This window comes from Cataglyphis hispanica, chromosome 10 (genome assembly GCF_021464435.1).
Source record: "Cataglyphis hispanica isolate Lineage 1 chromosome 10, ULB_Chis1_1.0, whole genome shotgun sequence".
NCBI lineage: Eukaryota > Metazoa > Arthropoda > Insecta > Hymenoptera > Formicidae > Cataglyphis > Cataglyphis hispanica.
The window spans coordinates 342395-486573 of NC_065963.1; the positions used below are offsets into that span (position 1 = coordinate 342395).

A 144179-nucleotide genomic window follows, 5' to 3' on the forward strand; every position below is an offset into this window, starting at 1 on the left:
GCGTATTCGATACTATTCGCTATACAATTTCGATTAACATATTAATTGTTATTACTGTCGATTCAGTGTTAAGTTGTGTAAAACTAAGGAAATAATAAAAAACTTTGTGCATACGTCTGTGTACTTTTATCCGGCCTACCTCATCCACGACCGAGGTCTTAAAGGACGAGAGAAGAGCCTAACAGAGTACGACCTGAACTTGAGCAGAAGGAAGGATATTCCTGCCATATTACAGTAAATACTTACAATTACTATAAACCCCTGTCTTTCCATAAATATTAGAAACTTTATTTCAATTGACTGACAACCCCTAACATCATTCAATTACCTTTTCATCCTCTAAATAATAAGAAATCCCCTGTCAAGCATTAGCAAGTTGCTGACAGTTTTCAGTCAGTCAACTTTAATCTATTATCCTACTATTATTTAAAACACCCCTAATATCAATACTAAGTAAGATTTATAAATTCCATGCAAAATATACACTACTGTTGTCATTTAAACCTGACTTAATCTTGCAACATTTTGTTCTTTTTCCCGAAAATCCATCGTTACCGAGCGCTTATGGTGCCCCTGGCGACTCCCTCCTTTCTTCCTAAATTCTGAATATAATCCTTAAACCTCGTTGCCGAGCGCTTATGGTGCCCCTGGCGACTCCCTTTTTCTTAAATTTTGACCTAGTTGCCGAGCGCTTATGGTGCCCCTGGCGACTCCCTTTTTCCTAAATTTTGACCTCGTTGCCGAGCGCTTATGGTGCCCTGGCGACTTCCTCCTTTCTTCTTGAATTCTTTATATAACCCTTAAACCTAGTTGCCGAGCGCTGATCGAGGTGCCCTGGCGGCGTTTCCTATTAATTTAGAAGCCTCCCACAAGAAATGACAACAGGAGATTAAATTGAAATCAAATTTATTATCTAATTTTCTGAACGCAACCCAATCTTTGAACCTAATTGCCGAGCGCTGATTATGGTTCCCTGGCGACATTCGACTCGTTTCTAAACCTTCTCTTTCTATCAAAAATTTAAAGTCATAATATAATCAGGTATTGATATTAAATAAAAGACTTTATTCTTTAGACAAATCTCATAATAAATTAATTCGATCTAACTAACTCTCTATTATTTAGTGTCCACAATTTATTAATTACTCTTAATTTTTATTATAATATTCTTTTCCGAATCTTAGTTCTCTAACTCTTGTACTGTTTCTAATATATATATATATATATAAATATATATATATATATATATATATATATATATATATATATATATATATGTATATATATATCTTAAGTAATAAGCCTTGCATACGGTGAACCCGCAATACAAGCAGGCTTGCCATAAAAACGCAACCTAATCGATATCTTTCTTTTATTATAATATTAAAATTCTATTCTTTAAACCTGATTAACCTTCGAATTACATATAGCTAGTTGAGTCCATATACCTAAAATACCTAATGAAACTTCCTAGTAACCAACTAGTTCCGCGCCTACATCATTCCTCTAAATCCACTAGGTTAGTCCTAGCTCTCGGCGTCCCTAGGGTATAGCCGGTGAAAGCAGGTTGCCTTATAAAAGTAGAGAGCAATCTTTTTCTCACTAACGGAGGTATAGAGAGAAAAAAACTCTTTTACAAGATATTATACAAGGTTTTGATTTATTAGTAGAATGTTTAAACTGAGATAGATTAGAAATGCATTTGACGCGTTTCTTTATGCAGGATCTATGGTTCCGTTTTTTACGGCAAGCCCGCTTGTATTGCGGATTCACCATATGCAAGGGGGTTGTTACTTAAGATATATATATATTAATTAGAAACCGTACAAGAACTAGGGAATTAAGATTCGAAAAGAAATATTATCATAGAAATTAAGAGTAATTAATAAATTGTGGACACTAAATAATAGAGAGTTAGTTAGATCGAATTAATTTATTATGAGAATTGTCTAAAGAATAAAGTCTTTTATTTAATATCAATACTTGATTATATTATGACTCTAAATTTCTGATAGAAAGAGAAGGTTTAGAAAAGAGGTCGAATGTCGCCAGGAGCACCGTAATAAGCGCTCGGCAACGATGGAATTTTAGGGAGAATGTGTAATGTCGCCAGGGCACCGTAATTAGCGCTCGGCAACTAGGTTCAAGGATTGGGTTGCGTTCAGAAAATTAGATAATAAATTTGATTTTAATTTAATCTCCTGTTGTCATTTCTTGTGGGAGATTTTTAAATTGATAGGAAACGCCGCCAGGGCACCTCGATCAGCGCTCGGCAACTAGGTTTAAGGGTTATATAAAGAATTCAAGAAGAAAGGAGGAAGTCGCCAGGGCACCATAAGCGCTCGGCAACGAGGTCAAAATTTAGGAAAAAAGGAGTCGCCAGGGGCACCATAAGCGCTCGGCAACTAGGTCAAAATTTAAGAAAAAGGGAGTCGCCAGGGGCACCATAAGCGCTCGGCAACGAGGTTTAAGGATTATATTCAGAATTTAGGAAGAAAGGAGGGAGTCGCCAGGGGCACCATAAGCGCTCGGCAACGATGGATTTTCGGGAAAAAGAGCAAAGTGTTGCAAGATTAAGTCAGGTTCAAATGACAACAGTAGTATATATTTTGCATGGAATTTATAAATCTTACTTAGTATTGATATTATGGGTGTGTTTTAAATAATAGTAGGATAATAGATTAAAGTTGACTGACTGGAAACTGTCAGCCACATGCTAATGCTTGACAGAGGATTTCTTATTATTTAGAGGATGAAAAGATAATTAATTGATATTAGGGGTTGTCAGTTAATTCAAATAAAGTTTCTAATATTTATGGAAAGATGGGATTTATAGTAATTGTAAGTACTTACCGTGATGTGGCAGAAAAATCTTTCCTTCTGTTCAAGTTCTGGTCGTACCCTGTTAAGCCCTTCTCTCGTCCTTTAAGACCTCGGTCGTGGATGAAGTAGGCCGGATAAAAGTACACAGATGTATGCACAAAGTTCTTTATTATTTCTTTAGTTTTACACAACTTAACACTGAATCGACAATTATATTAATCGAAATGGAATAATGAATAGTACGCGAACAATGAACGAATAATACGGAGCGAATACTTGTACGAAATAGTAAGGAATTAATAATGAATAATGTTAGCTAAGAATAAATGATTCGAATGCTTGAAGATCTCTTAATTGACTGACCGAACTGAATGTAATGCTATGACTGAATGATCTGAACGTAATGCTGAATTGACTGTTCCGTTTTTACTGCCCCGATTTGACTGCCGGATTTGACTGCCCCGATTTGACTGCCCCGAAGGTTCGAAATCGCCGGTTTATATACTGTCGAAACAAAGGGTCTTCGGGCCGTGCGCAGCACACGCGTCGCGCTCTGGAAGATTCTTAGAATGATTCAGTGAAGGACTTCTGAGAAGAAAGATTTTTAACAACAATTCTTCTGAGAATTGTCGATCGATATGTTTATCTGACTATTGAGTTTCGGCGCTCGTGGTCGTAGCCGTCGCATGTCCGTTCGACTTATCGCTCGCAATATCAGGTTTCACTAACATGAGGCCTCTTATGCGCATTCTCTTCTTAAGCTTAGTTAATATTTTATAATATAAAATCCTTAATAATATGGTTAATATTTATGCTTATTAATTTATGGAATCATTTGTTCTATTTATTTCAGTTCTGATAATAAGTTGGCAATTTAAATAAAGTTATGGCATTCTATAGTTTATTAAAAATATAGATATTTTAGATAACTTATATGTATTATATGTAATATATATATAATTTATGATTCCATAGAATATAAGCCTCTTAAATTTATATTTATGGTCGCTTGATCGATACTACAATAAAGCATATTAATTTTATTAAAATCATTTCTTTATGGAAGCATTCGCGCATTATATAATAACCTGTTTTAATTAATATGATTTTAATTATTTATAAAGTATAATTGTATTGGATATAGTATTGAAAGTTTTATATGTGATGTTTTGGATAAAATAATTATAAATATTCAACAAATTATAGTCAACAAATTATTATTATATACGTTTTATGATTCCATAAAGTACGGCGCATTTACTCCTCAATTTAAGAGTGAGTAATTATTATATATATTTGTCTGTATGATAAATATTAAAATCTAAATATTAAAATCTTAAAAGTTAGATATTAGTATCGATATTATCGAGTATGAAACTCGCTCGCAAGTTCGTTCTTAAAGTAATCAGCAGGTTAGTTCTAGAAAGTCACTGCTGTACAACTAGCTAGTTCTAAATAATGCTTCCTGATTCGTCAATCCAAGGAATTCTCAATTCCTTGCGCCATCGATTATTATTACTAAAAGGATTAAAATATATTCAGGTTTTAGGCTAAATAACCATATGGAACTAAAATAATAAGCGATTAATGAAATTAGTTAACAATTAAAATAAAAGCAAATGGATTACATAATTATTCTATAGGTATTTTGTAGGGATAAAAGCGGTACTTAATTACTAGCTAAAATATAGTTTTAAAATTGGCAGGACGTTACACGCCATCGATTATTATTATTAAAAGGATTAAACGGGGAGCACACACTTTTGCATAAGCGCATAACTATAAGCATAAGGAAATTGATTGGTTCATTTCCTTATGCATATATTTGTGGACCAATCAATTTCTTTGTGTTTATGATTATGCGCTTATGCAAAAGTGTGTGCTCCTCGCTTTAAAATATATTCGGTTTTTAGGCTAAATAACCATATGGAACTAGAATGATAAGCGATTAATGAAATTAGTTAACAATTGAAGTAGAAGCAAATGAATTAAATAATTGTTCTATATTCCACAGGTATTTTGCAGAGATAAAAGCGGTACTTAATTTTTAGCTAAAATAAGTTTTTTTAAAATTGACAGAACGTTACACGACAAATCATGCTAGTGTCGTTAGAAAGTTAGAGAATAGGGCTGCAGTAGCGCCATAGTAACGAAGAAGGCTACATGTGATATTTTAGTGTATACTTTAATTACATATAAATCTATTTTAAATCGCTATTTTAATATAATTTGACATTATAGCATGATATTTTATTAATCTCAGAGAAATATCGTATTTTTATCATGAAAATTATACAATTGAATAAAAATTCACTTTTAAAATTTTTATTAATTTATGATACATAATCGATTCTCTGAATCTTTCAATTTATAACTTAAATTATGTCCATTACATTGTAAATTTTTATTTTTAAAATTTTGTAATATACATATAACAATAAATAATACATTTTTAAATACACATATTTTAAATAAAGTCGTTTTTAATTTTACATATTTTATTGTATAATTCTTTTTTCGCTTATTGTTGCTTTATATTTTTGTTGTGTATAATCATATTATATTTACTATTTTTATTAATCGTATAAATTTATTAATATATAAAATAATATTATGAATTAAAAGCAATATTAAATGTTAAATTAATTTTTTTCATAACATTTTTTGTAAGTCTCACAATTAGACATACAGAGATTTCTATCTTAACTAGATCTATCATCAGTCAAATTAAAACCCGCGCACAACCAGCAATATGATTGATCGTTTAGCACCGACACAGAGTGAACCTACTGTATGTACCTATACTGTGACGATACTCTTGCTTGGTACGTTCATACCAAGTTGATCCGGCTGTGTTTACATCATTCGTATGATATTAGCCGACGACTAACACAACTTTTTTTAAATAATTCTGTATGAAATTGATTGTATTTTGTTTGTAGATGAATGTAGTGCAGTTATTTTCGTTTGTTAGTTCATAATTAATTTTTAATTATTTATTTAATTGTAAACCATGAAACTATATAATAGCTGATATGTACTATATAAAATTACAAAAATAAATGTGAAATCGATTGTATTTCGTTTGTAGATGAATGTAGTGCAGTTATTTTTGTTTGCTAGTTCATAATTAATTTTTAATTATTTATTTAATTGTAGACCATGAAACTATAATAGCCGACATGTACTATATAAAATTACAAAAATAAATGTGAAATTGATTGTATTTCGTTTGTAAATAAATGTAGTGCATTCATTTTTGTTTGTTAGTTCATAATTAATTTTTAATTATTTATTTAATTGTAGACCATAAAACTAGCCGACATGTACTAGAAAATTACAAAAATAAATGTGAAATCGTTTGCATTTCGTTTGTAGATGATTGTAGTGCATTTATTTTTGTTTGTTAGTTTATAATTAATTTTTAATTAATTATTTAAAGTTTGAAATATATCAAAGTACATACAGGAAGCATGCGCGCACGCGCGCACACACACACACACACACACACATACATGGGGGTGCAAGGGGAGCTTTCGGCCCCCCTTCCGCACTTACCCCGTTAATTGGCAAGGTAGACCTTATTTTACAATGTAGCATGTATTTTGTAAGTTGTAAAGCGAGGTCCACTCTGCCTATCGGGGGCGAGGGTGCGGGAAGGGGATCAAAGGCCCCCCTTGTATCCCCTCCATTCCCCTGTGTGTGTGTATGTGCGCGTGCTTTCTGTCCATGTACTTTGGTATATTTCAAACATTAAATAATTAATTAAAAATTAATTATAAACTAACAAACAAAAATAAATGCACTACAATCATCTAAAAACGAAATACAATTGATTTCACATCTATTTTTGTAATTTTATAGTACATATCGGCTAATTTCATGGTCTACAATTAAATAATTAATTAAAAATTAATTATGAACTAATAAACGAAAATTAATACACTACAATCATCTACAAACAAAATACAATTGATTTCGCACATAATTATTTAAAAAAAGTGTTAAGCGGGGAGCACACACTTTTGCATAAGCGCATAACCATAAACATAAAGAAATTGATTGGTCCACAAATATATGCATAAGAAAATGAACCAATCAATTTCCTTATGCTTATTGTTATGCGCTTATGCAAAAGTGTGTGCTCCCCGCTTTAGAACGCAACTCAGTTGGTGCAGCGTTCCTAAAGCCATCACCAGATAAGCAATGTGTATCCTTTATTAAAATGATGTGAGAACTGGGAACATTGCATGGAAGTTTGTTGGGCTGTTGGGCATGCCATTTTGTGTAATTGCGTACATACAACTGCTTGTGTGTTAAATTTGCGGGATAATCGTGAAAAGATATACGCACTTCATGCGTGAATTCAACTGAATTTTATTATACGGGTAAGTGAAAAACTTTTTAAACTCATTCGCAACCGAAAATGACAACCTAATCGAATATTCTGCTAAAGTAATCTTCTCTAACAATAGAAGACATTAGGATAACAAGTTTATAACCAAAGTAAGAGTTAAATGCGTATTACGCATTCTTATCTCTGTAGCTCTTGATGAAGATATTTTATAGATTTTGAGACGTAAAAATTGAATTTCTATTAGAAAAAATTATCGTTTACGTTTTTTTTTTTTTTTAATAGCAATATTATACGCACAATATTGTTATGATAGATATTTTTATTTACAAGTACTGTTAGTATCTCGTAATCTCGAAATGTATTTTGCTAATATTTAAACAAACATAGACGAGATAGACAAGACTAATCACTTCATTATTTATATGATATAAATTGTTTTGTAAATTGATTTTATAAATCATAATCGTTGATTTAATTTGAATTATAAAATTTCTCTTTTTAAACATTAATAAAGCATAATATGTAACTATTTCACACTGCAACATTTTAGAATAATGTTTTAGAAGAGATATAAATATTGTATTTATATTTATTTTTAAAGTTTAGTATATATTGTGTTACTGTATATAATTATTACATTTAAAAAATTTTAAAAATAAAGTATATGAATTTTAACACATTCATCGCCAAGCATATTGTAGCTGACTTTGTTCACATATGTTTCACATATAGTTCCATATGCAATTATTTTGTATTAGTATCATCATAATATGCATATGTAATCATTTTTAAAATTTTAATAAATAAAAATATATGAATTTATTTATACCAATGTGTATTTTTGTTTGTTATACTTTTCTATTGTTATTAAATGTAGTAAATAATCCTGCAAAGTAGTTTAGTAATTACATAATATACATATAATATATCATAAGACAGTTAGTCAATAATTTAGCAATAAATATGTTAAATCTATGTGAGAGGTATGCTAAAATACTTGCGACGAGTTTTACAAATAATATAATTTGATAATATATATTCAATATATATTGAAACTGTCCTTTTTCTTAAATATTAAAAAAATTGGAAAGAATATGATAAGAGAGAGAGAGAGAGAGATGAAAATATGCTTTTTTTAATTAAATATTTTAAAATGCCCTCAGATTTTGTAAATTATGTATTACAAAATATATTAACAATTTAATTATATATATTACCAAATTATATTTTACATATATATATATATATACATATATATATATATATATATATATACATATATATATATATATGTATGTATATACATATATATATGTATATTTTATGTATATATATATATATATATATACATATATATATTTATTAGTATAGTATATACATTATCAAACTACATTATTCAAAAAATTTGTTATAATTTCTTTATGTTAATAACTAGCATTAACAAATGAAACATTTAATTATTAAGATTATTGTATATTAAAGTTTTAATTTGATTTGACAGCTTTTAGTGTTTCAGAGAGCAGATAATTTTTATAATAAATATAATTATTTGATATAAATACATTAATACATAAGATCTATTTTATATAGGATTAATTTAATCTAATAAATTTGATTTTAGATTGCTTAAGCAAGATTTTGTCATAACTTGACTGAAAATATGTTTGGACAAACTGGAAATACATCATTCAGTATGTATATTTGATACATAGATATCATTTTAGAAATTTCATTAAAGAAGATTTTATTAAAATATGCATTTTTTTAGGTGGATTTAGTACAGCGACACAAAACAGTCCGTTTGCTCAGTCTGCATTTGGTAAACCCATTACTACAACAAGTTTTGGTAGTGGTGCAGCACCTGTTTTTGGTAGTAGCAATACTTCATCACTCTTTAGTTCTAAACCCACAGGTTCTACTACAGGTGGCTTGTTTGGCAATACCACAACGCCACCAGCATTTAGGCAGCCAACTAATACTCAACCATCTTTTGGAGGTAGCAATTTATGAACTGTTCCATTTGCATGTACAACTAGAAATCTTTACCAAACACTCGTGTATTCAAAACATGTCAGTTGTGTATATTATATATTTTATACAAAAATATACTTAACAATGATTTGAAGAATTTTGAAAGAATTCCATAAAAAAAATTAAAGATTTTATAGTAAAGTATAATAATTCCTGAATTTGTAAATTTTATTAATCATTTACATTTTGAAATATATATAACAAATTGTAAATGTAAAGAATTCAAATTGATTTAAAACTATTTTTTATCTTATGGTTCCTTCAAAATGATTTATGTCTATTATATTAGTGGCATCAAAAATTTGGATTAAAAATATAGAATCAATAATAATTTTAAGTTTTTGTCTGCAATGCTAGAATTTCGGTCCGGAATCTTGGTCTGAAAAATTTGTAGCCAATAAAATTGCCGCTTTTCCATAAAAACTGCAAATTGATTGGCTACACATTTCTCGGTCTGAGAATTCGGATTGTTCTAGCATTGTACACACAAGACTATAAATAATAAATGTAAATCATATTTGATAGGTATATATATATATATATATATATATATATATATATATATATAATATATATAATATTTGAGTATATTTTTAAAATCTTATTTATATTTTTACTTTTATAGGCTTTGGGACAACAAACACAAGTACTAATCTTTTTGGTACTCAGCAAAATGCAGGCACAAATCTTTTTGGAACAAGTACAGGGACTTCAGCATTTGGTCAAACAAACAAACCTGGCAGTTTCAGTTTTGGTACAACATCTGGCCCTAATCTTTTTGGGCAACCACAACAAAATACACAACAAACTACTCCATTTGGTCAAAGCAACACTACTACAAATACAAATCTTTTTGGCACAACTGCAGGTAAATACTATTACAAATACTATTATTAAATAGATAATATGTATTAATAGGTATTACAGAAATATACATTATATATCAATATATATTTATAATAATAATTATAATTTATAACAATAATATCTTTAAAGTTTAGATTATATTTTGATTTCTTTCTGTACAGGCTTTGGCAATACTAATACTACTGTACCAACTGGTACTGTAGTGAAATTTACACCTGTCATTACAACTGATTCTATGTCAAAAAATGGAATATCACATAGTATTTCTGCACGTCATTGTTGTATTGCATCTATGAAGGAATATGAATCAAAATCATATGAAGAATTACGTTTTGAAGATTATCAAGTAGGAAGGAAAGGTATATTTCAAATAATTAAATTAATAATTGTGAAAAAATGAGAAAAGTAGAATATATATTGAATTTTTTCTTTCTCTCATTTTTCCTAAACAGGTCCACAAACCGGACTTTTTGGAACATCAGCACAGACATCGCCATTTGCTAATACCGCAGCTGGTACTAGTACAGGTGGAACAGGTAATATATATAATATAAAATATTTATGTTTATATACTTTTTATGATCGATATTTATAAAATAGGAGTTCTAACTTATTTTATTTGTCAAAGGATTTGGGTCAATGGCTGCAGGATTTGGTACCACGAGTCAGTCTGGATCAACCGGATTATTTGGAAAACCTATAACTAATTTTGGAACACCAGCGACTACAACAACCAATAACTTTGCATTCAATTCTACACCTACCACAAACTTGTTTGGTACTAACACTCAAACAAAACCATTTGGTAGTAAGTCATGTTATCTATCTCGGAAAATAGATTAATTATATTAATAAATATTTTTAATAATTTTTATATATTTTAGTATTTTATACAGTGTCCCATTTTAATTTTCATACTATAATATTTCAAAACCTGTAAGTTTTAAGAAGGAAACTTTTTAGACAAAAGTTGTTTGATTCTAATATCTCGTAAAATATTTAGTTTTTGATAATCTTAATATAACTTTATGTACAGAATAATCAATTGTTGTAAAAAAAACAAATAATTGTTAAAAAAATATATTGAAAATAATTAATTTTTCTTAAAAACAATTATTTTCTTTATGCCAATTGATTCATCTCATTATTCAATATATTACGGTAAGATTATCGAAAATTAAATATTTTATGAGATATTTTATATTTTACATCAAAATATGTCAGAATAAGTTATAAAATAACTCGAAATATACTTAATGAAAAAATACTTTGTTAGAATCTTTTGAAATTTTCTTGATAAGGATTACAAGAATAGACAATAAAAAAGAGGGATTTCAATTTAAAAAATTTAATGTGACCTTGATATGACCTTAACATCACTCAAGGTTTAACTATTATTCCTATTTTCTTTCTCTCTTAGAACCAAACAACTTTTGTCTAAAAAGTTTCCTTCTAAAATTTACAAGTTTTGAGATATTACAGTGTAAAAGTTAAAATAAAATGGAGTACCCTGTATTTTAATGTTAATCATAATTGAAAAGTTGAAAATATTAAATTTTTGTGTTTTGGATATATGTGTAATTCTGTTTATTTTATTAATAATTTTTTTTTTTTTAATTAGAGATATTGTAATATAAAATATGAAAATTTTAAATTATACAAAGCAATACATACAAAATATATAAAGTACAAAATTTTATTTATAGCTGCTGCTCCGACGCCGCTTTTTGGTACTAGCAATACCAACCATACTGCTGGTACAGGATTTGGTAGCATTAATACCGGACAGACTACAGGTTTTGGATCTGCATTTGGTTCCACACAACCTAATCAGGTAATATACATGTTGCATATAAAAAGTTGCATGTAAAAACCAAAATTATTTTCATATTTTATGCATTTATTGCAGAGTATTGGACTATTCAATCAAAACAAGTCTGCTTTTAATATTCCATCAACATCGACTAGTACCGGTTTTACTAGTTTTGGTCAAGCGGCTACAAATAATACTACTACTACTCCATTATTTGGTAACAAAACTAATACGACTGGATTTGGAACAACATCTACATTTGGTGCTGCTGCACCTTCCACATTCGGAACTAATACAGGCTTCAATTCCGCTTCCAACACTGGATCCTCATTATTTAATTCATCGTTTAAACCAGCTGGACAAACATCAGGATTTTCTTTTGGAACTACACCTGCATCTTCAACTGGACTTGGTAACTACATATGTATATACTTTAATTTAATTCAATTAACACATGTTATTTAATTTCCAACTTTATTAATATCTTAACATTATGCAGGCACAAATACTGGTTTAAGTTTAAATACTGGTTCGTCATTATTTGGACAACAAAAACCAGGTAGTTTGTTTGGAAATACTGGAAGTAATACTACCTTTAACAATCCTGGAACTTTTGGATCTTCTACCTTTGGAACAAGCTCTAACATGATGTCTGGGACAGGAATGAGTTTGCTTAATGGAGGGTAATACAATGCTTACACATTTATTTTTAAAATAGATTTTATTTATTTGGATTAGAGAAATCTTTTAATTGCTTAAATTTTCAATAATTATCTGTACTAATGTGCATATATACATATATGTATAATATACATAAAGTTTACAGTTTGCATCCATAATTTTAATGTACATATTTTTGAGCTCAAATCAAACGAAAATCTCAACAAAGCTGAAAATATGGAGACTAATAGTTTTTAAATGGGAAGAGTTCTTAAATTTAATAAATTAGATTAAAAAAAAAATAGTTCTATAAACACATTTTTTTTTAAGTCTACATATAAGACTACATGTTTAACTTAAAATTGTTTTTATTCTTTACATCAGTATAATTTATTGCATGGATATAATTTGTCGATAGAAATAAGTAAATCTTATTAAATGTTTGCATTTGTATGAATATATTTGTCCATTGCATATTATTGAGTTTAATGAAATCAATTTTTTAATGTATATTAAAAAATAGTATATATATATATATATATATATATATATATATATATATATATATAGGGTGATTCAACAATCGTTTGTTCTTAAAAGGTTATATTTCTGAATGAATTCTAATAGATGATTTTTCTTTTACGAAAATTTTGTCTGAAGCATAGTTTTTACATTATAAAAAGAAATAGCGAATTATGGGATGAGTAGGAGATAGGAGTGACGCAACAGCGCTGTAGCACTCGATCAGCAGTAGCGAACTCCTGTATCGGATGGTGAATTGCGCTGCCACGTCTACCTTCCGTACTCGTCCTGTAATTCGCTAACTATTTCTTTTTATAATTTAAAAACTAAGCTTCAGACGAAATTTTTGTAAAGGAAAAATTGTCTTAGAATTTATTCAGAAATGCGATTTTTTAAGAACGAACGATTGTTCTGAATCACACACACACACACACACACACACACACACACATATATATATATATATATATATATATATATATATATATATATATATATATACATATACATATATAATATTTTTATATTATTTTTATATTAATTTTATTATTTCTATATACAGTATATACCAGTCATTTGTGTTTAAATATGATTTATTCAGTACAACATTTTAGCAACATTATATGTATAAATAATTTTAGTATCATAAAGAAATGGCAAGCACAAGAACAAGACTTATTGTGTCATTATGAGATATATGTACTGTACCTGTCAATGTAAACTTTGGACTACCTATTTGTTTTATCAGATTTAAACACTTCTTATTTAAAAAGTATCGATATTTTTATTTTCAGATTTTCTTATTTGAGCTCAGAAATGTATCCTTAAACTTACAGTTGCAAAGTGTGGAATATTTTGTATTTGCGTGTATTTTTTAAAAGTGTGTGTGCATGTATGGGTATTTATTATGTGCATTTATAATTGTATGTAAATGTAAATTGAATAAACATTTATTTTTTAGAATCGTATCTAATCAAACTAAAACAAACGGTTTAGTACCAGTGCATCAACAAATCTTAGCTCTCGTTTCTGCACCGTTCGGTGATTCACCATTACTGAAGAATCTTTTACCAGTAAGTATTGTATCTCGTTCAGAATGATTATATTGAAAATAAATAAAAATATACGTTATTGTGATCATTTTGATTTTTCTGTTTTTATAGGCATCTGGAAAAACTGAAGAACTTTTGAAACCTACAAATCCAACATCAAAGGTACTTAATAGTCCACATTACAGAGTTACTACTAATAACAAATCTCCAAAAATCAAAGCTAAAGTCGTCAGCTCTGTACAACTATCTAAGGTAAATGTACTAAATTACTTAAACATTTTCAATTTTTTTAAAACATTTATAACATTGAAAATTATCGCAGAAATATAATACTTTCAAATATAAATACGTTAAAAACGATCAAAACGGCTTCACATAGTGATATAGGTCAATGATTAAAAATAGGTTTAAATGGAGCTAAATGCATTTCTCAAATGCATGTAATTATCAAAAAGTATAATATGATTAATATGATAATCGAAACAAAAGTCTCAATTCTCGTTTTTACTTTTCCCAGTAGTACGAAAAAGCCATTAGTATAGAATTCAAATACAATTGAAGGATTAATTCTACTGAAATCTTCGTAATTCGTCAATAAAGTTTCTTTCTTTAAATTGTCATTTTCTGCATAATTTTTCCAAGAATTAATAATTTAATTAATAATTTTTCTGGAAAAATGAATCTCTTGAACAAATAAATAAAAAGATTTGTCATGAAAATTTAGAGAAGACCACTCTGATTCATAGAGAAATTAATCAAATAATAGTAAAAGAAACTTCTCTTATTAATTTTACTTATTAATTTACTTACAGTTAAAATATAGAATTGGTATGATAAATTTTACTTTACAAAGAACATAAGGATGATGTGAAAAAAAATTGAAGAATACTTTCATTTTTAGCTACGCAATTTTCAATATTTTTTAGTTTAACAAGTAGTAACATACTCATAAAAGATTACTTATTATGAGAAACCATAAAAATTAAAAAGTCGACTTTTTGATTATAATCAAAGCATGCATTGTTAAAAACAAAAGTGTATTACATACATTTTACATTAAGTATCAGTTTTTTAAAAGTTCCACAGAGAGATCTTTTAAACTAACACTTCTATAATTGGTGAATTTCAATTTAATTTGTTCATTATTTTGAAAACAATTGAGTTGCGTACTCGTGTTTGATCAAAATTTTAATGGAAAGCTGCGTTCTCACTGGAGCAATAACGAGCAACTTTTTATTGATGTTCCATGTTTCTTAAAAAAGTTGCTGGTTGTTATCAAAAGTTTTTTGAGGTTTCTTTCTGTTTCTGTTGCCAGCGACAAAAGTTGTCCCTTGTTGTGTATTTCTATTCGAAGCGATAAAGATGAAAGGAAAATTAGTAACACGTATCAACAAGATGTAACAGGAACAAATGTTCTTTCAATGGACATTCAGTTGTCAGTAATACAGTCGCGATTATACGGTCGCATTATCCACAAATGTCTTCCATAAAATAGGACAAGTTAATAAAAGAATATAAGAAATATAAATGTTTATGGGCATCTTCTGATAAAAAATATGATAAAACTAATAAAAAACGCTGCAGTTGCAAGAAGCATGTCTTCTGTCATTATTCTATTTGCAATGAAACTGATTTGTTTCTTCAATGTGGACAACTTATTGTTGGCAACAAATGGGAAGATGGGAATGGGAACAAAATCCAAATATTCTTGTGATTATGTTGCTTCAGTGTGGACGAAATATTGTCTTCAGTTGACATATGTCGGAATATTTTGAAACATTTAGCAACAACAAGCAACAAAAAGTTGCTCATTGTTGCTCCAGTGAGGACGCAGCTTCACATTATTTATTAGTTTATGTTTCTAAATTTTTTCCGTCATTTTTAATACACTATATGCATAAATAATTGCATTTAGCCTATTTTTAATTGCATTAATAAATATTATATTTTTATTAAATGCAATAATAATTTATTTTGCCATAAATAACTTATTTTTCTAGAAATCTTTGTTTGATGGTCTCGAAGAAGAAGATCCTGTGTTAACAGAAGCTTTTCAACCTCGGCCAAATGCAAAACGTTTAGTATTACGACCAAAATCGGCAACAAATTCTTCAGTTCAGTCTCCTATAGAAAACGGAGAGTCTGTGGCGAGAAATAATTCCATGGATGATAAAACAGATACATCAAATATGGTACACAGTAACAACATCGAAGTTAATAACAAAGAAAATTATAGTCAAGATAATAATCGAATTGCAAATGATCGACGATTATCTACTTCTTGGTAAGATAATAATATTCATATATCTTTTAGATTCTCTTTTCTCATATCTTTTAATTTTTTAAAAAATTATTGTAAAAAACATTAAGAAAATATATAAATAATTTGAAGAATTTTCATTTGTAGGTTGAAATCAACACTTCCACGGAGAAATAAAATTCCAGACGATGAATTACTTGAGGCCCAACGATCGCCATTTTCTGCAACGAATGTACCCGAAGAAGTGAATAATACGGTGGCGGAATTAAGACCGCATAATAATACATCAAATACGAATCATTCCGATACGATTAATTCAATTGAAATGCCGTTAAATTCTACTTTCGATGATAAAAGCTCTGCGAATCTTACTATGCAAAATGCAGGTAAATATTTTCAAATTAATTAAATAACAATTTTATGTATAATATATATATATATATATATATATATATATATATATATATATGTGCGTGCGTGCGTGCATGCGTGCGTGCGTGCGATGCGTGCGTGCGTGCGTGCGTGCGTGCGTGCGATGCGTGCGCGTGCGTGCGTGCGTGCGATGCGTGCGTGCGTGCGTGCGATGCGATGCGTGCGTGCGTGCGTGCGTGCGTGCGTGCGATGCGTGCGTGCGTAGCGTGCGTGCGATGCGTGCGTGCGATGCGTGCGTGCGTGCGTGCGATGCGTGCGATGCGTGCGTGCATGCGATGTATGTATGCATGTATGTATGTATGTATGTATATCGTTTTAAATAAGTTCAAAAAAATTTGTTTTTTATTTTTCACAGATTCAAGTCAGGAAACGAATGAAAATTCATTTTTGATGCAATCGAATTGGAATTTAAATATGGCTAAGGTTACACTACGACGAGTGGGCTATTATACCATTCCGCCGCTCGATAAATTAGACGATTTTGTTTGTGGCGAGACATGTATCATACCAAACTTTACCATTGGTCGCGAGGGTTATGGCAATGTCTACTTTCCAGATTCATTCGATGTGTATGGTTTGAATCTTGATGAAATCGGTAAGTCATACAGATATATTGATCTATAGAGTGTCTATTTTTTGGAAAAACATGAAAAACATGAAAAATTTTCAAAAACTTTTTTTGTATCTGGAAAAATCAGGGAATTTTTAATTTTATTGAGACTGAAGGAATTTTTTTTTAAAGATCTTTGATAATTTCGCTCTTATATTGTAAGCAATTGATAATCTGTCAATAAGTCAAGTTGTGAGTTATGTGTTTAAAATATATTAAAAATATATCTATCTATCTCTATTTATGTATTCAATGTTCTAACAAAATATTGAATATGTACATGTATTTTTTATTGTAATTTTTGATGAAAAATGTAATACAATGTTATACAATTGAAAAATATTTATCTTACAAAATCTATTCATTTTTTTCAATATATTTGCAAATGTAGCACTTGAAATTTAACTGACTCTGTATTTTTCTTTTGTATAAGTAAAAAGCATTAGAACATGTACAGTATAATAAAGCAACTTATTTTAAAAAGTTGCATTAAAAAATCTTTAAAATATAATATTCTTTTTACCTGGAGTCTTTGAACAAAAATCTGGAAGGTCAGAATTTTTAGGAAATTTTTTACAAAATTGAGACTTTAATAGAATAGACTTCTAGTAGAATTTCTAGTTTTTTTATACATATGCAAATTGTTATATAATATATTACATAATATGTATTATTCCAATTTTACTGTGTAATTGTCATTTACACAATTAAATTAAATATTATACCGCAACATATTATATTAAACTTTAAATATTTATATATTGTATGTTATATTTATATATTATTTATATATTTTATTAAATTATATTAAATTAAATTATATTATATTCATTATATTAAATTATATTTATATATTATATTAAATTATATTATTTATATATTATATTAAACTTTAAATATTTTGGTTTTTTTTAAGTAGAATGTTGTATTGAATGATATTTTTTTGTTATTACAGTTCACTTCCGTCATAAAGAGGTGATCATTTATCCCGATGACGAAAAAAAACCACCAGTAGGACAAGGTTTAAATCGAAGGGCACAAGTTACATTGGATAAAGTATGGCCTCATGATAAATCATTACACGAGCCGATCACAGATCCGCAGCGACTTGCCGCGATGAATTATGAGGGAAAATTGCGCAGAGTATCTGCGAAGCATGATACTCGTTTCCTCGAATATCGACCGGAGACCGGCTCCTGGGTATTCAAAGTTGAACACTTTTCCAAATACGGTCTTAGTGATTCGGACGAAGATGACAATCAAGTTTTACCAGCTTCGGAAGCGAAGAAACTGAAGGGGTTTCCTGTTTCCTTGCAAAAAGGAAAGATTGGCGAACCATCAGCGGCAACGAGTAAAGATGCAATCAATGGAGCAATTAATGGAACGGTTGGTGGCACAAAGATAGAAAACGCCAAGCATTTAGACATCGTTGAGAACAATTTTTTAGGGGAAACTCAAATTCGATTTGATCACGATGATCGCGATAAATGGGAAATGGTTGTTCATCCATCTAGGGATACTCCGATCGGCCGTTCTGTTTTCATTTCTAGAGATTATAGTTACGAAAAACGGATGACCGTCAGTCCGGTCGGTGATAATGCTCGAGTCGCTGGTACAGACAGTCACAAAGTACAACTTATGAAGGCGAGTTTCTTTGATACAAACGATGAGGATATGAGCGAGGAAATCAATCAAGATATATTTCCTTCTGTAAAGAAAACTTTGACTCATTATTTTTCGAATGTTACGGAAATTAAGAACGATAAAGCTTTGTGCAACTCTACAATGTCGCGAAGTATTATCATGAATGAAATACCGTTTTCCACGAGTCAAGAAAATTTACTCTCTATATCGGGCAAAAAGCAGCTGTCGCGCGTCAACGCAAAAAACAAACAAGAAATTATCGAGAGAGTAATCCCGCCAATTACAATTACTCCAATTACAAGTGTATTAAAGTATCACTATGAAATTGTACCACTCAAACAATCAAGATTAAACAGATTACGATTTCGCTGCATTGCCGATACTGGTATACAGATGGGTAGAATGTTCCGACCGAGTTGGGGAGCCGGATTGACATTATTATCCTTAAGCACGCAAGATCAGGCAACTAAGGTGCAACTACAAAGCACATTCAGTCAGCTAAGTCATTATGTTTCTGGTCGTTTAGCCGATGATACTACATCAACGGCGATCGTTCAACGTCTGCAGATTCTGAGCGGTGACGAGCACGATATAACAATGTTCAAAGATAGCATAGAACGTCACTTGAGGATCCAGCTGGATCATTGCGTGATGGGTCACGAGAGAGATTGTCCCATCTTCAATGTAGCGACCGATAATGCAAATAGAGCGTTGCAATTGCACTGTACATTGGCCCAGGATCTCGCGGAGAAGGAGCAAAGATTGAATGAGAATATCAGTGATGAGCATCATAGTATCCCTGAACGATCCTTTCATCAATACGCAAGTATCGTGTGGACGCTGTGCGTGGCGCTTTGGGGAAAATATACTGATCAGGATATGACTAGTAATGCCAACGAAGAACATTATAATGTCATGATGAGGAGGGAAGCAGTAAGCGAATGGTTGAAGAACGTGGTACAGAAAACGGTCGAGCAAGAAATAAAAAATATCGATGGTGAAATTAAGAATTCCCATGAGAAAATGATATTATCGCTACTCTCGGCTTGTAAACTCGAGGACGCTTGCCAGGAAGCACGAAAAACTGGAGATCATTGTCTGGCATTGTTGATGGCGCAACTACGAGGCGGCATGCCAGTTAAGGAACTGATTAAACAGCAACTTGCATTGTGGCAACAGACCGATGTAGACGAGAATCTCACAATCGATCGTCTGAAATTGTTCATGTTGGCGGCGGGTGAACCGCTCATCTCCAGCAAACATGGAACTATCAATGTATGTGAAGATCTGGATTGGAAGCGGGTCTTTGCCATTCATCTCTGGTACTTATCGTCTCCGACATGTTCAATCACAGACGCTTTGGATCTCTATGAAGCGTCGTTCAATATGACAGAGTATACTCAGATATATGCGGCGATACCAGAACCAGAATATAGAAAAAACGATTATGATGCCGAGTTAAGTAACGGCAAGCAAATATACGATCTCTGCTTTCATCTATTGAAATTATACTGTACAGGAAATCACGATCTGGGAGAACTTTTGAATCCGTTATCCTACACCGCCAATCCTTTGGATTACAGACTGAGGTAATTTTAAAAATCGAAGACATTGTTTACTTGATTGAATAAGCGTTGAATTGTATAATAATTAATTCTAGCACGATCAACAACAAAAAGGCAAAATCAAATGTGGTTTTAATAAATGTATCAGAATATAATGTTGAAATATATTATTTAAATTTGAAAGAAATATAGTTGTAAATATTGAGATTTTTGTAAAACGTCTTCATGTAAAAATATTAAAAAGAATTATTAAAAAGATTTAACAAAATTAAATTGAAGAAATAAAGGTAAATAGAAGAAATAAAAGCAAAGCAAGTTACAACATTATTACATGAATACAATCATTTTATCTTAAAAATAATTTTCGATAAGTAACATATAAGAAATAAAGAGTAGTTATAACATACAAGAGAAAGAGAGATCATAAATTTTATGATCAAGTTGAAAAAATCATTTATAATAAAAATCAAAACATTTTGTGTGCAACTTTCTGAATTTATTTGATGTATGAGATGGTGAATATATATAATTAACTTTTTATATTTATATATTTTTTTTGGCAGCTGGTTAATACAACAGATACTCGTAGCTCTGGGTTATACGCATCTTTCCGATCATGTTGCCGCATTAACGCATACGAATTTTGCGACCCAATTAGAAGCATACGGACTTTGGCATTGGGCGATTTTCGTGATGTTGCATCTACGAGATTCGTCTAGACGACAAATTGCTGTACAAGATCTGCTATTACGTCACATTGAAATAGATGATTCTCCGGAATATATGAAACGTGAACAATTTCTGAAGGAAGAGCTTGGTATATCATCAATTTGGATTCATCAAGCTAAAGCCATCAAAAGTAGAATCGATAAAAGGTATTTAATATTAAGGTTTTTATGTTTTTATTACCGCCATATTGCGTTGTATTTCAAAATTTACTCCTTGGAGTAGAGTAGAGTATTCGATTGATCAGTCAGCATAAAAAAAAATGTTTTGTCTTGATTGGTCAGTCAAACTGACGCTAACTCTACTTCAAGCAATGAATTTTAGAACGCAACTTTGAATTATGTGACTGAAACGAGAAATTATATAAGTTTTTATTTTTTACGGAATACATCAAAATAAATAAATTTTTTGATAATCTCTCGTGTTCAATAATACGGATTAATGAAAAATTTTCTTGTTGATATTTAATTAATAAATAATTGTAAATCTTGGTCATCATAAGATTTATTTACCCTGAAAATTTAGGACATATACAAGTGACTTATACATGAATTTTTAAAACAGGAGAGTTTTCGGCGTATTTATATTTAATTTATATTACCGAACATGAATAGTAACATCTAAAAAAAAATTATTTATTTTTATTTATGTTGCAAGACATTATAATTCAGTATTAATAAAAGAGTCTTAATGTGGGGGAAAGTAGGGTAAAATCGAGTATTTTTTGGATTTGTCTTCCTATCAAAGTCTTCCTATCAAAGAAAAATCAAAGTTTATTGAAAAAAAATTTTATTGACCGTTAGTCTTTAGTGGACTTAAACTACAGAAAATGGAGCTACTAGTTGCTGAAAAAAAATATTTGAGTTACAGGATAAGATTTTTTGGAGAAGTCAAAATATCCGGTTTTGCCCTATCGATAGGATAAAACCGGGTATCCATTTGAAAACATGCAAAACACCATGCAAAATCTAGATTTATTTCAATCATAATACAATATAAAGATGTATTCTATTGACAAAAAAAGATATTTTCTTGTTCTACATTGTTATAGGACTTTCTTATTTAATTTTTTAATTTTAGGAGTCTCAAAAAACTTTTTTTAGTGGTTTCATTTTCTGAGTGGTAGTTTTTGTTTTCAATTGCTTTTTATAAGGAGACAAAGGATAACAGTTTTTCCTCTTTTCATTATATGAGGTGGTGATAAGTTTTCAACGGGAGGAAAATAAAACAAATAACGGCGGCTGTATAATATTCCGGCGTACAAAGTAACGATCAAAATTAGTATGATATATTCTCTAATATGTATAGAATACAATGCTGCATTTATCGAAACAAATGTTCTGTAGAAAAAATAATGTTCATAACGTCCTGATTGTTGTTTCGATATTGATCTTCTTTAGCCCAAAAATTTTGAATTTCTCTCTCTCTCTCTCTCTCTCTCTCTCTCTCTCGAGAGAGAGAGAGAGAGAGAGAGAAGAAAAAAAAACGGTTCATCTCAAAATAATGATGGCATCAATTTGTAACTAATAACATGAATTAACCAAAAATAGTAGCACTTATGATGAACAAACAGAAGTACCGGTTTGATCCGTCTACCCGATTTTACCCTACTTTTTTCTCTATATATTAGAATATATTCATATAAATCTAAAAAACAAAAACTACTATATTATACATACACGCACATACATAAATTCTAGGTATATACATAACTTCAGGTAATTTTTACTTTTTTACAGGTTTGGTGAAGCAGCTTGGTACTACATTCAGGCTGAGCAATGGACTCAAGCTCATGAAATTATTATAGAGCATTTGGCAGCTGATGCTATAATAAATGGTATTATTTTATTTTTTTTCACACATTAATGTAGTATAATATATTACAAACAATGATAAAACTGAGAGCTATTTCATCGATTTCAATAATCTCGTAATATGTCATGTTATGGAGCACTGTAATATCATTGTATTATTGTCCCCACATGACCAAACATTAAAACGCTAACTTATAATTTTGAAATTATAAGCATTAGAAGTTGAAAGTCCATCCCACAACATTCAATGTTTCGGGCGCAAAATGAAGTTGGTCTAATGGAGTTTGCGAATATAGCAGGTTTAATCACTCTGTTCGAGCAATTAATGACGTTATTTTATTGTCTTTGCCAATAAAAGACTTGAATTCATAGTAAAATGTAGTGATTAAGTGATCGGATTGAAACCCGTTTATTGGAAAATGCCATAAAAATGTACAGTTTTGCGTAGGTTTCCAACTTTTCAAAGTGAGATCCATATTACAATCCGCTGTTTTGAATGCAAAATAAAATCCAAAAAACATCAATTGATATCTTCTGCACCAGATCCCAGAAAGATTTTCTGCACCAGAAAATCTCGTTCGAATAGATGTTGCCAAGTGTCTGCTACAAATTTTTACTTACAAAAAGGCTACAAATTTAATATAGTCTGTTAATTATGTCGACTGTCAGCAGAAATGTAACAGAGCCTACTGACATACTTTATCATTGAAATCAGTAAAGTCACCCTTTAATGATCAATTTCAACCAAACACTTTTATAAAATATTATTCTATTTTTCAGAAAACTATGAATATTTGAAGTCACTGTTAATCCCACTAGTACCAGCCGAATATAGCAGCACAATTAACAGTTGGGCACATCAAGGACAACTCTTATGGGAATATATGGAAATAACTAATGAAATCCAAAATCTGTTAAAATCTACTCCGGATTACCATGGAATAACTTATCAGTTGGAAGCATTAAAACCGCGATTAACAAGTTTGTGTCATAAGATCGATCAATTCCCATGTCCAACTGCTAAACATAGGTACGCCAATATATATTATTTTCAGCCATTATTTTCTTAATATTAATGTAATTTTCTTAATATTAATGCAATTTCTAGATTATGTCAAGCCGAAATTGCAAAAAGAACTCTACATTTGGCTAGAAATCTGTTATTACTGCAGAAAAATGAAAAGAAATCTGTCACAAAATTGTTAGTTCGTTTAATATCTCAGCTACCGTTGCCAGAGGATTATGCGCAGCAAGAACTTCGACCCATCGTAAATATGCGCGTAACTGAAGTAATATCGCAATGAATAACATAAGTTAATTTAATTATTATATAGTTGTAAAGCTTTTACATCTCTAATATAACAGAAGATATGATTTTTTTTAATTTTCTTAATTTTTTAATTTTCCTTGTACACAATTAAGTTATAATTTCACACAAACAAGTATAAAGTTTGTTTTAAAACTCTTTATCAATCCCTTGATACAGTACATATATCTAACAGATTGCGATATAATAAGTCACGTGATTCTCGTACAATAGATAAAACTGGAAATTATAAAAACTTGGCAAAATATATTAACACGTGACACTATTTAGATCTTTTTTATATTTTTATTGCGATTTGCGTACAAAATTATTAAATAACTTAAGAAGTGTATATGACGATATGTATAATGCAATCCAGTAGATTGTAGGTGAAGAAATATAGGAGAAATAATTCTGTACTCTTTAAAGAAACATTTCATACATATATTTTTTTTTGTACAATACATTATCACAATACATTATCACCTGATAAAGGATAGAAATTACATTGGACATCTTTTGAAACATGGTTCAAAATACAATACTCTTCTGGTATTTTGTATGACATAATATAATCATTATTTGTTTGTGTATAATTATTCATATATTCAGATACTTCTTTTCTAGCTAATGAAATTTAGATAAAAATATGAATTGATGTAATTAGTAAATATAAATTTAAATTATTAAATATATGAATTTAAATTAGTAAATATAAATATAAATAAGTTTTTCTACATACGCGCGAGGGACTTGTACATTATGCTAAGTTGGAAATGTTCAAAGAGATGTATTTTGGAAAATTCTTGACAATACTATGCGCGCGCAAGAATTTTTTCCATTATTGGCGGAACGAATACTTTTATGAATGAAAACGAAAATAATTATATGTGGTTACGATAGAAAAAAAATGGTAGAATACATATGTGTATAAGGAATATTTGTATAAATGAAATTAAGTTTTTCACTATTTTTAAAATTGAAATAAATAAAAAAAAAATGTCTCATTTTACATAGACACGTAACACGCATGCTCCTACACACAGACACACTCACGCATGCACGCATACGCGCGCGCATACATACATACATACGTATATATACATACATATATGCATACATATAAATTCAGAACTGTATATTATAGGCCAAAGTTTAAATGGGACACATTTTCTGTAGAAGTATATAAATAGAGCACAGTATAAAAATTATATATATACAAACATCAAAATTTAAAGTATAATATCTATGAATTTGTTTATATTTTACATATTTCTTAGGATTTACAACTACATAAATGATTTCTTATCATTCTTCAGCATGAACGGATCTGTTAAGTACACATACTCGAAAAATTTTTAATATGGATATATATGTACACATTTATGTTTTCATCAGTAAACGCACATTCTAATATTTATTCCATCTATAAGAAAAAATTTAAACAGAAAAAGATTTTTCATCAAAATCTAGATATATATATATTGTGCTTTATTTTATAAATTCATCAAATTCAAAAAACTTAATCAATAAAATTAATATCGATAAAAATTATATATTTTTGTTCAGGAATCGGTCTTGTGTTCGTATCAATAGCAACTGATACATTTATTTTAATGTTTATTCTATGAATTAACGAAAACTTTTTTAACTTATAAGATCAATTATCTTTGATTTTAAACGATTAAATAAAAGTATGTATGTATGGTATGTGTGTATACAAGCATTTGCATAAATTTTATCTCTTAAAGTTAGAATAAAACTTTGTTTGCAAAGTAAAAATGAGTATATATATACATATATATATATTTACCTACCTTATATAAAAATATTTAAATAGTTATTAATTGCAAAATTCAGAATTATCGAGAAAAAGTTTTTATTGACTGCAAAATATCATAAACTAATTTTATTTATCATTCATTACTATATCTTAATTAAATATTTTGAAAAATTATTTTCAATGAGTGAGAATCGACATAATTGGTTAAATAATTAACCTTGTCCCGAGTATATCTAGAATTCGTTATACATATAAATATTCGATTCTCAACAATTTTATCTCTAAATAGCCCCTTCGATAAAAAGAGATTTTTCACATCCCAGTTATATAATCCGGGCGCATAACGCTATTGCTGTCGTACTTGAACAAGTATAATATGATGTTACTTCACCTCGCGCCGTCAGGAAAGGCTCTCCGCTGTCTTTATGTAAGATATAGATATATGTTAAATCAATGATACCGGGCTTGCGCCACGTTAAACTCCCGTAACGTGGCGTAAGGGACGGCCATCCCCCGCCAACGAAACGGTGCCGCCGGGTGCCGGGCAACCTCTCCTCCCTCCACCATCTTCTGTCGCTTTTATCCCCCCTTTCTTCTCCTGCGTACTCCGTATCCACCACCTGCCACCTATACTCTTCTCACGCAATATACCCCATTCCTCTCTTCTTGCCTTTCCCATCTTTCGATATCGCGACTCGCGAGACTCCAAGCTTTATGAAACGAATCGCAATGGCCGAGAAAGTTTCAACAAATTTTGATGATTCCAGTCTAGCAATGTCAGCATGTTGACATGCTGACATTATCGGCGTTATTGCTATCGCTGCCATGAGTGCTCCATTAAAAGGATTATTCTTTGTAACTCTTTGTAACATTGCTGCAAAAATAGTAGAAAAATTCTCCTCTGCCCGTTGAAATAAAACATACTCCCAAAATACCACAAGCTGGCTCGTTGATCGTAGATCGTAGACATAGTAAAGAGTGCGCGCGCCGAGCTACTAGGAGGTGATGGAGGCAACGGCGGAGGTGCTGGTGGTGGTAGGTGGTAAGAGCGGATGATAATGGGAGGTGGCGGTGGCAGCGATGGCGATGGAAGGTGGAGGTGGTGATGGTGAGGGTGGTAAAGGAGGTGGTAGTGGCGGCGGAGATAGTAGCACGACCAACGACGTGATACGCCACGCCGCACATTTCTGCGCGATTTTTTTACATCGCGCGAGCCAAATTGAAGTGAACTCGTTCATGAAGTGTTGTGACGAAATCGTGCGTCGACTTTGATGATCGTCGGTTTTCGTTTCGCAAATAAATACGCGAATAGATTTCGTCCCCCTTAGATCCTTACGCGCTATTCACCTTTCCACTTGCGCGTGCTACTCTGCCCACTAAAGGTGGTCCTGCTCCAATCTCCTTTCCCGCCGCGTTCGACCTTCCTCTTCATTTCACCCTCTCACTCTCCTTCTCTCCCTTCCTCCTATCCCTTTCCTTCTCCCCTATCGTATATACCACCCATGTTCCATTCTTTCTAGTTCTCTGCGCGTTACGGCGTGAACTACTACTGAATTCGCGCGCAACGCGACGTCGCGAATTACCAGGTAGATAGTGAGTGCGAATAAATCGCGTCATCGACAACGGCAGCGGAGGCGCAAGGAGAAAAAATGCCGCCTTCGCTAAGCGCAATGAAATCATGTGGTCGCGCTCGGCTCCGGAGGAGGCAGTGACATTTCGGATGCACACGTTCCGGAACGATATACATAGCCCGGAACGCTGCCGCCGCCGCCGCCTTCCTCCTTCCGCCTTCTTCCGTTGAAATGATCGAATCGACGGACGGACCCGTCATCGTGGCGCATGTAGCGTGGATCACTATTGGCGAAAATGGAAAAACATCAGGGATGAAGACGAAGCTTCATCACTGTGTGTGATCCGATTTTGCGACTTGTACATATATTATTTGTACACACGTGCAAGCGAGTGACAGGTCGAGGGTTACGAGTTTGCGATATTAGTGAGTAGTAGGCTAGATGTGCTTGAGATTGAACCGGAGGAAGAACGAGAGGAAGAAATCCGGACACGGTGGCGACCTATGGACGATGCGCGAAGATCATTAAATCGACGGGCGTCGAGCCGGTACTACATCGTTGGTTCCTGGTCCCTGGTTCGACGATCGATCGCCAATCATACGAAATTATCGCGAGGAAAAGAGGTTTATGCAGGCTACGCGCTGATAACAACGAGAAAGGGAGAGATAGAAAGAAATTCGAGAAATAATTGTTGCGAACTGTTGAAATAATGTTCCTGCGCATTGACGACAGACTACTACGCTTTGGGATATTGTTTCTGTTATGGATAGGCTCGAGTTGCCAGCAGGAGGAGGACATACCCCATAATGAGTAAGTGTTCGCTCTTAAGAAGTTCCTTGTACCTAAGTGATTAAACGACAAAGGATATAAAAAATATCCGGCAGACTTGTGCATCGTCGGCATCGATGACGCATGAGGAGTCTAAAAGACAAAAACGGAAGAAAGGGGGGATGGTGAAAAAAATATAGGGTGGTGGCGCGGAAAATCGGACGGATGGGGTGCATAAAGGTCGACGAGCAAAACTCGATAGGAAATAGAAGGAGCGTGAGGGCAAAAGCGATCAGGTAGATGAAGGCGAGAACGAGCATGTGGTAACAGGGTGGGGAAATAAAGGAGCGCACAAGGGAGGAAAGGAGGGCGAATAAAAAGTAGTATGAGTGAGAGAGTGGTTAGGAGGGGAGGGAGAGAAGGAAGACGAGAAACGTTGAGGATGTGAGCTATATTAGAAGAAAAACGAATATGCAGGATTGAAGGGAAGAATGAGATGGCAAGGTGAAAGAAATAAAAGAAAGGAATGAGTGTAGAGGGATATAAACGGAAAAGTTTAAAAAAAAAAGATATTAGTTGGACTCTGGAGAGAGAAAAAGAGATACGAAGAAAAATAGAGAGAGAGGGAAAGATTATACGAAAAGCGCAAGAGAAGGCATGCAAAGAATGAAGTGCATTAATTGATTGCTGTTGACATATATATATATATATATATATATATATATATATATATATATATATATATACGAGTAAACTAGAAATATATGAGTAAAAAACGAGATTTAGACTGGAAAAGAATTTAAGCATGAGAAAAGATATAATATAAAAAATTTTAATAATTATGTCTTTTTAAGCTTAAAAAACAGTTTCTCTGAATTAAAGAAACAAATGACAAATGCGCAAACTATATAATTGTTTATACTGCTCCTAATTAATTTTTTTTATAATAATTAATTTGTCAAATAAATTTTGCTTGAGAGACAATATCCTGTCGATTTATATTTTTATCTTGAGGCTTTTTTTCATGTATATTACAATTTTAATAAAGAAAAGGGTAAAAGACATATTTATTATTTATATGCAATTATTATTAATTATTTTTTATTAATTACTAGTTTTCTTAATTATAGAAATAATTAATAAAAAATAGTTATTAATAATTGCAATAAATATGTTTTTTACCCTTTTCTTTATTAAAATTGTAATACACATGAAAAAAAAAATATATATATATATATATATATATGTATATATATGTATATATATATATATATATATATATACATATATATATATATATGTATATATGTATATATATATATATATATATATATATATATATATATAGGATGTTCCTGGGTTAAATGGCCAAACTTGAAATATGAATTTAGGATCTTAAAACAAGAAAAACGTTTCCTCTGGAAGTATGCTCGCAAATGCTTCGTTCAAGAGATATTGACTTCTGAAGTTTAGAACTATAGAAACAAATAATTTCAAAATGTTCCTTTTTATTTTTATTTTGAAGATCAAAGGTCATTAACAGGCTTGTATTTGCACTGTAAATCCATTCGTACCAAATAGCATTCACAAAACTCATATAAATATACCATATCGACATATTCACTAATCGAATACGTATGAGGCATGATTGTACTAGTTTATTCAACGAAAGCATTCAACGATCTGACAATTATTTGGTGCGAATGGACGGAGCTTTGTTTACAGTGCAAACACAAGCCATTCAATGACCTTCGATCTTCAAAACAAAAATAAAAAAAAAACATTTTGAAATTATTCTTTCCTATAGTTCTAAACTTCAGAAGTCAATATCTCTTAAATCAAGCGTTTGCGAGCATACTTCTAGAGAAAAATTTTTTCTTGTTTTAAGATCCTAAATTTATATTTCAAGTTTGGCCATTTAACCCGGGAACACCCTGTTATATATATATATATATATATATATATATATATATATATATATATATATATATCTTATTTTTCTTTTTGAAAATTTCTCGATCTTTGCTGAATGTGCATGTATTTGAAATTTAATAATATTATTATAATTATTACAGAGTGAAAAACTGGGCCTTGAAGTTTGGCGTGGATTTATGGGAGTTTGGTAAACAAGTAACTAAAATGGGCGAGATACAGAGAGTAAGATAATATATATACATTCATGCATATATATATATATATATATATATATATATATATATATACAATATATATTCATTAAATAAATCATGTATAAAGATATTACAAAATTATATGCAAGTTTTATTTTATATATTTTTTAATAAGATATAAAAGAAAATATGAGTTATATTTTAGAAATATCATGAAGCGGAAGCAAACGTCATGAAAAGGGATGGTCTCGTCCTTGTTCGAGAAATGGCCACGGAAGTGAAAAATATGATCGACTTTAAAATAAACGCTGTGATGGTACGCTAATATTATATACATATATATATATATATATACATACATACATATCTCTTTTGCATATATTTAATTTTTTCGTTAGTGTACATAATTTTTATACTTTTACATTTTATATTTTATATTTTTATATTAATTTTCTTATAGATATGTGCTTACATAATATCATAGAGGTGGTAAACTGCCTTAGAATTGGAAAATAATGTTTTTCTGTGAGATTTAAAGAACTATTCAATAATTCATAAAAAATGAAGAAATTTTTGTGACTCAACGAAATAATATGAATAGATATATATAATATCGTAGCTTTAGAATAGAGAAAATGAAATAGATTCTCCGTTTTTTTTTTTGAAATATGCGAATCATAGTCCAATCAATCAGTAAGACTTGATCTACGAGTTATATTAAATGTCGACGTTCAAAAAGATTGGGAAAAGTGATAATCTTCCTAATTTTTAAAATAAATTCACTGTCTACCTCTGAAATACCTTTATTTCCATGTTAAGAAAAATGTTTAATTTTATAATGCAGTAGCAGAGTTGTCGTTTGCGTAAGCATGAAGCAACTCTTTAGTGAAGAGAAGAAATTTTTTAGTAAAAATATAATATAAATTTATATTTATATATGTTTTATAAAATATAATAATTAATGGTGCTCATATATGCAATATATATAGGTCCCATCAAAAGTGGTCATGCCCTTTTATCTTTTCAAAGAAATAGACTATAACAAATAATATATCAAATTAAATGACTTTTAAACTGAACTCTATTATTGTGAGCATCGTAGTTGCTTACAAAAGCTATCTGTGTTAACGAGAAATATTCACAATTTTTTTATAATGTGGATATTTTGACACAATAAAAGTTATAGCGCTGTTTGAAACGAATACAATGATGTATGACTTAATATAAATATTTTACATATTATACGAATTTTATGGGCTTATTATTGCAGGCGATTATCTTTTCATTTTTGGCCCTGCGATATGGTCAATTTCTGATTCGAAATCATTTGATCTTATAATCAAATGACAATATGACATGTCAATCATTGATGTACGCATTAGAAATTGGCCATATCAGAGTGAAGAATGAGAAAGTAAACGTTGCCCGCAATATTTTAAAGCCTATAAAATTCGTGTAATATGTAAAACATTTACATTAAATTAAACATCATTGTATTCGTTTCAAATAACGCTACAACTTTTGTGTCGAAATATCCTCATTGTTATAAAAAAATTATGCATACTTTGTTAACATAGATAGTTTTTGTAAGCAACTATGCTTACAAACTATACTTACTATGCCCACAATAGAGTTCAGTTTGAACCATTGACATCTGAAAGGCAAAACATTTTCAGAAGGATAACAGATAATTACATTAAGGAGGGATGCATGAATATCGGTTAATTCTGCCGACAGCGGTTTGTCTTTGCATGATAATTCTATTGATATCGGTGATTCTCAACCAGATCTTCGTGGAAATCTTTTCAGAGCGTATATTTTAGAAAAATCTCTAATGCCACTTATTGTTAAACAATTTTATATTTATTATAAACAATAATTGCAAATAGAAAATGTTTTCTGCTGTTTTGGGAAGCTAAATAGTTTCTAGAATATGCAAAAATTTGTAGAAAATATTATTTTTTGAAACGTTTTTGAAAGATGAATAGGATTGAGAAGTACTGATCTGAATTCACATAGAAATCCAAAGAATATAGAAATATAAAATACGATATAGAATACACATGTGTTTATTTCTTTATTTATTATTATTGAATTTACAAGTATTATGCCTCGATGAGATAATATAAAAATATATGAATATCTATTATAAATAACTATTGATAAATATGAATATCTATTATAAATAACTATTGATAAATATGAATATCTATTATAAATAACTATTAATATAACTTTGACGAAGTCCACACTGAAACTGTGTATTCTTTTTGTCATTCTAAGTCAAAAAGTCTTAATAAACATATGCCCTAATATCGATTGTTTCAAAGTTATAGTGAAGAAACAAAATTGCATAAAATAAGAACAATATTATTTATTAATGATAATATTATTTATTGATAATTAAACAATAATTAAACGATAATTATAAATTACTTTATAAATTGTTTAAAGTGACTATCATTTTGATCTACACTTTTGCTCTTTGAATTATTGGTGCTATAGAATGCAAAAGAAGTTTCGCATCGTTACATATATTATTACAAACGTCTGTTATTTTATTTAATAACTACTGCCGATTGATTGGCTTATCCGCATAGACTAGAGATTTTATGTGCCCCGCACAAAAAATAATCCAGAAGAGATAGATCGGGAGATCTTGCAGGCCAATTTATTGGATCTCCCCGGCCAATCCAGCGCTCAGGAAATTTTTCATTTAGATATCTCGTAACAATTCTGCTAAAGTGAAGTGGTGCTCCACCTTGTTGAAACCACGTTTGTGTTTTGATGTTTAAAGGCAGATCTTCAAGAAGTTCGAGCAACTGTTCTTACAATAAATGCAAATATCGTTCAGCATTTAAATGATCTTCAATAATGATGGGCCCTAGGCGATTACCGATTATACCTCATCAGACATTCACTGAAAATCGATTTTGAAAATGTATTTCAGTAATAGCATGAAGATTTTCTTCTTGTGGTAACCAAACGTGTGAGTTTTTATTATTTGTAATGCCGTCTTTCGTAAAAGTAGCTTCGTTGGTAAATAAAATTTTTGTATGTATTTGCCGATTTCTTAAAAGCCAGTGACAGAAATTGACGCGTGCAGGATAATCATTTAGTTAAAGAGCTTGAACATTTATAAAATGAAATGGGTATAAATCATAATCACGTAGTATTTTCCAAATTGTCGTTTTAGAGACATTAGTTTGCGCCGAAAGTCTTCTAATACTAATAGTAGGAGTTCTGTCCACTGTTGCTAGTATCACATCTTCGACTTGACGATGTCGCCTTAATGATCTCTCAAGATTTTTATTTGGAACCTTATCAGTAAATTTAATACTTCGGTGGGCATTGCTAAAAATTCTTTGATCTGGTACTCTGCGATTAGGAAATCGTCGGTGATATTCTGTTACTGCTGCACGTGCGTTACCATTACAGAAACCATAAATAAAATGAATATCGGCATATTTTTCATTGGAAAATGTACTCATGATTGGGTAAGAGAAATTTCTAAGCTATGTTTATGCGATGTTTTCACTTAAAACGACAGTCAATTTATTAATATTATCTTGTGTGGCAAGTGTGGAAAACAATGAATTATGTCAAGTATGAAGTTGCCGCATTCGTTTCAGCTCATGCAGCAACTTCATGTGCGACGTAGTTCGTTATCTTCCGCACATGCCATACATATAATATTTTTTGTAATGCCTGTTATTTCTTACTACTAGTGAGGTAAGGTAAATCATAAAGGCTTTGTTCGCATTAGAAATAATTATTTTTGCATTTTTTTGCTATAACTTCGAAACAAGCGACTTTAGGGCATACGTGTATTAAAACTTTTTGACTTAGAATGACACAAAGAATACACAATTTCAGTGTGGACATCACGTTGCGGGACACATTGTATATACTAGTAAGAAAAGGTTCGTTTTTCTTTTTCCAGAGATTTGACGATTTTTACGCAAAAATTTAAAATTTAACAAACATTCTCTTTTTTTAATAAATTTATATTGTCAATTAAAATAAAAAATTATTAGGGAAATGAAGGCAAAAAGATTAATTTTTTGAAAATTTTTGGCATTTTTTTTAGATTGTTTAAAATAAATTTTTATATTTTCTCTTTTATATGCAAAATTTTAGATAAAAAGATCGATATATTTATTGCAAAATATGTGTTCAAACATATTCGTGAAATATAACGTAATCTATTACATTCACAGAGATTGGTGGAGAGCGCCGAACAAGCCGCGGTATCGGTGCCAAAAGAAGGGAATGTATCACCTAAGTATTACGCTTCGCATCGGCTTAACAGCTTTGTTACTGACGGAAAGAGTTCCGGCGGCGCACAGGAAATGTTCCTCACTGTAAATCGTCATTTTGACCATTTAGCAGTGAACGTTAGTTTGTCTGCCGTGCTTTTGCCAAGTGGGATTAAAGACAGTGGTGAGTATCACAATAGATAGTTCTAAGGAATGCTAGAAAATAATGTTATGTATGAATCCTAATATATAGAATATCATCACTAGAGGCGATTTTTGGCGATCGTTTAGTACATATACCAATATATACCAGAATGTTTTCGCGTGTTTTTGTTTTGTGGTAAAGATTAAGGTAAAGGTATGGTAAAGGTTTTGTGGCTAGTCAGTTTGGTATTTACCTGGTTGATATTACGCTATACCGAGCAGTGAAGCAAAGTATATATTGTTAGTTGCTGGTACATGTACCAGAATAAGTTCCACCCCTACCAATGACAACCATGGTACATACCAAACAATCGCCAAAAATCGCCTTAGATAAGCTGTTTGAAATAATTGGTAAACGGTAGAAAATATGAGAAAAACAAAATAACTTTGATGTAGAATCTGAATAATGAATTCAGTGCGAAACCTCGCACTAGATAGCATATATATACTATATTTAGTATATACTATATAATATACTATACTAAAGGCTGCTGAAGTTACTTAAATATAAAAATATAATATAAGCATTTTAAAGAATTAAAATCCAATTATGATATATCGTCATGTTATTTAAAAAAATATATATGAACCATCCAAAAGTATTTACATATTATGATATTTCATATATATATATATATATATATATATATATATATATATATATATGTAGCAGCTTGTAGTATCTACTATAGTGCGGTGTAGTGTGAGTGATCTAATTTCCTATAATAACGCAAAAACAAATATTTTTTTCTGAATTTTTCAAGATTATATTATAATTATTTTATGTTTTTTAAACAGCACACTGTTTTTGTTTCAATACCATGAAAGCATAGAAAAAGCTAACTGAGTTCAACAGATTAAAAGCGACCTTTAAGCAATTTAAGGTATAGAGAAATTATTAAAAAAAACAAGAGCTAATATTTCGAAAATAAAGAGATCAAAGTGTAATTATTTCTAAACATTTTATTTATAATATTTTATGTATAAAAAAATATGCGTGAAATTTTGATCTCCGACACGCACGTATCTGTATGTATATAGGGTATTCCAAAAACACAGAATCTTTTTTTAATAACAGATTCTCTGTCCAATTTAAGTGTGATTTTTCTTCGGTAAAAATGAAGCATTAATAATTTTCGAATTATAATCGATAGAAAAAAAAAGAAGAGCTTTCCGCAAACTAAACTTTGTAGAATTAAAAGATTCAAAATTACATTCTTCAGTTAATTTCAAGAGAAGTTCCTAGTTTAATAAAGAGAGGAGACAATTTTAATTTCAGATGTAATTAAGATGTAGTTATAAAAATATATGATAAGTGTGATATATAAAAAATGATGATTGTGTGCGTGTGCGTGTGGGCGTGTGCGCGTGTGCGCATGTGCGTGTGTGAAATGTGTATGGATAAAAATTGTAACCTTGCAAAAAATGATGATTTGTTTGACATTTTCGCTGAGAAAGTCGTCTTCAAGTTGACTAAAAAAAAAAAATCCGATGATTTTGAGACTTTTTAATTTTTTTGTATATGTGTGTATTATTATTTTCTTATTACATAGTAGGACTAAAAATCATTTTTTCTTTTTTTCCGAAGTGCGATAGGTACGTTTCCCGAAGATTTTTTAACGCTGAACACGATGCCATTGTCTGAATTTACCTGGCACGTCAGAATTTAGAGTAAATTGGAATGAAAAAGGCTAAAAATTGCGTTTTTAGCCATTTTTAACAATTATTTTTTTGCGGCAAAAAGAAAATTCTAAAAAAACCTAATGACATCTGAAAGTATAATTCGAGACCTTTCAAACGAATTTTGGTTTATAATTGTACAACTTTTTTTCATCAAATTATAGCTGTTTGAATTTTAGATATTCTATATAATTTACAAGAAAGGTAAATACTTATATGTATATAAGTAAACATATACTTATATATAGCAGCAAATAAAAAAAGTAATTGTAATATAAATTTACTTGTAAAGAATAGGTCAAGTATAATTATATAATTCCGTCATTTTGATTTAATAATTAAGTGTAATAGCATATGTATTCAAAGTTTATACTTGATTTATTGTAATTCCGCCATTTAGAATTGACAATTAAGTATAATAGCATATGTACTCAAAGTTTATATTTGATCTATTCTTTGCAAGCAATTCATATTATAATGACTTTTTTTATTTACTGCTATATGTATGTATTTATATATATGTATGTATTTATATATATGTATATATATATATATATATATATACATATATATATGTATATATACATATGCTATATAGTATGTATTTACATATACATAAATATATATTTACTTTTCTTGTAAATTATAGACAATCTAAAATTATGCACAATCTAAAATTCAAACAACCATAACTTGATGAAAAAAAGCCATGAATCAAAATTTGTTTGAAAGCTTTTGAATTATACTTTTAAATGCCATTAAGTTTATTTAGAAAATAGCTTTCGTTTTGCTGCAAAAAAATATTAAAAATGATCGAAAACGCCATTTTTGGCTCCTTTAATTCCAATTTACTCTAAATCCTGACGTGCTAGATTTCCTGACGTGATAGAATTCAGACAATCGCATCGTGTTCAGCGCGAAAAAATCTTTGAGAAACATACTGTCGCACTCGGAAAGAATTTTGTGTCCTACTATGTTATTAATACTATGTTATTAATACCAAATCTCGTGGAGGCATCATTATGTTAAAATCATCTATTTTGACATATTGACAAATTTATTTCTTTCAAAAAAATTATCTTGTTTTAAAAAAATGTTGTATAGATTTGTGCATTTAATGAAAATGAAATGTCTCGTAAGTATTACATTTTCTGTTTAGCAATTATTTTAAACGGCATTTAAAAATGACCATTAAAAAATTGATTATTAATCCTTTTGCTTATAATTTAGACATTGAGACTTTATATTTGTTAATGATTTACTTTAAATTTGACCTTACGTCTCATCCATTATTATTCAATAATGCAAATTATGATGCATATTATTATTGTTTTAATGCGTAATTGTCATTTTTTTAAATTGCTTTATTATTAAATATAACTTTATTAAATAACATATATATATATATATATATATATATATATATATATATATATATATATATATATATATATAAGTTATATTAATAATAATAATAACAATTAATAATATTTTAAAATATATATATATATATATATATATATATATATATATATATATAAAATATTGTTCTTCAATTATTCATGAAGTAAATAAAATAAATATTGTAAAAGAGATATTGATTTTTGTTTATTTCAATAATTTTTTTATTACTGTGATTTTGAATTTTTTTAAGGTCACTTAAAAAAAGTTTATTAAATTCATTTTTTTCTGCGCTTTCATTTTAATTATAAAAAAATAATATATTGTTTTGTTTAAAAATTAAAATAACTAATATAAAATAACTAATATAAAAAATTAAAAATAAGAACAATAATAAATAAAAAAAATTTTGCGTTATTAGATTCTACATCAAAAAATAATAAAGGAAGAGGTCTTTTTTCATCATTGTCTTCTAATTTTTTTCTCTCTAGGTATTTTTTTATTATTTAGTAGTTATTTTAAATGGCTTTAAATTTAAATTTATGTAAACATTATAGATATATACATATTTTTAATTGCTAAGTTGCTTATATTTAAAAAAATTGATTAATAACTGAAAAAATATAGTTTAGCTTAATTGTTTTATAAATTAATCGTTTGCTTTCAGAACGTGATGTTGCTTCGGGCATTCAATGGAGCGAATATTTAGATCTCTTGTTTGTTAATAATTATGAGACAGATCCTACGCTATCATGGCAATATTACGGTGCGACGGCAGGATTTTTACGTCGTTTTCCAGGTATTTAGACCAATCTATCTATATACAAGATGTAATTATTTACATTAACGGACACCTCGCCGATGACCTTGACCTTGATATATGTTATTAAATACACGATTCTGAATAACTTTTTCTTATAACTTAATTGAAGGTCTCTTATACTTCTTGAAATATTTAAAGTTAAATAGTTTATAACTTTTTACGCACAAAGCGAGGTTCAACGCACACTTATGTGTCTAATTTTTTGTATAGTGGCGCCTCTTCGATGATAGGGTGGCACATACTGCTTTCACGCATATACTTTTTAATGCGAAGTGAGGTTTCATATGGGTTTACAACTTTCCACCTTATGCACCTTATGCATACATATTTACCAAAAAATTATATAAAATAGCATTTATCAATATAAAGATTTGAATTAAATCTCGATTTTCGTAGAAAATTGTAAACCCATGTAGAACCTTACTTCACATTAAAAAGTATACGTGAAAGCAGTATGTTCCGCCCTCCTATACGGAGGGGTTCTACTATGAGAAAATTAGACACATAAATGTGCGTTGAACCTCGCTTTGCATGAAAAATGGAAAAACCCAAGAAGCTTTGTTTCTGAAAATGTAAACAGACTTTTTCCACGTCTGCTCTACACAAATACAACGTAAACAAACTTTATTTTTCCTTATTTTATAACAGAAAATACATTAAAACTGTGAAACTTTAAAATCGCATATCTCTGAAATCAGAAGAGGGCGCTACAAAATTTAAAGTGTGTTACTGTTAGGAATGTACCTTCTACAATATATATAAAAATGAAAACAATCCGTGAAGTGTAAGTTAATCCAAATTTATCCATTTTTATTTCAAATCAAAATTTAACATTAAATATCTCAAAAACTATAAGAGACTACCGATTAAGTTATAAGGAAAAGTTACTCAGGATCATGTACTTGACAACATATGTCAAGGTCAAGATCATCGGCGAGATGTCCGTTAATGTAAATAATTACTGAAATCACTATTATACATCGTATATTATGATTAAAGAGTAAAAAAAATTGAGCCAAAGATTAAACTTTGAAGGAAAAGAGAAGAGAAAAATTTTAAAATAAACATTTTTTGTTAAAACTATTATTTTCTCCGAGAAATATACTTACAAATATACTTTTAGTACTATATGATATGAAATAGAAATTTGTGATTTGAACAATAAATAAACATAAATATAAGTAGAAAAATCAAATTGTATTTGATAATACCATATATAATCTGAACAAAAAAAGGAATAAATACATAAAAGTGAGCGACACTTTTTATAGTAAATGCTCAAAAATTAACAATAACAATAACAATAACAATAACAATAACAATAACAATAACAATAACAATAACAATAACAATAACAATAACAATAACAATAACAATAACAATAACAATAACAATAACAACAACAATAACAATAACAATAACAATAACAATAACAATAACAATAACAATAACAACAACGAACGACAACAACAACAACAACAACAACAACAACAACAACAACAATAACAATAACAATAACAATAACAATAATAATAATAGTAATAATAGTAATAATAACAATAATATCTGGGATATAGACAAAAAATAGGAATAGAACAAGCAAAGGTCAAAGAAGTAACTAAAACAGAAATTTAAACAGTGACTAACAAAAATACTGAAGACAGAACTGACAGCAAGAAATAAGACAATAGCAATAAACACATACGCAATATCAATATTGACATACTTATTTGGAATAGTGGACGACACAGACTTAGAGGCACTCAACACATTCTCACAATCGCAATGTCACAAATACAGAATACATCACATATACTCAGCAATAAAAAGATTCACACTAGACAGGAAGGAAGGGGAGAAAAAATTCGACATCAAAAATTTAAATTACAAACAAATAGACAATTTAAGAAAATATTTCATGGAATGAGCAAAAACCAGCTACCTACACAAAGCAATTATAAATATAAATATATCAGCCACGCCACTGCAATTCTACAACCGCACATACAATCCAACAGATCATATAACAGCATCAGACATGAAAAAAGAAAATTGGAAAACACTACATGGCAAACATCCACTTAACCTTACATCGATCAACAGGTATCTAATACATGGCTAAGAAAAGGCATATACAGCAAAAAAGAAGAATTCATGATAACAATACAGAATCAACACATTACTATAGTAAACATCAAAGACTCCAATACCACAACAGACAAGTGCAAACTATGCAAACAACAAACACAAACAATAGATCACATCATAGGGTATACGATATTAATAAACACAGAATACACCAGAAGACATAACAACGTAGCGAAAATCATATACCAACAACTAGCCATACAGCATAAACTCATAAAACAGTACACAACCGCAGACAAATATACACCGCAGAATATACTTGAGAATGACGAACACAAATTGTATTAGAACAGAAGCATTACAACAGACAAAACAATACCTATACACAATAAACTAGACATCACATTTATACAGAAACAGAAGAAAATAATAAAATTAATTGAAATGTCCGTACTTAATAGAGCAAACATACAGGACAAAAGATTGAAAAATATACATTCAACTGGCTGAGGAAATCAAAGACATGTGACGACAGGACAAAATTGAAATAATACTAATCATATTATCAACCACAGGAGTCATACCACACAATATTCACTAATACATCCACACGCTACAATAATTACATCCAAGCATCCATTTAACATGACGTATTAAACTTAAATACTTAAATATTTCAATTAAAGAAATAATAATCAGTTGTACACATTTAGTCAAATCAACAACTTTTTTTTTCAGTGTATAGTTACAGAAATCAGTTATCATCGATACATGTTCAATCACACAGAAATTTCTAAGAAATTCCTAAATATATCATGATCTAACAATTATAAAAAAGACACGCTTGACCATGGTCCGCGTGGTTTTCTATCAACCAGACATAACGTCTGAGAAAAAGGTGAAATAATAATAATAATAATAAATAAATGTTCTGTGAGAGGATCGTATTTGACGCATGTCCGTATGATCTTTTTATCACTGACCGTGTGCCGAGAAATCTGTATGATTGTAACGATAATAATAATAATAATAATGACAATAATAATAATAATAACAAAAATTGAAGTTGCAATCCCAAATACCAGCAATGTGGAAAAAACGATCAGCAAAAAACTCACGAAAATATACCGAACTAACGACAGCTAATCGACATCGTTAACTTCCATGAGAAACAAGTAACCTCACTCCGAGATTTCTTTCATCAGAAGCAACAAACATCAGGAATGTACAGAGCTGTTATGCTGGTTGATCAAAACCAGATGCTATTCAATGTATGGAATGATGGATCCCATAACACGCGGAATATGAACGACAGACAGCGCGATGCAAGCATGAGCCAGAAAGAAACTTCATGGGAGGCACGATTTTAACCAGGAATATGTTGACAGGGAAACGTCAAACAAATGGTTGAGTTGGGGTGACAATGATCGAAGGTTTCATGATCGTCTTACAGGACCAAGTCATCGGCATCAAAAATTGCCGGAAACACATCATCAAAGATCTGAATGTGTGATGACAAATGTCGAAGGTGCTATATGAGCTCAGAGATCATTTAAAACATCATGTCAGAATGCAGACTGCTCTGTCAGGCGGACTCCACAGGCATAACATGATCGCCAATATATAATAAATAATCCACCAAAAATTGGCTCTAAAACACGTCCTAATAATCACTTTGCAGCTGTACTATAAGTACAAGTTAAAAATGGTCTTGGAGAACCAAAAGTACAAGTTGTATTTCGACAGAATTGTCCTGATGGACAAGACAATTGCAGCCAAATAGACGCTGATTGATAAGCAGGCGAAGACGATACTCATTAACATCACAATCCCAAATATCAACAATGTGAAAAAGACAATTAACGAAAAAATCATGAAATACACCGAATTGTTGACAGAGATCAAGCTGAAAAATGGATAGGGTTAAAATTATCCCTCTTGTCATTTTTTCGACAGGCATGAAACCGAAACAACTTGCCACAGTGCTAAAAAGCATAGATCTCCCGATATTGGACATACGAACAACTAAAAATAGTCTTTCTGGAAACCTGTTATATAAGGAGGAAATTCCTGAACATTGACGACACGAGTACTACTTTGGATGTCAACAACAACAATGGCACATAATGAAGTTCCCTAAGTCTGACCTTGAAATTGTAAACATTTTGTGAAAAGATCGTATTTGACGCATGTCCGTATGATCACCAACCATATGCCGAGAAATCTGTACTATTGCAACGATACAATAACAATAATAATAATAATAATAATTAATAATAATTAATAATAATAATAATTAATTAATAATAATTTTCATTATTATTTTATTAATTATTAATGAATATTTCTTAATGATAAACAATCACTTGTAACTTGTGAAGACACTAAGACCTCTGCGTTATTGAGAATATGAATTGAATATGAAGACCGAAAAAAAGAATTTTTTAATTAATATTATTGATAAAAAATGTTCATTTTTGTCCTTTATTTCCTTTCGAAGTTTGTCGGTCTAATTTTTTACATTCTGTATAAGCTACATATATAGGGTTTCCTGTAACTTGAACAATTAGGATATTTTTCTTGCTTTTGATAATACAAAAAAATGTTCAAGAAGAAGATTGTTTATTTTAGAAAGACAAATATTATGATAAGCAACCATTTTTGCTCACGGTTATATTGTACAAATCAAGGCGGAATTTTTTTAAAAATAGAATAATACATATAATATATTAAAAAAACCGAATTTTTTAAATAAAAATCCTTTATTTATTTTGCCAAAAATCGAAATATTTATTCTAAATATATTATTCTAATATTAATATTCTAAATATTCCTTTTATATTAATACAACGCTAGGCACACTAAACTAATGCATGAATGGATTTATGTAAATCTGTTTTGGCTGTTAGGGATGGTCTTGATTTTCTTCATGGCGGCTTGTATAATTTCATCATAATCGTATAACATTTTTTTTGTTATCATATTTATTTTTGGGAATAAGAAATGTTCACGCTGACAAATTTGACTAATATGATGGATGCTGGATGAGATATACTTTTTTGGTCAAATATTTGTATACGACGATGTTGTGAAGCGGTATATGTTATAAAGTGCAAAATCTTGTTAAAATTTTTCATCAAAATGTCATAAATTGTATTCTTGGATATGTTGATTTCTCTCTCTCTTTCTCTCTCTCTCTCTCTCTCTCTCTCTCTTCAACAAACGATTTATACTTCAACTAGCGGTTTATATTCATATTCGAATCAACAGTAATTTCGCGCATTTTTTTAATGAGTTTGTCGATCAATGACATTGTCAATGACATCGTGATTTGGATGATAGTCGTGGATCAACTTTGAATTGTTATTTGATATTTTTTTTTATCTTTAAGCGTCCTTACTATATAGTAAACTTTTCCCGAGCAGAGGAATAATATCAAGGCCCTGTTGGAATCTCGATCCTTCCTTTTAACTGGCAATTACTTTGTCACTGAGGCACTCACTGGCTCCATACCACCGTTCTTTCTGCTTACTTACATATTCTTCCTTAACGCCTACAATCAGTTCGCTCTCCTGATTGAACATTCGTTCCCGAACGTCACAAGTTTCGTTTCAGTTTCGTTTTTGTAACTATCAACACCCTTCTCTCGGTTCATTTAAAACTCTCGTGGCATATTGATTCATCTCTTCTTCTGAAATCTGCCTTTTTCCGAACAAAGGAAATATTAGGGGCTCTATCAGGACCAATTCTAGGATCTTTCTTTCAACTGGTAACCATTCTGCCTCTGAGCCACTATCCCATATCATCGTGTTCTCTTTACTTTACGTATTCTCTTGCTTTACGTATTCTTCCTTAACTCCTTTATCCCTACGGTAAAAGTTACGTTTAGGGGAGACATAATAGTAAACCATGGTATTTTACCATAATAATTTTTATATTCGATATATCAAATGTAGTTTAATAAGTAATTAATTTTCTAGTCCATTAAATCAATAATTAATATCAATGAAAAGTCTGTATAAGCAAATAGTAATGACGTGAGTGAGACAGGAGAAAGATGCACTCCCATCTTGAAAAAACTAATCTAACCCAAATCTAATTTTAATTTAAAATCAGAAATAAATTAGATTAGAATTTTTGTTTGAAATAAAGATATGAGGAGTGGAGCCTATCCTTTGCCTATGTATTTAATTAAATATTTATTTTTGATAATAAGTATTCAATAATGATGTATTCAATATATTTTATCTCATCACGTATAACACAATGTTATACACGATGTTATAAATAATCAATAATTTATCTGTATCTGCAGTAACGGCTAGAAATTCGTAAAACTGCATTACTTACTACGCTTATATCGATATTTTTAGTGAAACTAAACGATAATCTAGAAGTGTATTGAAAGTGAAATTAATAATTATGATATTTTAAAATCGTATATCTCAAGAACCAGAAGAGCATCATAAAATTCAAAGCGTACATTACTTAAGACTATATCCTCTACAATATATATCATAAAATGAAAATGGTCCCTCCGTGTTATGTAAGTTAATGTAAACATTTATCACAAATTCATACAAAGGTAACAAAATTAAATAATTGGGAACAATAATACAACCAAGTAGCTTATATTAATTACTTATACAATGGATCAATGTCAATTAAAGAACCAAAAGACCATATTCATGTATTTCTTTTTTTTTTAAATTCACTATAAGATAAACAATATAACTCCTCAATACCTACAACAGCAAAAGAATACAATATAAAAGTAATACTCTATGTAGATACTCAAAAATTGAAAAGCATAATTTTTTTAGAGTATAAATAAAGATTATCAATATAGAAATTTTTGACTTACATAGAAACATTATCAAAAAAACAAACGGTTAAACATATTGACACGTCTAGACTTTATTTTACCTAATAAAGACGTTTTACTATCAAAGGCACTCCCCTTCTTTCTCTCTATGATATTCCTAAAATACATAAAGAACGACACCCTACAATGATCATTGTTATGTCCGTAAACGGTCTATTATATTTCTTAGAAAATATTTTTACGGAAATCTTTATTAACCTTTGCACAACATATAACAATGCAAAAAAATAGCTTTTAGATATACAAGTTGCTTTTCAATTTGAGAATATGCGACTCATGACTCATATAACTCATCATGATGTTTTTTTCTTGATGTAATTTCTATTTTCACCAATGTTCTTTTAGACTTTGTGATGATAAGCTTAAAAAATAGATGTTTATATATAAAAAAAACAAATAAATATCCTTATGACAGATTTTCTGAATGCCATTAATTTTGTATTTACATTTACGTATTTCAGTTTTTCAGTATTTCAATATTTCAGTATTTCAGCAAATACTATTTAAAAACAAATTTTTAGAATCCTCATGAGTTCACTGATTATAGCAGATATAATATTATATAAATGGAATAGTGATGTAAATTTAAAAGCTTTTAGTATCTTATTCAATAGTTTCTTCGTTTACCGCTATGTAATGTACTTTCTTGCATTCACATTTCTATTAGAAATGAATATAAAATCTACAAGGTGCGGTTACTAATACATATAGAATCAAAAGTGTAATAACTATCTATATAACTATCTATATAATTTAAACTATCAGAAATTAATTTCAACAGGAAATTTAGTTAAACTGATCAAAATCGGCAGGATAAATGGATATTATTTATTTATTGCCAATATGAAATATAAAGAATAGGAATTTATTTCTCATATCTCAAATCTTATAAATTAAATTTAATTATTTACAAATTTAATTATTTTATTATTTAATTATTTAAATTGCACCAATTGTTATATGAGATATAAATACGATATAATATATGTTACATTTGTGAGAGGAAAATTATAATTAATCACTTAGAAGCAAAATATGTGCATTTTAAGTTCATATGGCACTCACATTTCTTATAACCACGATGATAAAAATAGACATAAATGCGATTAATTGTGAGATGTTATTTAGAACATGGACATTATGACACGAATGAAAAAATATGTATATTTTAAATTCATATTGTATACTTTTCATACTTCTTACTATAAGTCTTTTATAGCTGAATTGGCTACACTAGTTCAGAGTTTTTTTTTTCACATTGGAAGAAGAAAGATAAATCCTGAACTAGTGTACTTTCAGCTATAAAGAACCAATCTAATCATGATAACAAAGATAGGCACTTGTAATATAATATAACATTTGTTATATCGTAGTTTTATTCTATATAGACTTGATTTATATCATTAATCTCTCATATTTACATTATTAATTATAGAGTTCATAGAGTTAGTAATTAAATAAATAACATAATTAATAGATTTATATGTATATTTAATTTATAAAACTTGCGATTTAATTTATATAGAAGTTCCTATTTTTTGCTTTAAGTAGGCAATAACTAGACTATATCCCATTTACTTGTCTATTTTTAAATAAATTATTTAATATATAATTTAATATTTATTAAATAATTTAATAATTTGCAACTCTCATGGGAATCTGAATTTATATTGTATCAGAATTTAAACTGGTAAAGAAAAGATATACTTTAAATCTTATGTTGGTATCATTCTTTTGCAAGTTTTATATGTATTTCATGACAAAAATTTGAATGCGAGTTATATACGTTTGATTTTGTCGCGTAATGATAAGCAAAAAAACTCACACACACATATAACAATATTATATTATCATAATATTTTGTTACATTACTGTAGCAATGTTGCAAAATAATATTTTCTAATATCATATAGGTAACTTGCGTTATATCTTTATTATTTTTATATTACATTGAATTGCAACAAACAATGTTTATTAATGACGAAATGTTGACCGCACAAAACTTATTAACATTAGTTAATTAATGCAGTCAACACGTGATTATCCTGAGTTGACAAAAAATAACATCATTATATGAGTTCACTTTTTTTCATGAGCACGTTAGCTCGCACACACATGATATGTATTATTATAATATGATTACAAGATATATACATCATATTTCGATAAATATCAGAAAATCATGACGTGACAAAATCTGATCATTAGACAGTCCTATCATCGTTAGACAGTTGCTTACCGGTAACGCTTATGTACTTGTAATATCAATTAAGTTTTATTACATTTATATAACATTAATATAATTGTATTTATATTAAAATCAACTTTATTGAGAGCTTTCATAAATACTGATTTACGTTATTATTATTCTATTTAAATGCTTCGGAACTATAGATCTTACTCGATTTTTTATTATCAATCTATCGTCAGATTGTGCGCGCACAGATCCTGTTCAATTTCTGCCAATTTAATGTCAGATTATGTTAGCAGATCCTGCGCGGGTTTTGCCGCCTTAATCTGCTGTTTGATTATACATGTTTGAAGGCGGATCACAATCCTAATGCGGACACAATTGATGCCAATTTGTTAGCAATTCCTGAGTAAATTTGTTGGCAATCTGCTGGTATATTGCGCGCATTTTATTTATTGGGAGTAGAAATCAAGCATATAATTTACTGTCACGTGACAAAAACGCGGTCGAAATATACAGCACCGCCTATAAGTATAAAATATTAATAAGAGATCATATAAAATACTGAAGAGAAACGTCCCAAAATTTGAGCATAGCTAGCTATCTCGATATGGTGGCAAAAATAGAATAGATGCTAAAAACCTCCTATATAGCAGAGAATATTGCTACAATGATGCAGTATTGCAGCAATATTACAGCGATATTGCAGCAATATTGCAATATTGCCGCAATGTTCAGTGCCGTGAGACAGTTACATTAATGTAATATATAGATGCAACTAATCTAAATATATATTATAGGTATTATTGCGTTATATATAAGTGTTACCGGTAAATCACGCGCGGTTATTTGTAATATTACATTCATAAATGTAAAATGTAACATATATTATATATGATAGTTATTTATAAAAAAAATAATTGGCCTACATAAACAGGATGTCTAATCTCTGGAAAAACATGGAAAACCTAGGGTTCTCAATCTGGGATTTCTGCCTAGAAAAATTAGAGAATTCTCATGGATATTTATTGGGATTTAGAGAACTTTTTTGAAAAACCTCTCTTTGATAATTTTGCTCTTATTTATCTATTTATTTATCTATTATAACAGTCAGCAATTCGCTGATAAGCCAAATTGTGTATAATGTGTTTAAAATTATAAATATAATATTAAATTAATATTATAAATATTTATCTGTATTTCTATTTATACAATATCCAATACCTAAAAATATTAAATATACAGTACATATTTTTTATTGTAATTTTTAATAGTTTAAACATATTGAAACATTATGAAAAATTTTATCTAAATTTTATGAAAAATTTATCTTACGAAAGCTATTTAATTTTTTCCTGTGCAAAATTAATTAATTTTTTTTCAAACTATTTAATTTTTTTATTTGCAAATCTAGCATTTGAAACTAAAGTGACACTGTGCTTTTTATTTATATAAGTAAAAAGCAATAGAAAATGCATATAATAAATTATTTGAGATGGTTGCATTAGAAGTTCTTTAACTTTATCTAAAATTTTGAATAAAAATGTTTGGAAGAACAAAGAATTATTTTTACGATTAGAAGGAGATCCTCTGTAATCATATCCGTTTTTTTTGGACTGCAGATTCTTATTATAGTTCATGTCAAGTTCAATGTTTTCAACAATTTGATAATAAAAAGACATGATTCTGTACAGTAATAAAAAATATTATTTATAAAAAATCTTTCAGATTAAATACCTATATTTCTTAATAAATGTCTCTCTTTATATACATACATACATACATACATATATGTGTGTATATATATATATATATATATATACTTCAAAAATATTATAAAATTAAAATATTAAATATTATATATTGTGAAATTAAATACACAAAGTTTTTTAAAATTAGAGGAACAATATAATTAAAATGATTATATACATAATTAAAGCACATTTGAATAACATTTTATTACCAAATAGAATATAATATTGAATTCAATATTTTTGTTGATTTCAATAACAATGATCTTCATAAGTTTATGAAATAATTTTGTGTGCATGTATGCATACGGGCGTGCATGTTGCGTGTGTGTGCGTGTGTCCGTGCGCGCGTTTGTGCACTTTATTTATAATGTATTAATATATTTCTTTACATTCCGTTACTATTTTTTAAATTTTATAAAAAATTTCATACTACTTTATCATGTATTATATGATAACCAAATTAAAAAACAAACATTAATTTTTTTTAAAAGTATGTTTTTTAATAAGTAAAAGTATTAACAATAATAAAAATTTAAAAAACTAATATATATATATATATGTATAACATACATATGTGTACATGTATTTATTCGCACTGAAATTATACTGAACTGTTAATTTGATTCACAATGATGGATGCTTTTATAATGATGAATATAGTTACCCACGATGTAATGAAATTATTTAAATTAAATTAAATTATGCTATTGCATCAACAAGGCAATCTTTTAGATTGTATGCATTTGTTTGTTCATTGCACTGTATCATTTTATCTATTTATTTTGGATGTCTCGTAAAAGAGATCTTTTTTTTGTTTAGCTAGCTCTATTTCTAATGCATACAAACGTTTATTTTCTTTATATACATAAATTATTTATTGACATAATTACTGTTATATGTAAATGTTACAATGTAAATTTTTAATTTGTTTTGTAATATGTAAATTATTTATTGATTATCTTTGGGAGATTATGAAGAACAAGCTATCACTATGATAAGACGAATACAAATAGAGCGCTTAAGTCGTATTGTTAACTTATTTCTGTAAAATGTATTTTTGGATATATAATTTCATCATATATAATTGAATTTGTGCATTCAATATTCTTCAAGTTTTGCTATGAAGACAAGTTTCAAATTTTTGAAAAACTAAGAGAAAGAGGACAATTTGGAAAATTATGACATTTTTGAAAAATTTGATTGCACTATCAAGAGACACGGTAGTGTCTCGCGCCAAGTCCGGAGAGAAGCAGAGGTGTACCGTGTATCTAAACGCGAGTCAGCTAGTTGAAAATATATCAGATTATCAGTTCTCAATAACTGCTGAGCGGATCGAATTCTTATTAAGCTTAATCGATAGCTTGAATTTAAATTATACGAATAAAGTGTCTTTATTTTTGCTCTACATGTTTTACAAACGAACATATTACGATGTTTACAAAGTTTCAATATGAAAATTTTTATGTAAGAAACGTTCCGATCACCTTCGTCCAGAAAATGTACTTTTCCAATGTTTTGACACAAGATTACGCTAGCGCCATTTGCAGCCGAAGGTAACTATCTGTAAAATTCATATACCTACCGATTACATACATCGTTTGACATGACAAATATTATTATGTACATAGATATGTTTATGTATACATGTTATGCATACTATAATGTATAAATTTTAATATACAGGGTGTCCGTCGTCAATCGTATCACCCATCGTGTGCAGGTAGAGCAGGCAAAACTGAGAAGAAAAGTCCTATACCATTTTTTTCGATAACGCTTAACAAAAGAGTTATTATCGAGTAAACTCTGGCAATTCAGTGCCGACCTTTAGCTGGACGCACGTTAATGAGCCGCGCGCCTAGCATGTGTGCGTGAGCGCTCAGCTGTACAGCGTCTCACTGACGTGCATCTGGCTAAAGATCGGCGATGATTGGCCAGATTTTACTCAATAATAACTCTCTTATTAAGCATTATAAAAAAAAATGATACAGGACTTTTCTCCTCAAATTTATCTGCTTTATCTGCATACGATGGGTGATGCGATTGACGCCCTGTATATAGTATTCCTAGTACATGTAGAGTAAAAGATGAGAGAGAAGACACTTTTCGTGTAAATATATAACAAAACTATCGAATAAATGTATTAAAAACTGTATTAGATTGTGTTATTATTTATATAATTTCAACTTTGATCGCGTGTGTACAAATTTATTAATTGATTTTTAAAAAAATTTTTTTTTGTTTCTAGTAAAATCATGCTTTTAGTGTTATATATCTGATCTATATATTAATAAAAAATTTTTTTAAAACGTTGTACAATATATACGAACTATTCTTACCTAAAAAAATTACTTTTCTAAAAAAAGGTACAAAAAAAGCGCCAAGTGAAGAAGTCTCGCCATGTAAAAAGTATTACATAAAAAACTATCATTTTTTTAATTAAAAAATAGCTCTACAAAATAATGTTATCTAATTTTATACAAAACAGTGTTATTTTAATTGTACAAAATAAATGTTTTAATTTCTTAAAAAAATAAATATAAAAAAATTCTGTCAACTAACAATCCAAATTACACTACAAAATTAATTTTTTTATGATTATTTAAATAGAAACATTTTAACCAATAATATTGTTGTACAAATTAATTGTTTAAATTTCTTACAAAAATTTTGATATCAAAAAATTTCGCCAAATAAAAATTTGCTAGAAAATTATTGTTTTTATTATTAAAAAAACATTTTTATTAAAAAATTATTATCCAAATTAGTTGTTTTAATTTTCTAGAAAAATAATGATATTAATTTTCTAGAAAATAATGATTTCAAAAATATTACTCCAACTGAATAAAAATTTATAATAAATTTATTTATTTTATTATTTTCAATATTATTTCCAATAAAAGAAAAAAGATAATATATAAAACAAAAAACAAAATTGAAAATGTAAACAGAAATAAAAAATTAAAAATTTATACAAAAAATTAAAATTAAAAATTATGCAAAATTAAAAATCAAAAATACAAAATTAAAAATAAAAAAATTTTATTTAAAAATCTTGGCGCGATTAATATCATTATTTTTCTAGAAAATTAAAACAACTAATTTGGATAATAATTTTTTTAATAAAAATGTTTTTTAATAATAAAAACAATAATTTTCTAGCAAATTTTTATTTGGCGAAATTTTTGATATCAAAATTTTTGTAAGAAATTTAAACAATTAATTTGTGCAACAATATTATTGGTTAAAATGTTTCTATTTAAATAATCATAAAAAAAATTAATTTTGTAGTGTAATTTGGATTGTTAGTTGACAGAATTTTTTTATATTTATTTTTTTAAGAAATTAAAACATTTATTTTGTACAATTAAAATAACACTGTTTTGTATAAAATTAGATAACATTATTTTGTAGAGCTATTTTTTAATTAAAAAAATGATAGTTTTTTATGTAATACTTTTTACATGGCGAGACTTCTTCACTTGGCGCTTTTTTTGTATCTTTTTTTTAGAATTATAAAATACATGAAAAATACATTAAAAATCATGAAACTTTTATTCAAAATATTTTTTCAAATTTTATATTTTTGAACAAATATTGTTTCGACGATTGTAAGGAGATTATTTGTTCATCGAAAAATATTCTCTAATAGAGCGATTTTAATTGTCATACACATATACAAAAAAATGTTCGATCGTGCAACGTCTACGTAGTATATCTGATATGGATATTATGCTAATACATATAACGATGATGTTATTATATCTTCGATGTTTGATTCATTGTCAGTCAGTTTTTTATGAAAAAGCACAAGTTGAAAATGTCTTGATATCAACTATAAAAATCTGCAGTAAAAAATATATAGGATGAAGCATCTAACCAAGATTGTAACTTTCTGGAGCAATTTGATAAATGCATTGAATAAATTTTTTATCAAAAAAATGCCAAAACCGCAATGCTCTACAATCAATAGTTTTCGAGATATCAAATTTAAAAAGTCGTAATAAGTCAAATTTTCAAGTCAAGGGCTAAATTATATTTTGCGTAGAAAGTTGAAAATCCATGTAGAATTGTAATAACATAAACCTCGTTTCGCATCTAAAGCAGAGAATAATAAGGTTTGTGCTTCACATGAAAACTTACAAGCCCATATAAAATCGTAGAGACATAAGAGGATCGTTGTTTCGTCTTGCAAAATACATGCGTAGATACAGTAAGTTCCGCCTCCTCTACGGGGGACTCCACTTTCGGATATAATCTAACCCAAATCTATTTCTGATTTAAAACTAAAATTTGGTTTGAATTACGTTATATAACCAAATTGTATCGTGCTTTGTACAAAACAGAAACTTTAATGATTACTTTTGAATGGATCGTGACTGTCACTATTCCAAGGTCAGGATCATTCAGGACGATGACCTTGACAACATAAGTCAAGGTCAAGGTTAATAGAACTGGCTCCATTTTTCTACAGTTCTGCAGTTCTACAGTTTTGACTTATTACGACATTTAAAATTCGATATCTCGAAAATTATTGATCGTAGAACATTGTGGTTTACGGCATTTCTTTTTTCAGTAAAAAAATCTACCCAATACAGTTATCAAATTGAGGAATCTCGGAAATAACAATATCCCCGGCATTTAAAATAGGTCACTTAAAAACTCGCTTGCAGTAGAAAAAATGCATAAGATCAATTTTGCACCTACAAAAACTATTGATATCAAATTATATTCTGATCTTAAAAAAAAAACTTTAGAAAAATAAATATATGTGATTATTTTATATTCTTCTTCTTATAAAAAAAAATTTATTTGAAATATCTTTTTTCTAAATTCAAAAAAAGTTAAAAGTGAACCTTTCTAATAGATTAGTTTGTATACATATGTATACAGGGTGTCCGGAAACTTTTGATACACTTGAAGTGTAAAGGTAGATTGGGCCAAACTGAATCGAAAAGTCCTATACCATTTTAAAATTCGCAATAGTTATTGCGTTATTAATTAAAATATGTGAACTAATGAGCGCTAACTATTGGAAAGCGGTAGACTGGTATCGGCAGGCATATACGACAAATTATTTGTGTATTTTAAAAATGGTGTTAAATAACATTTTTATATTAAAATTTTATGAAGATATTAGTCTTAACAATAACTGTGCTATCAGCATTCCATTAAATCAAGATATTACCTACTACGTAAAAGATATATGATTGAATTTATGCCTTATATGTATTTGTTTGCGCGTGCATATGTATGCGTGCATCTCAAAGCGGACTCAATGTAGACTTGTTGGGAATCCTTTTATTATTATATTAATTAATATATTAATATTTATTATAACATTATAAAATTATTATTATAAAATATTATTATAAAATTTATTATAAAATATAAAATAAATTTTTTATAACATAATATATTTAATATTTAATTAATATTAATATGTTATACAATAATAGTACAATACAAGGATGCATAACAAGTCTGGACGCAACATTCCTATTACAAAATCGTTTTAATAGGCGAATGAAAAATGTGCGCGCACACATATACAGTAAAAAAAATTTAGTCACTGTAGAATACTGTAAAAGTGATAAATTATATATATGCTTCTTCTTTCTGCTGTACACACACATATACATAATTTTCACGCATACATACACATACAGAAATATACACATGCACATGCGTTGTATGCAACATGCATATACTCACACATTCAATGAAATTCGACCGTGCGCATTTTTACATATTGCATGATATATTTTGCATAAATCGAATGTCGGTGAGATATTAGTTTTAAGACTAATATCTTTATGAGATTTTATCATAAAAAAATTGTAACATTATTATGAAATATTTGAGCGCTAACTAATAGAATTTACAATAAAATTTGAAGATATTTTAATTTTGTTTAAGTTAAGTTTCAATGTAATCTATACATACGAGTGTACAGTTGTAAATATACACGTTCTAAATATTTTTTGATAATTTTTTTTTTAAAACTGATAAAAAATGATAAAATAGCCTTATATATTACAGCGATATCGTGGCCGCCGATTGAGGGTACATCCGGAAAGTTCAAGTCCTCCTCACACCATCGGGCTGTTCGTGACGTATACAATTTTAAGATGTTGAATTGGTTTATTGGGGCGGCAAATAGCCCAAGAGATTTAGCAGTATTGATCGATAGTACGACTTACGTATCTGATAAGAATCGGCAATTGACGATAGCCACGACGAGAGTCATCCTAGACACTTTGGGGCCGAATGATTACGTGAATGTATATCGTTACGGTGAGAATGCCGAAGAAATCGTACAATGTTTCAAGGACAGCTTGGTGCAGGCATCACCAGAGAATATTCACGAAATGAAGATAGCGTTATCTTTTGTGAAACATGAGGACCCTGTGACCAATATCTCAGCCGCGCTAAGTACCGCCTTCGAGATCTTGCACAAATATAATCGAACTGGCCAGGGAAGTCAGTGCAATCAGGCCATTATGTTGATTACTTGCGACACTAGCGGCCCGCCCATGGAAGTGATAAAACGTTACAATTCGCCGCACATGCCTGTTCGCATCTTTACTTATCTTATCGGCGGTGATAAAAGTCCCGAGCTCCGAAACACAGCCTGCACCAATAAGGGTAACATTATTCATTGATAGCTTGTAAATATGTATTTTAAATTTAATATAACTATAGCATCTATACAGAGTATCCCAGAAGAAAAGGGTTATATTCTGGGAGGTGGTGACATCTCTGATTGGTAATTTTAAGCAAAAATGTTTATATATAAACGAGAGTCCTATTTCAAACAATTTCCATGATAGAACTGTTTAAAGGTTCACAAAATTACTGATAAGAAAGAGATACTATGTACTGTCTCTAATTTATTGTTAAAGTGACACTTTTATTATAGTTTATAATAAATTTTTAAAAATTACGCTGTCAACATCAATGCATTTATCAACTCTTATGATAACATAGCGTTATTATAATTTGGATCAGGACACTCGTTTACATTTTTATCTAAAATAAAATCGATACCATTATTTCCAGAATATTGACAGAATATTAACTTTTCCTCTTAGGACACTTTGCATATAGCTATAAAAAAAATAACAAATAAAAAAAATTTGTGGTTTTAATTGTGTGTGTGAGAATGTCTATTTAAATTACGTGTATATTTAAGAGAATTAAAAGAAATACAGAGAAAAAGAAAAAAAGGAATTAAGAAAAGGAATATTGTATATACATACATACCTATATTTTTCTTTCTAATTTTTCTGTTTTTCTTTCTCTCTCTCTCTCTCTCTCTCTCTCTCTCTCTCTCTATATATATATATATATATATATATATATATATATATATTTTTTTTTTCTTTCTCTTTCTTTTAACTCATTAAGGCCTAAGAAAAGTTGTCTAAAGAGTTTTGTAAATTTTTTATATTTACAATAATAAAAAATCTCTTATAGGATTTTATGCAAGAATAACAAATATGGATGAAATCCATGATAAAGTCTTCGAATACGTGAAAGTACTAGCGCGGCCTATGGTACTCTATCAGCATGATCATCCTCTTCATTGGACTCCTGCTTATATAGGTGGAAAAGTAAGCAATTTAATTTATGTTATTAAAATAAGATAACGTAAAATTATTATGTATAATTATCATACTAATTAATTTATATTAATTATCATATTAATTAATTAATTTATATTAATTATTTAACATAAACTAATAAAAGCTCTTATGAATATACGAAGGAGATAAAAGGCAATCAAAAGCCAACGCGATCATTTGTGTGCACATATTTTGTTATAATCAAATTACATTGATATTTTAACTAAATAATAGATACACTCACAAAAAGTGTATGTTTTGATTTTTTTGGGACCATCTTCCGCGCCATTACAAAGTATATGGGATATGTATTATATCAAAAATGTAACAATAATAATAATACGCAGAATAAGAGTGAGTCACCCATGTTGTCAGAAGATAAATGTAATATAATGAAATTTTGATATAGAAAGAGAGAGACTGTGTGAAACATACTACCTTAAGGTTCCTGAGTAGTCGTCACGGCCATATTGGAATCGTAACGTCAGAGACGAGAACGACACGCTGAGAATTCTTGCATGCCATTTTTAAATAAAAAGATATTTTGATGAAACAACACTACAGATCGCTTTAATACGCTTGTAAAATTCTCCGAAAACTATGCTAAAAGCATATATGCTTCAGATTTCACTCATTTTACTTTATAAACTGTCAAGGGAAAAGTTTTCGGGCAATTTTACAAGCGTATTAAAGCGATCTGTAATGTTGTTTCAAAATATCTTTTTATTTAAAAATGGCACACAAAAATTCTCAGCATATTATTCTTGTTTCTGACATCACGATTCCAATATGGCTGCGGTGACTACTCAGGAATCTTAAGGATGTATGATAGATACAGGCTGGGGAGCACGCTTTTAGTGCTATGAGCGTGCTCCCTGAACCCAGCCACAATCGTAGTAAAAAACTGAAATTCGATATTGACGAATATATGTATTTTTTGTAGTTTGAATATAAGAAATTGCGTGAATATTACAATTTAATCATAGCTACAGTGTAGACATGCATTTTTGAATTTCTGTTGCCTTATTACTGAGAATTTCCGAATTTTATGAATCAAAATGATCAACTTTTAGCAGTGACAATATTTCAAATTCAACTTCGCAACAAAATTTTATTTATAAAAATAAAAGAATTACTCGTACTGTGGTTCAGAATATCAGAATAAAAATAAAAACAGTTAATAATTACAAAATATACAAGATTCTTAACTATTTTATTGATAAATTTAATAATTTGTCATGTCTCTGAGGAGCGTGAAATATGACAACATTGTAATTTTTCATAAGTTGGCCAGATTGAGCACTCTATACATGAGGCCTACTGGATTATAGCATGCGTAGGCTAAAATTGCATGAAAAGTTGTCAATTTCAAATGGACAGCAATTGCATATCTTATATAATATTATATAATATTATATAATACTATCAAAATTTGCTATAAGAGTTCCAACTACTTCGCACTATTTCCGTTTCTCTCATTCTTCTCAGCTGAGTGATGTTGCCATATTTTCACAGTTTTACGTCATATCAATGATATGATCAATTTTGTGATTATTAACTGTTTTTATTTTTATTCTGATATTCTGAACCACAGTACGAGTAATTCTTTTATTTTTATAAATAAAATTTTGTTGTGAAGTTGAATTTGAAATATTGTCACTGCTAAAAGTTGATCATTTTGATTTATAAAATTCGGAAATTCTCAGTAATAAGGCAACAGAAATTCAAAAATACATTTCTACACTGTAGCTATGATTAAATTGTAATATTCCACGCAATTTCTTATATTCAAACTACATAAAAAATACACATATTCATCGAATTATATTTAATATCTTTTTAACCAGTCAGTACTTATTAAATATTTAATTAAATATTTCCTCTTTATATATACTACATTTTTGCAAATTTTAAACAAATTCTGAATATTATTTCCATCTGTTTTGGCAATTTGAATCGACGTTGAATCACACGTTTTCCATAAGGTCAGGGGTTAATTTGCTACAAATTAAAATTCTCATAACTTTTAATCGCTTCAGCGAATCAACTCAGGATTTTTTTATAAATTTCTGAACATATGTAAGAATATTCTGTACATTTTTGTTTAAATTCCTAATATTTCAAAAATAGGAACATCCTTAAAAACAACTGGCAATACAAATATACCGAACAAATACCGAAACTTGAATTATACATGTATAAAAGGCAAATGTTAGACAAAAATGTTTGAGACATGTCAAGCCTCTTTATATCGTATGATACATAAAGTAAATATGAATACAGAAAAATGTTTACAAATAAGATAGCGTGACTTTCAAAGTTTTGATAACTTATTGATTCAAAATAATAATTTTATATTTGGATAAATAATTTTATCTAATCAGGAATAATGTGCGCGATTAGTGCGCGACTAACGCCCAATCTATTAAATAGATATAAAGATAATAGGGAACTAAAAAGTAACGATAAAAGTAATAGCTAATTCATTACTGTTATTGGAAAAATGTAACAACGTTACCGTTATTATTACAAAAAAAAATAACGATCGTTATCGAAAAAAGTAGCTGAAACGAAGTAACGGCGTTACAAGTAACACGTTACTTCCCAACCCTGATATTAATGTAGGTAATAATACGATATAGTGAAATATGAAAAATATTTGTTCTTTGCTTCCTGATTAATATTCATTTTTCTATTTTTTGACTTATTGAATAATGTTTTAAGACGTGCGTGAAAAGTGAAAGTTTGAAAAATGGATTTCAATGAATAACCATCATCGAGAAGAATTTTTACAATTAACTCAATATTTTTAGAGTGAAACTCTGGATGTAAGAGTAAAAATACTCTGTCAATGAGGCTATTAAATGTGCCTCTTTTCTGACAAACAGGACATAGGGAGAAAAGCTCAGATATTTCCTCGAAAAAATTAGTTTATGAAATCAATTATATATTATATGATTTTTATTTAAAATCATAGTGATGTCCAGATAATCAAAGGCTTATGGACTCCCTAAAATCTATAAACCAAACTGTCTATTTAGAATAATAGTTCCTTGTTTAAAGTCTATTATTCCTAGTTTCTTATTTACATCAGATTATGTTTAAAAGTTTTTCAACAGCACATAATAACGTTTCAAATAGTTTCAAATTAATAAAAAAACTTTTGAAGATTCATGATAACTTAGTCTAATTTAAATGTCGTTTCTCTTTTCACAAATATACCTATTGAAAATGCGATGGACAGTATTTTGGATAGATGGAATTATATTTTTGATAATTCCAAAATTTCTAAGTCAGAATTTCTCCTAGCAGATTTATAGATCTCCTAGATTTATTTTTAATTCAACTTTCTTCACATTTAATGATATTATTTACAAACAAACCTTTGGTGCTCTCCTTTATCCCCCATTATTGCGGTCATTGTAGTGCAAGATTTAGACAAAAAGCATTTGAGACATTAAGGTTAACTTCCTTTGTTACTTTAAATATGTAGATGATATTCTTATCGCCCTTCTTCTTTAATCGATTATAGTTAAAATATCAATTTGCTTGTAATAAAACATATGCGCACATATTACCGCAATGATTCTTAATCGCCTTTTATCTCTTTCGTATAATATATTATTATTATCATATTAATTTTTTATTAATTTTAATTATCATAATTTTAATTATCATGATTTTGGACGTCTTTATAAATATTGGTGTCTTCTTGATATCATGTACGTGATAATCTGATATTCTACAATAATAACGATTGATCTTCAGAGTAATATGTATGGCAGAGAAAATCGCGGTCAACTAATGACGTCTGTGACAGCTCCAATTTTAGATCGCCGAAATTATACGGTAATTATCTAAAAATAATAAGTTTTGTTTTAATTTTGCGCGAGCGTTGCTTTAATGTTTTATGCTAAAATAACATTTACTTATTTGTTTATAATTCTTGTCTTGCGACTTATGGCTTTCGGTTTACATTTTACTGTCACATTACGCTATTAGTAATCTGTAAACATGAAGAATTTCATATATGTATGTATTATCGTTTTTTAAGGTAAAAACAGCCAATTTGTTGGGTATTGTTGGTACTGATGTACCTGTTGAGGAGATTCAGAAGCTCGTGCCGCCTTACAAGGTATAGATTAATGCTTTTTTAAATTTTAAATTTAATTCATTTTTTCTAAAATTATAATTTCATAAATTTCCTTCAAGTGAAAATGTGGCCGATAAGAGATAGAGGCGGGTATTGGTGCGCAAACTTATTATTGTTTTTTATTAACTAATATACATTAAAAATGTATGTTTGGAATCATTTTTTGATCTTTCTTTAGCATGAAATTCATGCTTATCCATATCCGCGACTTGACTCTTATCTGCCAGTTTTCCATTTGACTTTTACTCTGTTCTTATTCTGATTTTTACTGTGAGTCTATTGTTGCTATTATTATATTTTCTTATCTACAATATAGATAAAGAAAATTTGTTTAATAAAATTTAGTGAAGATTAGTATAATCAACTTTATTTATATAAGTTATTTTTTTCTTGTTCATAACTAATATCTAAATATGCACTATTTTAATTACAGTTAGGAGTTAATGGATACTCGTTTATTGTTGACAATAATGGCAGAGTTCTGTATCATCCTGATTTGCGGCCTCTCGTAAGTACTAATAATATTATTATAATAGAAGATAATCCCAAAATTAATTTGAAAATATAATTTTGCAATTAGTAATAGAATTAACTTTTTTTTCACACTTTAAAGGAGGAAACCAGTATAACAGCTGAAAAAAAATCTATTTTTAACAACTTTTTGTCTAGTAATAATTGTTTTTTTTTCAAATCACGTTATTAACATCACAAAGTACATAGATTGAACTATCTTTTGTAAAATTTTTGTTAAAAAATATTAATATTTATAGCTACAATAGCCTATATTGTGAGTTTAAAAAAAATGGCTATTGTACTATTGGCTATTGTAGTTATAAATATTAATATCTTTTAACAACAATTTTACAAAAGTAGTTTAAATTATGTATTTTGTTATGCTAATAAAATGATTTGAAAAAAAATCAATTATTTACTAAAAGAAATTTTTTTTAAATATCAAGAGACTGTAGTGTCTCGCGCCAAGTATAATGAGGCACACTGTGTATCTATACGCGAATCGGTCAATTGCAAGTACTTCATAATTATGATTCTCAATAACGGCTGGACCGATCAAGTTTTTAATAGGCTTAATGGATAGCTTGGATCTTAATTATATAAGGAAAATGTCTTTAATTTTGCTCTACATAATCTATGATCAGAGATATTACGATGTAAAGTTTAAAATATGAAAATTTTCTTTAAGAAACGTCGACATCATCATCAACGATATAATATAATATAAAATAAATGTAATATAATATATATATATATATATATATATATATATATATATATATATATATATACAGGGTCAATCGCATCACCCGTCGTATGCAGGTAGAGCAGATAAAACTGAGGAGAAAAGTCCTGTACCATTTTTTTCTATAACGCTTAATAAGAGAGTTATTATTGAGTAACGTCTAGCCAATCATCGCCGATTTTTAACCGGGCGCACGTCAGTGAGGCGCTGTAAAAAGCTGAGCGTTCATGCACACATGCCAGGCGTGCGGCTCATTGACATGTGTCCAGCTAAAGATCGGCGCTGAATTGTCAGACTTCACTCAATAATAACTCTTTTATTAAGCGTTATCGAAAAAAACGGGACTTTTTTTCTCAGTTTTATTTGCTCTATCTGCACACGATGGATGATGCAATTGACGCCGGACACCCTGTATATATATAAAATATATATAATATAAAATAAAACTTCAAGTCCTTTTACTGCTTTCGACGAAAGATTGCGCTAGTATTGTTCTGAGTTATATTAGCAACGCTCTGCAGTTGGCGATTGATTGATTGAAAAATTACCATGATAACCGCATCTAAACTAAAGGCCTACATTTGTGCAAGTCTGAATTGAATCTGAAGCCATAGTGCGCATTTCTTTTTATTGTCAAAACAAAATTTAGAAAAACATGACAGAACCAATAGAAATTGTTAGATAAAACATAATAATTTAAAAAGAAATGAAATAAAAAAATTACAAACAATTTATATTTATTTAAATCAGAAAATTATGAACAGCTCGTACTTTTTATATATTTATTTAAATAAAAAAATTATGAATAACTTGTATTTTTTCATAAATTCTTAAATAAAAGAATAAAAAAAAATTAATTTAAATAACAATAATATTTAATATAATATTAATATAATATTAATATAATATTAATATAAAATTAATATAATATATTAATATTAATATAATATTAATATAACTATATTTAATATAATATTCTAAGATAATAATATACAATATTATAAAAAATATGAACTATATAATAAAAATTAAAACTATTTAATTTTTTAATATTATTTAATTATAGAATGCATGGTCATTGTTTTGCTATTGTATATTGGTTTGCTTATTCGGCTTTTGACACAGGCAATTTTTATTCTATATGAAATAAATCGTCTCATAATTTTCAAACCTGATTGGTGATAATTGTTAATAAGACTTGAATAAGAAATATTTTTTTATACAACATAATTATGATTGCTTTGCATTACACTCGTTCATATATACACTGCTGCCATGTTTTTCCAAAATTAATTAAGTGACCAGATTCTATCTTTAAGAACTCTAGTATACATAAACGAGTGCAATGCGGTTATAATTGCGTTGCATAAAAATGTTTTTTATGCAAGTCTTATTAACAATTGTCATCAATCAATTGTCATCAATTTGAAAATTATTAAATGATTTATTTTACATAGAATAAAATGTACCAAAAGCCGATTAATAAAATTAATATAAAATGGCAAAACACTAGCTATATGCAATATAAATTAAATTAAATAATGTTAAAAAGTTATAATATTGTTATATTATTATTAAGAATATTATTCTTAGAATATTATATTGAATATAGTTATATTATTATTATATTTAAATTAATTTTTTAATTTTTTAATTTAAAAATTTATAAAAAAGTACTTACCGTAATTTTCTTATTTCTATAATTAATAATAAAACTACATGAATAACAACGATTATTCATCAAAAAATTTAGAAGTATAGATTGTAAATAATAATGTATATTTCTGAGACACTAATTTATAATTATTCGTTATTCTTAAATTAAGAGTAGATAAGAAATTTGAAGGATCTAGATATCTATAATAAGCAAAAAGAACTGTTGTATTTTGATGAAAAAAAAGAAAGATATCTCTATTTAATATACTAATATTTTTATTATATAATTGATGCAATTAATTTTCACATAATATGAGATGTTGTACAACACAAATAAATTTAAGACAATATGTTTTAATGTGACCCAGACACGCCAAGTTATTATACTTTGCTTTGGTATAATTATATATTTGTCTTATGCCATGTAGAATTTATGAGAAATTTTCCTTTAATAATTATATCCTAAAACCTTAGATGTGTGTATATTGTGCATTTAGTTATTTACAAAATAACTCTATTTCAGTTATACTATTACTTTAATTATAATGCGATTTATTAAATCTAATTTTTCTTAACATTAGAAATAATAAAATAAAAATAATTTATAACATAAATTTTTATTTAGTTGGCATAATTTTTCAATATCATTATTTTTGTAGGAAATTTAAATTTAAACTGTTTTATACAATTTGATTAAATTGTTTTTATTTAAATAATAATAAAAAAAAATAAATTTTATAATATAAATTTTTATTCTTTTGGCGCAATTTTTTGATATCATTATTTTTGTAGGAAATTTAAATAATTATTTTATACAAAAATATTTTATTTAAAATGTTTTTATTGTACTTAGCGCCTTTTTTTAACTTTTTTTTAAAAAGTAATTTTTTTAGTGTCTCTTTTACATTGGTTTCCTCTCTTAATGTGCATTAAGAGAAAGTAGAATAAAATTGAGTAAACAGGTCAAACCGAGTACCTCTGTTTCTTCTGGTAAATGCTATTATCTTTGATTAACTTGTGTTATTAGTTGTAGATTCATGCCATTATTACTTTAAGATAAACCGAGCTTATGTGCATACAACATTTCTTTTTTGAAAGAAGTTCAAAATTTTCGAGCTAGAAAAGATCGATATCGGGGCAACAATCGAGTCATTATGGCTTCTTTATACTCAGAGCATTTGATTTGATTAATGCAATATTGCATTCTGTACATATTAAGGAGTATACCTACACTAGTTTTGATCGTCATTTTGTATGTTAGAATATATAACCGCCATATTTGTTATTTTCCTCGTGTTGGGGCAAAATCAGATCTATATACATATCTATATATATATGTAATGAAACGAGGAAAATCTGTTATCTTGACTTTGTCTCTCTATAAAATTTAAAAACAAAAACTAGCTAACTAACTAACTTAGAAAAAGAAATCACTAAATAAAAATATTTTAAGACCCATAAAATTAAAAAATTATTATTATACAAAAAGTCCTGCAACAATATAAAACAAGAATAAAATATTTTTATTTATGATTTTTGTCAATAAAATCATTGACAAAGACATTTTTGTATTGGATTTTGATTAAAATAAATCTAGATTTTGTTTTGATTTTAATTGCATTGATGTTTTACATGTTTTCAAATAGGTATCCGGTTTTACCTTACCATTAGAATAAAATCAGATATTTTGATTTCTCCAAAAAATCTTGTTTTCCTTGATAACTAAATATTTTTTTTCAGCAACCTTATTTTCTCATAGTTTAAGGTTCACTAAAGACTATTAACGGCCGGCAAAATTTTTTTTATTTTCTGATTTTTTGTAGGAAGACGAATCCAAAAAAACCCAATTTTACTCTACTTTCTCCTACATTAATTTTTACATATAATTAATTTTTGCACATAAATTTTTCAAGTAATCCCCGATTTCAATAAAACTTATAATTATACAGAATAAATCCCTATTAGTTATTTATGTATATTTCATGCGGAAATGTAATATCATGATATATTATAACCATATGAATGTTTTATGCGTAGCCTGGAAATACAGAAGTAAGTATGACAGAGTCAAAAATGTACATAATAATATATATATATATATATATGTTTATAATATATGTATATATATATATATATATTTGTATATATATAATATGTATAATACATATGTATAATATATATGTATTATATACCTCTATCGGATTTTTTTTATTATACATATAATATATGAAAATTTTGAGGATTTTGTTATATATATATTTTTTTCAGTATGAGGAAACTCTAAAGCCTACGTATATAAGTGTGGATTTGTCGGAAGTTGAACTCGCAGAATATGATGGCCCTTCAACCCCTCTAAACAATTCTCTCCTGCTCGATGTAAGCTTAATTTTTCCCATATGTATTTCGATTATTTTATTGCTATTGTAATGTATAAAAATAAGTAATATTATTTTTTTTAGTTGAGGCGTGATTTGATCGATCAAAAAGAAGGAGAAACGGACTTTACAATCAAAATTCATTATGACAATATGGTAAGACATAAAATATTGATAATTGTTACAGAAATATTACACCTGAATTTCACCAATCAGTTCGATTTTTGATTTAGTATTATATAGGTATATTATATAACATATATTATATGGGTAGAGTTCTGAATCATATTTACTTTGAATCACGTTGCGAATTCTTCTATAATTTTTGAGCTATATTATTTAAAACTTTTCTACTCATTTTTAAATTTAGAAATAACATATCTTAAATGTAATGTAAGAATAAATAATTTAATTATCAGCTTTAATAACTTTGACCTTGACATATCATGTTCGTATTAAAAAAGTATTTTTAGGGCTAAAATGTGTATAATTTCACATGACTTTGCAATACATCGTCTGAAATGAAAATCATACTTTCCTCGTGGGAAAGAAAAATAAACATCTAACTTAGGCGGAAAACGATGTATTTTATTATTTTTACTGCAAAATACACTCATGGACAGCGGAGAAACTTTCGTCCCTTTTTCTGCATTTCTAACTCTAAAAAAATTTTGCTTAACCAAAATTTAATTTTAATTTAAAAAATAAATTAATTTGGATTTAGTTGAAATTTTTTTTGAGGTGGGGATGCAGAGGAAGGGCAAAGCTCTTTTTTTCTTTGTATTTAAAAAATTGTATCGTCGAAAGCTTTAAGAACTGACAGAAATAAGTGGAATCTTAATGATTCCAATGAAATAAGTGGAAAATTAATGATAATAAAATAGTTATGCTAAAGATAAAAAAAGATAATGAAACAAAAAGTTTCAATAAAGAGACACATATAACACATATAATACATATGGCAAACTAAATATAATCAGGAAGAAATGCAATACTTTAAAATGTCAAATCTTAGAAATTAGAAAAAATCTGTAATGTGATTCATACATTCAAAATGTTTTAGAGCTCTATTGATTGAGTATATAATATATATATATATATATATATATATATATATATATATATATAATATGATAATGAATATATATATATATGTGTGTGAAAATAAAAATGATCGGTGAAGTGTTATCTTCTTGTAATAATTTTCGAAATTATATATTTATTATATAAAAGCAATTATAAATATGGTTATACGTATTTTATTATATACTATAAAATTAAGATTTTTATTTAATTATACAATATATATTGATTTGCAGAAGAGAGTTACGATTAGACGGCACAACTATTTTTACAAGCCGATCGAAGGTACTCCATTTTCTTTAGGCCTAGCTTTACCAGAAGGATACGGCATGTTCGAAGTGCGTGCCGAAAAAGAAATCAAACTCGCTATTATAAATGGTAAATTTTTCATTGTTATTGCACGATATTTAAGTAGCACATAAATAAAAAAAATAATCTGAGATGATGCATTTTAAAATCTCTATTATTAATGTTATCATAGTTATTATCTCTAATGTTGTTATATATTATTATTATGTGTTATTATTGTTATTATTATCGTTACTATTATCGTTACTATTATCGTTACTATTATCGTTATTATTATCGTTACTATTATTGCTATTATTATTGTATTATTCATTATTATTATCGTTACTATTATTGCTATTGTATTATTGTTATTATTATTATTATTATCGTTACTATTATTGCTATTATTATTATTCATTATTATTCATTATTATCGTTACTATTATTGCTATTATTATTATTAATTATTATTATTATCGTTACTATTATTCATTATTATTATTATTAATTATTATTATTATTGTTATTATTCCATTATTGCTATTATTCGTTCCATTCCATTATTCATTATTATTCCATTATTCCATTCCATTTATTCCATTTCATTCCATTCCATTATTATTCCATTATTATTACGTTCATTATTCCATTATTATTCCATTGTTATTCCATTTCCATTATTCCATTATCCATTATTATTATCCATTCATTATTCATTCATTATTATTCCATTCCATTATTATTCATTATTCATTGTTCATTCCATTATTCATTCATTATTCCATTCCATTATTCATTATTATTCATTATTCCATTATTATCATTGTATCATTATTATTATTCCATTATTATTATCATTCCATTATTATCATTATTATTATCATTATTATTATTATCATTATTATTATTATCATTATTATTATTATCATTATTATTATTATCATTATTATTATTATCATTATTATTATTATCCATTATTATTATTATCATTATTATTATTATCATTATTATTATTATCATTATTATTATTATCATTATTATTATTATCATTATTATTATTATCATTATTATTATTATTATTATTATTATTATTGTTATTATTATTATTGTTATTATTATTATTGTTATTATTATTATTGTTATTATTATTATTGTTATTATTATTATTATTATTATGATTGTAGTAACGGAGCATTTCAAAGGGAGCAATTGGAAAGTGCATCCTGATTGGGTCTACTGCGAATATAATTCGGCTTCCGATAAGTTCTTTACTTCTCCCGAAGAACGCGTTTTGCATTTTTTAGCACGATCGCGTAGACCGGGTTGGAAGTGGATGTCCTTGAGAACAAGGAGTCCCAGCTCGCATCATAAACAAGCGAGCAAGTCGGAAAAAGATTCTCATTATTGTAAGTGCTTATATTAATTTAATCTTTATAAATCATGGTCAAGAAACATTTGGAAAGTAACATGTTAAATTACGTATGTTAAGACAAATAAAACGTTATACAATATTGCATATAAAATTTTCTAATTTTATTAAGAAAAAATAAATTGCATAGTCGTTTTTTGAAACTTATCTTATGTCTTGAGTAATGTCAATCAAAATAAATAATAAGTTCTAACTAACGCGACTGTAACATTTCAGGTGATAAGAAACTAATGCAATCTCTAGTTTTGGATGCTATAGTGACAGATGGATTTAATAAAAGAGAAGCACAAAGAATGCACAAAGAGGAAAATGAAAAGTAAGTTCTCCGTCGGCAGTAAGCAAAAATGCACGTCTATCTCTTACTCTCACCCGTTCACATCACTATTGCAAATTGCGATCGAGCACAGCAATGCACAAGCACGCGGTTCATTACCACGCACCATAATGCCGGTACTTTTGCAAATTATTCAGTTGCCATTGCGCCTTGATTATATAGCCCATGATGCGTCCTGGTTTGCATAATTGTTTTGTAAGGTGTAGAAATAAATTAAAAAATGCAACATATTTCTAGTGTTAATAGACGGATAAAGCTTCTGACAATCGCCGAACATTGTTCAGAATTCTTTGTCAAGTCTGTATATATATAAAAGAGAATCGTATATACATATATACACAATAGAATATCAAAGGTGATAAAACTTGTTCGCACGTTATTTGATATTTATACAATATGTATATGTACATATATAAAAAGAGATCAGTGTGACAAATTATCACTACTCAAAGTAATATGCAAAATGTACTCTGAGCAACCGTTCAACATTTCATTTCACAATATTATCTTTTATTGCATATTTTTATTACATTTTATTATTGTGTGTCTCCACCGCTAGCCCTATTGCCATACTGATGGCTCTACTGCACAGGTAATCCATTATGCACAATTATTTGTCTAACACGTTAAACACGTTTATCAATAATGCACGGTAATACCACTTTTTAATGGTCGTTTATTGATTGAAATACGTTTACTATTTCTGATGGATAAAAATACAAAATTGCAATTGTTTTAGCAATTTTTATTATAGATATGTAATAAATATGTTCTTGTGTATAATAATCATAAAAAACATACTAAATTGTATGTGTTTTGATGATAAAACAGCTTCTGTATATATGCATATATATATATATATATATATATATATATATATATATATATATATGTACAGAGTGTCCGGCGTCAATCGCATCACCGGTCGTGTGCAGGTAGAGCAGGTAAAACTGTAGAGAAAAGTCCTGTACCACTTTGCTATTTTTGTAATAATTTTCGAGAAATTAATTAAAAGAGAGTGACCAATTTGCATGAGTATAAGCGCGCAATAAAAAGGCACAACCCATTGATGTGTGGTTGCTAGGACGCGAGAATCCATTATTATGTATCGCTCATATGTAACCGTTGCTATTTGTAGAGTGCTCCTCCCAAAATTTTGTCGTGCGCCTAGCGACCATAAACTTTTGGGTTGTCTTTGGGTCGTTCTTTCTCGTCGCGCGCTTATACTCACGCGAATTGGTCGATCTTTTTAAATTAATTTCTCGAAAATTATTGCAAAAATAGCAAAGTGATACAAAACTTTTTTCTTCAGATTTACTTGCTCTACCTGCACACGACTGGTGATGCGATTGACCGGACACCCTGTATATATGTATATAAGGGTGTCCCAGAACACCTGTGACAACGCTCGTGAGCAGGTAGAGTACAGTAAACTGAACAGAAAAGTCCTTTACCATTTTGCAATTTTTGTAATAATTATTGAGATATTAATTAAAAAAGATTGGCGAATGAGGACGCGACTGGACCATGAGACGTACGTTTTAGGCGTGACAGCGGCGAGCTTCGTAGTGTCGCACGGCAACGAAAAGTTTGGCCTCACGACGAGAAAGCGTACGTCCCATGGCCTAGCCGCGCGATAGCTGTGCGAGAAGCGTGCTCATTCGCCAATTTTTTTAAAATTAATATCTCGAAATAATTATTGCAAAAATTGCAAAATGGTAAAGGATTTTTTTGTTCAGTTTACTGTTCTCTACCGCCCACGAACGTTGTCACAGGTGTTCTAAAACACTCTATATATATATATATATATATATATATATATATATATATATATATATAGTGTGTCTTATTTTAAAAGTTCTACCCTCATAACTTTTCAAGATCAACGTTTGAAGGAAAACGACTCGGATAAAAGTTGTAGGGAACAAAAGGGGCTATCTAATAGTGACCTTGGATTTGACATTAAAGATCATTTTCAAGGTCATTTGAAGGTTAACTTCCGTTTTTTAAATAGAAATTCCCTTTTTTTTATTGCATATTCTTGTAGCTTATCTCGAGAGCTTTTCACAACACTATAATAAAATGTTTTCTCATTAAGAATTTTTTGAGATATTTTGTATCTTAATCTGACATATTTTAGTATAAGATATAAAATATCTTGAAAATTATTTAGTTTGATAATTGTATCGTAATACTTTTATGTACAAAATAATAAAATGGATCAAATGGTGTAAAGAAAAAATAAATAATTGTTATAAAAAATATATTGCGAATAATTGCATACTTTTTTTTAAAAACTATTATTTCCTGTATACCATTTGATTTATCTTATTATTCTGTACTCAAATATTACGATACAATTATCGAACATTAAATAATTTTCGAGATATTTTATACTAAAATATGTCAGATTAAGATACAAAATAACTCAAAAAATTCTTAATAAAAAATATTTTATTATAGTGTTTTGAAAAGCTCTCGAGATAAGCTAAAAGAATATGCAGTAAAAAATGGGGGTTTCCGTTTAAAAAACGGAAGTTGACCTTCAAATAACTTTCAAAATGATCTTTAATATCAAATCCAAGGTCAATATTAGATAGTCCCCTTTGTTCCCTACAACTTTTATCAGAGTCGTTTTCCTTCAAACGTTGATCCTGAAAAGTTATGAGGGTGGAACTTTTAAAATGCGACACCCTGTATATTATATATATATATATATATATATATATATATATATATATATATATCAACAAAACATCCAGACAATAATCTCCACGTTACAAATGATTTATATAAAAAGAAAGGCTTTTTGCAAACTAAACTTTAGAGACTTAAAATTATATTCTTTACTTAATTTTAGATAAAGTATACTTTAATAGAGAGAGCAAATTTTAATTTAAGGCTTACAAACATATATAATGGAAAAAAATTGGAAACTTACAAAAAATGACTCCTCTCGACATTTTTGCTAAGAAAAAATTATTTAAAATGATCTAAAAAATTTATTCTTAAACTTTGATTCGATCTTTACAATACACCCTGTATATATATAGATACATATTTTAGAACACCCTGTATATATATATATATATATATATATATATATATATATATATATATACACACACACACACACACAGGGTGTTCTATAAATTTTGACGCGCTCGAAGTGTGAAGGTAGATTGGGCCAAACTGAGTCAAAAAGTCATATACCATTTTGCAAAATTCGCAATAGTTTTTGCGTTATTAATTAAAATATGTGAGCTAATGAGCGCATTGAAAAGCGGTAGGCCGGTATCGGCAGGCATGTATGAATTACTTGTGTACGTCTTTTAGTAACAAAAGCATCATCTAAGTGAGAGGTGGAGTCACGCACCTCTTGCTTAGATGATACCTTCGTTGTTAAGAAACGTACACAAGTAATCCGTCGTACATGCCTGGCGATACCGGTCTACCGCTTTCCAACGCGCTCATCAGCTCACATATTTTAATTTTGCAAAATGTACAGGACTTTTCGACTCAGTTTGGCCCAATCTACCTTCATACTTTGGTGTGTCAAAATTTTCAGGACACTGTATATATATACAGGATGTATTGTAAAGATCGAATCAAAGCTTAAGAATAAATTTTTTAGATCGTTTTAAAATAATTTTTGCTCAGTAAAAATGTCGAGAAGAGTCATTATTTTTTGTAAGTTTCCATGTATATGTTTGTAACTAAGCCTTAAATTAAAATTTTCTCTCTCTATTAAAGTATACTTTATCTAAAATTAAGTAAAAAATGTAGTTTTAAGTCTCTAAAGTTTAGTTTGCAAAATGCCTTCCTTTTTAAATCATTTGTAACGTGCAGATTATTGCCTCGATATTTTTGCTGAGGAGAAATCATTAAAATAATCTCAGAAATTAATTCTAAGCGTTGATCCGGTTTTTACGGTACATCCTGTATGTGCTTATATACACATACATTGTATATATAAAAGCTATAGTATACTAAAACTGATGGTACAATCGAAAATATTCTGATTCTTTATAAAGAAACATAAACAAATCGTACATAAGAAATTAAAAATATATCTATTTGATATATGTAAAAAAGCACATTATAAAAATTCATATATATTATATTATACAATATACTTTATATATATATATATATATATATATATATATATATATATATAGATTGTGTATAACATAATACATAATTTTTTAACATACATATACATATAGAATGAGGCGTGTAACAAATACGAATATTTGTAAAACTGTTAAAGAAAGAATATTAATAGATAATAATTAAAGTTAATAGGAAATGTTAATAGACAAAATTGAAATGCCTTAGGAGTTATAAATATGTTTTTTTTATCTATTTTTTTTCGCTATGGACGCGCCTATAATCATTGAATTAGTCTCAATGTGAACTACAATTGTGCATATTCAAACATATGCAGTGTTACTTAAAAAATTAGATAACTTTGAAATTCATTTGAAGCATCCACATATAAAAAAATTAATATATCTCAAAAATATAATCTCTAAAACACCAACTATTGTTTAACATTTTTTTCTATTTTCAACAGTTTTGAAGTTTTTTTTATCTGTTACACTTTACGTGCCTCATTCGATATATATACATATACAATTTTTTAATATACTAATATAATCGAAAAGATTATTTTTTATATCTTATACTATTATTTTTTAATATACACGCACGCGTGTAAATATTATATACATATATATGTACGCACAGAATAATTAAAAAAGTGTAATTATTTATCTTTAAATGACATATCTTTAATAACCTTGATTTTGACCTTGATCTTGATTATAGAGATCACTGATTAACATTTGTTTTAATTGGTAGTCTCATATAATTTTTTGGATATCCATGTAAATGTTAAAAATACAATATGTGGATAAAGAAGAGGCTCTACATGCGAGTTTGCAATTTTCTACGTAAAGTAAAATTCATTTCACATTACATGGTACTTTTAGTGTGAAACAAAATCTGTGACTATATGATTCTACATAAGTTTTTATAACTTTTTGAACTAATTATAAGCACATTTAAAGCTCCGATCGATATGGACTTCACTTTATGTGAGGCTGTAAACAAGTGTGAAAGTCTCTCCCTTGCCTACATATTTGTATGTATTTATATGAATATTTCAGATATTATACGAAACCTTCAATTAAGATATAATAAAATTTACTATATTTATTATAGAATCACTATGTTTATAAAATTTCATGTTAGTTAATTGCTAGAAATTAAATGTGTTAAGTCAATCTTAAAAATATAGTCCAAGAAAAGATGATTACTGCAACTATTTATTTTATATCAATATGCATCAATTTTCAATGAGGAATGATTTTTTCCGATTTTACCATCATGAGATACTCTATACAATTATTGATGCAGTGATATTTAATACATTTAGTACCAGCAAAACACATGCTGCGTTTTGTACGCTTTTATATAATAAATAATAATATATATCGTGGTCTTTAATTAAATTCAAAAATTACTAAATGTTAAATATATCAAACTTGATAATTTTTCTTAGAAATATAAAGAATCTTAAATATCGCATAAATATCTCGAATATATCGACGGTTTTGTAACTTTTGTTTTATCTTGTACTTGATTTCTTATTTTAACAAACAACTTATGACTGAAGACAGCTTAAGAACTGTGGATAAATATTGACAAAAAAAAAATCCTAGTCCGATGTTATCAAGGTCATCATCCTCATTATCTCTCAAAAAGTTTTAACTGTCGCTCACATACATACAAAAGTTGTACATCTAAAAATGTAATAAACTAATGAGTATACATTTTACATTTGCTGCATATTTGCATATATAAGTGAATGTGCAAAAGGGAGAGATTTAGTTTTTTCTCCTGTGTATGGAGGGAGGAAGGAAGAGGGATGATAGAAAAGAGAAAGAGAAAAAGAGGGAGAGAGAGAGAGAGAGAGAGAGAGAGAGAGAGAGAGAGAGAGAGAGAAAGAGAGATCTTGATTAGTTTTCTCAGCTATTTGTAATACAGATCTGATTTCCATTAATTATTTACATTAATTACAGTATATTCCTTAAACAACTCACTTTTTTTTACATAATTTTATTTCAGTTGGTAAGGCATTATACATTTTTACTTTTTCGTAAATATACTATTGCATTATTCTCAATTAATATTGTCGCACAAAGATAGAAAAAGAAAGAGAGATAGATTTGCCCGATCTTACTAGCTGTTTCAGCTATTTGCAGTACAAGTCTTCAACCCCTACAATCAATTCAATCTCTATGCAGTATTCATTATCTTCACATTTGATGCTATATTAGTTTCTCTTCCTTCTGTAGTTATTACTTCTGTAGTTATTACCTTGTAGTTATCTTCTCAGCCGGCTCTCCTCTTCTCCTTTTATATCGTCCTTTTAAATGTCGGACACTTCGGATCAAGGGCGTCATGTTCATCACTTATATTTAAATTATATGTTTGAATCTTAAACATACAATTCACACATTTCTTTGTTGCCGTGCATTCAATCACTGATGTGATTTCCTGCACATTTGTGGCATGTTTCATTTCGTGTAATTGTACTTCTTTGCAATATGATAATAACCCTAGCGTTTAAAACATCTTTTAATATTAATATGATTATATACAGGACACTTCCTCTGTCCTATATTCTTTTGCTCAACATTATTTCATGAATTTCTTCATCTGCTTCAATTATTACAGAACCTTCTTTACCTCTTCTTTCCGGTTGATTTTTAACTATTTTCCTCACTCAACTTCATTTCTTCTTCGCCAATATTGGCAATTTTTATCTTAGATTTCACCTGCGGTGATTCAATAACTTCAAAAATTTTGCCAGGCTTGGCTTGTACTGTAGCCTTTAATTTCTCTAATTCTTCTCCAGTCTCACAATCTAGAATCATTGTTCCTTTGCTTTCTTTTTTTAGCTTCGTTACTCCCACAGTCATATTCTTGATGTCTATGTTTTCTTTTATTAATCTATTAGTAACTTCAATTTCCTGTTGCATTTTAGGTTTGACAATTATAATATTTTCTTTTTTTTCTCTTTAATTGCTTCACTACAGCTTTTTTGTACTCCTTCTGATGGTCCTGAAGCTTCTACTTGCTTTATTTTTTTCAACTCTGCCAGTTTTTATTTAATATTTTCTGATTCTTCTCGAGCTATTTCCTTAATTATTATCTTGGCCTCTTTTTTACATACTGTTTCATCTTCTATTTCCTTCATTATTTTTATAAACAATCTATTTGTACTTCAGTACCTACAGATACACTCGTGCCTGATATTCTGTCTTCACTACTTGATGTCGTACTCCCCGTTGATCTTCCTGATGTCAATGCTTTTTTTTAAAGCTGCTTGTATATCGTTATCGATAATAAATTTCTCAAATAGGCCAGGGCATGTTATTAATTCGTGATTTCTATCATATATTCTATGCTTAATTACATATCCTGCATGGTAAAAAAGTTTATCATACGCCTTGCATGTCACAACTTGATTTTTTATTGCCTTCTTACATGCCGAGCTTCGGTATTCGTCATATTCATCGTCCATATCGATAATTACTGATCGAAACAGTTAACATTAGCACAGATAGCCACCTTTGCGTCCATTTTCACACGTCAGCACTTTGTCCACCTTCAATGTCCGCCTGTTGTACCAAACTTGGATGTCGCATATAAGAAATGCAATTCTCACGTTCACAAATTAACATATCCCTAGATAAGACTCATGGCTATCTTCGCAACTATTACTTCTATAACTTTTTACCACCGTTCTTTACTATTTAACTGAAAAGTTATCACTTTTATAGAGCGATGTTTGACACGTCTTCGTAGAGAGAGAGCGAGGAAGAGTGAGAGCGAAAAAGAGAGAGAGGGAGGGAGAGAGAAAGCGAAAAAGAGAGAGAGAGAGAGAGAGAGTGAAAAGGGGAGGGGGGAGAGGAAGAAGGAGAAAGAAAGAAGGAGGGAGTGAAAGGGAGAAAATATATAGATAATGATGTTTATAAAAATTATATCTAATATTGAATTTTTGTATTTAATCTCTCTTCCTTTCTTTCTTTATATACACATATACACAGGCACGCATGCACATATGGGTTTAATTTCAAAAATCAGAAATAAGTTTGAATTAGATTAGAGAATTTTTCGGTGTAAGAGTTCAGTGAGAGAGGTGAAGCCTTTTCTTTAAGCAATTATTTAAACAAATATACATCTAATGTAGAATTTATGTGTACTCAAGGATATATTATATTTAAATACTGACTGATACATAGTGAATTTCATAGGAAATGTTGCAAACACATATGAAATTTCTCTTTTGCTTATACATTTTTTAATTTTTGACATTTTTAAACATACTATATAAAGAGTTGCACGTTTCACTAAGTATATGTGTATAGTATACTTAGAAATCCATATAAACTGTGTTCAATATGAAATTTTTCATTGTGTGTGTGTCTCTCTCTCTCTCTCTCTCTCTCTCTCTTTCTCTCTCTCTCTCTCTCTCTCTCTCTCTCTCTCTCTCTCTCTGTGTGTGTGTGTGTGCCTTGTGCGTGTATGCGCGCGCTCGCGCGTTTTTTTGTGTCAGTTTATTTAAAACTCAATTTTCATAAATTTTTATTAGCTCACTTTTTAATAATTAATAAAGGTGGCTAAAACTTTTTTGAGGTCGCTCAGAATAATGATTTTGACATATGTCAAGGTCAAAGTTATCGGAGCTGGGTTTTCTTTTATCAATATTTATCGAACTGTAGCTGTAAAATGACTTCAGAAACAACAATTAAAACGATTGGTTTGACTTGATATTCGGCTTTTGGACATGCAAATAATTGCGTCTATCGCGGTGGTATATTTGTTAATTTACTAAAATTATTTTCTATAGTTATTTTCTATAGCTATTTTCTATTTACTATAGCTTATTATGTACAATTGCAGTCAAGGCAAGGGTAGATTTGGCGTCACTAGAAGTTTCATCGCAACCAGAAGTGGACTCCTGAGATGGCATGAACATCAGCAAAACGATGACAGCACTGATGAATCGTGAGCTTATTTTTAACAATATAAAAATAATATTGGATAAATATAGTTAAGAATTGCATAGATAAAACAATATTTTAAATTATTGATTTAAAATTTGGAAAACGGCAGTTATTAGAATGGCAGTTAACTAAATCGACATAATTAATTAAATATGGTCGGCTTTCTGACGATTTAAATGCAGGCGATTCGCGGAAAAGAATGCGAGAGCTATGGATTCATCGTGGTACAAACGTGCAGTAGATCAACATTCTATAGAGCCAGAAAGTTTCGTTTTCAGCGTACCATTTGATGCAGGTAAATATGCCTATTTTACGTTAATATATGTATAACAGACAAAATGTATAAAAAATGTCACCTTGAATATTTCACTTGTTTTTTTATAATACAAAATAAAATATTAAAGGAAAACATCAATATTTGTTTGGAAAGGGCATATATGTATATACAGGGTGTCCGCTAATTTTTGACACACTCAAAGTGTTAAAATAGATCGAGTCAAACTGAAAAGAAAAATCCTGTACCATTTTTTTCCATAATGCTTAATAAAGGAGTTATTATTGAGTAAAATCTAGTCAATTAGCGCCAATTTTTGTATTGGCGAATGAACACGCGTTTTGCGCGGCTATCGCGCGGCAAGAAGGATATGTGCGAAATCAAACTTTTTGTTGTCGTGCGATAAAGCTGCCGCTGTCACGCCTAGAGCGTTCCATGATCTAGCCGCGTGATAACCGTGCGAAACATGTATTCATTCCCCAATTCCTTTTAAATAATACTTCAATAATTATTGCGAAAATTGCAAAATGGTAAAAGACTTTTCTGTTCAGTTCTATCCACTCACGAGCATTGGCACAATCTTTGCCGGACTGTATATATAGAGTGCCTGATAATCATCACATCTGTAATGTGCAGATAGACCAAATTAAACCAAGCAGGAAAATCATTTATTATTTTTTTTTTGTATAAAACTTAAAAAAGGAATTATTATTGAATAAAATCTGGTCAATCAACGTCAATCCTTAACTGGACGCACGTCGATGAGCGGCGCGCGTGGTAGTATGCGAAAGCGCTCCACCGCTACGGCAGCGCACCACTACTAGCCGCGCGACTCATTGACGTGCGTCCGACTAAGGGTTGATCTGATTGGCCAGACATTACTCAGTAATAATTTCTTTATTAAATGTTATAGAATAATGGTAAAGGACTTTCTTGTTTGGTTTAATCCGCTCTATCTGCACATTACGGTTGGGGCAATTATTATCAGATATTCTGTATATATCCTGTATATTGTGTATATATACATGTATACAGGGTGTCCGGAGTCAATCGCATCACCCATCGTGTGCAGGTAGAGCAGATAAAACTTAGAAGGAACTTCCCATTTTGCGATTTTTGCAATAATTAGCAAGAAATTAATTTAAAAAAATCGGCTAATGCGTGCGAGTATTAGCGCGCAGTAAAAAGGGACAATTCATTGGTGTGTGGCTGCTAGCACGCGAGAATCCATCGTTATATACTGTAACCGTCGTACGTAACCGTTGTCATTTACTTATGTGATCTTGACACTTTAAGAAAATGAATTTTTTAAATACGCATTCGATTACGCATTATTTGTACCCGTTTGTATCGTTTTTGATTTCGTTTGTATTCAAAAGGGTTGCAAGTTATAAGGGTTAAAAAATTGTCAGCTTTAAGATACCGTAATGTTCTTAATATAGTTTGATTCAGCATTGTTTGTACCCATTTGTGCTTTTTTTCATTTTGTTTGTACCCTTACGGGGCCGAAAGTACTGGATTTTGAAAACAAGGATTTGAAAACAAGTTAACTTTGCCATTTTTAGAAATATTTCAATTCTGTAAACGAGTGCTGTTTTCGGTTCGTTTGTACTTGTTTGTACCACATTTCGTTTCGTTTGTACTTGCACTCTCGCACATTACCAGTACGGCTCACCAACGTGTGTCCGGCTAAAGGTCGGTGTTGATTGGTCAGACTTTACTCAATAATAACTCTTTTATTAAGAGAAATTATTAAGAGAGATTATAGAAGAAAATGGTACAGGACATTTTTTTCAATTTGGCTAAATTTATTTTCACACTTCGGTAAACCTGCATAAAAGAAAACCCTCCTCGTATGACTTTGACCTTGACATATGTTATCAAGGTCATGACCCTGAACAATATACAAAAGGTTTTAATTGTTGGTCATTATTAATTAAAAAGTTATTAACAAAAAAGTTATGAAAAATATAGTAGTTATTTTGGTAAACTTGCATAAAAGGGGACCCCCCTCAATCTTGATCTTGATATATGTTGTCAAGGTCATTGTCCTGAATCATCTTGACTTTGAAATAAATGGCGGTCACGATCCGTTAAAAAGTTATTAACAAAATAAGTTATAAATTTAATATAAGTTACAATTTACATTTTTGATACCATGTAGATAGAATCGTGTATATGTGAGCAGCCACAATAATACTGCTTACTTTTGCTTTACTAACAAGCACTTTACATATAAACAGAATTATTATTGCAGAATTATTATTACAAGAATCATTTTCAATATATTTCGTATTTATACATTTTCGTATTTATACATTTGCTTCAGATTTTCGAGGTATACACATATTTTTCGAAATATACCAATGTACATGCATAGACAGGAAACACGCACGCGCGCGCGCGCACACACACACACACACACACGCACACGTGGGGGGTGCAAGGGGTTTTGCCGTCCCCCTTCCGCACCCGCCCCGTTGATAAGCAGGGTAGACCTTGCTTTACAATGTAGCATGTAGCTTTACAACTTACAAAATACATGCTACATGTAAAGCAAGATCCACCCTGCCTATCGGCGTGGCGGGTACGGAAGGGGGACCGAAGGTCCCCTTGCACCCCCCCGTGTGTGTGTACACGCATCAAAAATGTGCACAGTTTTACCATTAAATCAATCAATTATTTTCTGTTTTAACAAAAAAACTGTTGAATATATCAACGATTCACTGCTAATGATTTTCTTCATTCATACATATATTATTTCCACATACATATTAATAGTTTATGCCTTTAATACTCAAAATAACTGCTATATTTTTCATAACATTTTTGTTAATAACTTTTTAATTAATAATGACCGACGGCTAAAACCTTTTGTATGTTGTTCAGGGTCATGACCTTGATAACATATTTCAAGGTCAAAGTCATACGAGAAGGATCCCCTTTTATGCAGGTTTACCTATTAATATTATATTATCAATATAAATATTAATAAAAATAATGGAGTTGGCCTGGTATGGGCGGCGGAGGAGGTTGGTCATAAGGGTGCTCGAGGAAAAAAGGCTTGGAGGGCAGGTGCAAAGAGGATGGCAAGGGATTAGAGGAGAAGAGAAGGAAGAACAGAGAGCAGAGATCTGAGGAGAATGGAGGGAAGTAAGACGGACAGGAGATGAAGAAATTGGAAGGAGCGAAAGATATATTGGCAGTTGGAGGTTAGGATGGAAAGAATTGATGAGAGAGACAGAGGGGAGATCGACAGAGACAATCATGTCGTTTCGAAATGCTTTCAGGAAAAGATCATCGAGGATCACGTGTCGTCAAAGATACTATCGAGGTCCGGCGTCGAAGAATCCGTAAAGCTCGAGATCAGATCTGCGCGACAATATCAAAAATATCCAGGAAAGTGAGTCTAATGAGATCAAACTACTCGATCATCGAAATCCACTGGTCAGAACGGAAAGAATCGTCATCATCGTTACTGATCGAGGTCAGGTCAGATATCAAAGAATCATCAATCGGATAAACTCGAAAATCCGCATCGCAATCGCAAATCGAAATCCATCAAATCTACGTCATCGCGAAAAATCGTCGAACGAAAATCACAGATCGTTCAGAATCGACGATCCGATCAAGATCCGAAGATCCATTCGATCGAGATCATCATTCCGAGATCAATCGATCCAGTCCGCGTCGAAATCAGCGATCAAGATCCGCTAGAATCCAGATCCGGCATCGTCGCGCATCTTGCAGATCAAATCGCGTCAAATCCATCCGGCAGATCAATCCGCGTCAAAAGATCCGACTCCGAGCTCCGATCAATCGGCATCAAACATCAAATCAGAGATCCTTTGAATCAAAAACAAAATCGCGAATCATCATTTCGTCGATCCGGCAATCCTGCGTCAGGATCAAACGCGTCGCTTTCACTCGGCTTGCAGTCCAGCTCGAGATCGGCGCGGCATCAGCGCACGAAATCACTCGAAATCAGCATCGAACAAATCGCTTCAGATCATTCGGATCAGGATGTCGGCAGAAAAGTCGATCGTCTTCAGACAATCCGATCGTCCGACATCGATCAGGATCTTCGTCTTTGCGCGTCAGTCGATCAGATCAAAATCAGCGCAAATCCACGAGATCCGGCGAACAAGATCAATCCGGCGAGATCCGATCGAAAGATCATCGGCACTCGACGCGCATCTCGCATCTCAGATCATCAGAAAAACATAGATCAAAAGGCGTCATCATCTCGGCATCGTCAGGCAAAATAGCGCAATATCGCGAGGTCGGAAAGAGATCCGAACGTCCGGCGAGATCGGTCGGAATAGTCGAGTACGTCATCATCGTAAATGTAGATGTAAATTGAAACCCTGAGGGGACCAATAAAGAAATAATAATAATAATAATATTAATAAAAATAATTATAAATATTATTACTATTATTATACATTCTCAGTACGGAAAAAAGAGAAACTGATTTTTTATATATCGTATAAGTGCTGTTATTTGTTTGACTAGTATGGAAACTTATAATGTCATTTCTTAGAAGTACGCTTTTTTTAAAAAATTGTTTATAGCCGATTTAAAGTAGTTAACATGCAATTAAAATTTATTACTTTATTTCTCGTGTCAATGGAACAACAAGCAGTAATTATAATAAACACGCTAAACTTGGCAAAACTCCTACAGAAACATTTAGAATTATGAAAAGTGTTTTCATTGATTCATGTTTAAATATAAAGTGTTTAAATACAAAGATGTTTAAGTGATATGAACGATTTCATGAAGACCGAGAGTCACTCGGAGACGATGAGAGATTGGGATACTCCGTCAAAAGTTTAACGATGCGAAACGATTCGCAAACTTCTTTTCACTAACCGTCGTGTCTTGTGCAAAATGATCGCAGATGAGATTCATATTAGTAAAACTGCAGTACACAAGATTTTTCGCGACGAGGTGAAAAGAATTTGTGAATCATTTTGATGTTTGCACTGTTTGAATTTGTGGCCTCGGTCTCTTAACGTCTCCGAGCGACTCTTGACTTTCACGAAATTATTATTACTTAAATACCTTTATACAATTTAAACTCGGGAATCACGCTTTCTCGTACAGGAAGTGAATGAAAGTATAGACGGACGGTGGAGCCACGAAACGTTAGAGGTGGTGCTGCAGTCGTATAAGACACGTATGCAAAAGTAGAGTTCTAACCATGGACCTAAAATAGACTGAGTGTTGAGAAATGGGAGTAAAGGTGCATAGAAAAGAACTTCGTGCCCCTTGCGTTCTTTCTCACGCGTGCATAGTATAGCCAAAGAGAGCGCTATGCTACGTGCGAGCGAGGGAGAACGCAAGGGGCACGAAACCGAGTGTATCCTTTTCTACATAACCTTTACCCCACTCCCTAAATAAAGGCAAATGCTAGGTCTAGATATACTATGTCTATGGTTCTAATAGTTTCATTGATGGTAATGACAGATCGGTAGGTGTGTAAGTATAGTATGGACCTGAGCGCGCGAGTTTTACGCGATATCATTGGCAAACTTTGATTGTTTATAACTCAAAAACTATTGCAACCTCAAATTTTTTGTTTTTATTAAAATTTTTGACTCTATTTACCTCTAGAACACGCTAATAATATATTATACGAAGGTTGTGAGACATTCTGTATATATTATGATAAGCAAAAATTTTTTTATATATTTATATATTATATTTGCCCCTTCCAGACAAATATTATTTTTCTCTAACATTTTTTTGCATTATTAAAAAATGAGATATTTAAGATGCTTAAGTTAGAGAGATGGGATATATTCTACATAATATATTTTATTATATATTGATGATTGCTTAAATTAAAATAATTGTAAAAGATAAAGAAAGACTTATAGAATACAGTTTACGTTAATCCAAATATTATAATTAACAATTTTTATATTGTTATGTTGGGTAAAAGATTATGCTTATAAGAATTATTTTTGATCATTCTCATCAATCATATATAATTATAGATAATCATATATAATTATAGATAAAAAATAATATTATTATAAAATTAAGGAATTATAAGCACTATATCTTCGAATAAACTTCATGTATCATTGCAAGATATAATTGGCAAATGTTATTATGTGAGTTTCGCAAAATATTGTTTTTCAAGTATATATACAGTGTCCCGAAATTTTTGACACACCCGAAGTGTGAAGGTAGATTGAGCCAATCTGAGTCGAAAAGTCCTGTATCATTTTTTTTGTATAACGCTTCATAAAAGAGTTGTTATTGAGTAAAGTCTGGCCAATCATCGCCGATCTTTAGCCAGACGCACGTTAGTAAGCCGCGCGCCTGATAATGTGCGTAAGCGTTCAGCTGTTACAGTGGCGCACCACTATCAGGCGCGCGGTTCACGTCTTTGTGTCCGGTTAAAGGTCAGTTCAGACTTTGCTCAATAATAACTTCTTTCTGAAACTTTTTATAGAGGAAAATGGTACAGGACTTTTCGACTCAGTTTGGCCCAATACCTTCACACTTCGGATGTCAAAAGTTCCGAAACACCCTGTATATATATATATATATATATATATATATATATATATATATATATATACACAATATAAAAGAATTATTTTTAATTATTGTTATTTCTTTAATTATTTTTTTAATTATCAGCTGAAACGGCCGATCCGCTTGTCACCGCCACTCATGCTATATACATCGGGAGAAGTCATAAAGCTCCGGCGGCAGTAGTAGGCTTGCAATTTCAACATTCGTCTTTGGCAACTCATTTTGTCAATATCACTTCTACGGTAAATTGATGCAAAATTTTTGTTTTTCACATAATTATACATATGCGTGATACATTCATTTTGAGCGTTCTATTCTTAGTGCACCGGTATGACAGGATGTAAAAAGAATTGTGCGTCGGAAGAGCTCGACTGTTACATTTTAGATAATAACGGATTTATTATTATAAGCGAACGTCACGAGCATACTGGAAAGTTTTTCGGCGAAATAGATGGGACAATAATGGATTCTTTAGTACAAGATAGAATATACAGGTAATACGATATATATATATATATATATATATATATATATATATATATATATATATAGAATATCATAAAACTGTTTATAGCCTTGAATTGTGCTTTATATATATATATATATATATATATATATATATATATACAGGGTGTCTGGCGTCAATCGCATCATCCGTCGTATGCAGATAAAGCAGATAAAACTGAGGAGAAAAGTCCTGTACCATTTTTTTTATAACACTTAATAAGAGAGTTATTATTGAGCAAAGTCTGACCAATCATCGCCGATCTTTAGCCAGACGCACGTCAGTGAGACGCTGCAAATAGCTGAGCGCTCACGCACACATGACAGGCGACTCATTGATGTGCGTCCAGCTAAAGGTCGGCGCTGAATTGCCAGACTTCACACAATAATAACTCTTTTATTAAGCGTTATCGAAAAAAATAGTACAGGACTTTTCTTCTCAGCTTTGCCTGCTCTACCTGCACACGACGGGTGATGCGATTAACACCGAACATCCTGTATATATATATATATATATATATATATATATATATATATATATATATATATATATATACACAGGATGTCCTAGAGCACCTGTAACAACGTTCGTGAGCAGGTAGAACACAATAAACTGGACAGAAAAGTCCTTTACCATTTTTTGATCTGAGTTTTCTTTTCGTTGTTATACGATGTTAAAGTTAGGTAATCAGCCTGTCTACAATGGAAAACAAAGGAGGTATGTCGGAGGTCGGAATAATGAGACGGTTTTCTACTATATAGATAGAAGCTGATTAGCTAACTTTAACATCGTATAACAACGAAAAGAAAGCTTAGATCAAAAAATGGACTTCCTGTTCAGTTTACTAGCACAGTAAGTAGAGCACCTACTTGCTCACGAGCGTTGTCACAAGTGCTCTGGGACATCCTGTATATATAATGAACAATTTTCTGTAAATTTCTGCAAACTAAACAATTTAATGTTTTTCATTTATTTTAATCTTTTTAATAATATATAACAATAAATTTTTTTTTTTTATATATTTTTACATGTAATTTTATTAAAAACTTTATTTTTTAATTATTCACTCTTTCTTCCTCGAACATTGAGAAAGACATACAGAGGATTTTGTAAAATTATGTTTATCTTGACATAGAATCATAAATGATTAGAAAAAAGAAAGTAAATTGTCGGACTTAAAATATGTCTTTTTTTAAATATTTGTAATAATAGAAAGGTAATTATTTTTTTCTAATTTGATAAATTTATGCTTACTATTTAATAAAATTGATAAAACTATATAAATAGATACAAATTTTTTTAAATTTGCGATTTTTTCAAATATTAAATTCATCATCTTTTTGTCTTCTTCTTTTATATAATTCATTTTGGTAATATTAATCTGTTATGAAGAAGTAACTATTTAGCATAAATATTTTATTAAGAAATTGCAAAATATGACAAGATTGCATAATGTTTATATATTATGGAAAATTACAGCAATATTATAATCTCGGTTTTCCGAAATATAGAGCAGAACAAAAAGTTTTATACTGTTAAATAGGAATGAGATTAAGTTTAATATAAACAGAAGAATTTTTATAATTTTTACTCGCTTGGATAAAACTAGAAAATTCTTGAAAAACGGAAATTAAATGATTCTCTCATCACAATACGAATTGTCCAATCGCCGTGTCTTTGCTGAATATAGTTATGCATAGAGATGTCGTCCGCGCATAACGTGTGTGAAGTTGGCTCAGCACTTTTTGAATTTTGTATTTTTCTCAATTGTGCTGCATTGTGTTGTTTGTGTCGCAAAACACAGCTCAATAACGTGAAGCATTTTTTATAAAAAATGAAAAAACTAAATTTTTGCCAGCCCCGCATTTTTCAAATTTTGAATAATTGTACTATATTGTATTACATTTGTGCTGATTTGTGCCACAAACAGAACAATAATATAATATTAAACAAAAAATTTTATAATATTAAACAATATTATAAAAAATAACAAAAAACAAATACTCACTTGCTCCGTACTATTTCGCAATAAAGTTTAAGTTTTTTCCTAAATTGGCATCAAATTATGTCGTTGGAAAAATTTCAATATCTCATTCTATTTCCACTATAAAAAAATTCACTACAAATTCACAACAAAAATAAAAAAAAAACATAAATCATGTAGTGCAAATATAAATTTCTGCATGTTGTACTTTTTTACTATGTTAAATATAAAATAAAAGCAAAAAATAAAATCTTATATAAATAAAAATCTTGATAATTTTAAGGGTTGACAAAAATTCATGAAAAATGGGTGGAATTCAATAAAAAATTTGATATTTTTGAATTTTTTTAGTTGTGCCGGATTGTGTTAGAGTACAATAACTTTTTAAATTTCCTTAGATCGCTAGATTTCGCAGTTCAGACAAAGTTAGAAATCAAATGTTACAAATTTTTAGGAATAAAAACTTTCAAACTCATATAACTTGCGAACAACAGATAATCAAATTTTGCAAGTTGTGCTGAGTTGTGCTATTTAAAATCTATGAAACACGTGCATAAAAAAAAAGATTAACTTCAGAATTAATTAAATTATTATGAACAACTCATGTCAAATGAGCACTTTAGCACAATCCCGCACAACTAAAAAAATTCGAAAATGTTAAATTTTTTATTTACTTCCAACACTTTTTCACGAATTTTTATCAATTCTTAAGCTTATCAAAATTTTCATTTCTTGCTTTTACTTTATATTTAACATAGTAAAAAAATACAAAACAACTTGCAAAAATTCTATTATATATTTGCACGGCAGTATGATTTATATATGTTTTTTTACCTTTGTTGTGAATTTTTTTTTTAGTGAAACAAAATGAGATATTGAAATTTTTCCAACGGCACAATACAACAAGGTGCCAATTTTAAGAAAAAAATTTGAGCTTATTCGCGGAGCCAATATAATCGTTTCTTGTTATTTTTTATTTTATTGTTTATTTTTTGATGGCATAATCAGCACAAATGTAGTACAATATAGTACAGTTATTCAAAATTCAAAATTTGACAAAAATTTCATTTCTTTTATAAAAAATGCTTTATGTTATTGAGCTACAATTTGCGGCACAAATTGGCACAAACAACATAGCATAATAAGAATGATTAAGAAAAAATACAAAATTCAAAAAGTGCGGTACCAACTTCACACATATTTGCGTATGTTTTATCGTCATTATTTTACCTACCTAATGTGATATAAAAGGGATGTGATATTAATGTTTGTGAAAATACGTATGGAGAAATTTCATAATTAGAGGAAATAAATAGGAAATTGTACTTCTAGATCAAATATAATAATTAAGTAATATCTTGGGATTCGAGTAATATTTATTTTTATTATCTTTTTTATTTAATTCATCTTTTTCTTTGATATCTGCGATATCGAGAGTGAAAGATCTTCATTTGTCATCTGAAAGAGCTCCATTTATTATCTCCGTTAACTGACAGCCAAGCTTCTTCAGCAAGAGTAAGTCCTCTGCGCCGCGACATCATCTGTCCATTTTCGACAAGGTTGTCCTTGGGACCGACATTCTTCTGGCCATGCTTTATATGCTGCCTTAGCTGTATTTCCCTGTGGCATCCTCATAAGGTGCCCTAACCAGCATAGTTGGTTCTGCTGAATTATGATGATCAGTGGTATCTTTTAAAATTGAGCGGATGGACTGGTTCCGAATGTTCCATCTTGTCTTTTCCTCTACCCTGCGTAAAAATCTCTGTAACAGCCGGCTTCACGAGCGGTTAACGCAATTGAGATCAGGATGAAAAGTCGAGAAAGAAACATGGTTCTAAATTGCTTTCGAAGTCTTTTATTTGCCTCTTTCGACAATAGTCAGTAAGTTACGGAAGGCGGCGGATATTCTGGCGCGCAAATGTTAAGAGTTGGCGCGGCGGTTAATCCGTGCGTGTGATGATATGCGCGAGTGGCGATGCAGCAATTATAATCGTGCGCACAGGATCGAGAGATAAAGACGCGGTGCTTATTCGACGCATTTCGAGATATGTGCAGGCGCTTCCGTGGATATAATAAATCGCATAGAAATATATAAAGACGATTTATTTGGCATGCGTTACAATATGCATTGGTGAGTGATCTTGCAGTTTAAATAAAGCACACAGTTTAGATAAAGCAGCGACGATTATTCGGCGCGAATTATAATAGGCACGGGCGAGCGAGCTTGTCGTGTAATAAAACGCCTGATATAAAGCAGCAGTGATTGTTCGGCGCGCTAAGGTCGTGAACGGCGATGCCGTTCTTTGTAGCGTGTACTATGCGATGGATCGTGATGCGGCGTGTATTCTCAGATGTTCGGGGATGCGTCCGAAAATCTCGATTGGAATGGGTAATCTCGATTGAAATGGAGAAATCTCCGTTTCTGTTTCGTGCGCGGAGCTAGAACGGCCGGCGGAATCGAGAAAACTCAGCGAGGTAGCAAACTTGTTATTTCATATCCGGTTCGGTAAGTCGCACAATCGGATGTTAGGTTATAAGCTTTAGTATTCTCGAGGATAACGATGAACATTTCGCTCTCGTTCTGTGTTACGTCCGCCTTCTGTTTGTCTGTTCCTGCGCTGGTGTGCTGTACCGTCTTCGGGAGATGATTCCTTGACGCGTCGCTAAGGGAGATGTTTATAACAACGGCTGACATTTGAATGTTTTAAGTCGCCATCTTAGTCTCGCGGCGGATTCGATTCCGTGCAGACGTTTCCGCGATTGATCCCGTTCTCTTTTTGTATTGAGTTTATCTGTTCTGTTTTGTGTGTTCTGTGTTCTGTTCTTATATTAAAGTTCCTTCTGTTATTTATAATAAGTGTTATTATTTACGACGCGGAGCGTGTGTGTGCGGATTGTGACGTGCGCGATTCGATAAAACTCGAAGTCGACGCGCGGACGTAACACTGTGCGATCATATTGAAAGGATTCATAATCGAATGTTGAGAATGCTTAGCGGAGACTACGAACTCATCTTTCCATTCGTTACTTAGAGACTCGGTCTCTGGTAATTCTCGTACGTACTGTTTGAGCGGATTCAGGTACCGGCATGGTACTAAGTTGTAATTCGACAGTCTTTTTATATCGGATAATTAACAGTAATCGCATTGTTTTCTGACGGTGGAGGAAATAGCGTGGCGTTTCGGCGGATGGTGCTTGGCGCTATTCAGAAGCGCTCGGCGCTATTCGGTTTTTCGGTGCGAGCCAAAAATGTTTAATGGCAGCCGTGTAACGGCCGTACAACAGTTTGATTTAACGATGATTAAAAAGAATGCTAAAAGTCTCTGTTCTTGTCCAGTATTTGACAGGTGGCAGACTTCCGGCGGATCAGCATGTGCCGGACATAGTAACGATGGGAAGGGGTGCATCATTACATCTCTTCTCCAGTGCTTGCTGCCTACTCTTTTGCCTTCCAGTTAGGCATTAAAAATCCGAGCCATAAGTTGAAATAAATTTTGACTTGTAGATTGCGATTTTTGTCTTTTTGCTGACTTTTTTTTTATTACGAAAGTCCTATCTGAAGAAGAAACGACTCGCTGCGATCGTTCATCAATATCCCTACTTTTCCAGCGCTGACAAAAATGCCCAAATATTTAAAGCAACTTATTTGTTTGAAACACTCAAAACAAACAATGTCACCTGGTGGGTGGAGGAGGAACATCCTACTGTCATTGTCTTTGTCTTTTCAACTTTAATTTTGAGCTGTTTTCTTGTTAGTACCCCAGCCAGCACTTTGAGATTGAACTATAGTTTTTCACAGGAATCGGCAGCAATTATCACATCATCGGCAAAGAACTCAGAGAAATATATTGGCTTTATCTTGTAGTTACCAAATTTGAATTTTTTAGCTCCTGAAGTGTATTCTTTAGTTTATCAGAGTTATAAATAAGAGAGGTCTTAAATTGCACTCTTGTCTTGCTCTCTGTATAACAAGGAAGATGTCAGAGATTCAAGGCTGTTCTTATTCTTATTTTTTTTATACTTTAAGTTGCTCGCATTAACTCTTTTCTAAGGTACTTTCTTTTCCTCAAGAGTTCTCCAGAACTCTTTTTTCTAAATCTTGAACATTTCTGATCTGACGCTATACTAGTTTTTTTCCGTTGTGCTTCACTATCGCCCTTTATCATCCTAAGTCTAAATTCCAGGATTCCAGGAGTAAACTTTCCCAGGCACCAATAGCAAAGAGAAACTTTTGTGATTTTTCACATTCTAATTCTCAGAAATATTCTTTGTCCTCTATATCAGATTTACAACTTTTAAGAACATAATATCTTTTATTTCCCAAAGATATTTAATAATTTCCGATATCGTCACATTCTGCCGCCTTGTCGATTTTCATCTTTTGAATCGCCGTTCACAGTTCCATAGCAGTGATTAGCAATATTGTTGTCATAGTCTATTTGTTTTCAGCTCATTATTCTGACTTCATCAAAGCATCCACTCTTTTGTTGAGCTCTTCAAAGGAGCTTGCTTCTTCTATCTTTGCCAATATCATTGAATCTTGTTTTAATAAGTTGCCACTCTTGCCTTTGACAAATTTCTATAGAAAATAGAGGACATTCAATTTTTTTCGTAGGTTCTTTAAAGTTTTGTAGAAACGTTTAGAGTTTTTTTTTTTATAGTCTATTTCCATTTTTTTTTTGTCAAACTCAGTCCAGTTTTGTTCTTTTGCTGCCTTGATCAGCTGTTTTATCTTGATTTTTTTTAATCTTGTATGCTATGTATTGTTTATTTACCAACAAGATACTTTTCCAAAATCTTCTTATGGCTTATTTCAGCTTTCAAATCATTATTCCATTAAACTGTTCTTCTCTTGCAGCCGCCGATTTTGAGCTCACCAGATATTTTTCTAATTGCTTGAAAAATTGTTTTTTTGTAGCCAACCCACAAAGTTTCAAGATCCTCATTTGCACTAAAAACCCTATGCTGAGATCTTCCTTATTTTGATCTGGAATGTTTCTTGGGAATAGGCACCTTGCGGAGTTTGAGGCTCTTGATTTTAAGTTTGGAATACCTTCTAGGGTTTAGATATCCTGTAAAAATTCCAGCTTTGCAATTTGTAGGTGATGGTCGCTGTCAATTTTTATGAAAAATATGTACATTTAAAACTTTGGGGATGATTCTCTGGAGAAAAAATTGACTATGGTGGATCTATGATTTGTTCTTTCCTGAAAGGTTTTTGTCTAGATATATTGATTTACTATATCAATTTGGAGACGAAAAGGGTATTTGTTATTGCAAGATTGTTGGATATGCAAAATTCTAGAAATTTCAGGACCCATTATTAAACGAAGGTTCTCCATAGGGCTCTCTCAGAATTTGATATTTATCTTGCCGCAGGCTAACCCTGCTGTTGAAATCTCCTAACATAATTACACGTTCTTTAGAATCATCAATAATCTTCTGTAACTTCTTGTGGGACTAGTTTTTAAGTTTTTCAATTGCATCCATGGAGCTATAAGCAATCATTAAGGTCTTTAGGATTGATTAGGTGCGAATTGCAGATTCAGCAACGTTAGCATCTTATCATTGACGAAAGCTTATGATGGCTTCTTTGAGATGATTGTGGATCAGAAATGCCACTCCGCTCTGTGCTCTTTCTTATATGGTTACTCCACTAAATATAAATAAGTGGTTATTATCAAAAGTGATATAGCCCTGATCTTTTCTCTTGATTTTCATTAATGATGGCAACATCAGTTCCATATTGTCGAATTTTTGGACGAGCTCTACTTTTTTTTTGCATTGAAGCCTCTTATCTTCTAATTTTTTAAAAAAAATTCGATCTATATTTTGAGGTTTTCGTACAATTTATTTTCATAAAATAAATTCAAGCAACTAGGAAATGAACCCGATGTACCCTAATGTAGTGAAGAAGATTCTTCTACGCCTGCGTTATCCTGATATCCAGATCTATTTAGTTATGTCTGATTACTGCCAAACCTTATCAGTCCCTGACAAGACTTTGCTATTGCCACATTGGTCCCCTGATATGGGAGCGCCTGCCAGAAGTAACCCAAGTATACTTATAGCTCATACCCTGTGCACTCTGAATTGAGAAGTAATTCATAATAATTGTTATTTTATATATTATATTTGTGAAGAAATCTAAACAAGTTATTTTAAATCTCATAATGAATATCTGCAAAATTTGAAATGTACTTACAATTAAAATATATGGAAGATCGAGGAATTTTCAGAGAATATTTTTACAAAATTTGAATAGATGTTCTTTTTATAATTTTTTTTATTACATTTTTGCTATATACCATCACACTTTACACGGTAGACTATTTACTTTCTATATACTACTTTCTCGCAGACTTTTTCTTCATTTTATCCATTTGCCAATTTCTTCGTTTATGTCTTCTCCATGTATTTCTCTTCACTTCATCGTCCATCTTTCTCTCTTCTCCTCTCCTTCTCCCTCCCATCTCTCTCTCTCCTCTGTTCTCCTTTCATCTGCTATATATGTTTATAATTTTTTTCAGCACATTATGTTGCAAAATTTTCTACTGTTTCTTCTACACTTATATCTCCATCATTCTAGTAAAATCAAAGCACCCCCCTTATTACCGCACACTCCTTATGAGGAATGACTCCCGGTGAATTTTGTTCAAATTTGGAATTTTGTAGTTTATGTGACGCTGAGCAAAAATTTTGATGGGTACAATTCTCTAGAAGCTATAGTTTAGCCTGCAAAGAACGTTAAAAGTTGATGATTTTTAACATATTTTTTGCAAAAATTATCGTATTTATAGCTTTTTGCAAATTTCAACAAGTTATTAGTAATGATTAGACAGTTATTAGTAATGATGACAGTTATTTGAACTCTATGAATAAGTAGTTGCAAAGTTCTAAATGAGATTCATATTCCGAACAGCTCAACGTGAATCTTGAGATATTTGACTGTTAAAATTTGCAGACTAAACGAGTTAGTTTCTAGACTGTTGTGTCTATCAAAATTTTTGCTCAGCATCATATGAACTAAAATCCTAAAGTTTGAACAAAATCTACGGGCAGCTATTTTCCATATAAGAAGTGTGTGTACAGGGTTTTTTTTTTATATATATTCCCAGAAATTCTTATTTGTTTTTCTTAATTTTAATCATATCTAAAATGAATATCTTTATATCTACCTTTTCTTTATTTCCATTTACTTTTCATTGTCAGTTATTTTATTTGTTTATTATTCTGCTTCTTTTACTCCTTTTTTCTTTTTAATTCTGAAAATCTTTTTTTTTTCAAAATCTGTTCTTCGCACTATTTATATGAACTAGTTTATATTTATAATTTTTTATATTCCATTCTTTATCTCACTTAATTTTTTATATCCCCTCTATATTCTCTTTTTTTCTCTCCTTTCTTTTATAGCTCTTTCTGCTTTTTTTCTCTGCATCAATTTCTTTTTCTTCATCATTAAAAAAATCCTAATCTATTATAATTTTTTTTTCTATAAATTTATCTTTTTCTTTCATTACCTTTTGTTTCATTTCTTCATTCGTTTTTTTCATATTTTTAACACTTCTCTATTTTTTGTTTCTAAAACTTTAATCTTTTTTATTAAAAGAAGCTTTATTTTTATAATTTTTTTTTTCAATTTTTGATGCCAATGTGTTTAGAAAGTTCTAAAACGTTAAAAAATCACATTTTTACAAAATGTCCATATGTGTATATATGCACAAAAGGGCGTAGTTGCTCTAATTTCCATAAATTTTGAGATATCGAACTAATTTTTTTACATGAATAGAGTATCATTAAGGGATGGTTGATATTGAATTTGATGAGAATTGATGAAAGAATTAATTTTTTTATAAAATTTTGAATTTTTCTAGAAAAGAGTGTAATTGCTCTAACTTTCGAAAAGTTTGAGATATTGGGCTAAATATTTTTATATGAATAAGATAAAAATAGTTGGTATTAAATTTGATGAGAATTGGTGAAAGGGTTCATTTTTTATGAAATTTTGAAGAAACGAAATGTCATCTCGTGCGAACGTATTTGTAATTACGATTATTATTATGGATTATTATATTATGGAGGAAAGAAAACAAAAGAGGAAGTAATGTGAAGTTTCCAATTTATACATTTTTTTTTATTTGTTCATCTGTTTTTCTATAACTAATCCTTTTCTCAATATTTTCAGTATCCCCATTCTTTTTTCTTTTGCATGCATATATTTTCATTCTTAATTATGGTAAATATGGATATTAGGTTACACCTCACCGATGACTTTAATCTTAACATACGTTGTCAAGGACATGACCCTAAGTAACTTTTCTTTATAAATTAATTGGCGGTCTCTTATAGTTTTTGAGATATTTAATGTTAAAGTTTTACAGTTTTAATAGTAGGTATTTTCGGCAATTATTTATTTTTAGAGGAGCAGTTTGATGGTCAGAACGACCTTGCTATTGACATATGTTGTGAAAGTCATGACTCTGAACAACATTCAAAAAGTTTTAGCCGTCGGTCATTGTTCATTAAAAAGTTATTAACAAAAAAGTTTGAAATATACCAAAGTACATGCGCGCACACACACACCCACACACTAACAAACACACACACACACACACACACACACGGTGGGATGCAAGAGAGCCTTCGGCTCCTCTCCCATCGGTGATCAGAGTGGACCTTGATTACAATGTAGCATGTACTTTGTAAGTTGTAAAGCGAGGGCCACCTTGTCTACCGTTGGGATGGAGGCGGGAGAGGGACCAAAGGCCCCCTTGCACTCCCCCTCCATCGTGTGTTTGTGTGTGTGTGTGTGTGTATGTGCGTGTATGTATAGGGAGGGGGGGGGTCGAGTGCGTGCGCGCGTACTTCCTATCCATACATGTATTTTAATATATTTCAAACTTTTTTGTTAATAACTTTTTAATGAACAATGATCGACGGCTAAAACTTAAAATTTTTTTTATGTTACTCAGGATCATGATCTCGACAACATGTGTTAATATCAAGGTCGTTCTGACCATCAAGATGCTTTTTTAAATAATTGCCGAAAATACATTAAAAATGTAAAAATTTAACATTAAATATCTCAAAAACTATAAGAGACCGGCGATTAATTTATAAGGAGAAGTTACTCAGGGTCATGTCCTTGACAACATATGTCAAAGTCATCGGTGAAGTGTAATCTAATATGCATATTTACCCCTAATTATTATTTTTTTTCATCTTTTAATTGTTCCATCTTCCTTTTTTTCTAATTTCCTTCTGTTTCCTTTTTCTCTTTTATTTATTTAGGAGAAAAAGAGAGGAAGTGAGAGAGAGAGAGAGAGAGAGAGAGAGAGATCCTTCTTTTCTCTTTTTAATTTCTTTTTCATTTTTTCTCATTTGCGTTTCTATTTACTATTTCTCTTAATTTCTCTATTCTTTTTGCGAGTTCTTTTTCTTTTTTTTCTTATTTTCTTCTCATCTTCATAGTCTTTTCCAGTTTTAATATTTCATAATTTTCTTGTTTCTTTCTATCTTGCTTTCATTTTCCGCCTTTATATCATTTAATTGACTTTATAGTAACTTAATTCCGAGGTTTTATTCTCCATGTGTGCTTTCCTCTATTTCTCGGTCTCATTTTCTTTTGCATTCTCTTTCTTTCAGTGTAGCTAGATTTCTTTCCGTTTTATCACTTATCACTTTTTTAAAACATGTGCACAATTCCTTAATCTCCATTTTTGTTTTCTCTTTTTTTTTCTTTATAAAATTTATAATATTTATTTAATCTAATTGTTCTTTGTCTTTTCGCTTTTCTGTTTTTCCTTTTTTTGTTACTCTTCCATTTTCTGTCATACATTTTTTTTCAATTTTATTCAGCTCTCCATATTCATTTTTTTCCAGAGTGTCTATTCTCTGGAAAAGCATGGAAAACCTAAAATATTCTCAGGGATTCCTTTTTGTACCTGAAAAAATCAAAAAATTCTCATGTAATTTTTATTAGGATTTGGGAAATTTAAAAAAAAATTCTCTGTCTGATAATTTTACTCTTATACTGTAAACAGTCGGCAAACTAAATTAATTATACGTTTAAAGTATATTATAAATATACATATATTTTATACTTGTTTATGTATAATGTGTATAATCTTTGTCCTAACAAAATATTGAATATGCAATACTCTTTAGTGTAATTTTTAGCAATAAAAAATGAAAACGTTATATGGAAGTTATTCAATTTCTTTCACTGCATTTACAAAACTAGTACTTGAAACTTAAGTTTACTCTCTGTTTTTTATTTATATGAGTGAAAAACACATATTATTAGAAAATGCGTACAATAAAAAAACTTATTTTAAAAAGTTACTCCAAAACTTCTTTAAAATATTTTCTTACCATAATTTTGAACAAAAATATTTAGACTCTCAGGGAATCTTTTTACAAAATTTGAGTAGACACTCTGTTTTTCTCTTCAGCACCATCGACATTTTTTTTTAATACTGAATTTATCTTTTTCATCGATGTTGCTTTTTTCTATTCTCTGCTCTATTCTCTGCAACCTGTCCTTTCTTTCTCTTAATCTAAATTTTTGTACGTATTTCTAATTATTTCTTGTATTTCCTAATTTTTATTATCTATTATCTACAATTTATCATTTATCTGTCATTCTTTTTCCGGTATCACTTCTCGCTTCCTATTCTCTATGTAAAAATGTAGTCTGATTATTTAACTCTTTCGCTTTTCTTGTATTTTTTTGACCTAGTTAAACTTTTATATATCATATATTTAAATGTGATTGTGTGTGTTGTTTTATGATTATTATTAAATCATTTGATTTAAAACAATTTTAATTTGAAGTAGAAAATTCGAACCTCTAGATTTAATACTATTTGAAAATATTGCTCTTATCTGTTTAAATAGAGGTAATGTATTTTGTTTATGCAATGTTTCAGAAAAGTAACTGTTATTGATTATCAAGGAACTTGTAACCCTCAAGAATCTCATCAATCGTCAGCGCCTCGAACTTTATCTAACTCTATTATAAAAACAGCGGCGGCATTTGGCAATTTTCTGTGGACTCTGGTTTTAAGCCTCAATATTCAAGATTTCTGGCGAACAACATTGGCATTTGCTAACAATGCAATGCATTCGTTGGATGGTAGTATCTCATAAATGCATTTATAAATCTTTGCATTTATAAAATCTGTGTGTTCTCAGTATATACAGAGTGGCCCACCGAATACGAAACAGACATGTTTTTTTGGCATTTAACCTTATTTGTTCGAAAAACGCTCGGATAGGTCAACTTTGTTTTTAAGAGGGACATATTAATTGGCTATTTTCGTTCACCTAACCCTCAAAAGAGGTTAATTTCACCCTAAAAATTTAACATTGCAAGGGGTATCAAAGGCATACCATTTGAAAGTCTGATAAAGTAGCTTTACAATGGTATTTTAATTTTTAAATTCCGATCATAATTTTCCAAGTAAATGCACTCCAAATATGTGATATGAGTAAAGCAAAACAATGCAATACTTAGTCTGTGACTTTATCGGCAAGTAACACGTCTTGTTGTGTATTCTTCTTTTATACTAAAAATAAATTTCTTTCCAAATATAATAAAAATTAAATTTTTCCAAAAATAAATTCCAAAGTTAAAATGCCAAAAAATATATCTGTTTTGTTTTCGGTGAGCCACTCTGTATGTATTCTTAAGCTTCGTACATATGCATATAGTTAAAAAAATTTCCGACATTTGATAAAATTTTTAATATAAAAAAGCTGTAGAATATTTAAGTTTGAGAAATTGGCAACAATCATTATCTGTCTTCAGAGCGTGTTATTTGTGTAGTATGCTGTTTTAGTGGAATAAAAGCTGTTAAGCCGTTGCCACATTACGTCTTGCGGATCAGTACTTGGATGATCGACAATTTGCAGTACGTAATCCGAATCCGATCCGCGTCCGCAATGCGTAGTGTGAGAACGGCTTTATCTGCTTCTTATGTTTTTTCGGTTCATCGGATTTAAAAATATCGGTTACAGAATATCATACAAAGATCAAATTTATATTTTGCTATACAAATATTTTTTAGAGACATTACAAATATTTTAGGAAATATATAATGCAAAATATATAAAGTAAAATAAAAAAAAACGAGTGATATAAAATTTTTGTAAGTGCCGAGAACGATAATAAACACAATGTATGTGTGAAAGAACTATCGAAAAATAATTTTCAGAAATGTTTTAAAATGCTTTGCAACTATACACAAATATGTATTAATTGCTCAAGGGAATTATTTTGAAAGAGACATAGTGTAAATAGATCTAAGAATTATTGGTAAATATTTATATTAAATCAGCCTTTTCAAAAGTGAATAATTTTGATATATGTTGTCAAAATCCGAATAATATCCAAGAAGTTTTAGCCGTTGTTCTTTGTTTGTTAAAAAATAATTAACAATTAAATTGTACGATAAAAACAAGTATTAAAGGCGATAATCTGAACTTTTTCGAGCATGAATGTTATATTAATTGTATATTTAAGTATTTAAACAGATGTGTGAGCGAGGAAGGACGGAGTCCCTCCTTTTGCATCCCCATCCTCAAAACTATAACTTAATTCAAACCTAATTTTTATTAAAAAAATAGAAATTGATTTGGATTAAGTTAATTTTTTGGAGGGCAGAGAGAGGTGTTTTATTCCTCCGCCGCTCACGCATTTATTTTGCAATTACTATACAGACAATATTTTGATATTATGAATATTTAATCCAATTAATATAAAAACATTATTATATTAGTTATAAACATATTTATATATTTATCGAATATATATTTATTGAGGGGCTTCACCTCTCGCCCTGTGCACTCCTACCTTCAAAACACTAACTTAACCTAAACTAATTTCTATTTTCTAAATTAAATAAAATTTTAAATACTTATATATATATAACTAATATAACATTCGGTTTTTTTAATCGGAGAAATTCAGGTTTTCATATTTAATACTTGTTTTTATCATGTACTTTAATTGTTAATAACTTTTTAACAAACAACGAGCGAGGGATAAAACTTCTTGGATGCTACTCAAGGTCAGGTTGACAATGTATGTTGAAGTCATTGATTTTTAAGGAGGCTGACTTAATATGATGATTTAATATATGTCATAATTTTTAATACTTTTTAATGCTATTTTGTTTATCACATTTATCATATGAAACGAAGAAAAAAAATGCAACGCAAGCAAAAAAAAAAACAAAAAATATATTATACAAGAGATAAATATTCGCACAGAACCTTATTTATCAATAGCAACAATATTTTCATTTTGTTCATGTAATAGTGAAATAAAAATAGGACCTGATATGTGATATAAGATATAAAAATACAAATGTTATTTGATTTTGATATGTTAAAAATATCAAAATTTTATTAATTTAATTTGTGCAAAATCAACAAAATAAATATGGTTTTTGCTGCAAAAACTTTTTTCAAAAATTTCATTCATTTTTGAGAGCATTTTTAAATTAGATGGCAATTATATAGAATCTATAATTTTATAGTTATTAAAACATTAAAAGTACAGGATATAATTATCTAATACTAGCAACAAATCACAATTAAAGCATAGATTAATTAAATATTAATAAAAAATGTATTTTAAATAGATTGAAAAATTTGTATATGATAATGCTCTTTTAGGAAAATGTCTGTTCTTACAATAATCTGTTTTCATAGAATGGACCTGATAATTCAGGTCCATTATTATTTTCATTAATTCAAGAAATTGTATTTATTTTTTCTAGACGATTTGATATTCACGGACAATGGTGAAACGCACGATTTCGATTCACTTACGTCTGTCGATTCGACAGAGGAAGCAACATCAGACGAGAACAACATATTTATGAGATTTCCGATAATTGCGCCAGTCTCGCCACCAACTACTCGAGCCACTTCTGCGCATTATCCTCGAAAGTTGCGCTCTTGTGAAAAGAAAACAGATTTGTACATTCTGCAACCTGAACGGCTTAATACCAGTGGGCAGAGTAATCCTTTGAAAGGAAAGCTTACTAATTGTCATGTTACTGGATGCGAAAGGTAATTTATAACAATCGTATAAATATACACGTGCACGCGTACACTTACACTCATTCTCCCATGTACCACACATACACACACACGCACATATTTTTGAAATAAATTTCTCTGAATTTTCAAAATTATTGCTTATAAATGTATTACTACGTATATTTATTTCCAAAAATAAAACAAAAAAAATTTTAACCTAACAAATATATTTTTTCTTTTCTGCTTTTGCCTTGTAGACCGTTCAGCGTTCAAAAGATTCGTCACACTAATTTGATATTGCTGGTAGTTGATACGCTGTGTCCATGCGGGAGTAAACAGTTGAGTATTGAACCTATTGAGGCATTAACAGAACCTGGAGCATGCACGGCAAGGAGAGAACGCTTATATCGACGAAGACCACCAAAATGTATAAACTATCACCCTGAAGAGATGGAGATTAAATTCTGTGGCGACGCCGACCGTCTTGTTAGTTTTTCGTCGTTAAGTCTTACAGTTCTCTTACCCATCGTTACAGTGCGGCTGTTACTTGCGTGACTTTATCGTCATTAAACAAATATTACGCACATATGCGCGCAGATACATATACACACACATATACACATATGTTTATAAATTACCTTTTTAAAATGAATTTAGCGTTATTGTTTCTATGAAACAATTATAAAGAAGGAGAGACGTAAAACAAGAGAAACTAATGTATTAGGTACGCGGATTATCACGATATGAAGATGATAATACTTACACACACGCACGAACGCATACATGCACATATATACATATATACATACATATAATATATATATATATATATATATATATATATATACAAGGTGTCCGAAAATTCGCGCAACACCCTTTAAGGAAAGGTAGAGGATGTTATTCTGAACAGAAAAGTCCTGTATCATTTTTTTTCTATAATGCTTAACAAAAGAGTTATTATTGAGTGAAGTCAGGCCTATCATCACTGATCTTTAGCTGGACGCACGGTCGGTGAGTCGCGAGCCTGGTAGTGTGCGTTAGCACTCAGATGTATGATGGCTCACCGACATGCGCCCGGCTGAAGATTGGCGATGATAGGCCAGACTTCACTCAATAATAACTCTTTTATTAAGCGTTATAGAAAAAAATGTTACAGTACTTTTCTGTTCAGAATAACACTCTACCTTTCCTTAAAGGATGTTGCATAAATTTTCGGACACCCTGTATGTATACACACACACACACCACACACACACACACACACACATCGCACGCACGCACGCACGCACGCATCGCACGCACGCTTGCATGCACGCCATCGCCACGCATCGCACGCACGCACGCACGCATCGCACGCGCTTACCGCACCTGCACGCACGCATGCCGCACGCACGCATGCACGCACGCATGCACGCACGCACGCACGCACGCACGCACGCACGCACGCACTGCACGCACGCACGCACGCACACTACACATCATATATATATATATATATATATATATATATATATATATATATATATACATAGTGTCCGGCGTCAATCGCATCACCCGTCGTATGCAGATAGAGCAGGTAAAACTGAGGAGAAGGTCCTGTACCATTTTTTTTATAACGCTTAATAAGAGAGTTATTATTGAGTAAAGTCTGACTAATCATCGCCGATCTTTAGCCAGACATACGTCAGTGAGACGCTGCACAGCTGAGCGCTCACACACACATGCCAGGCGCGCGACTCATTGATGTGCGTCCAGCTAAAGGTCGGCGCTAAATTGCCAGACTTCACTCAATAATAACTTTTTTATTAAGCATTATCGAAAAAAATGGTGCAGGACTTTTCTTCTCAGTTTTATCTGCTCTATTTGCACACGACGGGTGATGCGATTGACGCTATGTATATCTATATATATATATATATATATATATATATATATATATATATGTACAGGCTATTCAAAGAAGGTGATACCAAATTTTAACAGTATGCAGTACTCGTGAAAACAAATTGAAAAATTTTAATAAACAATACTTCAAAAATCATTTATTTCCGAGTTATAAAGCATTCAATGTATTCTTCGTTTATTTCACGAGAATACATTGTAAATATATTTACATGCAATCGCTTGTACATTCGTTTTTCGTATCCTTCTAAGTAGAAGCGGCACTACCTCTTTAGTGGGTCTATGGAATAAGTCCAGATTTCACTCATGAATAGGTACGGAAATCCTGAGAATCATAATCGATAATTTTTGTTTAATTTTGAAATTTCAACTAAATTTAAAGTGAGAATTGGAATTGATTTTAAAATGTTTGTTTTATTGCCTTATTGGTAACAATAAAATTTTAAAATTTGCGCATTTGATGTCAGAATATGCTAATCCGATCCAATATTATCAACGTTATAAGGAGTTATGCATCTACCTTACAATTATAATTTTTAGGTAATATCTTAAAAAAATTTTTTTTTTTTAAATCGAATTCTACTTCTTCCTCTCCCCTCTCCGGTTATTATCCAGACCTGGAGCGAGATTGTAGTGCCGCTTCTGTTTCTAAGATTGACAAATAATAAATATCATCGACTTATTTGTTGACAGTTTTCAATTATATATTAGTTCATTCATGAATGCCAATGAATGACCATTTATTATCATTGCATCCATTATCAGTTTGATCAGCTTTAAAACGGTAAATTGTTGATAATCTGGTTTTGTGTTGTGTAAGAAATGACTAATTTGTACATAAATTTTGAAATAAATAACAGACATTTTCATTTTGTGTATGACAGAGCTTTATAACTCAGCAATAAATGGTTTTTAGAGTATTGTTTATTGACTTTTCGATTTGTTTTCACGAGTATATACTATTAAAATTTGCCATCTTTTTGAACACCCTATATATTTACATAACACAAACTATGTTTACACGTCATCCTAATCATTTTATTCTTCAAAGGAATAGCTGATTGGCCAGTTTTAAAACTACGGATGTTATTAAATGTTTGATTGAAGGTGACGTGTAAATTTAATCATAGATACACAGTCTAAGCATTCGTTCTATAGAAAGAAATTGACAAAAAAATTGTTAGGGAGCCATTTTTGAATATCCTCTTTTCTTTTTCTCTAAAGCAGCGATCAATAACGATATTGACAAAATATATTGTATTCAACATTCGAAACGAAATAAGAATATTCAAAAATCTTCCAGTTTCTCTCTCAATATGTCAACTTTACAATTCCGATATAAGGAAACTATACGAATGCTGGTCTATTTATACACAAACAACAATAATAACATCACACACACACACACGCACGCACACGCGCGCACGCACGCGCACACGCGCGCGCACACACACACACACACACACACGGTGTATTTTGAATTAATTAACAACCCTTAAGAATTAATAGAAGATGATAAAATAAGAATTTTTGAGGCGGCACCTCATGTTTAGAAATGTGATATGTTTTCGCTACATAGTAATTAAATACTATTTAATGCATTTTGAGGAAGATAGACTCTAGGCCACTAAGTTTGCAATAAATCGTATTATGTGAAAAATAAAAAAAAACATTGTAATATCAAGTAATATCAATTTGGTTACGTTTAGGGGAGGCAATGGGGAGATCAATTTAATTTTGAATGATAAAAATATATATAATATATAAAATAAGAAAACGAAATGAAGATATGTTATCTTAATTTCGTATTATGAGTATTATGTTTTGTATTGTTTTGCGTGTTTTTATATTGTTGCTATCTGTTAACTACACAATTATATTTGTGGACAAAAAAAAACTTCATAGTTCCTTCATCAGAAGCCGTCAGGAGAAATAAAATATATATATAATGATGCAAATTATCGATGATAATTTGAACGCGCCAAATTCGAAAATACAAATTTGGTGCAATTTTGTGATAGAAAGTTGAAATATTATAATCTAATATCACAAATCTAGTGGCCATATAAAATCTGTTTTAGAAACGCTTCTGATGTATCTTTATTGTTTTGTAGTAGAAAAACGTGACATTTCCGAATCAAATTGCCGTTTTAAAAATACTTGTTATCTATTTTATCATTTCTCTATTAAACGCATTATCAGTATATTTCAAAATATCCTCTATGTGTGGATATCCTCTATATGTATATACATATACATACCCAGATAGAAAAATACTAATAATATATTAGAAAATTTAATCATGATTTTGCAGCAGATTTCATTGCACTGCTTTCTTAGTAAGCTGAGTTTTTCGTAACATAGCTCGCTAATATGACAATAAAAAAGCAACATAAATCTAACATTGTTTGCTATCATGTTGGAGCAGCAAATATGTAGCAAATATGAAGTAAAGTTTGTTATATTGAATAATGACGGTAGAAAAATGACAGAATTCAAGTATGCCATCATTCAAGATGTGCCATCATTGTAAAACGCAGTAAAAATTGAGGATGCAACATAATTTTTCATATCAAGTAATGACAGCAGAAACATAGCAGAAATAGAGCATGTCTTGTCATCATATCATGAGAAAAACACGGCAAAAAACATGCCTATAGTAAACACAATTATATTAATATTACAAGATGCAATATAGAACTAAATATTACAAATAATTATTACATAAGTGTTATCGGTAAAAGTTACCGATTACCTGTAATTTCCCAGTCATAAATGAAATACATATGTTTTCTCCTAGTTTTAATGTTATATAACACAGACGACTAGTCTAATTAAATACTTAACACTTTAACATTTTAACAAACCTACGTTAGACGTAATTAACAAGCTCACCGCAAAATTTCTTTCGAACCGCGCTTAACAGTATGTTTATCTTAAATCTTCATAAAATTTACATAATTTGAAAATTAAATATATGGAATTTGAAAATAAAATTCTTCATTTTTATATTATTAAAAGATAAAATTTATTAAAAATTTATTTTATATTTAACTCTTATATTATATGAAAATGGCAAATAAGATTATCGATCTTTACTGGTATATTATAAAAGCTTACATGTATGTTTTAATACTTTTTAATGTGTGATTAGAGCAATCAAATTCAGGGAAATTTAAGAAATCTAAAAATTAGATATTGAACTAATTTTTGTAAAATCGTATAGATAAATGTCCGATTTTCGCTTATTCGGATAGAAATTTTCTGTTAAAATTTATTATCATTATGATGTCATTTTGCTATTTGGATTTTAACATAAATAACATGTTACATTAACATTTTTTCTCGTTAAATTACAAAATTTTCACAAAAAAATAGTGTAAATGTTACATATAATTTTAAAATAATAAGTAAAATAAAAAGTTTGAATTATTACAATAAACCAATAAAATTAAAAAATTAAAGAAGCTCAAATGATAGAATCAATAATAAATAAAAAGAAAGGCCAATTGGAGTTCTAAATATCGCGTTCAAGTTCCAATTAGCTTTCTTTTTATTTATTATTGATTGAATTTATTTATTATTGATTTAATTATTACATCTATAAAATGTTAAAATAACTTTTTTCTAAGTTATTAATTTCACCATTAAGATATGTTACGTAATTTTACACAAAATATATAATAAAATTTAAGTAATTAATTAATTTATTAATAATTTATGAAATTTAATATTTTATTTATATAGGAATTTGGGTGTCAAGTAAGCATCGAACGAACAAATTTCCATTAATTACGTTGATTGGTTTTCATTCAGAGTTGAATATTTTGTAATAGAAACTACACTTCTAATTTATTAGTCACGCTTTGCAGATTTTATATCTATCCTTGACAGAAACTTGAATATAATTCCCCTTGCGTACTCTCTCTCTTTCATGTTCGCGTAGAAACAGAGGAACGAGAAACATGCATGAAAGAGAGAGAATACAAGGAGCACGAAACAGAGTTTATCCTTTTCTACGTGCACCTTTACCGTCACTCCTCAACACTCGGTTTAGATATACTATAGTTGCTTTCCATTTGCACTCAAGTGATACTGAGTCACTTAGTTATGTGAGTATTTTATACTCAGATAAAATGTCAATTGTTCAATGAATAAAAGGAACGCGCAAGTGATATTGCAGGTTCATAACCTTACTTTTGTATGTGAGTTCATAGACTCACTAAAGCACACGGTCTCAATCGTGTGCGGAAACTCAGTTGAATCTCACTTTCACAGCATCAAAATGAAACATGCATTCAACTGAGTTATGACGTCATAAGTTAGAATTATCTGAGTTTTTATGTAAAACAACTTTGATGGAAAGCAACTTATGACTATGTGATAAATAGTTGACGGGATTTAAATAAACTATGTATATATATATATATATACATATATATATATATATATATATATATATGTCTATCTATGTCTATGATAATATATGATATTACTCTGTTTTTGCTATTATATTTTTATTTTTATTTTATGATAACAGACTATGTGTGTGTATGCTGTATTTTTATTATTATTATTTTAAACGATAGCGCATTCTCCGATAGCGATTTCTGCTGCGTTTTTACCGTCCTGATATGTTTGCAAACAAACCTGATTTATAACTACATTTTGCCAATATACCATGACGATATGTCTCACTACTTAATTTTAATTAATTTTTATAAATATATTATGCCATGTAATTCAAATTCTGTTACTTTTATGTCGATAAATTCTATTCAATTTTTATAGCATTTGTTTTTTAGTATGTTATGATGTAAGATTTGCTCAATTTCTGTCGACATCAATGTAAAATATAAAATGATGGTTTATCGATCATGCTTGGCTACTGCTGGAGTTTTTCCATAATATGTAGCATACGGTTTGCACTACATGCTATTGATAGGCTTATTTGAATATATATATATATATATATATATATATATATATATATATATATATATATGTATATACAGAATGTCCCACTAAAAATGGCCACTTTCTTTTATCTTTTAGATTAAAAGAAAAGAGATATATTATAACAAATATATGTATATCAAATCAAAAAATTCAAACTGAACTCTTTTGTAGTATAATAGCTTACGAAAGCTATTTGTGTTAACGAACGCAAAGGAATGCACAATTTTTTTTTATAACAATGTAGATATTTCGAACAATGATAGTTGTAGCATTATTTGAAACGAATACAACGATGTATGATTTAATGTAAATATTTTACATTATACGAGTTTATTAACTTAAAATATCGCTGATGATCTATGTTTTTTTTTTGTTTTTGGCCCTGCAATATGGCCAACTTCTGACTTAAGCATTATAATTAAATGACACACGTCAATCTTTAATGCATAAGTTATTATACTCACAATAGAGTTTACTATGAATCATGTAATTTGATATATTTGTTAGGGTCTCTTTTAATTTAAAACATAAAAGGAGATGGACATTTTTGAGACACTTATGATGAGATACCCTATATATATATACACAGGGTGAGTTCTCTAAAACAGGTCACCCGAATAACTCCTACAGTTTTGGAGATAGGAGAAAATGTTGAAATAAAAGTTATATAGTACTGAGGAGGAAATCTTGTAGACGTGGACATTTTTTTTAGATTAGCTTAGGAGATTTGAAGATCATCTTTACTTTTTTTAATGGAACAATCCTAATTTTTTTATACAAATCGATTCCTCGCAATATTTGGCACAAAAAATTATAAGAGTAAGATAGCCAAAGGTAAATAGTTTACGAAATATTTTGTACTTTATTTTGATATAATTTTGCATAAACTATAAAATATTTCGTAAAATATTCACTTTTTGGCCATCTTATCCTTATAACTTTGTGTGCCAAATATTGCGAGGAATTCTAATTATTTTGTCCGTAAAAGTAATGATAAGTTCATTTCGAAACATAAATATTTTACGAAATATTTTATAGTTTATGTAAAATTATATCAAAATAAAGTACAAAATATTTGGTAAACTATTCACTTTTTGGCCATCTTATCCTTATAACTTTTTGTGCCAAATATTGCGAAGAATCGATTTGTATAAAAAAATTAGGGTAATTCCATTTAAAAAAATGAAGATGACCTTCAAATCTCGTAAGCTCTTCCACTTAAAAAAAAATGTTTATCTCGACAAGATTTCCCCTACCATACAACTTTTATTTTAAACATTTCTATCTCTTATCTCCAAAAATGTGAAAGTTATTCGAGTCGCCTGTTTTAGATGCCTCACCCTATATATATATATATATATATATATATATATATATATATATATATATATATATATATATATATATATATATATATGTGTGTGTGTGTGTGTGTGTGTGTGTGTGTGTGTGCGCGTGCGCGTGCGCGTGCGTGCGTGTGCGTGTGCGTGTGCGTGTGCGTGTGCGTGTGCGTGTGCGTGTGCGTGTGCGTGTGCGTGTGCGTGTGCGTGTGCGTGTGCGTGTGCGTGTGTGTGTGTGTGTATATGGGTGTATGTAGTAAACAAAATACACACAATATGTCAGCAGATTGGCAACAGATTTATTTTTAGAAGTTGATTGATCATCAGTTATGTTTGCATCAGCTGCAAATACTACAGAATCTGACAGCAGTTTGATGGTAAAAACTGAGCAGAATCTGCTAATAATCTGATATTCTATTTACGTGATTAGAAAATGTCGACTCTGCTTGATTTTTGCTGCCACTCTTCCATCAGATTGGCAGAGAGATCCTATTCGATTTCTGCTATCAGTCTGTCGATTATAACAGCTCTATATCAAACTTGTAGCATTTTCGCTGACAAGAATTTGTATCAGATCAATATATTTGGTAAAATCTATTCTCGACAGATTTGACTATCTGGGTATATGTATGTATCTATAAATGTATCTGCATATATGTTTGTTTGCATACACATACATATACATATCTATGTTAATATATAATATTCAATTATAAATTTTGTTAGAGGCAAGAAAATCTTGTATATTTATACATATCTCATATTGCACATATATCAAAATTTGTCCCTCTCTTAAAAGCAATAAATGCTTCATATAATACGACGATCTTAGAAAAAATGAAAGATTATATTTGAATAACTGTTTATTGATATTATATGAAAAAAGAAGCTTACTGATATAATATATATTATATTGTTGTAGTAACAAGCTATTCCTTAGGTTTCATTTGAACAATAATAATTCGGAAATATTAATTTTATTTATTGAAAATGGTTTTGTCAACTTGCAAATTATTTTATAATATAGAAAATTTTTTAAATATTTATTTTGCAATGAATTTTGCTGTAATAGGAAAATGCACTGACAATTAGTAGATTATTTTGTTTTGAGTAAATTGGTATATTTTTGTCACAAAATGTACTCGTATAAGATTTTTTGTTTCACGATCGAAACAATAATTACAAGATGTTATTATTTAATATTGAAAAATTGGTTGTAATAAAGCACAATTTTAACAGCTTTTACATTAAATATGCAGTAGCAGCTTTTTGAATGTTTTCTGCTAGCAAATTTTTTTCTCGCAATCGTAACGATTATATTTTCATATAAAGAGCACATCTCTTGAGAGAAAGTTTAATTTTCTTGAATTTTATTTCTATTATTGTTGAAGTTTCTTTGCAGTCCTATTGCGTGTATATAAAATTATTTTTTTTTCCAATTAATGAAGGTTTGATTTTTCGTCGGATTATTATGGATCTTTTTTCGGAATCGATTTATCCCTATACGGCATAATAAACAATAGTGATTTTTCCCAATTAAAATGAAGACATTTACAATCACATTCCGATTACAGTCAATTTTCTCTGTTTATTTACGAGAACTGTTAAAAGTTTTCCATTTATTTAAGAATATTATTCAAATCGCCATAATATGATATAAATGATGAAAAAGATGAAATCATAATCGAAAATTTTTCCCGTGCAATCTTTATTCTTAAATTGTCAATACCAAATATTCTAAAATTTTCTTTTAATCTTTATTTTTAATTGTTCTTTTATATTGTATATATGATTATTTAGTTACATAACAAATGTGCGAGCAATTAAGAGAACAATGCAGAAAAGTATTGACAGTGGTTTCATAATATAGGAGAAAATGTAAATATTATGTTTAATTTTAAAAATGTCGCCAGTAAATAAATTAATAAACAAGTGTTTATACGACCAAACTGGCAATTTATTCTTTGATTATTATATCACGACGTTTCGACCATATGGTTTTGGTCCTTATCAAGTGAAAGTTATAATTAAAAAGTAGAAAGAGAAAAATCGAAATGTCAAACTGACATTGTGTCAACCACTATGTTTGGAATACTGAGATCAACTAGATTCCAGATACTTATAAGTAGTTGATCTCAGTATTCCAAACATAGTGGTTGACACAATGTCAGTTTGACATTTCGATTTTTCTCTTTCTACTTTTTAATTATAACTTTCATTTGATAAGGACCAAAACCATATGGTCGAAACGTCGTGATATAATAATCAAACAATAAATTGCCAGTTTGGTCGTATAAACACTTGTTTAGAAAATGTAAATGCTAAGAGAATATAAAAAGACTACATGCAGAATGCCTAAGCATTACAGACATATATTATAACTTTTCTAAATATTTCTTTTTTTTAACTTCTCTTTTATTTTGTCGCGGTACATACATCCTTTTTGTTAAAATATTAAACATACATATTATTTTAAACAATCCATGCATTTTTTTATTCTTATTAAGTAATTATTCTAAAGATATAACTCTCTTTTCTCTTTGGAAACATGCCAGCATCATGTTAGCAAAATTATTGTTTCGATTATAGATGAGATTCACTTAAAAGTCTTCCTCCTCCAGATTCTATCATATACCTATATTATGAATATTTTTATTTTCCTTATAAAGTTATAAATTCTGATATACGTAAAAAATTTATGTATTACTTAAAATATGAATAATGCTAAATTGAATGTTTAAAATAAAATAACAGCGTAATAAATGTGAGACAATTACTTATCAGATAATATATCGGTTTCCATAACATAAGAACTGATGATTTTGTTCACCATGATTGAAATGCCTAAAATCATACTCAATATTGTTATAACCAAATTATTAATACCAAAACAAAAAGAAAGTTTTATTATTATTATATTTCATTATATAGCCCAATAATTATAGTTACGATAATAAATTATTTACAGTTATTTTAATATTACTATGAGAGATCTGGTTCAGATTCATCAAATGCGATGATATTGGCTTATTACAATGATATTCTTTATCAAATATTAATAATGTAGTTTTTTAATATTAATAATATTCGTACACACTCACGCACACACACACACACACAAACACACACACACACACACACACACACACACACACACACACACACACACACACACATACATATATATATATATATATATATATATACATATATATTATTCTTTATTTTATTTTTTTATTTATTATTTTTCGCTCTGCTCTCTTATTACATCATATTTGAATGGTCATATAGTTATGCATTTTTCATTCGTTTTTTTTTTATTCTATACAACATTGTAAGAAAGTAGTGCAAAAAATAGTGATAAAATAATAAAGAATAAAAAAATATATATTTAAAAATATGGGAGCTTGATTGTAATTGTCTTAATATTACAATTAATTTATAATATTTTTTGTAAAATGTTACTATAGAGACATTCTAATATCGTGCTTATTCTTTATTGGTTATTGAATTATCTATTAAATTAACCAAAAAAGTGTAAAATTTAAGAACATAAGATACTTGTACTGGATTTTTTACGTCCGAAGAAAATTCCATGAAACAGTCGTTACACAATTTTGCGGATTACATGTTTATATTCGCACTTATTGAAAAAAATTTTAAAACGATGTTACAAGTTTTGATATTTCAAGAAATTGGATTTTCAAGAAAAAAAAAGATAACAAATGATGATAATTGATTTGTGATTGATGAAAATTGATTGATTAATAGAGAAATTTTCCATCCGTGTCATAAACGCACACATACGAAAATTACGTTAATCAAAAAAAGTATTTTGCAACTAATGTACAGTATATTGATTATTTATTTTGCAAAGTAAGATGTAAGCACATATTAATATCATTTTTAATGATCTAATATCAAAAAAGTAACTTTATTCTCGTTACTTTTTCGGAAAGTAATATTTTCTTCCAAAGTAAAACTTTTCATTATATGTTTTGTATGTGCGTATGTGTGTGCGTGTGCGTGCGTTCGTGTGTGTGTGTGTGTGTGTGTGTGTGTGTGTGTGTGTGTGTGAAGAAAAAAAAGAGAGAAACTTTTTGTCATCTTGTAAATTTATTTTGTATTCCGAGTACAGAAATAGCCGCAGAATCTACGATACAATTGATTAAATAACAAAATTTCTATGAAAAATAAAAAGCGTGACACATGGAGCAACGAAATAACTAATAAGAAAATTTAGTTTAAGTAAAACAAAAAAAGGAACAAATAATCTATAATATCTATAATCTATAATCTATAATATTTATCATTTCTTATTTGACATAAAACAATAAGTAAAATATATTCTCTTTGTAATTAAAATACCCAAATAATTTTATAGTTTTATGCATTCACAATGATATAACTCAGAAATAACAACAAAACAAAATAACATACATTTCATTTCAATTAATATTTTATTATCATTTTTATCAGAATATCATTCCTTAATTTGATGTTGTATGAACTTCATGAAGAAATTACGATCGCCATAATAAAATGATAACGGTTAGCATAACTATTACTAGCATAATTATTATTAGCATGATTAATAGTTGTTGAAGTATCACGGGTACGCAAATAATAATGCAAATGACGCGCGATATACTTATATAGCTGTGTAGTTGCGCGCTATCGTCTTTATATTATTGTTTTATAGCTGCAATTGTAAGTTATAAATGAGAACAAAGAACTTTTGTTTACCAGGATATCGGTAAAACTGCGAGCCTGATTAAAGCTTGCTTTATCAAAGATATTGGTTCCCCCAAGTGATCTTAAGAATTTTGTAAGAAAAGAACGAAAAATTAATACAGTATAAGTAACCATCATGCTCGCGCGCGTACGCAATATCATAATAAAATAAAATTTTTCATTAAAATTTGAAATAAAGGATAGTAAAGATTTTTATGAAAAATATAGAGATAATGATCTTAAAAAAAAAAAAACATTTTAAGTTCAATTTTTTTTAGTTGATTACTAAAATGTTTAATAGTGAAAATTAAAAAAATTGTAATAGGAAATCTTGCAACTATTATTTTCGACATGATTCTATGAAGATTTTGATTATAAATTAAAATAATGGAAGTTTGCTATATAAATTTTTATAATTACGAGTTATTTTATAATTTACATTGCGTTGAATGCGATAAAGCTATGCTTAACAAAAAGAATGCATTATAACGACGGCCCACTATCTTTTTACAAATAAAATTAAACGTTATCGCATCGTCTATACAATAATATTTAAGTGCGAATCACACACACACACACACACACACGCACGCACGCACGCACATGCACACGCGCACACACCACACACACACGCATATCTTCGATTTTGTTCAGTTTATTTAATAAGTGATTCATTATTCATGAAATTTGTATTTTCTTCTGTAATTTAATTATTATATACATATATATTATATATTTTACATATATATTATTATATATTTTGTGTTTAATATATACAGGGTGTTGAAAAACTTTTGACACAGCCGAAGATAGATTGGGCCAAATTAAATCGAAAAATCCTGTACCATTTTGTAAAATTCGCAATAATTATTGGGTTATTAATTAAAATATGTGATCTAATGACTGCGTTTAAAAGCAAGAGGTGACAGCGTGATTCCACCTCTCGCTTAGATGATGCTTTTGTTACTAAGAGACGTATACAAATAATCCGTCGTACATGCCTGCGGATATCGGCCTACCGCTTTCCAACGTACTCATTAGCTCACATATTTTAATTAATAACGCAATAACTATTACGAATTTTACAAAATGGTACAGGATTTTTCGATTTAGTTTGACCCAATCTACTTTCACACTTCGGGTGTGTCAAAAGTTTCCGGACACCCTATATATATATATATATATATATATATATATATATATATATATATATATGCATATATATGTACATATGTATGTATATACGTATATGAGTTAATTTATACAACCAAATTTCGATATATAATAATAATTATTATATAATATATCTTTTTCACATTTTTTTGTAAAGGATTAAATGTTACAATATAAATTCTAATAAAAATAAATACATTTATAAAAACATAAATAAAAATAGAATATATTACATTCAAAGAAAAATGACTTATCATTAAAATATTGGTCTAATATAGTAGATAATATATCATTAGATAACAGCTTCTAAACAAGGTGATCTCAATACGCGGATTATGAGAAAAGATAAAAAAAACACTCTTGTTGAGCTTAATTTGTTTGACTTAAGTAATAAATGTTATTATATTATTAATATATGTTAATATATGTACGCGCCGCGGAGCGTCACAGGACTTTAAACACAGTGACACAAATTTTACCAGTATCATTAAAAGTGAAATTCAACAATATATGAAATCAATTGATGTAATTTTGCGATTATGTTTTGCAGCAAAATCGTTGTTAATTCGTACTATAGAATATTCAGCATGAACATTTCTTGAAAAAAAGATTATTACGTTTAGATATTTGTGATTAAAAATATTTAAGATGAGTTTAATCTACTTCATTAAAATTCATTATAAATCATTTTTATCAAATTATTTGATATAAAATAAAATAAAATTTTTATATGATTACATATAAAAATTTATAATTTTTATACGTAAATATATAAAAATATATATTTATATTATCTATCATAAATTATATTATCTATCATAAAATAATCAATTATAAAATAAAATTTTCTTATATCTTTTTTACCTCCTTTGGTTTATAACTTATACATATACAGAGTGTCCGGCGTCAATCGCATCACCCGTCGTATGCAGATAAAGGAGATAAAACTGAGGAGAAAAGTTCTGTATCATTTTTTTTATAACGCTTAATAAGAGAGTTATTATTGAGTAAAGTCTGGCCAATAATCGCCGATCTTTAGCCAGATGCCCTTCAGTGAGACGCTGTAACAGCTGAGCGCTCACGCACACATGCTAAGCGCGCGGCTCATTGACGTGCGTCCAGCTAAAGGTCGGCGCTGAATTGTCAGACTTCACTTAATAATAACTCTTTTATTAAGCGTTATCGAAAAAAATGGTAGAGGATTTTTCTTCTCAGTTTTGCCTACTCTACCTGCACACGGGTAATGCGATTGACGCCGGACATCCTGTATATTATATGTCTATAATCTTATATTATGTCTATAATCTTATATATCTTTTGGCATGATTTATGCAAGGCATTGTTTATTTTTTATTAATTTTACGTTTCTTTGAGTTCTTGTTAATTTAATAATTTTATGTTTCATTAATTTTGGTAGATATTTGTTTGGAAATAATGCATTTTATCAAAAAATATCTTTATGATGTAATGAGAATATATATATGTGTGTATGTAAGCAAATACACATACTTACAGTTTTACTCTCTCTTTCTATCACACACACATACGCGCACACACACACACACACACACACACACACACACATATTATATATATATATATATATATATATATATATATATGGATTTAGTATATAATGCGAATAAAACGCGTGCAATTAGATCACGCAAAATAAAGATAAACGTTAACTAAAAATAACAAAAAGTTCTATAAACGTGTTAGATAAAAAAATCTTTCGATCGGCACTTTTAGTGCTGCCATATGTCTTCCATTATTTATATATTAATTAATAATAAAATTGACTATAACATATTATATAAAATTATATCTTGATGCGCTCACATAAATGTGCGCGTATACACACACACACACACACACACACCATACATATCTATACACACACAATATATATATATCAAAAATAATATTGCGAACTTATTTAATATGATCTATAAATAAGAATACAATGTAATTTACGTAATAACAAACAAAAATGTGAACGCAAGAAAAAATTGATATTTTTCACAGGATTTTTAACATTGGAATCTTGTTTATTATTTTTCATAGGTTCCGATGAAGAATGTACTTTGCTATATTCTGCGTACGTTGCTGAAATATAGTTTGCGCGAGAAAGAAAATAAAGAAAATCCTGTTTTTACGCGATATAATATTTAAAATATATATATAATGCTGTTATATCTGCTATTAATGTTTGCATTTTTGGATAAAATTTTGAATATTGAGAGAGGTATAGATGAGAATACAACACAAAAGATGAATGGCGATAAGGGCATCAATTGATTCCAATTGTTTTTTTCTTTTTGTTATAAATTGATAGTATTACTTAACAACATTAATAAATGTATAAGTTGCTTTGAAATATTTACTTTATTTACAGCAACAAAAAAGCATAATTTAGACATTTTCTCTTGTCCTTCAATAATTCTACTTAAATAAATATACTTAAATAAAACTACAATATATATACAAGCTGATCCGGAACAAGTATAGTGTCCCTGAAAGGGCGTATTCCTGAATGAATTCTAAGATGATTTTTCCTTTATGAAAATTTCATCTGAAGCTTAGTTTTTCAATTGTAAAAAGAAATAGTGAGCGAAGTAGGGGTCGAGTACAGAAAGTAGGCAGGGGTGGCGCAACTCACCGTCCGATGTAGGCGCTTACGCGTTCGCTATAGCTGATCGAGCGCTATAGCGTACTCGACCCGTAATTCATTCACTATTTTCTTTTATAATTTAAAAACTAAGCTTCAGAAATTTTTGTAAAGAAAAAATTGTTTTAGAAATCATTCAGGAATACGATCTGTTAAGGATGAACGGTTCTAAATCACTCCGCTACAGCATTCAATCAGCTGTTTGCTAACACACATTCGCAGTTCGCGATTGGCAATCGGCAGCGCTAGTATTGACATAACTTGCTTGTTGTCGCGCGATCTTCGCGTCAAGTAACATTGTTGTGTATTTAACGCGTTTCTTTAATTGGTTAATTTAATAATCGGTAATGATCCATTGTGAATAATCGATAATCGATTGTGATCATTATAATGGTTAATAATTGTCTAATTCATCGATTAAGTGCGTGAGTGTAAAAATGTAAAAATGTCGATTCAACATCGAGTGCATGATGAGTTGCGCCGCTCCTGCTTATCTTCTGTACTCGTTCCGTAATGTACTCGTTCGCTCACTATTTCCTTTTATAATTCAAAAACTAAGCTTCAGACAAAATTTTCATAAAGGAAAAATCGTTTTAGAATTTATTCAGGAATACTCCCTTTTAAGGACACTATACTTATTCCGGATCACCCTGTATATATATATATATATATATATATATATATATATATATATATATATATATATATAACAGTTGAACGCTACCAGGCGCGCGGCTCATCGACGTGTGCTTAGCTAAATATCAGAAATTGGACCAAACTTTACTCAATAATAACTCCTTTATAAACTCCTTTATCCGTTATAGAAATAAATAGAGGACTTTTCTTCTCGGTTTCACTTGCTTTACCTGCATATGAGAGGTGATATGGTTGTGGGACATCCTGTATATATATAGGAGTTATTATTGAGTAAAGTTTGGTCCAATTTCCGATATTTAGCTAAGCGCACGTCGATGAGCCGCGCGCCTGGTAGCGTTCAACTGTTACGTTGACGCATCACTACCAGGTGCGTGATTCACTGACGTGCGTGCGGCTAAAAGTTGGCACTGATTGGGCAGACTTACAATAATAATAATTCCTTTATTAAGTGTTATAGAAAAAAATGGTAAAAGACTTTTCTTCTCGATTTCACTTGCTCTACACGAGAGGTAATACGGTTTTTATGGGACACTTTGTATATAAGATGTCCCAGAGCATCCTAGGCAACGCTCATGAGCGGATAGAGTACAGTAAATTGAACAGAAAAATCCTGTACCATTTTTTTGTATAACGCTTAATAAAGGAGTTATTATTGAATAAAATCTGGCCAATCAGCGTCGACTTTTAGCCAGATGCACTTCGGTAAGCCGCGCGCCTGGTAGTGTATGTGAGCGCTCTGCTGTACGGCAACACCCTGTGTGTATGTATATATATATATATATATATATATATATATATATATATATATATTATATGTATATATAGATTTTGTTTAAGTTTATTTTTCACTATCCGTGCATCATAGTACTACTTTCAATTGTATTATTATCAATTTTATATCGTGTCTTATACAATATAATCATATATTATAAAAATCCATTGTACCACTTTGATACACAAATACTTTAAGATTCTATATTTTCTATATTTACTAATATTAAATATGAAAGAAAATCGATTTTTCATACTTAAAAAAAGCGGTATTTTAGGGCCAATCTGAAAACTTTATTGCCATCCATCAATTTATAATTGAGATATACAATGCATTAAAATTATCGCGCTTTTTCTCGAATGCATAGAATAGCTTTTGAATTAGGAAAAGCAACAATAATTCGTAAAATAATTCGAAATCGAAAATGTGCAATTAAATCTTGTTTCTTAATTAATACCTCCAAATGGAGGTTTAACAACTATAGCAAAAAATTAATTCGCAATTTAATCATTAAGAAGAAAAGAAGTTGGATCCAAATGTATTTTTAAAATTTTTGTTGAAAGAATTTTTTATTTTTAATAAATTCTTTTGACAATAAATTTATAGATCCTAATAATAATCCAAAAAGCAAAACGCGTGCAATATGTCAGCAAATTGGTAACAAATATTTTTATTCAGATGTTTCTAGCAAATTATCAATTGTCAACTATTAGGTCTGTGATTTGCCCTGGCAAAACGTGGCAGAACCTTCACAGAACCTGATAACAAATTGGTAGCAAATACCGAGCAAGATATATGCGCGTGCGCGATCTGCGCAACGGCAGATTTGAGTAGAGAGAGTTGTAGATAACGATAAATCCTGCTCTGTTTTTGCCGCCAATCTGCTATCAAAATACCAGCAGGTGTTGATACAATTTTGCTGAAAATTTGTCAACATAATTGAAATGAATAAATAATTGAATATATGACTATAACTAAATTTATAGCATTTCTGTTGACAAAAGTTTGTAGCAGACACTTAGCAAATTTATTGGAATGGTTATTGACTGAAAGATTAATTTATTAAAAAATAATGTGTGATAGTGTCAAGAAATCTGAATATCGTTTAGATATAAGGAATGCCAGTATCTAATTACAATAATTGGCGTTATTTTTGTATTCGCAATTCCAGAATATAATTTACTGAAAAAAATTGTTGCAAAAAATGCTAAGTAATTAACAGCAATGGTAAATATGCATATTAGGTTACACTTCACCGATGACTTTGACATATGTTGTCAAGGACATTACCCTGAGTAACTTTTTCTTATAACTTAATCGGCAGTCTCTTATAGTTTTTAAGATATTTAATGTTAAAGTTTTACAGTTTTAATGTATTTTCGGTAATTATTTACTTTTAGAGGAGCACAGAACGATCTTGACCTTGACATATGTTATCAAAGTCATGACTCTGAGTAACATAAAAAAAATTTTAGCCGTCGGTTACTCATCATTAAAAAGTTATTAACAAAAAAAGTTTGAAATATACCAAAGCACGCTCGCGCGCGTGCTTCCTGTCCATGCATGTACTTCGGTATATTTCAAACTTTTTTGTTAATAACTTTTTAATAAGCAACGAGCTCCACTATCAAAATGTTAGACACATAGGTTTGCGTTAAACCTCGCTTCGCGTGGAAACTAAAAAAAACCCAAAGATCTTCTGGAAATGTAAACAAACACTTTTTCTATGTTTGATCTACGCAAATACAATATAAACAACCTTTATGTTTCCTTATTTTTTAATAGAAAAATCATTAAAATTGTGAAACTTTGAAATCGCATATCTCGGAAACTATAAAAGACCGCCAATAATTTATAAGGAAAAGTTACTCAGGGTCATGTCCTTGACAACATATGTCAAGGTTAAAGTCATCGGTGAGGTGTAACCTAATATGCATATTTACTACAGCAATATTTAAATAAATGTCATATAATCAATAAACTTATTTTTTTGGCTTTAATATCTTTTTATCTACTGGACATCTCGATGGATAATGGGTTATAACATATAGGAAAAATAAAATAGTTTCAAAAATAAAAATGTAGAAATGAACAGAAAATAAAATGTGCAAACTATCGCGACCCAACGTACGCATACTATAATTCTATAATTTACTACAACACAATTTACGATTTTTATTTTGTAAAATATTTTAATCTTTAGGTAAGAAAGAAAGCGATAAGAATATTAAGAATGAGAAATTCATGTTATTGTAGCGGTAAAAGTGAGCACATACACACTCCTATATATAATCTATACGATATTATTTAATCATATAATATACATTATATACACATCATAACACGCTTTACCAATCGGAAAAAAAGAAAACTTGTACTCAAATAAAACTTTTACTTGATGTATTTATCAGACATAAATACAATGACATCTAATATATTGCAATAAAAAGGACTAAAACCACTCACAAAACCAGTTGTTTTTATATAAAACGAGAAGAATATGCAAATGAACACGTATATACATATGATAAAATATAATAGAACAGAAAGAGACAACGGATAAAAATGACATTTAAATATAGAGATTAATTTTTTCGTCCAATATTAGCAGAAAAATTAACAAATAAATCAAATTAGTAAATTACATTTAAAAAAAAATTAAAATTGTAATCGAAAATGTTCAATTCACTGCAAGATCGCAAACATATGCAGCAATACAATATTTGAAAGTATACCATTAATAGTATTTATAATTAAATTACACTAGTCTTGACCTTTTTGTCTCTCTTTGACAGCACAAAATATCCTTAGGATCATCTTAAACTGTCCAGAACAGCCTAAGATATTTATAGAATGTTTTGAACTTATGTACAAATATTTATATATAAATTTAATGTGCACATGACTTACATAAAATACAATTTTCAGTTATATAAAATATTCAATTTAATTTTAAAATATCAATATATGTTTTATTTATAAATGTTCCATAAACATTTTGCACTAGATATATATTCGATATCATGTTATCCTAAATATTTCAAAATATGAACATTTAAAACTTTATTTCTTATATGTAAAGTCTAATAATTGAAAATATTTGTATAATATAGTTTTGTGTTCAGTTCCCTTTAACAGTTAGCTTTATTTTATTGATTATTTTCACCTACAAAAAAATATGTTAAATGTTATGTCCAGATCCGAAGAAGAATAGGTCAATGGGAAAACGTAATAACTATTTTATCCTATCCCGCAGATAGACGCTGCGTGACGTAAAAATCGAGTCAAACTCGCAGGTCCGAAAATCCGGCAAATGACTATTCGAATTGCTAATTACTCTGTTCACTGGGTGCATTCCCTTTTCAGTTGGAGAATTTAATCTCTTTTACATGAGATGGGACCAAGTGCAATCTTCGGACTAGAAATGAAAGAGGATTAATTAATATTTAGTTAATTAATTATAAAATATTAATTTATTAATAAATAAATAAATGATAATTAGAATACATGATTTTTATAATAAAAAAATACATCGGTAGTCTATTTCTTAATATATATGAGTGTGTATTTGTATGTGTGTTTATCTCTTCGCGGATGTTACATTAATACGATGGACATCAGTCAAAGTGACTAGAGAAAGGCTATCATTAAAATTAAATCTCTGGCTGATTAATACAATATATAATCATATTAAATTATAAAATAAGAAAAATAAAATCAAAATATATAAATAAATAAGTGTATATGTTAAGAACGGTTAGAAATATAAAATTGATCGTTTGCACATATGTGTTAGATTAAGATTTAAGATTTAGATTAAAATTTAAAATTCTCTAAGCCTTATCGCTGGAATGATTTAATGATTTTAAAAGAATTTCTGATTTGAATAAAAAACAGACAAAAAGAAGGAAAGGAAAAATTATTTAAATTATCAGAAAGGCGCAATCAAGAGACACGGTAGTGTCTCGCGCCAAGTTCGAAGAGAAGCAGAGACGCACCGTGTATCTATACGCGAGTCAGCCAGAAAATACCTCAGATTATCAGTTCTCAATAACTGCTGAACGGATCGAATTCTTACTAAGCTTAATCGATAGCTTAAGTTTGAATTATATGAATACAGTGTCTTTATTTTTGCTCTACATGTTTTACAAATGGACATATTACGATGCAAAGTCTCAATATGAAAATTTTTATGTAAGAAACGTTCCAATCACATCCGTCCAGAAAATGTACTTTTCTAATGTTTTGACACAAGATTACGCTAGCGTCGTTCGCAACCGATGATAACTATCTGTAAAATCCATATACCTACTGATTACATACATTGTTTAACATGTCAAATATTATTATGTACATAGATATGGTTATGTATACATGTTATGCATACTATAATGTATAAATTTTAATATACAGGATGTTCGGCGTTAATTGCATCACCCGTCGTGTGCAGGTAGAGCAGGCAAAACTGAGAAGAAAAGTCCTATACCATTTTTTTCGATAACGCTTAATAAAAGAGTTATTATCGAGTGAAGTCTGGCAATTCAGCGCCGACCTTTAGCTGGACACACGTCAATGAGCCGCGCGCCTAGCATGTGTGCGTGAGCGCTCAGCTGTTACAGCGTCTCACTGATGTGCGTCTGACTAAAGATTCGCGATGATTGGCCAGACTTTACTCAATAATAACTCTCTTATTAAGCGTTATAAAAAAAATGGTACAGGACTTTTCTCCTCAATTTTATCTGCTTTATCTGCATACGACGGGTGATGCGATTGACGCCGGACACCTTGTATATAGTATTCCTAGAACATGTAGAGTAAAAGATGAGAGATAAGACACTTTTCGTGTATATATATAACAAAAATATCGAATAAATGTATTAAAAACTGTATTAGATTGTTTTTGTGTTATTATTTATATAATTTCAACTTTGATCGCGTGTGTACAAATTTATTCATTGAATTTTAAAATTTTTTTTTTGGTTCTAGTAAAATCATGCTTTTAGTGTTATATATCTGATCTATGAATAAAAAAATTTTTAAAAACATTGTACAATATATAGGAACTATTCTTAAACCTAAAAAAATTACCTTTCTAAAAAAAAGGTACAAAAAAACACCAAGTGAAGAAGTCTCGCAATGTAAAAAAGTGTTACATTTAATAATTTAAGATTGGCGCTTTACGATTAGCCAGACTTTATTCAATAATAACTTCTTTCTGAAGCGTTATAGAGGAAAATTGTACAGGACTTTTCGATTCAATTTGGCTCAATCTACCTTCACACTTCGGGTGTGTCAAAAGTTTCGGAACACCCTGTATATATATTTAAAAAACTAAAATTAACCTTGAAATCATTTTGAACAAGAAAAAAAATAAATAATTGATATAAAAAAATATATTGCAAATAATTGCATACTTTTTTTTAAAAAACAATTATTTTCTATACACTATTTGATTCATTTTATTATTCTGTATATAAATGTATTACGATATAATTATCGAACTAAATAATTTTTGAGATATTTTATATTTTATACTAAAATATGTCAGATTAAGATACAAAATAACTCAAAAAATTCTTAATGAAAAAATACTTTATTATAGCATTTTGAAAAGCTCTCGAGATGAGCTACAGGAATGTGCAATAAAAAATTGGAGTTTCTATTTAAAAATTTTAAGTTGACCTTACCGTGACTTTGGCAATGCCACCTATAGTCAAATTAATACTGTCGTTAAATGCGTCTTTTTAAGTCTTACAACTTTTGTCTGAAATATTTTTCACTATAATGTAATGTTTATGAGATATTTGAGTATATCCTGACTTTTGACACACCCTATATATATATATATATATATATATATATATATATATATATATATATATACTTTTATTATGCACCCTGATTAACATTGCAGAAATGATCAAAAATGAGTCATTCTATTTGAAAAACTAAAATTAATCTTGAAATCACTTTGAAAAAAATCATCTACGATAAGCTCAAAATCATCTACGATAAGCTCAAAATCACCATCGGATGTCCTCAAAACCCAAAAATTTTTGTTTAAAACAATTTTTCATCTGAACCATTTTCTGCGATGTTAATCGGGATGCACAATAGGACACCCTGTATATACATGTATATTATAAATGTATTTGTTCTATATACAGGATGTCCGATAATTTTTAACACAAAGTGTGAAGGTAGATTGGGTCAAACTAAAAAGGAAAGTCATGTACTATTTTTTTCTATAACGCTGGAGTTATTAATGAGTAAAGTTTGGCCAATCAATGCCGATCTTTAGTCGGACACACTTCCGTGAGCTGCATGCTTGATAGTGCGCTAGAGTCCCTACATAGAGTCCGGCCATTCGATAAATTTTGAAAAAACATGACGGCGATGTGTACACATAGGATGCATTCCGTTTCACGCATTGAGCGCATAAATCGCTTGAAAATCTATAATTCGTGTAATATATATTATAGATTTCCAAACAATCGATGCGTTCTATGCATGAAACGGAACGCAACCAAAGTTTAGTGTAGTTGAATGTACAATTATGTTTATGAAATAAAATCTTCTATTACTACAAATTGAAAAAATAAAAAAAAAGTTTATTAAAATAATTAATTTTAATATTTAAATTAAATTAAATATTAAATTAAAAATTAAATATTATTAAATATAAATATAATTAAATATTATTTTATTATTTTAATATATATTTAATATTTAAATTTTAATATTTAATTTTAATTTAAAAATTTATTTCCTTTTATGATAATATTGTTATATTAATATTAAAGTATATTATATTATTATAAAATATTATTATATTATTATTTAATATTATTATATTATTGTTATATTCAAATTAATTTTTTTTAATTTTTTAATTCGAAAATATATAAAAAAAGTACAAAATGTTTATATTGTGTATATATTGTGTAATGTTTGTTTCATATTAAAATAAATATAAATTGTTTGTAATTTTCTTATTTTACTTCTTTTGAAATTCTTTTGAAAACACTCTATTTGTTCCGCCATATTTTTCCAAGCTTCATTTCGACCAATAAAAAGGAACAAACATTCTTGTCAGATTCTATCTATAAGGACTATATGGCCGGTATTCATAATCAGTTCTTATATGGCGGTCTCGTCACGTGTTCCTTTATCTGCGCTTCTCGAGTATTAGTTATTTATTCAAAACGCTAATGATATTTCCCCGGAAATGGGTTACGTTAAAGTAAGGAACTTAACATCTACTTAACTCGTTTAATTACCCAACATAACAAATTTATTAACACAGTCTCTATATATATATACAGGGTGTCCGATAATTCGCGGATTACCCTTTAAGGGAAGGTAGAGGGTGTTATTCTGAATAGAAAAGTCCTGTACCATTTTGTGATTTTCTCAATATTTAAGAAATTATTAATTTTAAAAGATCAGCCAACGAAGTGCCGCGAAAAGTTCGCGGCGCGAAGATGCCTCCCACTGTCAATTGATACTCGGTTCACGGCGAAGCAATGGGAGGAGCAGTTTGCGAGCATGCTTCGCTGTGGCAACCGAAAAAAATACACACATAATGAAAAGATCACATACATAAAACGGAGCGCGCATTATGTGTGTATTTTCTTTGGTTGCCATAGCAAAGCATGCTCGCAAACTGCTCCTCCCATTGCTTTGCCGCGGATCGAGTATCAATTGACAGTGGGAGGCATCTTCGCCCCGCGAGCTTTTCGCGGCACTTTGTTGGCTGATCTTTTAAAATTAATATTTTCTTAAATATTGAGAAAATCACAAAATGGTACAGGACTTTTCTATTCAGAATAACACCCTCTACCTTCCTTTAAAGGGTAATCCGCGAATTATCGGACACCCTGTATATATATATATATATATATAGAGGCATTATACAGATCACAGAGCACGGAAGTGAATGGTCTAGTCCCGCTTCTTGCCTCTTTGTGGATAGGCCTACTGTAAATCTAGATTGGAAACTAGATGAGTTTTCTTTGGACTAGTAGTGACGCCTTCTCGTGCTGTGGTCTATGGAATTTTAGGTTGGACAAGTTGGTCGTCATATCACTCCCCCTCCAGTGACTCGCCTAACGAGTCACGAATTGGATCCTGCGATCCTGTCGTCCAGGTGCTGGCTTCGAAAGTTCTGGTTGTTGCTTATCTGAATTATTGACGGGTATTTCTTCCTCCACTCTCTCCATGAAGGCGGGTTTTAGACGATCTATGTTAATTTCCTCTGGTTGTCCTTTGTAATCGACTCTGTAAAGAAAATCGAAAATTCTTTCTATTATTCAAAATGGTCCTTCGTAAGGCCGTTCCAATGGTCCTCTGGGACGATCGACTCATATGAATACGTGTGTAGCGTTCTCCAAGTACTTGTGTATGAATGTTTTAGTTTTGATGTGATGAGCTGTGGCGGATCCTCGCACTTGTCGCATGCGTTCTCTTAGCTTTTCTGCATTTGTGTGCATCCAATTGAGTCTTCGAAAGTGAAATATTCTCCGGGCAATTTAAGTTCCGAATACCAATTCTGCTGCAAAAGCTTGGATATCCTCTTTATAGCTTGCTCATAATCCCAGTAGTATCATTGGTAGAACTTTTGCCAAATTTTGCGTTTCATGGCATTTGATCGCTGATTTCAATGCCAATGATGAATGATGCCACTTCTCCACCATTCCATTAGCTTGCGGATGGCAAGCTGTGGTTCTTATTCTTCTGCTGCCTATTAGTTTGACTAGAGCATCAAAAATTGCTGATTCAAATTGGGCTCCCCTATCCGTAGTGTTAATTGCTGGTGCTCTGTATCTTGAAATCCATTGACGAACGCAGTAGTTATTGCATCTGCTGTGATATCAGTAATGGGTATCGCTTCTGGCCATCTAGTAGTTCTATCTATTATTGTAAGGCAATATCGGAATCCTTTTGAGGGAGGAAGAAGGCTCACAATATCTAAGTGTACATGTGAAAATATGTCGTCAGGCACAAGAATTTGCTCTGGAGTTCGTATGTTATGTCTATGTATTTTTGCTCTTTGGCAGGCTAGACATGTTTTCGCCCAATGAGCGATTTCTTTTTGCATGCTAGGCCATACAAAATTCCGCGCAATCATTTTTTTTTGTTGTTTTGCCACTCGGGTTAGAAATTTTATGTGTAGTGTCGAATATTCTTCTCTGTAGTGATGTCGGAACGTATATTCTAATTTGATCCAAGACGTCGCAATAAACTGTTTTATATCCATCGTCTAGGCAAAGTATTTTAAGGTAATAACTGTTTTGGATTTTAACAGAGTTTGGAGTTCCTCATCTTTTTGTTGCTCTTGGAAACTCGTCCGTTGTGACTACCACAGGCATGTTGATTGTTTCGATCCGGGATAGTGCGTCAGCTATTGTATTTTCCTTTCCTGCAATGTGAATAATTTGTGTTGTGATTTGATTAATAAAACTTAACTGTCTTCTTTGCCTCTCTGATGCTTTATCCAATGGTTGTTGAAGTGCCTATTGTAGTGGTTTATGATCTATCACGATTGTTACGTTTCGTCTTTCGACCATGTGTCTAAAAAATTTTAAAGCAGAGTATATCGCTAACAATTCACGATCATACATGCTGTATTTTTGTTGTGTATCAGATAATTTCTCCGAAAAGAATCCTAATGGCTTCCAGTTTCCGTTTTGATGCTGCTCCAATATGATGCTGCCCTCATTGCCGTGTTTGAAGTGTCAGTCTTCATTATCAGTTTGGCGTTCTCTATTGGATGAGCTAATAAGGTTGCTTCTGCTAACCGTTTTTTGCTTTCTTGAAAGGCTTCTTCTGACACAACCGTCCAGTCGATAGGCTGTTTATCTTTTTCCTTTTTCCCGGCTAAATATTTGTTGAGCGATGCAAGCACTGTTGCTGCATTATTAATGAACCGATGATAAAAGTTGACTATCCCTAGATACTTTCAAAGTTCAGCGGTATTGCTTGGTTTCTTGAAGTTTGTTACGGCGGTCACTCTCTTTTCTAGAGGACGTATTCCTTCTTTTGTTACTTTATATCCTATTCCCCCCCTAAGTATTCGATCTCGTCTTCTGCGAACTTGCTTTTCGCTACATTGATGGATACACCCTATTCCTTCAAGCGTTTGAATACCTCTTTTAAGTGTTGTTGGTGTTTTTCTTCGCTTCTTGATGCTACTATCAGGTCGTCTATATATTCATGGCAAAACTTTAGTTCTCGTAATACTGAATCTATAAATCTTTGAAATGATTAAGCCGCATTGCGTAACCCGAAAGGCATTCTGTTAAACTCAAATAACCCAAATGGGGTTGTTACTGCCGTTTTGTGCTTGTCTTCTTCTGCTACGGATATCTGGAAGTATGCTTTGACCAAATCAATTTTACTAAATGTGGTACATCCTGCCAGGTGATCCTGTATGAGGAAGTGGGTACCTGTCTGGAGTTGTTATGCTATTCAGTTTGCGAAAATCTCCGCACGGTCTCCAATCGCCATTTTCTTTCTTTACTAGATGAAGCGGACTGACCCATTGTGAAGAAGATGGTTGACAAATTCCTTCCTCCAACATTATCTCAAACTCTTTTTTAGCTGCGGCGTAGGTGCTAGCCTACGAGGACGTTCTGCTACCGAAGCGCCATTTGTCGTAATATAATGTCGGACTTCGTGGATCGCGTTTGTCAACGCTGTGGGGCAAGTTATCTCTATGTATCTGCGTAATAAATCTTTTATCTTGCAATTACCGTTTACTGTTAACACGGTAGGTTGTTTGGCATAACTCGGTTGTGTTTTGGTAGTTAATGTTGTGCGTTTGTCGATTAATCTACGGTTTTTCAGATCAGGTAAAATGCCGTGGTGTGCCAAAAAATCGGCTCCTATTATAGGCTGCTTAATGTCAGCTATCACGAAGTTTCACCGGAAGGGTCGTCATAAGCCTATATCCAGCGTTTGCATTTTGGTGCATACGTGCGCATTTCTGTGTTATTTGCTGCGTATAGAAGATCTGAAACTTTATATGTTCCACGTAACATACTTCTGGGAAGGACAGATAATAAAACTTAAGAAAATAAAACTTAATAAATTTCTTGACAATATAATATGTCACGATATGATTTTTTTTTATTTCTTTTTCTTTTCCTTTACCTTTTACTCTTTCTTTTAAGTTTAATTTTTTTTTATTTCATTTTTTTTCGCCTTTTGCTCTTCCTTTATCAAAGGTTTTTGAGCGGTAACTTCTTAAGAAAGCATTTTTCAATTCATATTTATAGGAAATTTTTTGTTTAGAAATTTCCTATAAGATCTCAAAGTCTGGCTGGAACGTTCGGGGCCACCCTGTATATTACTACAATAGTCTTAGTCTTTAGCATGGGAATATCACGAGGAACGTATTATATCCTCAGTATTTCCGGCGGAAGAAAAGATTTCCTAATTCTGTGCGGTGGTAAACCTGCATAGTCCAGTGTGTCGGTTGTTGATTGGCCTGTCGCGTCTTTGGACTAAATCTGGAGATATTTCTAGGGAGATTCCTAGTGGCGCCGCCGTAGGAAGATTGCTTAGATGTTACCAAGGCACAAAATTTTTAAGCATGGTAATCGCATACTGACGCGTTCGCTGATCGGCTGTCGCCACAGGGTCCTCCCCCCCCACCCAAGTGGCTTGGTTATCTTTGGTTGCCTTCTACTGCTAAGCGGACTGTCCTGTAATCAGGATATGTTTTGATAGCCGGTCCTGCAGCTATCGTCTGTGTTCCCGCCGGTGCCGGCTATTGTTTCCTTTCGAACTGTCCTGAACCTGTAAACAGAAAAGTATCTTCGCGCTGTATGTGGGTCTCGAAGAAGGCTTTAGTCTATCCGTTGACACCGTCGTAGGGCTTACCCGGATGTTGACTAGGAAATAGTCGGTTGGACCGTTTCTCGAGTATTTCATACGGACCCTCATATGAGTATTCGAGCGGGAATCAAACGGCGTCCACTCGTACGAAGACTTAGGTGCACGTATACAGCGTTGCGTATACAAAAGGTTTACTCTTAGAATGGTGCGCTGTGGGTACTACTTTGCGTATTTGTTCGCGCAGCTGTTCCTTAAATGCTTATGAATCTTCTGACGGCTCTTCTTCTACAAAAAATTCACTTAAAAGTCTGAGAGAAGTTTCATATACGAATTTGGCGGCGCTAGCCTTGATGTCGTGTTTATAGTTTGTTCGTAAGCTGAGAAGAACTGTCGGCGAATGCTGACCTAATTTGCTGTTTCGTAACGCATGATCACTGCCTTTATTGATCGATGCCATTTTTCTACCATCCCGTTTGACGCCTGCTATGCTGTGATTCGTGTCCTGCTGCTGCCAATTAACTTTGTCATGGCGTCGAATACTCTGGATTCGAACTATGACTCTAGATCTGCTGTGATAACACCAAAGCGTGCGATCCACGTCCGATGGAAGGCTGTGACTCGTTTGGCGGCGGTATCCCGAATAGGTGTTGCTTTGGGCCATCTGGTAAATCGATCAATCATTGTCAGGCAATATCTATATCCTGCGCTTCTGGTAATTGTCCCATCACGTCGAACCTGATGGAATCTGATGTTCGGGATTGGAATGTGCTGTAGTATGTGTTGGTTGTATTGTGTCTGTGCACCTTGCTCTTCTGGCAATGCAAGTACGTCCTTGCCCACCTTGCTCCATGATGCCTTTGTTCATCGCCATATGAAATGTTGTTTCGTATGATGTTTGGTTGCACGACCACTCGGATGAAAGAGTCCGTGAGTCGTGTTGAACACACGTCTTCGTAGCTGCTGCAGTATATACGGACGTACATCAGCGTTAGTCACATCACAGTATACGACAGTGTCAGAATTGTCGATGCGGAATCGCTTCAGCTGTAGCGATGTCGAGTTAGAATCTAAAATGTTCCGCATCCGTGGCCTTGTTCTCGGCGAGCTCCTAAGTGTAGATGATGATGGGCATGTCGATGGCTTGTACACCTGAAAATGCGTCGGTGACTACATTGTCTTGGCCTGCGACATGTTCGATGTTGGTGACAAACTAAAATCTAGTTGCTTTTGTTGCCCAGGGGCAGCGCTTCGGTTCCTGAACAGGCTCTTCAGGGCCCGAGAGAAAACGAAGTTGCGGTCGGTGAAGCAGCGGCATCCACAAGAGAAATCGCTGTGGAACCGAGAAAAGAAGGGCCAAGAGAAACAGGAAGATGGCCTTAGCCGTGTCAGATCTCTCTCTCTCTCTCACTGAAGTTCTCGGAAAAACACCTGAGGGGCGGAGAAGGGACATACTGGCAAAAGGAGCCAGACGGGCTCTGTTGATAATCTCCCTTCGGTGAAGAAGATGGTTAAGAGACTTAAGGTTCAGACAACTAGACCCTACGCCTCTGTCGCTGACCCCTTGGCGAAGGTAGGCTATCCCGAACAAGTAGTGACTCCTGAGTTGAACTTGCTGCGAGGAACGGTTGTGGGTAAGCTGACAGGGATCCGAGAGGGTCCTTTTACGGGGACTGCGATGCTGCGTAACGGTGCTGTAGGGGAAAGGTGAGATGCCACAATTGGCTCTCTTAGCACTTTCTTCCTGGGAAGGTGCTGAGTTCAGGATGGTGGGCTTGGATGCGCTTCAAAAGCGGAATAGGACGGCTGTCTCCGGATCCTCCGGTGTCTGCGGCGACGATTTTGGAGCTGCTAGAGAGACAGAATCAGGACATCGTCACGGCTAGCTGCTAGGTTTTTGCTAAGAATGTTGGGGTTTCCCCAGAGAGGAGGTATCTCATTCTCGGCATCTTGGAATCCAGCGTACTCAAGCTGAGGGCGCGGGACTTTAAGCTTAGCTACGAGCAGATTATTGTGGGTCTGCTCGGGACTCGTAGTAAGGCAACAGTGCAGGGAGAATTCCAGCATCAGGATTTCAATAAAGTGGGCATGGCAACGGTGGGATTCATCCAGATTAATTTGCATCACAGCAAGGGCGCTTCAGTCATTCTAGCATGGCCGTGGTGCATACTGCAGATATCGTTTTGATGCAGGAGCTCTAGGTCTACTAGGGGCTGCATCAGGGGCATTGCGGCAGACATTTTAAAACTTTCAATCCGGAGCCCAACCGCAGGGCCGCAATTACGGTCAAGGAATTGGAAGCGCAGTTCGTGCCGGAGTTCCGTTCCAGGAATGTTGCGGCGATCGTGGTGGATTTGTAGGTTTAACACGGGTAAAACTAGGAAGGTAATGATGAGCTCAGCGTACTTCCCGCATGAGGAGGGAAGTTTACTTCCGTCAAGATCTGTGATTAAGCTGGAGGAATGCCAGGATAAGGGGTTTCCGCTGATTGTGGGATGCGACGCTAATGCGCACCACACGATTTGGGGAAGCACCAATACCAACGATCGGGGCAAAAGATTTCTAGAATATTTGGCGGCCATTGACCTGGAGATCCTGAATAGGAGTAATAAACTAACATTTCAGAATGTGCTTAGACGTAAGATATTTGACCTCACCCTGCTCTAGGAATTTGGTTACGGAGGTTGTCGGGTGGCTGATCTCATCTGAGCCCATCCTCTTTGACCACAGGCAGATTGTCTTTAAGCTCGCCAATGTAAGGACTGAAGCAATCTATAGAAGAAATTCGAGAAAGACGGATTGGATCTCATTTCGAGGGGATCTCTGCACTAGTCTGTATGGCTTTCCTAAGAGGCATGGGACCGGTGTCAAAGTGGAGTTCTGCGCGGACCATCTACAAAGGGATTTAGTAAGCAGCTTGGAGAAGAAATCAGTCCAGCGAAAGCGGTTCGCTCTAATAAGAAAGTCTCTTGGTGGAGACCGGAACTGTAGAGGCTCAGGAAAGGAGCTCGGCCTGTCTGGAACAGAACTAGGAACACGGATCGCCCGCTTGACGGGGGTCTTTATAGGAAGACCCAGAAAACCTATATATAAACCTATAGAGATTCTATAGTAGCCGTAAAAAAAAGAGCTGGAGGAGGTTTTATGAGTCTATGGAAAAGGTTTCGGAGACCTCTAAGCTCTGTAGAATTCTGGCAAAAAACTCGGACTTAAATCTACAGGCAATACGCCTCCCGAACGGGGACGTGGATTCCGGAGAACGATATCTGGCTCATCTTCTGGAGATCAATTTTCCAGGCTTCAGGAGAGGACCTGAAGTTGACTTAGACGGGTGGACTGCGGAGCCCAGATTAAGGGCTTGGATGTGACTGGAATTTGCGGCCAGCATTGTAAAATCCGAGAGGATGAAGTGGGCCGTCAAAATCTTTAAACCATTTAAGTTTGCTGGACCAAATGGAATTTTTCCGGTGCTTCTACAAGAAGGGCTCGAGCAGATTAGTGAGCCGCTTACCCTGAGAGTCTGGGATATACCCCAAAATATGGAGGCTGGCGAGAGTAATATTTATACTCAAAGTCGGCAGGACCTGCTGAAACTCTGCTAAGAATTTCAAACTGATCATCTTAACCTCATTTCTTCTGAAAACGTTGGAGAAGACGGTCAAGGTCTATTTGAGGGATATTGTTCTTGGGCGGCACCCGCTGCACGAAAACCAATATAAGATAGGTTTCTCTACGGAAACGGCGTTTCCATTCTCTAGTCTTCCAAATTGAGAAAGATCTCATGAAGGAAGGCTACGCAGTAGGGACAATTTTGGATATAGAGGGTGCCTTTAACAAAATATCTCACGAGGTAGTTTGCAGGAAAGCAACGCTGCGGGGCGTCCCAGACAGGCTGGTCCAGTGGATCAGAGGTCCGACAGTCCCTTGACCCCCAGCAGTTGGATGATATTGTCGGCAACTCATTCCCGGGGAACCCGTCCGAACCCTCGGGCGGTGGGGCATTTTGGCCTCCACCGGCGCCCGTGGCTGTTTCCCCGGGATGGGCCTACGAGCTGAGAATTACGGGAGAGGAGTTGGAGAGGATCCTCGAAAGGCTGCGGAGCACCAAAGCCTCCGGGCCTGACGGGGTTCACCGAAGGATATGGGCATTGTCCTCTGATGAGTTCGCGGGAGCCCTGGCAAGGCACTTTTCCGCGTTTTTGAAGAGAGGGGTAATTCGCCGGCGGTGAAAGAGGGCCAATTTAGTCCTGCTTCCTAAGGCCGGGAAAGACCCCATACAGGCCGATCTGCCCGTTGGACGAGGCGGGTAAGATGCTTGAACGCATCATTGCCAACCGCCTCATCCTAAAGGAGGTAGGATCCGATTTGAGTAAGTCTCAATATGGATTTTGCGAGGGAATTTCCATCGTGGACGTAATCTTGCGCCTACGGTCCCTCGCGGAAGGCCACAGTGCGGAGGGCAGGGTGACGTTGGCGGTATCGCTAAATATCGCCAACGCGTTCAATACCCTGCCCTGAGGATGTATTCGGGACGCCCTGGAACACTTCGGGGTCCCCGGTCAATCGGGACCGTGGTCAATCTTGACCGTGGTCAATCGGGACCGTGGTCAATCTTGACCGTAGTCAATCGGGACCGTGGTCAATCGAGACCGTGGTCAATTGAGACCGTGGTCAATCGGGACCGTGGTCAATCACGACCGTGGTCAATATCAATGTGGTCAATCGGGACTGTGGTCAATATTAACGTGGTCAATCACGACCGTGATCAATCGGGACTGTGGTCAATCGGGACCGTGGTCAGTCGGGACGGTGATCAATTGGGATCGTGTTTAATTGCAACGTGGTCAATATTAACGTGGCTATTCATAATGTGGTCATTTTCAACGTGGTTAATCGGGATCGTGGTCAAATGTGGGTGCTACTCCTAGGAGGAAACGGCCTCTGGATAGACGGCACCTGGGAGTTCAGGAAGCATTTTGATTGCCTGTTCCCCAAAGTGACCAGGGCCTCCGCAGCGTTTGGTAGTCTATTGCCCAACTTCGGGGGCCCGGGAGGCGTCGTCAGGCCATGGGGGATCGCCGCATCAAGAATACGTTCAGGTGCATCCAGCGACCTATGACCCTGAGGGCGGCGCGTGCCTATCGTACCGTCTCACACTGAGCGGCCACGGTCCTGGCCTCCCCCCTTGGGAGCTAGTTGCGCGTTCGCATGCTGAAATGTGTGCGTCAGCTCCTGGGGGAAGATACCATCATTACGGCCGGGACCAAATACCAATTAAGATGCCAGGTCCAACAGCTCCTCCTGGTGAGGTGGCGACGCCACGTGGGCCGGAGGACCGTTGAGGCCATTGCTCTCCTGCTGTCGGAATGGACAGAGGGGAGCAAGAGTTTCTCCTTCAGGATGACGCAGGTGTTCACCGGATATGGTTGTTTCGGTGAGTACCTGCACAAGATCGGGAAAGAGGGCACCACCTCTTGCCACCATTGCGAGGAAGAGAGGGACACGGCGTAGCACACGCTGGACAGTTGTCCAACGTAAGAGGGCGATCGCTGTGCCCTGACAGCTATAGTGGGGTTTGACCTTTCCTTCCGGGCAGAAGTTGCTGCCATGCTGGAAGGAGAGGTCAAATAGAAGGCGGTGGTCTCCTTCTGAAACGGTCATGTCTCGGAAGGAGGCCGCGGAGAGAGTGAGGGAGAGGAAATGTTTTAATGACTATTCCCCCGGTAGTTAAAGCCAGGAGCGAGTCCCACATAACCCCGCCTCAAACCCAACGAGGTGAGGTATGCGTAAAAGCATTTCCCCTCTGTCACCAAAAAGGGGTATGCTGCGACGACGAGTTATAACGACGCTCGGCGCTGTTGGTATCGACAGCTGGGTGGATCGAGAGTGCCAGTTAGGCGGTTCTCTTCACTTCTATGATACTTAATAGTCGATGGGCTACTCAGCAAATTTAATGATAAGGGTCTCTTTGCGCAGGGATACGCGGATGATTTGGCGATTGTTGTGCGAGGACCCTTCCTGGACACGCTTCTAGAGATCACTCAGAGTGTTCTCGGAATAGTAGAGAAGTAGTGTGGCAGCTTTGAGATTAACTCTCTGTTAATCATCGAAAAACGGAACTGGTCATATTCATTTGCAGATACGAGCTGGGTGCTGTGATGGGGACCCATCTTGGGAGGTATCAGGCTGACACTGGTCAAGTTGGTGAATTATCTTGGAGTCATCTTGGATATTAGTTAACTGATTTCTATTCTATTTCTATCCACGTGAAGTAAGATTTCACATGGGTTTACAATTTTCCACACAAAGCGAGGTTCAACGCAAATCTATGTGTCTAGTTTTTTGATAGTGGAACCCCCACCCCCGCAGGCAGGGCGGAACATACTGCCTCTACGCATATATTTTTGGGTGTACTTCCGAATGACTCCTGTTACGTCCCGGCGAATTCCGGCTGCGAGAAAGGGAATGCAGAGCTCGAAAATTTTCGCGGGACACGATCGCGAATTTCGGGTCAAATGAACCGCGTGGTTCTTCCCGGGGATACCTGCGATCAAGGTTATTCGCGACGGATACGCGGAAAAAGGGGATGAGGGGGTGTCTCAACGAAGACGGTGCATTTAAATAAACATTAAACACGAACAGAGGAAGCGTCAGAAAAAAGCTAAGCTACTCCCGGTAGATAGGGTGAGTCAAAAGGGAAATCGGGATGCAGGCAAAAAAAAAGGTGAGTCATAAAAGTGAAACTCTTCGAGGAACAAAGGATGGGTCACGAAGTGAAATCGGTCCTCACAAAAAAAAGGGTAAGTCGTAAAAGTGAAACTCTTCGAGGTACAAAGGTTGGGTCACGAAGAGAAATCGGTCCTCACAAAAAAAGGGTGAGTCATAAAAGTGAAACTCTTCGAGGAACAAAGGATGGGTCACGAAGAGAAATCGGTCCTCACAAAAAAAAGGGTAAGTCGTAAAAGTGAAACTCTTCGAGGTACAAAGGTTGGGTCACGAAGAGAAATCGGTCCTCACAAAAAAAAGGGTAAGTCGTAAAAGTGAAACTCTTCGAGGAAAACAGAATTCCTGAGATATCTCGGAGTATTTTGAATTCAATTCTATGTTTAAAAATGTTTCGTATTTAATATGTTGTATCTACGTATTTTAGCTTAAGCAAGAACCCGAATCCGATACATATATATATGTATATATATTTATATTAAGGAGGCTACCCAGAGAACTTCATACGTCGAGTCAACGGAATAAATACAGAAACTATAGAATTATTTCTGGGTCGAATTCTATGTTCCTTCCCTAAACCGAATATAAAGCGAAGTATAAATTCGGCGATAATAGCGGGCGCGTAAGTATAATTTCCTACCTTGTGATGCTCGGCTCTTCTTCGATGTTGGTTGATGTTGCATGGAGGAAACGGGGTTTCTGCCCTGGCTTACGGATGTCTGGCCTTCCTTGGGTCCTTGTCGTTAATTTCGCGGGGTGGAACTGCTGGACGCTCTATAGTTATCGGGGTTAACTTGGCTGGCCACTCGATAACAGTTATGCACTTGGTAACGCGTTGCGCGATCGCGAGAGTCGCGGTATGGTGATTCACAAACAACTTTTCGTATTCTGGGTCACAATAAGATTCTACTCCGAAATACTGTGAATTATTAGAATCCGCGGGTTGTAGCGTTAATTCGCGGAGAAGTTTGCGCGCGCGATTCTTTACTCCACCTCGTCTGGTTTTAGGCATTTGATAAGTTGTTAAAATAACTACTGGCTTTAATCATAATGATGTGTAATACCAGAGGACACGGCGTGCGGCGGTCCGCACAGCAGTATCTTGTGTTTTATTCTGATTTGCAATAGCAGCGTGCGGTGGTCCGCACTGCTAGTATCGTATATCAGCGTAAGTGTGTGCGTGTGTGTGTGGTTGAATAGAGCCAGATACAGATGAATATTAATAAAAACGATTAACCAGACGATTGAGAGTAGAGAAATGAATTTAGGATGTGTATCACTTACTCACAGAATCACGAGAATTAATACAAGAACACGTTGGATCCAGAGATAGGATAAATAATAAAAATAAAAAATTGATTCACTTATAACACAATTATATTTTATACTTATACACTGTAGTATTAAATTGATTTAGAATATGTATTATAATTAGATGTAATATAAGATTATTTAGAATTAAACTAAATATTAAAACTAGAATTAGAAGTTGGATTTAGAAATAGAGTTGGATTTAAATTTAAAGTCGAAGGTTGATTGAGTTCGCGAGGGAGCTCGGTTGCTCCATCGGAGACGCGGAAGAGACTTGTTGCTCGGTCGGAGGCGCGGGAGAGACTGTTGCTCTATCGGAGGCGCGGGAGAGCCATGTTGCTCGATCGGTGGCGCGGGAGAGACTGTTGCTCTATCGGAGGCGCGGGAGAGCCATGTTGCTCGATCGGTGGCGCGGGAGAGACTGTTGCTCTATCGGAGGCGCGGGAGAGCCATGTTGCTCGGTCTGCGGCGCGGGAGAGACTGTTGCTCTATTGGAGGCGCGGGAGAGCCATGTTGCTCGATCGGTGGCGCGGGAGAGACTGTTGCTCTATCGGAGGCGCGGGAGAGCCATGTTGCTCGATCGGTGGCGCGGGAGAGACTGGCTGAGTTGGAGCGCGCACTGAGCTCCTTCGTTTCGGCGGCTCGGCCGCTGCCGAGAGTAGGGATGTGTAGTGGTGGGACGCGCAGTGGTGGGAAGAGCTAACGATGCGCCACGCTTCGGCGCTCGAGGAAATCAGGTGTCATGGCGTGTCTTTGGCGCGCTATTCAAATTGCGCTTGCTGGACTTTGATTATTTATAAGAGAGAGGAAAAAAAAAGGATAATAAAATTAGAATTTTTGACAAGACGTGACACTCCTGCTCCCGACTGACCTGAAATTTTACATATGAATTCTATTCAATGCGAGAAATAAATCGCGCGTAGTCCCAACTTCAGGAAATGAAAAAAAACATTTATGAGCCTTTATCGACTAAAATCGATTCTATATGATATAAACAACATATATAATATATAATATATATAATATATGTGATAATTCTCTATTCAATGTGGGAAATCTGAAGCATTGGACGATGAGGCTAGAGACATATAAAGTCTACCTCCTGCCACTTGTCCCGTAGGAGGAGGGAACTCACTGCATCCACGCATATATATTTTAATGCAAAGCGAGATTACGCATGGGTTTACAACTTTCCACACGAAGCGAGATTTCACATAGGTTATTAACTTTCACATAAGTTACTAACTTTCCACGCGAAGCAAGATTTCACATGGGTTTATAACTTTCCACGTAAATCTATTTCTGATTTAAAACTAAAATTTGATTTGGGTTTGTTTATATTTTAGAGGATATATATGTTATACATATTAACAGCACTTATCAACTAAACTCAACCCTAGTGTTTAATTGATAAGTGCTGTTTTACATTTTTTTTTATTTCCCGAAGTTAGGACCACGTGCGATTTATTTCTTGCATTAAATAGAATTTATGTGTAAAATTATACCTCAATCGGGAGCGGAAATCATTCGGAAGTAAATCCATATTTTTCAATGCAAAGTGAGGTTCCACATAAATTTACTTTTTACGTGAAGCGATGTTGGGTTTACAACTTTTCATGCAGCAAAATTCTAATCTCAAATCTATGTATTGATAAGTTTTATATGAACTTTTTTTATTTCTGAAAGTTGAGGTCACCCGCAATTTATTTCTTACATCGAAAACAACTAGGCCTATGTCCGATTGCAACAGTATGTGTCCAATCGGAACTGTTTGTCTGATTAGATCGGTGTCCTATCGAAATTGTGTCCGATTGAACCAGTGTCCGATCGGATCTGTGTCCAATTGGGAAATATTATCGTGTCTGATCTGTATAATATGTACAATTGGGGCTCACTCTGTCGCGCTACCTGAACCTGGTACGCGCATGTCGAGTCGAGAACACAGTACAACCGCGAAGACATGTAGATGTGATAAGATACCGGTCTGGTATCATGACCCTGTCGAACCATTGGTAATCCTTGTACGGTCTGTATTCGCCTATCTTTTTGGACATCAGGTGCAATGAGCTGGCTCATTGGCTGGATTCACTCTGAAGATGGTCGGCATATGCCTTGCTCGAGCAAATGACCAATCTCTGCCTTGGCTATCCTAAGTTTTTTTGGTGCTAGCCTTCTGGCTCGTTCTGCCACAGGAGGGCCATGTGTTTCGACGTGATGCAGCATTTCACGTCCTCTTTCCTCGTTGTTGGTCTCGTGATATCGATAAACTCCCGCAGAAGCTCACGATGTTCGTGGTCTATGTTCATTGTTAAGAGTGCCGGTGCTGCAACCTTGCTCACTTTTCTGGGAGTGGTAAAACGAATTATCATTCAAATTTATGGCGCAGATCGAGGTTGATAGTTCGAGTGGCCGAATGTCCGTATTGCGGTTTTATTCGCGCATATAACACAAACCTTGTCGGGTACCTTGTCTACATTGCTTTTGCACCTGACACGTCTGCGCCGGTGTCAACAAGAAACTGTGTACCACCAGCCCTATCAGTGATGGTGAGGCGATTCTGTTGTTCGACATTGTCACTCTATACCCTTACTGGCGACAATCGCTGGCATATTCCGGTTTCTGCACAAACTCGCATGGCGGTGTGCAGTTCCTCGCTTCATGAGTGAATCTGCGGAATGATAGAAGCAAATCCGATCCTTGTTTTTTCTCCTGGTTGATGTGTGCGTTCTAGACCAGGATTGTGTGTCACCGCTGTGGTGTTTTGCTATGTGAACGATTGTGCCTGTCATCAGTGTTCATTTCCTCGATAATTCGTCTCAATTCCGCAACTTCCATTATCAACGCGTCTCTGCCTTTTTCGTCTTGCAAAAGGTACGAGAGCCGTTTCTCGGTCATTTCTTTTCCGATTGCTGAGACGTGCGATCCCTTCTGTGTCACGCAATCCGCTTGCATCGCCAGTTTGCTAAAATCCGTAGTGTGGTTACACGCGAGAATGTCTTGCACGTTTTCAGGTAACCGGTCGAGAAACAGCTCACGTAACATTCGCGTGTCTGAAGGCTCACTTGCAAGATTTCTCTTTCGAGACAGTAAGTTGGATAGCTTGTTGTCGAGGCTCAATCCTCGCAGGAGTCTCCTTACATCGTCCTTGGCAGAATCATAGCAAGCGTTAAGAACCCTTGTTTTCAAGATCTCGTACTTTTCCTCGCGTGGAAACCGCATGATCAGATCTCTAGGCTCATGGCGAGTTTCTTGAACATTTTGTCGTCGCTGGTTATTCGTTCCAGCTCGAAAGTCATTTCTATGCGCGAACCAACATCGCGGGTCCGTTCTCGAGAACGGTGGCAAGAGCGAAATTGCATCAGCCGAGGCTCATTTTGCGTGGTCTCCGCACCAGTCGTGGCCGTTCGGCGTCTCCGTTACTTCC

The 144179-nt window shown here is 31.3% G+C and overlaps 2 protein-coding genes across 3 annotated transcripts; both read left to right on the forward strand.

The window, feature by feature from the left end:
- Window positions 1–7066: 7066 nt before the first annotated feature.
- Window positions 7067–25494, forward strand: LOC126852226 (nuclear pore complex protein Nup98-Nup96). The gene is made up of 20 exons (XM_050596784.1): window positions 7067–7211; window positions 8802–8871; window positions 8949–9176; window positions 9837–10079; window positions 10240–10437; window positions 10531–10614; window positions 10707–10886; window positions 11785–11912; window positions 11988–12303; window positions 12391–12574; window positions 14035–14146; window positions 14237–14377; window positions 16126–16409; window positions 16533–16771; window positions 17173–17412; window positions 18383–20660; window positions 21200–21511; window positions 23102–23199; window positions 23957–24206; window positions 24285–25494. Exons 2-20 carry the CDS (start codon window positions 8841–8843, stop codon window positions 24478–24480), a joined length of 5742 nt encoding a protein of 1913 aa, XP_050452741.1. The 5' UTR covers window positions 7067–7211; window positions 8802–8840; the 3' UTR covers window positions 24481–25494.
- Window positions 25495–26337: 843 nt separating this feature from the next.
- LOC126852232 (voltage-dependent calcium channel subunit alpha-2/delta-3) lies at window positions 26338–103466 on the forward strand. Of its 2 annotated transcripts, XM_050596802.1 has the most exons (23): window positions 26338–28646; window positions 30680–30761; window positions 30939–31049; window positions 34954–35176; window positions 38945–39076; window positions 56058–56663; window positions 57495–57631; window positions 61412–61492; window positions 61698–61778; window positions 62230–62304; window positions 66748–66762; window positions 66979–67086; window positions 67170–67241; window positions 68405–68546; window positions 69644–69865; window positions 70105–70204; window positions 79202–79306; window positions 79488–79600; window positions 86240–86376; window positions 86456–86628; window positions 99555–99760; window positions 102411–102705; window positions 102933–103466. In XM_050596802.1, exons 1-23 carry the CDS (start codon window positions 28546–28548, stop codon window positions 103228–103230), a joined length of 3615 nt encoding a protein of 1204 aa, XP_050452759.1. In that variant the 5' UTR covers window positions 26338–28545; the 3' UTR covers window positions 103231–103466. The 2 variants fall into 2 exon arrangements, with proteins under 2 accessions (XP_050452759.1, XP_050452760.1); XM_050596803.1 differs by lacking the exon at window positions 66748–66762.
- The last annotated feature ends 40713 nt before the right edge of the window (window positions 103467–144179 follow it).

Excerpts from the sequence above, each read along its gene's own strand:
- LOC126852226 (XM_050596784.1), top strand. The coding sequence starts at position 8,841 with ATGTTTGGACAAACTGGAAATACATCATTCA. Across the intron at positions 10,887-11,784 it reads TCAAACAAAACCATTTGGTA|CTGCTGCTCCGACGCCGCTT; the intron begins GTAAGTCATGTT and ends TTTTATTTATAG. Across the intron at positions 12,575-14,034 it reads ATGAGTTTGCTTAATGGAGG|AATCGTATCTAATCAAACTA; the intron begins GTAATACAATGC and ends TTTATTTTTTAG.
- LOC126852232 (XM_050596802.1), top strand. The coding sequence starts at position 28,546 with ATGTTCCTGCGCATTGACGACAGACTACTACGCTTTGGGATATTGTTT. Across the intron at positions 61,493-61,697 it reads TAGATCGCCGAAATTATACG|GTAAAAACAGCCAATTTGTT; the intron begins GTAATTATCTAA and ends TCGTTTTTTAAG. Across the intron at positions 86,629-99,554 it reads GTACAAGATAGAATATACAG|AAAAGTAACTGTTATTGATT; the intron begins GTAATACGATAT and ends GCAATGTTTCAG.